This window comes from Mustela erminea, chromosome 12, assembly GCF_009829155.1.
Source record: "Mustela erminea isolate mMusErm1 chromosome 12, mMusErm1.Pri, whole genome shotgun sequence".
Classification (NCBI taxonomy): Eukaryota; Metazoa; Chordata; class Mammalia; order Carnivora; family Mustelidae; genus Mustela; species Mustela erminea.
This window is the reverse complement of record NC_045625.1, coordinates 36,757,367-36,890,260: the sequence shown is the minus strand read 5'-3', so window position 1 is coordinate 36,890,260 and position 132,894 is coordinate 36,757,367. Positions and strand designations below refer to the sequence as shown.

The following is a 132,894-nucleotide window of genomic DNA, read 5'->3' as shown; positions in this document are numbered from 1 at the left end:
AATGCACACGTGCTATCTCAGACTGACCCAGAAGAGTTCCTCCTTTTGGGGATCCTCCCTGAACACCCAGACCAGTCCCAGGCCGTGTCTTCTCCCGCACTCCAGATGCTCCCCTACTCTCCCAGGCTCTGAGTGTTTTGGGTTGTCACCTGGCAACCAGTACTCCGCCTCCGGGGCGGGGGTGGGGGGATGGGGGGTGGTGGTGGGGGGGAATGGAAGATGGGAAGGGAAGGAAATGGAGCTATAGATGGATGGGGTTTGAACCCTAGGCCTTTGGCACGCTTGCCTCAGCGTTTGCCTTTGATTTTACCTCTCTTTGTCTACCTGACTCCGTAGTTATGTCTTGGGAGTGTCCCTAACTGGGGAGAGGTAGTGTCAATATTATAATATTGCCTGCCCATCAGAATCACCAGCAGACTTGTGAAAAATCCTGATTCTCGAGGAAGTTCTGATTCAAAAGGGTTCGGTCAAGGGGATCAGCCATCAGCTACAGTTAAGAACCTCTGCTCTGTCCTTCGGTCATCTCAAATTTCCTCTTCCCTCTCTGGCCTGGGCCTGTAGCTGGGCTCCTTCCTATCTCCTCGGAAGACTCTCCTGTATCTCCTGCACTGCCACTGGGTGGCCTTGTTCTCCCTTCTCTTGTCCTTTGTGATCTTAGATCACAAAGGAGGGAGACTCAACCTCTCATTAATCAGACCATGTTGGGAGGGGCCCCGTGGCAAGCTTCAGGAAGGCAGCAAGTCAGGGATGCACACTCGTCGTGTCCCCACAGAGCCCAGCCACAGGTTGGGATCCAGGGGACCCAGGAGCTGTTCATACAGCTCCACTCCTGGGCTCCCCTGTCTCTTAGAAAATACAAACCCTAGTTTCACACTTGAGAAAGAGCCCTGGAGTGTTGTTGGTGGGAAAGGGATGAAGAACCAATGGTGAGAGATCAGTCACTGTGATTTGGAAGTGGAGGGAAATGTATGTTCCAGACCCCAGGCATCTGTGCTGGTCACAGTAGATACCTTTTTTTTTTTTTTTTTAAGATTGTATTTTATTTATTTGACAGACAGAGATCACAAATAGGCAGAAAGGCAGGCAGAGAGAGAGAGAGAGAGAATGGAGGAAGCAGGCTCCCCACCAAGCAGAAAGCCCGACGCGGGGCTCGATCCCAGGACCCTGGGATCATGACCCAAGTTGAAGGCAGAGGCCTTAACCCACTGAGCCACCCAGGCGCCCCTGGTCACAGTAGATACCTTAGGTAGCCGGGGAAGGCATGTGGTATATTTGTTCCAGCCGGTGCAGTTGTAAGGTCCCATCCTCCATGTGTTATACCGGTCACCACATAGGTAGTATGGGGTCCATTTGTCTATTCGATCATGGGGATGGAAGCACAAGATATTGTTATTCCTCATTCTACCCCAGGATCTGTGTCTCCATAGATGTTTCTCCTCTGATCCCCAGCATAAAACTAGACTCTTACTAATATCCCTCAGGCCAGTCAAGCCCAGCCTTGGCCCAGATTTACACACTGAGATGCAGCCCATTTCTCACCTAGGGCAAGTTTCTGAGTGGGGTCTGAATCCTTTGAGATGATCACTTTGCATCCTGGCATCAACCTCTCTGAATTAGCCAACCCTAAAATGGATTCTCTTCCTATTTCCTCCCTCTTATTTTCCACATCCAGGTTCCAAAGTTTGCTTATTCTGCCTCCTTAAAACCACTTGAATCTATCCTCTCTTCTAGTCACCCCTGTATCTCTGCGGTGCCATAACAAGAAGACAATAACATATGTCGTGGTTAATAAAATGGGCTTCACAGACATTTGGTATTCAAATCTCAGCTCTGCCAAATAGCTCTGTATGACCTTGACTGAATGAATTAATTTCACTGTGTCTCTGCCTCCTCAGTTTTAAAATGGGAGTAATAGTATTATTTACCTCATAGGACTGTTGTGAGATTTAAATGAGTTCATACATGTAAAACACTTAGAACAATGCCTGGCACGTAGAAAACCGTTATTACTATGGGTCTACTAACTTCCCTGCCTCCTTTTGAAATTCTACAATTCAATCTCTACACAGATTTTCACAAATGAAAATCTGATCAAGACACCTCCTTACTTAAAATCCTCCAAAGCCCTACCCATCCAGTCGTCTAAGTCTTTCCTGAAGACCCTCCATGATCTACCACCCTAACGGTCTGAAAGAACACACATGCAAGACACTAGGAAAGGAGGTCTAGGAGCCCTAGAGGAAGAGCAGGTGTGTGTATGTGTGGGGCAGGGTGTTGAGATTTGGAGTTCTGTATTGGTGAGTTGGACATATTAAGTATTAGGTGTTTGAGGACATTCAGGTAAAGTTGACTATAACTCAGATGGAGAGTGGAATTCTAGGAAGAGGTCAAGGGTAGAAATAAAGACTTAGAGTTGTCAGTTAAGACACTGGTTAGATAAAATGGTCTCAGAAGAGGAATAAGGAGAGAAGAGAGCTCAGATTAGCACCCTGAGGAACCCTGCATTTCCAGAATTGGGGGAGAAGAAACCCAGGGAATGGAGGTATCAGAGAAGCTGAAGAAGGAAGGAGTATCAAGAAGTAGAGGGCACTTGAGTGGATCAGATAGTTAAGTGTCTGCCTTTAGCTCAGGTCATGATCCTGGAATCCCAGAATCGAGTCCCACATTGGGTTCCCTGCTCAGTGGGGAGTCTGCTTCTCCGTCTGCCCTTCACCCCTCTGTTGCTCTTTCTGTCTTCCAAACAAACAAACAAATAAAATCTTTAAAAAAAGAAGTAGAGTGGTCAGAGAGTGAAATTCATAATGTAAGGCTCATAAGGCTCATAAGTCTCATGGATATGGTAATTAGAACTACACAAGAGCAGTTTTAATGTTTGAATGTAGGAGATGAAGACTCCCAATTTCAATTGGATAAGTATTTATCATCATTTGATTCAATAAACACTTATGAGGCCTGGTTATACTAGATGGAGGGGCACAGCTATAAATAAGAAACAACTCTGCTCTTTCGGAATGTACAGTGAGACATCACAAACACCTAACCAAATGGGAAAGATAATTTCTCATAAGGTGTAACAAGGAGTGAGGATGTAGAGACAGTGATATAGACGATGTTTCTAAGAATCTTGGCTGTGAAGGGGAGGAACAAGAGAGAATTTTTAGGCAGGAAGGGGTTAGAAAAGGCTTCCAGGACAAGGGGAAGGAGGTGAGGTGGGCAGAGAGATGTAGGAGAGATGGAGAAACTGGTGAAACAGGGTCACTAAGAAGATGGGAAAAGATGGCCCTGGAATATACCTGGAGGAATTTGTTTGGAAGAGGTTAATACTCCCTCCATCTCTCTAGGGACAGGACCCAAGCCTCTTCCAGTTCTTTGGCACAAATAGGGAATTCCCAAAAGGGAGGGCCTAGATCTCCTCCTCCAGGGTCAGGGTTAGGGTCAGATCAGATGGTTGGGAGTCAAGCTGGAGTGGAGGTGACTGGAGAAGCCCAAATTATGGATGGGGATAAAGTTGATATGGGATCAGGGTGGAGGTCCGGATTCAAGTTGGGAATCAAGTTAAGGGTCATTGTTGAAGTCCCTGAGCAAGGTCATTATTACGTAGGTAAGGAGAGAGGTCTTACCTTCCTCTTGACAGAGCCAGTATTTTTCAGGAAAGTAGGGGTGGCCTGATATAGAACCCTTATAGCTGTAGTCCTGCACGGCACATTTGACCATCTTCTGCAGGGCTTCAGGATCCACGTGGCGCTGCATGGTCTGAGTCAGGCCCTGGGCAAGGGGAGAGGAGAGGAAATGACTAGGTGCCTAAAGACCCCATGTCCCGCTGGACCCAGATCCAGCGCCTATTGAGAAAGCCCAGTTGGGTGTCTTCCCTATGCCAGAGGTATCCCCATGCCAGTCTTGGCCCCCTCTGCATAGTTCTTTGTTTGAATCACACTTTCTTCCTTTCTTTCTATCTAAGGCTAGGGCTTGGAGACAGGAATTTGTCCTGAGTGCTTTTCTGATGTCCTCACTTCTGTCCTTTCCTTGACTGGGACCTCTTTAAGGACAGAGCTGGATGTTCCTGTTTTCTTGCAGACTGTGCTATCTGGGAGCAGGGCCTGGGTCTCCCCAAACAGACCAACAAGCCCCTGGTATAACCTGGAGCCTCAGGAAAGGCTGGCTGACTGGGAGCCAGCTACCTGATGCAGGTGTTTTGGGAGGGAGTGCTTTCTGGGAATTTGGCATTGAAGGAGATGAACAATGTGGCCAGAGGGAAACCTAATTTTAAATCTGACTCCAACCTCACCCTGACTCTACTGTGGCTCTGATCTTGACACCAATATCACCTTTGACCCTGACACTCACTTTGCCCTGGTGCTTATCCTACCCTGACCTTTTTTCTAATCTTGGTTCAGGCCCTGGTTTCCTCTGCTTCTTGGAGTTTACCTTGTCTTATTTCCTTCAATCTCTTTTTGAGCTAGATCTGCGGAATTCCTGATTAAGATCTACCTCTGGAGCTCCCTTGTCCCTCAGCTGAGGGAAGAATGTCTCGTTGTAAACCAATAGATCTCTGCACACAGCTGATTTGAATATATAATGCTGCCATATAACGTACCAATATATAATGCTACCCCAATTCTGGGTCACAGGAGTGGGACACCCAGCAAAGTCAGAGACTAGAAAGGACTTCCTCATAGTGGGCAGCAAGGAGCTGGGATCATGACACTGCTGCCCACATTTCCCCCTTATGAGCTGAAGAGCAAAGGCTTCTCCTGGCCAAGATGAGACCTGGTACCCCTACTGCCCTCAAAGCCCCCCCCACCAAAGGGTTTCTTGGATCTCTGTGCCCAGCTGAGGTTTTGTTTTGTGGGCAGATCCTGCACAGTTATATTCCATATGGGGGAAAGAGCCACATGACTTGGCATTCCCTTGACCTTTACACACAGACACAGACATCTCCAGTCATTTAGGAGAACTCATAGATGTCATCAATTTTCCCCTTAGAAGCTTTCCTCACATGTCTCTATCTTTGATTGTCTGCTCATGGTTTATGAGTCAGAAACTAAAAAAGCTTATTGGAGGGTGCCTGGGTGGCTCAGTGGGTTAAAACCTCTGCCTTCGGCTTGGGTCATGATCCCAGGGTTCTGGGATCGAGCTCTGCATTGGGCTCTCTGTTCAGCAGGGAGCCTGATTCCTCCTCTCTCTCTGCCTGCCTCTCTGCCTACTTGTGATTTCTGTCTGTCAAATAAATAAATAAAATCTTAAAAAAAAAAAAAAAAAGCTTATTGGAGGCTTTGAGGTGTGGGTGGGTTTTGTCAACCAGGAGCATCATTGTAGGGTGGTCTGGCAAATTATTTTTGTTAAATTCTGTCAGTATCTCTAGGTCTTCCCTCTTGAGCTGATCAGATCCTTCAGAAGAGACTTTCAGTCTTTGGCCTACAGGTAGTGGCCTGGTTGCCAGTGTTCTGAGAATCTAGTGGAGAAGAGGGGAGCTGGGTGGGGGTTGGCATTCAGTATGTGGAGGTTCACTTGTTTTCACTATGGTACCCTGCCCTCAGATGGGCCTGATAGCCCCAGTCCTGAGATCCTCACCAAAAAATTAGCCTTCTGATTTTTGCAGAGATGGGGCAAGCAGTCACTCCACAGCATGGAATAGAAGAGGGGATTAGTGGGTTTAACTGCTTTTAAAAAATATATATTATTTATTTGAGAGAGAGACAGAGAGAGAAAGCCTGCCCATGAGCAGGAGGGTGGGGATGGAAATGGGAGGGGGAAGCAGGGAGCAGAGGGAGAGCCAGACTCCTCTCTGAGCAGGGAGTTGGATGGGGGGCTTGATGCAATGTGCGGCTCAGTTGAGGGGCTGGATCCCAGGACCCCAAGATCATGATGTGACCTGAAGGCAGTTGCTTACCAACTGAGCCACGCAGGCATCCCGGTTTAATTGGTTCTTAAACAGCTTTCAAATCATCCTTATTTTAGCTGTGGTCCTCTCCTATCTTCAGTTCCAGAGAAGTCCAGTATTACCAATTCCTGAGCCTTTTTGAAAATTCTGCAATTTTAAGTTGAATCATGTCCTGTGTTTCCCACTGCTGGCTTTGGATTCAGCTTTCTGAAGTCTGCTGTCAGGTACTACTTAATTGATTGTACTTACTAGCTTCTGAAATTTTGTGGCCATTGTCCTTTCTTTCCGACTAGTCTTGTGAGTTTGTGTCAAATATCCATTTACAGGAGTTTTAGAGGGTTTCAGGAGAGAGTCCAAATACATATGTTCAATTTCAACCCAGAAAATTATAGTTATATTCTTTATACTAATCCTTTGTCAATTACATGTTGCAAATACCTTCTCTCAGTTTGTGGCTTGTATCTTCATTTCCTTTATAGTGTCTTTTGATGAAAAGTTCTTAATTTTAACATATGTGAATTTATTAATCTTTTCTTTTATGTAATACTTTTGTGACTTGTTTAATAAATACAACCATAGTCTCAGATAATAATGTCCTAGATTTTCTTCTAAAAGGAAATAGTTTTATTTTCCATAGTTAAATCTTTAATCTATCAGGAGTTGCCATTGGTGTGAGTTAGGGATCAGTTTTCTTTTTATCCATCTGGATAACCAACTGTCCCATTGAATAGTCTATCACCCCCTGCACCCTTCCCCTGCCCCCCCGCACCAATATATAATGCTACCCCAATTCTGATGTATCTTTTCCCATAGCTTTACTTTCAATCATCTTTGTTGTATATTGCTCCATGTATATATGGCCCCATATCTGGTCTGTTTCATTCTCTATCAATCAGTTTGGCTATTCCTATAGTGATACTATATCTTATAAATGTTAGTCACCCTTCCTACATGCATGTTATACATGTTTATTTTATTTTTTAAAAATTTTATTTATTTATTTGACAGAGAGAGAGATCACAAGTAGGCAGAGAGGCAGGCAGAGAGAGGTGGGGGAAGCAGGTTCCCTGCTGAGCAGAGAGCCTGTTGTGGGCTTGATCCCAGGACCCTGGGATCATGACCTGGGCCGAAGGCAGAGGCTTAACCCACTGAGCCACCCAGGTGCCCCTATATCTGTTTATTTTTTAAGCAAAGTTTTATATTATCCATATACTTTTATACACATTATTATATTCCTACTGATCTTTTTGTTGACAGAATCATATAGAGGTTTGTGTGTGTGTGTATATGCATTTGTTTTTTTAAATTATGCTTCCCGGGGTACCTGGCCACCTCATTTGGAAGAGCATGTGACTCTTGATCTTGGGGTCATGAGTTTGAGCCCCATATTGGGTGTAGAGAGTACTTAAAATGAATAAATAAATTAAAACTTAAAAATAATGTTTCCTAAATATTTACTGTTGAGGTAAAGAAACGTGATTGACTTTTATCTTATATTCACCCAACTTTCTAAATTCTTATTCTAATACTTTGTAGATGCTATGTACACAACTGTATTATCTGTGAATAGTAAGTTCTTTGTATTCCTTTCTTACCCTTTTATCTTACATAATATTGTTTTCCAAAATACAACTTACCTGATATTTTTTTCTAAATTTTGGCACTTTTCTTAATTTAACAAATGAAAAATCATAAGTATTTTCCATTGACATTGGTTGTTTAAATTTACCAATTTCTCACATTTACCAATTTCTTAGCTCACCATTCCTTCTTGCATCTCAGATTTTCCTTTTGTGATCACTTTCCTTCTCCCCAAAGTAGATCCTTTAGAAGTTCCTTTATTATAGGTCTGATGGTAGTGAACATTTCTATTTTGTTTCCCTGTAAAGACTTTATCTTTCTTTTGTTCTTGAAAGAAAGACACTTTGGGTGCCTGGGTGGCTCAGTCAGTGGAGTGCCTTCAGCTCAGGTTGTGATTTGGAAGTCCTGGGATCCAGCTCTGCTTCAGGCTCCCTGCTCAGTGGGGAGTCTGCTTCTCTCTCTCCCTCTGCCCCTTCTCCCTGCTCTTGCTCTCTCTCAAGTAAATAAGATCTTTAAAAAATAAAGGAAGGAAGACCCTTTGAAAATGATTCTTCTCTGCCTGTTTTTAAGGTTATCTCTTAAGCTGGTGTTGGGCAGTTCCACTGTGAGTTACTTACATGTGAAATTCCTATTTATTCTTATCTGTGGATTCATTTCTTTTATTAGTTCTGGAAAATTTGGCTCCTTTTTATCTTCAGATATTGCCTGTTCTTTCTGCTTTTTCCTTCTGGGACCCTGAATAGATGTGTAGGAGATCGTCTCCTTCTGTCTTTCATATTGCTTAATGTTTCTTTCATATTTTTTAACCACTTGGTCTCTGTGCTGCATTCTGGGAAATGTCTTTTGCTCTTTCATTTCACTAATGCTCTTTTTTTTAGTTTTTATTTTAATTCCAGTTAGTTAACATAGAGTGTTATTAGTTTCAGGTGTACAATATAGTGATTCAACACTTCCATACATCACCCAATGCTCGTCACTAGTGCCCTCCTAATCCCCATCACCTATTTCACCCATCCCTCCTACCCACCTCCCTTCCAGTAACCATCGGTTTATTCTCTACATTTAAGAATCTGTTTCTTGATTTGTTTCTCTCTTTCTCCCTTTTTGTTTTAAGATTTATTTATTTATTTGAGGGAGAGAGAGAACATGAGCAGGAGGGAAGGGCAGAGAGAGAAGGAGAAACAGATTTCACTGCTGAGCAGGGAGCCTGACATGGGGCTCAATCCTAGGACTCTGGGATCATGACCTTAGTCAAAGGCAGACACTTAACCAGTTGAGCCACCCAGGTGCTTCTTGTGTCTCTTTTTCCCTTTGCTTTTTTGTTTCTTATATTTCATATGTGTGAAATCATATGGCGTTTGTCTTTCTCTGGCTTGTTTCATTTAGCATTATACTCTCTTGCTCCGTCCTTGTTGTTGCAAATAGCAAGATTTCATTCTTTTATGGCTGAATAATATTCCATTGTATACATACACACCTCACCTTCTTTATCCTTTCATCTGTCAATGGACACTTGGGCTGCTTCCATATCTTGGCTACTGTAAATAATGCTGCTATGAACATAGGGGTTCATGTATCCCTTTGAATTAGGGTTTTTGTGTTCTTTGGGTAAGTACCTAGTAGTGTGATTGCTGGATTGTGGGGTAGTTCTATATTTAACTTTTTGAGGAAACTCCATACTGTTTTCCAGAGTGGCTGTACCAGTTTGCATTCCCACCAACGGTGTAAGATTTTACGGTTGCTGTAACGGTTGCTGATTTTAGCCATTCTGACAGGTGTGAGGTGATAGCTCTTTGTAGTTTTATTTGCATTTCCCTAATGGTAAGTGATGATGAACACCTTTTCATGTGTCTGTTGACCATCTTTATATCTTCTTTGGAGAAATATCTGTTTATATCTTCTGCCCATTTTATTTATTTGAGAAAGAGAGAGAAAGAGCATGGGGGAGGCAGAGGGAGAGAGAATCTTAAGCAGACTCCCCCTGCCCCCCCAGCACACAGCCTGATGCAGAGCTTGGCCTCACGACCCTGATATCGTGATCTGAGCCAAAATCAAGAGTCAGACACTTAAGTAATTGAGCAACCCAGTTGTCCCTCTTCTATCCATTTTTAAAGTTGGATTATTTGTTTTTTTGGTGTGGTTGTTCTTTATATATTTTGAATACTAAACCTTTATTGAATATATCATTTGCAAATATCTTCTATCATTCCCTATGTTGCCTTTTAGCTTTGTTAGTTGTTCCCTTTGCTGTGCAGAAACTTTTTACTTTGTTATAGACTAATAGTTTACTTTTGATTTTGTTTCCCTTGCCTCAGGAAACATATCTAGAAAAAAGCAGCTTCCGCCAATGCCGAAGAGGTTAACAATATTTGTTCTTCTAATCCATGAGCAAGGAATGTCATTCCATTTCTTTATGTCATCTCACTGACACTCTTAAACTGTGTCTAATCTGCCCTTTGACCCATCTACTGAGATATTGGTTTTAACACATATATTTTTTATTCCTAAAATTTCTATTCTCTCTCTCTCTTTTTTTTTTTTTTTTTTTACATTTGTCTGGTCTTTAAATAGAATCACTAGTTGTTTGCTCATTTTGATAATTTCATTTTATTTTTAAAAATCATAGTAATTATTTTGTATTCTTTAACTGTTAACTCTAATATCTGAAGTCCTTAGAGATTTTAGTCTGCTATTCCTGCTGACTGTCATATGGTGGTTTGTTTCCCTGTATCTCTTATTGCGAACTCAGATTTGATTGGCCTTACTCTGAAGCATACTTGGAAACCTACATTAAGGGTATTTTCTACTACAGAGGATACACATTCATCGTGTGTGTGTGTGTGTGTGTGTGTGTGTGTGTGTGTGTGTTTGTGTGTGTGGTGGGGGCAGGGAGCCAGAGCACTAAACTTTCTGGGTTATTTTGAAGTGTAAGAATTAGTTTCTTCACCTCATTTAAGGCTTAAACTCCTGCTTGTAGTGCTGATATTGGCATTCATTCTCAGGGCATCCTAAGTATACTTACCATGCACCTCCATGAGAGTCCAGAAAAAAAATTTAATTTTTATGCAAGACCTAGTTGTTTTCAAGCAGGAGGGCACTTGAGAATTTCTAGATCAGCATACTGTCAGAAGCAGAAGCCTTTCCTTCATTCTTAATCCCACTGCTGTCTGGCTTTCACTCCTTTCGACTCACCGAACCTGTCTGGCCAGATTGCTAAGGGTTACTACATCCAAGAGATCAAGGTCTGTGTTGACATTTGACACTGACCTTTGTCTAAAATGCGGTCTTTGTTGGTTTCTCTTTGATTTTTCTCCTATCACCCTGTCTCCTCTTGTGGCTCTTCCTTTACTTACCTCTTAAATAATCTGTATTCTCCAAAGTCCATCCTTGACCTCTTTCTTGTTTTTTCTTGGCAATTTCATACATTCCTACGACTTTAGTTACCGCCTATATGTTGATGATTTCAAAATCTGTATCCGTAGCCCAGCCCTTTTCCCTTTGCTTCAGATAAGTATATTCAACCACCTACCAGATATCTCCTGTTCATCCTTGAATATTTTTGTCCTAAAAGGAACTCCAAATATTTTTCTAATCTGCAATTCCAAATCTCAGAACTACTGTTCCTCTAGTTGCCAGAGCCCTAAACCCAGGAGTCATCCTAATCTGTCCTCTCTTCTTTATACCTAGATGGTGACCGAGATCTATCTCTTCGAGATCTATCTACTTCTTAAAATTCCCTCCTATTGAATGTCAAAAAACATCCAGGCACTCTCATATTTTTCTGGTGGGCATGTAAATTATTATAACTCTTTTTATAGCAGTTTGAAGTATGTGTCAAAAGTCTTCAAAGTGTGCATATCCTTTCTCCCAATACTTTCATGTCTAATAGTTTGTCCTAAGGAGATAGTTGATGTCTACGGATATACACAAATGATTACACTAGCAATATTTTGTAAAGAATCTAAATTTCCAATAAGATTCCTTAAACATATTTTGGTACATTCATAAAATAAGATACCGTAGTCATTAAAAGGACAGTATAGAGTATTTTTCCACAAAAAATGTACCCGATATGTGGTTATATGCAAAGAGTAAGATTCAAAGTGTTAGTAGACAATGTGATGCCATTTTCATAAAAAATGTTTGCTTCCTAAAAAGGCATATACTAATAAATTAACAATGGATAATTTGGGTAGTGAGATCATAGGACTTTTTCCTTTGTGCTTCTCTGGATTATCTGAGCTATTATCTCAGATATCAGTTATCTGAAATTATTCTGCATTGAGCATCTATTTATTTTATAATTATAACCATTATTTAAAAGATTCTCTCCTAGTCAAAAGATTCCCTTTTCACTGCCACAGTCTCTCCTTATCTATCACCTACACCCTTCTCCTTTATCCTTCACCACCTCACAGGCTTCCTGCCCTGAGCCCCAGCCCCTCCAGTCTCCTGCCAACTGTGGCTCCTCTCACCATTGGGCCAGTCTCTCCCTCTGCTCCAGTTCTTAATTCCTGGAGGATCTCTGTCCCTAGGCTGCCCTTTCCCCTGACTCTTCTCTGTTGGAAGCCTCCTCCCTCAGGATCTCTTAGTAGACCTGCCCTTCGAGAACCAGGAACGCTCTCTCTTTTCCAGCTCTTGTACCGGTACATCCACTGGGCGACCCTATTTTGTTCACTTGTCTGAGAGCTCTTCACAGGCATGGCCTGGCCTTTCTTTTTGTATCTGCATTGTGCCTGGCACGTGTAGATACTCACCATTTGCTGGACGGTACACACAGATAAATTCCGTTAGGCAGAGTCACAAGTAGACTCACAGATCTTGTCTCCATTTTGTGAAAGCTGCACAGACCCCTTGGTCACTCACCTTTAAGTACAGACATATAGACACAAGGAGACTGTGATATATATGCATGAAAACATCCCTATAGCACCTTCTCTGGCATATCCCACAGGCAGCCTCAGGGCCTTTGCATTTTCTGGTCACTCTGCCTGGAACCCTATTTTGTCAGCTCTTCACAGGGCTAGTTCTCTCATATCTTTCTGATCTCTGCTTGATGTCACTGTAAGAGAGAGGTCTTCCGTGGCCTTCCTATTTAAGTAGCTCTGCCTGGTTACTTTCCATTTCTATTACTCTGTTTATTTCCTATACAGCATTTTGGATAATTTATAAAACTTGTTTATTTCTTGGTAATTATCTGTCTCTTTCCACCACCTGCCCTGGTGGAGTAGGAGGGCACCATGAGGACAGAATATTGTACTATTTTATATATTATAAATTCCATGCCTAGGCAAATGAATAAATACATGCATTGTGTGCACATGTGCACACACACACACACACACACACATACAGATACAAATAATTACAAACACATAACAACAACCACACACTACCATCATTCAGACACACATGACCGACCATACCCTGGCCTGCCCACCCTCCCAGTCTCTACTTACCGGTGTCACAAACTTGTTGGCTTCCCAGGCCCACAGAGGTGGGTCTTTATAGACCTCCTTGATAGAGGTAGGAGCCCTGTAGGAGTCACTGTAGGTGCTGATGGGGGTCTTGGTCTTGCGGGAGAAGAGGAACATAGTGAGGTCTAGGAGATGCTGTGGAGGTCTTTACCTACCAAGGGCTCTGTGAGACATCAGTGACAACCCTCACTGCCAGAAAGCCTACACCTCCAGCCTGGCAGGTGTCCCTTAGCTGCTGTGACCCCCTCCTATAGAGGATCTCTCAGTTGCCCTCCCTCACAAACTTCCAGCTCCTACCCCACCCTGTTTCCCCCTCTAGGATGGGCACCACCCATTATGATATCACCTGGCTCAGCCCCATCCCTGGGGAGGTGAGAAGATCCAATTCCCTCCCTACCCCCAGCCTCTTCCTGCCTCAAGCCTCTCAAAAGATTCCAATTTCCAAGAGTGCAGAGGGTCCCTGGAGATCACCTAGGCCAAACTCCTTGCTTTGATGAAGAGAAATGGAGGTTCTGAGGCATCAAGTGACTTGTCCAGGGTTGTGGCAGGCCTGGCCTGGGAACCCATGAGTGGAAGCAGAGTGAAATATGTATCCAGAGAATCAGTTCTCTCCCCTTCCCAGCCCACCTGCCCCTTGCCCACGACCCAGGTAGGGAGTTGAGGCTGGCTTGTTTGATGCTTTTAATATCATTATTTGTGTTACACGATACACAACCAAGGATGATGGTCAATACTGCGATGGAAATGTTAAAAAAAATATTATACACGGCTCATGTCTTCCACACACCTTCCTGGAAATAAATTAGTGAGCACGGAGAAACCTGGCTGGTTGGCAGCCAGAGCTGAGGGTAGAGGGAGTGTTAAGGCAGTATCTACAAGGGGGAAGGATGACGGGGTTGGGGGGGGGCAAGCTAAGGCCTCAATTCCACCCCTCCAACATCCCAGACAGGAAAGGAGGGACCCACACACTCTCCTAGACCCAGAAGATGCTGGCTACCAGCTTCCTACTTCTCTCCACTTGTACACTGCCTCAGTTGGAAGCCCTTGCCTGCCAGGGAACTAGTGTGTCCTGTGGGTAGGGTGCCTCAGGGCCAGAGAGGTTGAGCAGTGGGCCAGTCATAGAGCAAGTCAGCAGCAAAGGCAGTAATCTAAATGAGCCCTCGTGGGGGCCCTGCCCGGAAGAGAGGAGGTACCCATGTTCTAGAAGGGTAAGTCAGGGAGCCCAGGGTAATGATAGTAGTGGTAGGAAGCTTGACTATGGGGCCCAGGTGATGGGATGGGGATGCTGACCAGGGTGGCAGAGAGAGATTCAGATGGGAGCCAGTATGGATCTTGTAGGCCCTGCAGGTGCCTTCTTTGTCCCTGCCTTCCTTTGGCATTTTCTACTCACCTAACCAGGGTCCCTGCACTCAAGGAAGTAGGAGAAGGTGGAGGAACTGAGGGTAGAAAGCTGCACCTCAAAACTTTGGAGCTGGCAGCCTGGGGGTGTGGTGCGTGGAGAGGGGTTACCCTTCTCAAGCTAGCAGCCTTATTCTCTCTTCTCACTACCCTCCCCTCCTTTCAGCTCCCCTCTCCCAGGAATGGCAGCCAGGGAGTGGGCTGTGCGGGTGTCCTCTGCACACTTGCAACACATAAGTGGTATATATGAGAGTGGATACACCAGCGTGTGTGGGCTTTCAGCATGGAGGAATGGGGAGTGTACACCCTGGTCCTGGGATATGGGGTTTGTGAGGCGTAAGACCTGAGCAGTCTTAGGCTCTCTGTGCTTTCGTGTTTCTTCACATGGGGCAGGTCTCTATTGCCTAGTTCAGGGGCAGGGGGCTTGGTCACCTCCTCCCTCTGATTTTCATCCTCAGCTTTTCTGTTCTCCCCCCTCCCCGCCCCAGCAGCAGCAGCAGCAGCAGCAGCATACGCACTCTGACTCCCAGATGCCACACAGAGCTACACACACAACATATACTCCCCTCCCCACATACATGTTCATGGAATACACATGTATTCCCATATAGATCCCAAACACACACAGGTCCCTTAGGAACTTCCCCTCTCCTTTCCACAGAGAAACAGAACTCAGGAAGCCCCACAGGTGTATTCAGACACACAAAGACCTGCCTACACACCTCCACAGAAATTCCTATGAAGAAATTCCTTCGTTTGAAAAGACCTTAAGAGTAATTTCAGACCCTGCTCATTTTATAGTTGAGGAAACTGAAGCCCAGAGAACACAAGTGCTTGTTGAGATCATGGAGAGAGTGCTAGCATGAGGGCCACAACTCAAGCTTCTGACTCCTAGGCCAGGGCTCGCAGCCCACTGCTGAGCAGCCTCATGTCACTAAGAGACCACACAGTCACTTTCCCGCTATGCACACGCACGTCCATGAAGAAATAGACACCTGGAGAGACAGGCCCAACACACAGACATAGACACATACCCTGAAAGCCTCACACACACATACACATACATTCCGCCAAGTTCTCCCTACCATACACATGCTACCACTGTTTTTTCCTAAGCTTGCCTCCTTGAAGATTCTTGTGGAGAAGTGGTATCTGGGATCTAGGGCTAGAGAGTGATGGGAATGTGGCTTTCAAGGCCAGCCCTACCTCCTGCTTCCATCCGAGGATGGAAACCAATGAACAGAAATGTGGGGGGTGGGAGGAGCTGGCAGAGAAATAGATGCATTGGTTGGGGGTGGGTGAGGACAGATCATATCACCCCAAACTGGTCTGTCTCCAAGGCCCACCTTACCCTTCTCCACAACCCAGAGAGCAAGGAAGGGGGTGAATGGGGCAAAGAAGAGGAAGAAGGCAGTGATTCTATGGGGGTGGGGGCAGTATCCCACTGGGCAGCTTTGCCAGGCTTCCCATCTGGAGAGGAGGGGTAAACAAATAGTTATATGGGCCGGCAGGGGGCGTGTGGAGGGGGCTCTGAGGTGCTGGGCCCTGCTCCCACTGCCCTGGGTCTTTCTCCCTCCCAGCCCCCTTTCCTTTTCAGGCTGGGGCTGGGGGGCTCATGGCTTTGCTGGGGTGAGGCTAAGCCCCTGGCTTTGTGATCCCTACCCCATCATTAGTGTTAGCCTCCCTGCTGTCTAGTCCTTCCTCTCCCCTCTGGACAGCAGCTTTGGGGAGAGGGGCAGGGTACTGGGCATGGTCCCCCAAGTAACTGAACAAACAGCCCCCGCCGCTCCTCAGCCCCCGGGGTGGAGAAAGACCCGGTTTTGGTTTCTCCGGCTCCATGAACACACAGAGGTACACGTCCTACCATAGGAGGAAGCAATGACTGTTACGAGGTTGGCGGCTGTAGGGGGCACAGGGGCCGGGGGCAGGCGGACGAGCTGGGGAGGGGTTGGCCCCTGCCCTGTCCGACCTGGCCCACGGGGGCCCTGCCCCAGGCGGCCGCAATGGCCCCACCCGCTACTGAATGTGGCAGGCAGTGGAGGACGTGGCCTGGCAGCACATGCAGGTGGGGTTCACAGACTTGGGGGGGATGAGGTCCAGGTCCTCGTCGTCAGGGATCTCGTCTAACCGGTAGCCGTCCTTCAGCAGCTGGATGTTCAAATCTTGGTTGATCTGCTGTAGACAAAGCGGAGGGAGGTCAGGCTCGGGGCAATCCGGAGGTACCACCCACAGCCAGGTGGCACCCCCACTCAGTCCGATCACGGGTTACTGAAAGGCCAATCTCTGCCTCTTCTTAGGCCCCAGCCTCAGTTCTGGCCTCACTTCCTTACAGGTGCATCCCTGAGGCCTCACCTCTCTACAAAGAGCATCCCATTCTAAGGGCAACTTCTGCCTCTGTTAGGCTGGTCCCTATTTCAGGCCTCGCCCCATAGAGTGTCGCCTGGATTTCACACTCCATTCTCTTTAGGAGCCTTGTTTTAACCATGGGCTCAAGCCTCACCCCTAAAACTGGGCTCCCTACACTTTAGGCCAGTGTCTGACAGCCTCTGGGTTCTCTCTGACACTGTTCCATCCCAGGCCCTACCCCATTATGTCCAGTCCCTACAGGGCTCCACCTAGCTTTGCCCATTGCTCCTCTCAGGGTGTGATGTGGTGCCCCACCCCTTTTCCTGGACGGATGTGGTCCTGCTCAGGTACATCTAGGGTCCTAAAGAGTGGGGCCTCACCTCCGCCGAGGAGTAGCCAGAGGAGGAATATCTGGACATATCAAAGTCGTCATCGCTGATGGTGGAAGAAAAGACAGAGAAGTGATTCCCTGATATTAAATGGAAAACTCCCTGTACCCCATCCCATCAGTCCATACCTCCCCTCCCCCACACTTCCAAGTAAACAGCAGATCTAAATAAAAGATTGTGCCTGCTGTACAAATGCCCAGCTCCCCTAGCCCTGCCCTTCTAAATGAAACTGCCCCCTGTAACCTTCTAAACGCCTGTTACATGCCTCACCCCGATTCCGCTCACCTCTTTTCTAGGCTCAAATCCCCCTGACTTGTTGGGTTTCCCCAAAGTTCAAGTGTAGCCAGGTGCATTGCCAGCAGCAGGGCTCCTCCCTTAGAAGGAGCAGGATGTTGGACATTAAATCAGGGCCCAGTCAAGGGGCAGCAATTGCATCAGTCGTCTCAGGACAGCATCAGACTGTGCCAGTCCCCTTTTCCTCTCTCTGCTCCTTTCCTACTGCCAGATAAAAAAAATTCCATTCCCGGGGGATTCATCCTTGGAGAGCTCCTGGCTGTCTGAGGAACACCCATATCCCAGTTCTGACAATATAGCAAGTGTGGCTCATATAGCCCACTTATACGTTCATAAAGGTTCCTGTGGCTTGCCCGGCTGCCCCAGCATCCCTGTACACACCTGTCCGTGTCAAGGGCTACCAGTGGCTTCTCATCTGGGCTCTGGTCAAGCGAGGAGTAGCCTTTATTGGGGACGACAAGCCTGGGTAGAAAATTTAGGGGATTGGATTGGCAACTGGAGCACATAGCCTGGTGAGGACCTGGATCGGGCCTGACCCACCACTTCCCCCTGCCCCTTGGATCCTGTTGAGACTCTCCTCTCACAAAGGAGCTGGGCCTGAGGAGGGAGGGAAGAAGGAGAGGCATAGGACCAGTGGAAATAGATGTTGACTGACAGGGTCTGGGTGGGGTAGGGGAACCTCTACCTTGTCCGGGCCATGACATTGTTCTTCTTGGGTTGCTGGTTGACGGGGCTACCCATGCTGCCATTCTTCAGGGAGCCCTTCCGGGCCAGCTCCCGCTGCTTCTCTGCAGGAGAACATGGGAAGGAAGCTGTGTCCTGCTTCCAGGGCCACCCTACCTTACTGCTCAGGACTGACTGGGCTGGGCCTCCGCTGTGAAACCCCTTGCTTCTCTAGGAACCGAGGCAGGGATTCCAGGATAACCCTGGTTCTTGGTGGAGACAGTACTTGGTCCTGTACAACCTGAGGCAGATAGTAAGAGGCAATAGGAAGAGGATGACCCCTGTCTTCCAGAAGCTGTACTCCTATGGGGGGCAGTTAGTGTATACTCGATTCCAGAGAAAGGCTGGGGAAGGAGTGAGGAAGCAGAAGGATGGAGAAGTCAGGGTTCCTTGGATGTGATACTGTGAGCCAGAGAGAGGAGGGGATTCTAGGAAGGAGGGACAGCATATACAAAAACACATATATAAGTAAGCAAAATAAGTATGGATCCAGATGGGATGGAGGGGTGAAGCTGGAGGGAGGTCAAATATTAGACAAATAGGATATGTTTATTCAGTCATTCATTTATTTACCATTCACCATTATGTCTTAGGTCCTGTGTTAAGGGTTTGGGGGCTCCCTCTGGTTATAGACTCAGAGCTTGAAGGCCTTGAATGCCAGACAAAGGAACTTGGGATTAAGCAGAAGCCATAGGAGTTACTGAAGTTGTGGTGTGGGAGGAGAAGAATGGGGCTGGCAGGGTAAAGAGCAAGAGGCTGGGGAGCTGCTACTCTTGTGCTAGCCTTTGAGTTCTCCAAGGCTTTAGAGTCTACCAGATCTGTGGGGCTGGCTACCAGGTGACCCACTGTCTGGTAGTAGCTGTCAAGTAGCTGCCTGGGCTCTAGAGGGGGCCTGCCTCCCCTTTCCTACTCATCTTAAGCCCAGGTGTGGGAAAAGGGACTGCTGGGTAGAGATGGATGCTAGGGGAAAGCTTTCATAAAATAACCACTAGCTCCAGAAAGGCATGATGGAATGGGACTTTCCAGCTACTGTGACTCTGAAATTTCCCCTGACCTCCATGTCTCTTAGTTTCTCATCTCTCAGTCTCTGACCCTCGGTCTTTGCCACTGCTCCTCCTCTGACTCCAGTATTTTCCAGCTTCTTTCCAGGGGGCAGCAGCTGCCATTACCATTCTAAGACTCTAGGGGGTGCAATTTGCCTGAAAGTTCCCAGTGGTGATTTTCCTTGGTGCAACTGGGACAAGGTTCTGAGATTTCATGAGGAGCTTTGGTGGTAATGTAACGAGGAGGAAAGAAAGTGTTATTTCAAAAGCATGTTGGAATTGTTTGAAATAGTGAAAAAATTGCAAACAATAAACTGGCAAAACCAAACTATGGACTACTATGCAACCATTTAAAAGTGTGAAGTCATTCTTTATAAATTGACATTGCCAGGGGCTCCAAGGCATTAAATGGAAAACAAAAACAAAAACAAAGTTTCAGAAAATGTGTACAGTATGATACTCCTGATGTTAAAATATAAAATAAAACAAGAAAAACTAAGAAAAGCTTAAAATGGTTATCCCTGGGGAGGAGAATATGTAGAGGGAGGAATAGAAAGTTACACTTGCTAAAATACTTGTATTGTTAAACAATAACAAATAAAACTGGCTGTGGTTTGAGTCTGGTGTCTTGGGAAGATGAACAAATCCACTGAGAGAACTGCTCTCTTGTTTAGAAAAACAGCCTGAGGAGATCCCTGGATGTGGTCTGGAATGAGAGAAGCAAGATAAACACAAAACAAAACAAAACAAAACAAAACAAAAACACCCCCCCTCCACATACACCACAAGAAAAGAAAAAAAACAAAACAGAAAAACTGAATAAAAGAATAGGATTCTGTGAAGAGGAGCTCCAGCAGCTACAGAAGGAAAAGGTTTTACAACAGATGGAAAAAGGATCCAAAGAGGAGGGGTCTAGTATTTAGTGGGCAGTCAGAGTCTGAGAAGAAAATGGCCAAGAGAGTCACAGGGATGGCAGAGGAGTTTTGAAGGACAGTCATGAGTTATATTTAATTGTAACTGTTTCCTGGATGCACTGTGCTGTAATTCTTCATGAAACCAAAATTTAGTAAGTCTGGTATATGCGGCGGCCTTTGGTGAGTGAAATCTTGACCCTGAAGGGAGAAGGGCAATGTCTGGCAGAGGGTGAAGTGAGAAAAGCAGCTGTGGGAGCTATGGGCAGCGGCTGGGAGCCAAGTGGCTTTAAAGAAGCACGCAGCTTCCGACTGACTTTGGAATGGGCGTGAAAAAACCCCCCAAAGTAAAGGTGTCCCTGGAAAGGGGGTGGGGAGATATTTGGGCTTACTAAAAAACCAAGGGAAAGCTCCTCAAAACAAAAGCCAACCGGGCCCTGATATCTCTAGATGGGTGAGGAAGGAATAGGGAGAGGATCTCAGCTTCTAGGTTTGGGGATCCTTTCTGCCCCTCAAACAGAATGACTGACACCTACCTCTAAGGCAGTTTCCTTCAAGCCTGGCCCAGTGTTTGATGGGACTTCCAACCCTCTCTCTGGGGTTCCATGGTTTTATCCCTGAAGATATCCCCTGGAACACCTGGACTCTTCTTGGCCTCAGAAAGGCTTCCTAGAGCTTTGGGTCCTGCAGAGAACTATAACTTCCCTCTTTGCCTTGCAGGAGATAGGGTGTCTGGCAGTGCCAATGACTTGGTGGCTTGCATCTTGCAATCATCTACTCTGGGTTGGTTTATTTGTGCCACCTCACTGCAGACCCAGCCCAGAGCACCTTGTCCACTCCCCACATCTCCCTCACCCCCCAGACACACTCACCCAGCTTCACTTGGAGCGGGGATGGTTTGTAATTCATGGCTACTGACTCACCCTCCCGGGCGTCACAGTCCCCGTCTGAGATGGAGGCGGCGGCTGGGTCCTGTGAGGAGAAAGCAGAGACAGAAGGTTATTAGGTAGTGAATATATGGGGTGCTCTCAGTCCTGAAGCTGATCTTCCCACCAGTCATCTGGGGACACTCCCCCCACAGCAGTATACAGGCCACTCAAAGACAGAAGGGCAGACCCATACATGCTGGAAGAAGACCCTGAACTGGGTAAAAGAGCTGCGGATCTCAGCCCCACTTGCACCCACCTGGGTGTCTGTCTTCAAAGACCTGTGTGAGCCAGTCTCCCCCCAGAAAGCCTACTGTGTGATTCCTTAAATACATAGGATCTCCTTGTCCAACCTCCCAAGTTGCCCTGTTCCTCAGGGGCCTTCCTATATATACTTGTTTGGAAAGGCCATTCTAGTTTCCTGTGAGTTTAAGTCTGGATTAAGGTCAGAGTAGATGCTCCCTAAGACAGGGTTCTCCTTCTGCTTCCCCTAGCACTGGACGGGCCCTTTCACTGGATCCAGAGAACTAACTGGCCAAGCCAGACCAGACTTCAAGACTATAGCCAATGGACAAAAGAGTTCTCATGAGAATTTCTTCATTTCACAGATGAATCCTAAAGAGTGTCACCTGAAAGGTTGGCTGGGTATGGTAAGTGAGAACATGAATAATGGCAAATCACCTGGGGAACAGTTAGTCCTGTGCTACTCAGTAATCAGGCACCACTGTTTCCTCCAAAATACTCCAAGCCTCTGCTACAAGGCCCAGGGCACTGGTCCACCTTACTGTAGTCAGTTGGAAGGGGCTGCAGTCATGCACATTGTCCCTGAGAAACTGATGACCAAGCACTGACACAGGCATGGCCACTCTAGGCATCTGCCTAGGATTAAAGAATGGTAAATCCAAGCTCTGAGAACTGCAGAGTAGACTCAAGGCTGTGTCTGTTCTGCCTCTGGAGGTGCATACAGCAGACAGACTCATAGAATGCTTCAGAATTGGCCCCACAGTGTCAGGTCAGGGATCTGAGTGACCCAGCAAGGGAAGGGGATAAAACCATTATGGTGGCTTCTGTTCCCTTTAGAATGAGGCTGTGGGGATGAAAACATGCTTGCCATTAAGGGGAAAGGAAAAAGTCTAGAATATTTGGAGGGAAATCCTGGCCTTGCCTGTGTTCCTTCAGGCCATCCAGAGTACAAGACCCTGGGTGGGCTCTGTTGCCACAGTGGTTTGTGGGTTTCTGAGGGTAAAACCTGGGCCCTTGTCCTCTGCTCTGAACCACACCCCTTGGCTGGGACTGTAGGGGGCATGTCTCAGAACAAGTGGGGTGCTGCAGTGCCCCAGTGCATCTTGGGCAGCTTCCCATGCTGCAATCCTCTCCAATCCTTTATTCTCTGCCTCCTTGTCTCAGTTCCTCCCGAGAGACTCCTAACGGATAGCATTTGTCCCATGCAGACCTGGGCCCTTACATGACTCTCTGTGGCCAAAACAGCCTTGAGGTGCTACCTGTGGGGCACATTAAGACCTGACAGCTGGGGTCTGGCTTTCCCCTTCCGCCACAGGTAGGACTCACTCCCAAAGCAGCTTGAGGGATGACTTCTCGGAGGGTAAAGCCCATAAACATGCCTGTGGGATCCTACCAGGGAAGCACTGGCACCTTTCCAATTTCCTTAGTCACATTACTTTTTCTGTAGCATTTCTCAGATGTCACACATACCATATCCATTTGGATATGGTTTCCTCTTCTGGCTTTGAGGACGCGGTGATCCTTGGCTCATGTTACCTCTTTAACCATCATTTTTTACTCCTCCCACGGCCCTTTGTGTCTTCAGCAGGTTCTGGCCCTCAGCCCATCTCTCCCCTTGGGGAGCCCTGATGTCTCCTACAGTTTAGAGTAACATTTTTACCGTGGTGACGTCTAAATCTATGGCCTTCCCAATCATGCATCTTCTCTAGAACCCTCCACCCCATCCATCCATGTAAGCCTCACTGTCCTTTCCCTGGGGGCGATTGTAAACACACAAGCTCCTCAGGCATTTGGGGCTAACCCTTCCCTCCTCGGCACAGATGAGTTCATCAGAGTTGCTTCTCAGTCTGGAGGTACTGGGTGGAAATGGTAACATGAGCCAGAAACTATGCAGGAAGAATACGGTCTGAGTGGGGGCTGGGAAGCTGTTGAGCAATTCTGGTCACAAGGACCCACATTTGGTCCTCAATGCCACTGGGCAGGTCTTGGTGGCTTTTGGTCCCTGAGAGAAACTGCCAGTTCCTCTGGGTCATAAGCCAGTGTGCAGAGCCCCAGGTTTGAGAAGTCCCATGCAAAGCCCACAATTTAGCATCTCCCCTGTCACTGTCCATGATAGAAGACCATCTTAATGGCAACAACAAAGATCTCTGGCACTGTGCCTAAAAATTCAAGTCTTTACTGTGGGCTTCCTGTATGTCTTCCCTGAGAGACACAGCCAATGCACCATGACCATCGCATGGAAATGTAATCAGGTTAAATGTGAAATATTCATGAATGTTAAGTATCAGAGAGAATCCAAGCACAGGGAAACGTCTGGCTCCAAGAAATCAGGGAGAATTTAAAATGTCCCCCAAGGACATCTGACAGGAGTTAGCTAGATCCGGGAACTAGAGTGGGGATTAGCAAGATTAAACACTCAGTAGAGACAGACATTGAAATGCATCTCTAACAGCAACCCATGTTTCTGCAACCCTTCAAACAAATTCTCCACAGACTGCAGAAATGATTAATAACCCAGTTGCAGTGTTTCTGGGACAGGATATATAGGCTAATGGCCAGTCAAAGCCAATATAATTAGACGAAGGCAAAAGTGCCAGAAGAATCCTTGGAGTTGGTCTGGTCCAGTGATTTTCATTAAACTGTGTTCCCTGAACCCTGTGCCTTGGAAGGGGCTGAGTGCAAGAGGGAAGCAATAGTAGTGAGACTGGAGATCCTCTTTTTTTTTTTTTTTTAAGATTTTATTTATTTATTTGACACAGAGAGAGAGATCACAAGTAGGCAGAGAGTCAGACAGAGAGAGAGAGAGAGAGAGAAGCAGGCTCCCTGCTGAGCAAAGAGCCCGATGCAGGGCTCGATCCCAGGACACTGAGATCATGACCTGAGCCGAAGGCAGCGGCTTAATCCACTGAGCCACCCAGGCGCCCCTGGAGATCCTCTTTTATTTCACTTATACACCAACCTTTCTACAAAATTTTGGTTGGAGAAAGGATTTTGTTGCAACTACGACAATAACAACAAAACAAAAATCCATTGATTTGAGGTGCCTGGCTGGGTTAGTCAGTAGAGTGAGTGATTCTTGGTCTTGGGGTTATGAGTTTGAGCCCCACGCTGGGTGTAAACATTACTTAAAAATAAAATCTTTTTTTTTTTTAAGGTTTTATTTATTTATTTGTCAGAGAGAGTGAGCACAGGCAGACAGAGAGGCAGGCAAAGGCAGAGGGAGAAGCAGGCTCCCTGCTGAGCAAACAACCCGATGTGGGACTCGATCCCAGGACGCCGGGATCATGACCTGAGCCAAAGGCAGCTGCTTAACCAACTGAGCCACCCAGATGTCCCCAAAATAAAATCTTTAAAAAAAAAATCCATTGATGGGGCGCCTGGGTGGCTCAGTGGGTTAAGCCGCTGCCTTCGGCTCAGGTCATGATCTCAGGGTCCTGGGATAGAGCCCCGCATCGGGCTCTCTGCTCAGCGGGGAGCCTGCTTCCCTCTCTCTCTGCCTGCCTCTCCGACTACTTGTGATTTCTCTCTGTCAAATAAATAAATAAAATCTTTTAAAAAAAATCCATTGATTTAATCCAATCTGATCCTTTAAAAATGTTTTATTATGAAATTATTAAAATTACACAAAAGCAAGAGAAAATAATGTAGTGAGATCCTGGGTACTTATCATCAGCTTCAACAAATTCAATTCATTAACCCATTTTTTTTAAATTTATTTTTTTAATTTTTTAAAAAGATTTTATTTATTTGATAGAGATCACAAGTAGGCAGAGAGGCAGGCAGAGAGAGAGGAGGAAGCAGGCTCCCCGCTGAGCAGAGAGCCCGATGCGGGGCTCGATCCCAGGATCCTGGGATCATGACCTGGGATCATGATCAGGACCCTGAGCTGAAGGCAGAGGCTTTAATCCACTGAGCCACCCAGGCACCCCAACCCATTTTTTAAAAAGTAAATCTTGTCCCCTCCATTTACTAGCTGTGTAATCTGAGTTTCTGTTTCCTTATCTGTAAAATGGGATGCATTTTAATACCTACGTGAAAGGTTCTTGTGAGGCTAATATAAGTCAATAGCTATGAGTACTTTATAGTACATATTAAGCAATATATCTGTGCTAGTTATAAAGGTATTAATATAGGTTCCTTAAGGCCCACACAATCATGGACATTATGTCCTGGGAGTGACTTGCCCACAGCTGCAGCCCTGGTATCACACAGGTTGGGGCCTGTATCATGTAGGGATGTATCTGTGGAAAAGGTACTCCCTCCACAGGGTGAGGAGGAGACTGACCAAGGGGCATTCTGCCTCCCTTCTCTCTTTACTCCTATACACAGTATTTCCTTCATTTATTTATCAGTGACAAGCCTGGGGGTCATAAAGATAAACAGAAAAAAAGTCCCGTCCTTAAGGAGTTCCCAGTAATTAACAATGGTGTCAAAAAACCAGATGAGTCCCAGAAGATAAATACAGTACTTAGAAATAAGGAAGTCATAAGTGGCCTCAGAAAATACAGTATTAGTTGAAGAGTAGGAACAGAATAAAGATTACAGAAGATTTAGGAGGGAAGACAAAAACAGAAAGTAGAAACAGTTAATGTAGATATTCTTTCAAGGAGCCAGACTGAGAAGAAATTCTAACTGTAAGGAACTTTGGAGTCGAAAAATTTCTTTGGTCCTACAGAACGCTTGGACAATGTCCTAGACTGAGGCAAAAGAAGCCAGGTAGAAAAAGGAGATGTTTGATAGGGCATGGTCCTGGAGGATTCAAGAGGAGATGGAAACAGAGCCTTGGGCCAGAGAAGTAAGGTTCCCTACTGAAATGGAAGGGGGGTAAAGATGAGTGGGGGATGCAGAGAACATGGAGGCAGAAAGATAGGTGGAAAGTTAAAGGAGTTTATTCCTAAATACCTTGTAAGGCAAAGGAAGAAGTTGAGTACTAAGAGTGTGGGGGGAAAAAGGGGTACTTGGTGACTGGCCAGAAGAGTAAGGAGATTAGACTGGATGGGCTTCTAAACTACAAATCCTTATCTTTTACCTAGGTGCCCTTGATGTTGTGACCAGGATGAAAAAAAAACCAAAAACAAAACCCCCCCGCTCTCCGTGGTGCTGAATAATTTTGCCTTGCCTTGTGGACTGAACATGAATGATCCAGAGACATGATTCAGTTTTAGCTTTCCCACAAGAAAGGTAACCTCTGTCCTTACCTCCAAGCACTAATTCTCAGAAAAACAGAAATTTAAATGGATTCAGAATGAAGTATGAAGAGGCAAAGTGTTTGTACCAACATTATCTAAGCTTTCTTCACCAAACACCGAATTTTCCTCTAGGTTTATGAGGGAGTTGGCAGAGGCAGTTCTGAATTGCAAAAGGCTACCTCTGGAACAGTCCTGTCTGTACCCTGTTCAGTTCCCTTGGGTGGAAGCAGGAAGCAGGGCAAACTTAGAGCAGGAACAGAGCCAGGAATAAAGATAACACTGATACAGAAACAGGAGAGCAGGGAAGACCTGGAGCTCAGGCCACTCTCTGACACGTGGGTACAGCAAGATAAGGCATCAAAGACCAACTCTTGTTTCTGTCACAATTTGTCCAGAGGTCAGCTCAGAAACTACCTCGGGTCTCCTATTTTCAAGGTTATGCCACTACCCAAAATGTCTCTTGCCAGTGGGTAGAAATAAAGAGGTTTAGATACCATATTTTAGAGAGAGATACAGAAAATACAACTCAATGTCTTTATTTCCAATGTCCATGGCTGGACAGAAACCTAATCTCCCATCTAAGAATATTCAGTAGCAACGTAGGCATTGGCTAGACCTCTCTATTTCCCTGCCGATGGCTGTTTATTCAGCCTAAAAGGCATTCCCATCTGTTTCTGACTCCATACCTCAACATGAGAATCATGTAACCAATAAAAGCTCTTGTGGTATGACCTTAAGTCCTGAGTCCTATTTCCTAAGTATGAGTTTTGGGCAGCTCCCACCTTAACTCCCCATCTCCCTTTCTCCAGGAGCTGCCTGCATTACCAGGCAATTGCCTAGGACTTCTATCTTTTGGGGACCTAATAAGACCTTTATGGGGCCCGCTTATGAAGAAGGACAAATACCTTTCACAAGTGTAAGGTCTTTGGGGGAAGATCAAGGAAACATAAGAGAGACCATCTTTCCAAATGCTGCTAGTGGCTTTTACAAAGAGGGGAAGAGGACTGAAAAAAAAATCTATGAAGCCTAAATTTTCCAAGAGGGGCAGAAGATCCTGCCTAGTTCAGAGAGGCCTCTCTTATTAGTCTAAATCTCCTTAATTTCCTAGGTTTTTCACCAAAGAAGGCTCAATTCAAATAAAGCCAATACACTGAGTGTCCACTCTCTTTCCATCTCTGGAGTAGCTACTGGTGGTTGCATGCAAAGCAAGAAAGTATTCTTTCTTTATACACACCACAATTCTGCAGAGGCATTTGGGGGCAAAGTAAATTAACCACAAAGAAGGAGAAAAGATTTTTATGCTATAGCTAGAGAGTGAGAACTCAAATTGGTCCTGTGATTAACTGAAAATTTTCTGTCTCCTTAAACAGCTTGATGGAATTCATTCCCAAAACAAGCACCACCAGGCTTTAGTATCTTTGTAGTGGCTGTTGTTGGGAGAACAAAAATGCAGAAGTGTTCTGCTGACCCCAGGCCTAAAAACAACAATAGCCATGACAAGTTTAATAGATTTTTCTTAAAAAAAAAAAAAGAATTTATTTATTTATTTGAGCAAGAAGAGAGGGAGAGCACATGCAAGAAAGCACGAGCTGGGGGAAGGGGTCAGGGAGAGGGAGAAGCAGGCTCCCTGTTGAGCAGGGAGCCCAATATAGGTCTTGACCCCAGGACCCTGAGATCATGACCTGAGCTGAAGGCAGATGCCTAACAGACTGAGCCACCCAGGTGCCCTTGGATTTTTCTATTATAAAGTAATACATGCTAAAATTTTAAAAAATTCATCTTTAGTTTCACTACCTCAGGACAAGCTCTGTTAATGTTCTAGTGTATTTAAGTCTTGTGTGTATAGCATAGTAGTAGCACTTGGATTTCCCTCTCTAGGAGCTGGTGTCTCTCTTCATGATTACAGGGTGGGCTCCATGTACCATGTTGGTTCAGTGTGGTCCCATTTTGCTTCAATCAGATGGAGCCAAACAGAGTTTCCCCCAGAATATGAAGGAGGACTAAGAGGAGATGTAAAGCTCAAGACTGTAGGTTAGGTACCAGAGAAAGCCACTGGGCAGGGAGACAAGAATAAAGCTGATGTTCAGAAAGAAGCAGACACAAGAGATAACAGAAAGTCCTTCCTAGACTCTGGTTCCAGAACTTGCTCTACCCTTCTAAGGCTTGAAGGGAACACCTGTCCTTGAATACTATGAGAAATCCTAGTGTCCTTATAGCTAGTTTCCTTTTTAACTTACAATAGCTTGAGTTGAAATTTGTTACTATAACCAGAGTGCCAACTAATACACATACCAGAACAACATTAAAAGAAAAACAAATTGGGGTACCTGGATGGCTCAGTTGGTCAGGCATCCGCCTTCAACTCGGGTCATGATCTCAGGGTCCTGAGACTGATCTCTGTGTGTGGCTCCCTGCTGAGCAGGGAGTCTGCTTCTCCCTCTCCCTCTGCTCCTCCCCCAACTCCTCCTCTCTCACTTACTCTCTCAAATAAATAAATAAAAATAAACAAAAACAAACTGTATCTTATATTATTAATTTTTATTTTTATTTTTTGAGAGAGACAGAGAGAGAATATAAGTGGAGGGGCAGAGGGAGAGGAAGAGAGAGAATCTTTTTTTTTTTTTTTAATAATTTTTTATTTTATTTTATTTATTTAACAGAGAGAAACTAGGCAGAGAGGCAGACAGAGAGAGAGGAGGAAGCAGGCTCCCTGCGGAGCAGAGAGCCAGATGCGGGGCTCGATCCCAGGACCCTGGGATCATGACCCGAGCCGAAGGCAGAGGCTTTAACCCACTGAGCCACCCAGGCGCCCCGAAGAGAGAGAATCTTAAGCAGGCTCATGACCCCAAGATCAAAACTTGATCCAAAATCAAGAGTTGGATGCTTAACTGACTGAGCCACCCAGGCACCCCTTATATTCTGGATTTTTAAAAATCAGTAATAGAATATAATCAACTCTCCATATTTTTATATGGTTTTTGAAATCATTAGTTTAATGGCTGCATAATATCCATAGAGGGGATGTACAATAACTTTTTTTTTGGTACAATAACTTTTTAACCATTCACTTATTTTGGACATTCAGGTTGCTTATCATTTTTCACTATTATAAATAGCGCTATGATGAAATCCATATGTATTTGCATTTAAAATAAAAGATTTTATCTTATCCACTTTAGAGAGAGAGAGAGAGAGAGCGAGTAGAGGGAGGGGCAAAGGGAGAGGAAGAGAGAGAATCTCAAACAGACTCTGTACTGAGTGTGGAGCCTGATGTGGGGCTCAATCCCATGACCCCAGGATCATGATCTGAGCCAAAACCAAGTCAGCCGCAAAACAGACTGAGCCACCCAGGTGCCCCTAGGATAATTTCTTTCTTTCTTTTTTTTTTTTTTTTTTAAAGATTTTATTTATTTATTTGACAGAGAGAGATTACAAGTAGGCAGAGAGGCAGGCAGAGAGAGAGAGGAGGAAGCAGGCTCCCTGCTGAGCAGAGAGCCCGATGTGGGACTCGATCCCAGGACCCCGAGATCATGACCTGAGCCGAAGGCAGCGGCTTAACCCACTGAGCCACCCAGGCGCCCCTCCCTAGGATAATTTCTTAAAGTAGAAGTATAAGGTCAAAAAGCAGGAGTGCTTTTAAGATTCTTGATACATATTCCCAAACTGCTTTCCCAAAGGATTGTTCCAATTTACAATGCCTCCAGTCATTACTGAGGGTTATAGCTGGTTTTTAATATTTTATTTCTCACTGTGTGCCAGGGGATTTCAGGTCATCACATCTATCTATCATCTTGCAAGAGAACTGTGCCTCCTTATTTATCTGATGGCCTCTGGGAAATCCTCTTTCAAAGAAAAGATTTCCCTCTGGGCATCACCTGCTAGACAAAATATGCCTGACTTGAGGCCACCAATTAAGAACAAAAGAAGAGAAGACTTTGTTACACTGAAGTTTGGGAAAAATTCTAAATGGGGACAGTACTGCCTGGTGTCTGGCCACCATGCTTCAGCTGGTCCTTGACCCGTGCTAACACATCAGCTGTAGGATCCGTGACTAATGCAGAGCTAGGATGCAAACTTCACAGAATGAGTATCCCTTGCTTTCAGACCTGGGATAGGAGAAGTCCAGAACCAAAATGGTTCTGGAGTTATCCCAGTGAGAGTAGAAGCTACTACTCCCTTGTCCATTACTTAGTTTTCAAAAATAGCTACTCAGGGGCGCCTGGATAGCTCAGTCCTTAAGGGTCTGCCTTAGGCTTAGGTCATGATTCCCGGGTCCTGGGATCAAGACCCGTGTCAGGCTCCTTGCTTGGTGGGAAGTCTGCTTCTCCCTCTCCACTCCCCCTGTTTGTGTTCCCTCTCTCACTGTGTCTCTCTCTGTCAAATAAATAAATAAAATCTTTTAAAATATAGCTACTCAGAAACTACTCAGGGGAAAAAAAAGAATGGTGAGAGAGATGAAGCTCATACTGGGATGGTAAAGGACTAAATTCATTTTTTTAAATGGGGAGACAAAGGGTCAGTGAGTTTTAAAAAAGATTTAGAATTAAAAATAGAACTTCCCCGGGACGCCTGGGTGGCTCAGTTGGTTAAGCAGCTGCCTTCGGCTCAGGTCATGATCCCAGCGTCCTGGGATCGAGTCCCACATCGGGCTCCTTGCTTGGCGGGAAGCCTGCTTCTCCCTCTGCCTCTGCCTGCCACTCAGTCTGCCTGTGCTTGCTCTCGCTTCTCTCTCTATGACAAATAAATAAATAAAATCTTAAAAAAAAAATAGAACTTCCCTATAACCCTGTCATCGCACTCCTGGGTATTTACCCCAAAGATACAGATGTCATGAAAAGAAGGGCCATCTGTACCCCAATGTTTATAGCAGCAATGGCCACGGTCGCCAAACTGTGGAAAGAACCAAGATGCCCTTCAACGGATGAATGGATAAGGAAAATGTGGTCCATATACAGTATGGAGTATTATGCCTCCATCAGAAAGGATGAATACCCAACTTTTGTAGCAACATGGACAGGACTCGAAGAGATTATGCTGAGTGAAATAAGTCAAGCAGAGAGAGTCAATTATCATATGGTTTCACTTATCTGTGGAGCATAACAAATATCATGGAGTACAAGGGGTGTTAGAGAGGAGAAGGGAGTTGGGGTAAATTGGAAGAAGAGGTGAATCATGAGAGACTATGGACTCTGAAAAACAATCTCAGGGGTTTGAAGTGGCAGGGGGGTGGGAGGTTGGGGTACCAGATGGTGGGTATTATAGAGGGCACGGATTGCATGGAGCACTGGGTGTGGTGAAAAAATAATGAATACTGTTTTTCTGAAAATAAATAAATTAAAAAAAAAAGATTTAGAATACTGCTCTGCTTCCTTTATGGTATGGATTGCCTGTCCCAGATTGATGTTCTGCTATTCATTCCCATTCCTACTCACCTGGAACCCTATGACTAAAAAGCCTTTCTTTGGGGGATAGGACAAATACCTCAACTCAGGGACACCCACTGTAGCAGCTTGTCTTGAGGGAAGCCTAGGGGACATAAAGGCCTAGGGGACAAGCCTCATAACCCAAGAGGCAGAAGCCAGAGCCAGGAATTAAGGAACCTTAGTTCTTCTGGGAGACCTGGCCTGGCCCAGCCCCTGTGACTTTCATCCCTATCCTTAAGTTTGTACCCTGAACCAGATGTTCAAGAGTCTTCTGCCTTATTTTGGACTAGCTAGAGACACAGGTCTTGGCCGATACAGTCTTGTGACCTAGAGGGTTTCCAAGCTCCCTATCCTGCCTACCTCCCTTGGCCCCCATTTCCACCTCTATAGAGAAGACTATCTCACTTAATGGCAAAAGGGGTGAAGGCGTAAAGTTCTTTAAAAATAGATCAACAATGGTTAAAATGGCAAATTTTACATTATGAAAAAAAGGTAAGAAAATGGACTGGTAGGGCCTGAGGCAGAAGAAGAAAATGTGTGAGGGTGGGCAGTGGATAGAAGGCAGTCCCTTCTCTCTCTTTATTTTCTTTATTCTCTCTCTTTCTTTTTTGTTTCAGTTTCAGCTAACACAGACTTTGGAGATGAAGCCTATGAGAGGAGGGAGAAATTATTCTAAGATCAAGGGAGCTGGAGGGGTCAAGGGATTCTGGGTTGAGTTTCTGGGGTCCTTCTGCTTATGTAGGGCCCAGAGGAGGGCAAGAAGGGAACCAGATATTGGGCTAACAAAGCTTTAGGAATCATGTCCGAAGGATCTTTCAGTTTCCTTCCAGGATATGAATTCTAGTATCCCAAGGTAAGGACGGAAGTACAGAACACTGAGGAAAGAGGCTGCCCAGGAATCAATAGAGGGCATTTGGTTGGAGAGTCCTTGAGATGGTCCTTCAGCCCCACATATGGTAGGAAGTTGATGCAGGAAGAATGTCAACAAACATTAACATTTGGTCTAGGCCAGACTGACTTGTGGATCTTCACCTGGATCTTGGCCCCAAATCTCACTGGAGAGTTTTTGGTAAGTTTCAATCACTCAAGGGCCTGAGCCTGTCCTGGTTCATGAATCTTTTGGACTCCTTATTTTCCAAGAAAACAAAGTAATAATCTGGCAGTCTATGGGATGTCTTCACACAATTGCCATTTCTGATTCTTCTCCTCTGGACATGGAAGAGTAAAAGCTACCTGTTTGCAATGAACAAAGGACTCAGAGGGCTGGTATCAAACAGCTTCTCCCTTCTGTGTAATTTCCTACCTCTTCCTCACCTTTCAGCCTCTTCTAACTCTTCAACCTTCATTATGCCTGGCAAGCACTTTTGCTCACAAAGACAGCTTGCATCTCTAAAGCTTAGCTCCTTGGACAGAGCTGTCTCATCTTCTTTCCTTTTTGTCATCCCAATAATTAAATATCAATGAGCTCACCACTTGTTAAAAAACCTCGATAGTCATTGAATACCAACATCTGGCAGGCAGGGAACAATGTACTTTGGGGAGGAAAAAATACCAAGACCAGATTCTTGCCAAGAAGACTTAGTCTAACTGTAAAAAGAAGACAGGAACACAGAATGGCCCATTTAAGGCAGCAAGAGGAGCATGAGAGTCAGGAATGCATGAAGGGTAGTAGAAGCACAGAGGAGAGAGTGATGGTGGTGATGGTTTGTTATCCTCTCTAACATAGAGGGTTGGGCCTGGACAGAAACCTGGTGAAACCAGAGGCTCACCTATTGGGTGGCTGGCAAAGAACAATGACAGTTGAGGCTTAGGGTTAGGACTCTATTCTAACGACTTTTAGTTATTGCTGATGCTACCAGGCATTTAGCCTACTCTGTTTCTGGGGGTGGAGGCAAGTACAATAGGTCCTTTCCTTTACTACTGAGATGCACAAACAACTCTCCCACAGAGAAAGGTCAAGAGGCTCTAGGTGGATGGCTGGGAGGTGTTTCTATTGGGAAACCAAAAAGAGATTCAGAGTCATAAGGGTGCTTAAGAGGGAGATATGGTGGCTCTGGTAAAACAAATTCTTGCTGCTTCCAGCCAAGTCTGGGGCCTGCCATCACTCTTATGGGGCATGCTTTGTGCAGCGGAGATGTTCATGTTAAAGGCTCCTGGAGGCTCAGAGCCCAGCCCAGAGAAGGAGGTCAGAGAGGAGAAAGACAGGTTTAACTCTACAAAGGCTCCTAAAGCTCTGAGTTTCTGTTAAATCAGCATTGCATGCGCGCGCGCGCGCGTGCGCGTGTGTGTGTTGGGGGGGGGAGAGAGAGAGAGAGAGAGACTTGCCAGTTAGTGAAGGAAGAGTAGGGGGAGGGAAGAATCTAGCCCAGCACAAACTCGAGGCAAGTTCTCAGCTGTGAAGCCAGCTGGTTGCTGGTTATGCATCTTTTTAGGTAAATAGTACTTATCTGCTGAACTAGATGGTCCTGGGGTCCCTGTTGGAAGGTCTCCCCAGGCTTATGGTGGAAGAGAGCCTTTCTCTACTCCTCTGTCACTCTGGCTGGTGCAGTGGCAATGCCCAGCTAACTCAAAGGTATAATCTCACCCCTGGGGCATCTACAGGAAGGGGCCCTGAAACAATACATAACCAATACTTACCCAAAGAGCCCCCTACAGTTCCATAGCCCATACCTCTGAGGAACACCTCCTTTGCTCTGACTATACTCCCTCACAGCTCCTCCCCACCTGTGTAGCCTTCATCTCGTCTACAGAGTTCTGACATAGTCTATGTACCTCCACACCTGCTGAACTTTTCTGTGTGCCTGTAGGATACTGCTTCTTAATCACCTGGGGATACTGTTTATTTATTTATTTATTTATTTATTTATTTATTTATTTATTTATTTTAAATATTTTTATTTATTTATTTGACAGAGAGAAATCACAAGTAGGCAGAGAGGCAGGCAGAGAGAGAGAGAGGAGGAAGCAGGCTCCCCGCTGAGCAGAGAGCCTGATGCGGGACTCAATCCCAGGACCCTGAGATCATGACCTGAGCCGAAGGCAGCGGCTTAACCCACTGAGCCACCCAGGCGCCCTGGGGATACTGTTTAAATGCAGATTCCAGTTTAGTAGATCTGAATGGTGCTTAAGTGGCTATATTTCATACCAGCTCCCAAGTGATACCAATGCTCTGAATAGGGTCCACACTTTGAATAGGCTCTAGGCCTCAAGGCTCTAGGCCACCCCCTCTGCACCCATACCAGCCCCAGACAACATTTCAAACAGCCCTCTGCCTCCACCTTAACCTGGTTTTATACTTTTAGTGCCAAGAGAGGACAATGATTTGGTGGGGGAGGAAAGAGGGGAGAGGACCCAAAGCTTATGTCAGGGAGGCAGGTCTGCTAAGAGCTCTGGCTAGGCCAAGGCAGGGAGTTGTTCATAACAATGCAGACCAGGTGTGGTTCTTTTGGAATTCAGCAGATCATTTAGTTAATATTGCTCCAATACCTGTTACTAACAATATGTACAGCTATGGTGCTTGGTGGTTTGTATATATTACCTCATTTAATCCTCCTCTAAAAATAAGGTAAATATCATTCCCATTTTAAAATTGAAGAACCAGTTTATCTAAAGTAATATATTCAAAATCATGCCTTGAAGGTGGTTGGCACTAAAATGTACTTGTCATTTCTTATACCCAAACCCTTCTTAGAGACATCAGATAAAGTCAAGAGATTAACAACACATCAGAACTTAGGCAGCTGTGGGACTGCTGTCTTGTAAAGCAGGTACTTGGAAGGCTGGTGCTAGTTTCATCCTGTCTCCAGGGCTCTACACACATTTGAAGCCCTTCTTCAGAAAATGGCACGGATACTTTCTGATTACCAACCTTCTGCTCAACAAGTGCTCTGCAAGAAGGAAATATTGGAGTCACCGAAGCAGTCATTGCCTCTGGATAGAGAAAGAGACACACTAGCAGGAAGCAGCAAGCAAGAAAAAGCACTGGGGACTGAGAATGCTGAGCCCAGGAAGAGAAAAGAAGATGACAGTATTTTAAAAAGGAGATGAAAGAGTCTCAGTCATGGGACATCTGGGTGGCTCAGTTAGTTAATCGTCTGTCTTCGGCTCCGGTCATTATCCCTGGGCCCAGGTTCGACTCCCACATCAGGCTCCTTGCTCAGTGGGGAGCACTCTGCCTCTACCTGCTGCTCCCTGCAGCTCTCTGCTCTCTCTCTCTTGTGCTAATAAATAAATAAATAAAATTTTAATTAAAAAAAAAAGAGTCTCAGTCACCAATTCAGTTCTGGTACTAAATTTTAGGGCCATTTATATTCTAGGTACTTGCAGATACAAAGATACTATGATCTCTACTGGTGAAGAGCCAGCATATAAGGCAAATGAATAAACAGATAATGTTTAATAATATGCCAAGTGCTACAACAGAGGTTTGTACATAGTGTTGTCTGTACACAGAACAGAAGTACCTATTCTACCCTGGGGAATCAGGGAAGAATTCTCCAAAGAAAGCTGAGGCATTAATGAGTAGGAGATAGAAATGAACCAGATGAAGAAAGGAGTAGGGAAAGAAAAGCAAAGGCAAGAAAACAGCCATCTCAGATGAAAGGAATAGCACAGTTTTGCTGGAATGTTTAGTGGTGGGGTGAAGTGCGAGTGACAAGACCAGAAGAGGAGGGAGACTTAAAATCATAAAGGGCTTTGGAAATCACAATCAGGACTTTGGACTTTAATGGAAAATAATGGGATTGGAGAAAAAATGCGTATTAAGGTCATACTGCTAGGGCTTAGTTGGCTGACTGGATCTGGGTTTGAGGAGAAGGACCTAGGCACAGATGACTCCTAGGTTTCAGGGTGTGTGTGTGTGTACCTATAAATATGAGGGATCAGAGGGAAGAACTTAGGGAACACTAATACTGAAGGGGTAGACAGAAGAGGACTGACAGCAAAGGGCCAGGGAGAACCTGGTGTCATGGATGTCTGGGAAGGATAGGGCTATGAGAATGTAAAACAGGGAGAAACAGAACCAGAGTTCTCAAGGGGCTCTTATATGACAAGAGAGACAGGAGTGGAGGATGGCTGAGGCTACGAGGTAGGAGCCAGTGGAGAAGGGCCAGATACTTGAAGATGTCAGAAAAGAGAATTTAAGACTCACTGTTTACTCTGTGGTTTGCTAACATTTTAGCAGAAACTCTATTTTTCTCTCAGTGTTATGTGTCTCATACTTGGGAAGCTTGAGACTCCCCAGAAATAAGCCCCATTAGAGAAGTCTAGCCATGGTCTAGAGAGCATGGCAAGTCTGCTTTTTTTTTTTTTTTCTTTTTTAAAAATTTTATTTATTTATTTATTTGACAGAAAGAGGGAGAGAAATCACAAGTAGGCAGAGAGGCAGGCAGAGAGGAGGAGGGGGGAAGCAGGCTCCCTGTTGAGCAGAGAACCTGATGGGGGGCTCGATCCCAGGACCCTGAGATCATGACCTGAGCCAAAGGCAGAGGCTTAACCCACTGAGCAACCCAGGCACCCCAAGTCTGCTATTTCTTAGGAAGTGTGCATAAGAGTGGTTTGAAGACAAAGGAGGCTAGCAGAAGCAAGCTGGTTGGGGTAGGGGGTTGCAGTTGCCCCAAATTCTGGCTGTACCACAGTCCCATGACTTAGCCTTGGGACATTCTCCCCAGGCCAGGGCAAAATGTATAAAAGCCCTGGGCTTCTAGTATTTTAGTCAGGAGGCCTACACAGACCAAATAGGCTTCTTGAACTTTTTCTTTCTTTTTTCTTTTCCTTTTTTCTTTTTTTAAGATTTTATTTATTTATTTATTTATTTATTTATTTGAGAGACCAAGAGAGAGAGCATGAGCAGGGCAGAGGGAGACAAACAGACTCCCTGCTAAGCAGGGAGCCCAATGCAGAGCTTGATCCCCAGGACCCCAGGACCCCAGGTCCCTGGGACCATGACTTGAACTGAAGGCAGATACTTAACTGACTGAGTCACCCAGGCACCACTGCTTTGAGTTTTTTCAAGAATCTGAAACACCTGCTCTACCAACCATGGACATCCAGGAGAGGCTCAGCATTGGAAACTATACTCCAAGTAAGTCTGGTTATGTAGTGATCATGATTTCTCACTTTTAAAGCTTTCAATAATACTTTTCTATAAAAATACACTAATAAAACTAAAGAATCATTTGACTTAGGTGTGCCTGGCTGGCTCCAATCAGTAGAGCATGTGACTCTTAATCTTGGGGTCATGAGTTAAAACCCCACATTGGGCATAGAGTTTACCTTTTTTTTTTTTTAAAGATTTATCCATTTATTTGAGGGGGGAGGCAAGAGAGCACACGCAGGGGAAGCGGCAGAGGGAGAAGGAGAAACAGGTTCCCCACTGAGCAGAGAGCCCCTCGTGGGGCCCTGACCCAGGACTCTAGGATCATGACCTGAGCTGAAGGCAGATACTGAACCAACTCAGCCACCCAGACACTCTGGGCAAAAAGTTTACCTTAAAAAAAAAAAAAGGAATTTGGGGTGCCAGGCTGGCTCAGTCAGTAGAGCATACAATTCTTTTTTTTTTTTTTTAAAGATTTTATTTATTTATTTGACAGAGATCACAAGTAGACGGAGAGGCAGGCAGAGAGAGAGGAGGAAGCAGGTTCTCTGCTGAGCAGAGAGCACGATGCAGGGCTCAATCCCAAGACCTTGAGATCATGACCTGAATAGAAAGCAGAGGCTTTAACCCTCTGAGCTACCCAGACACCCCCGAGCATACAATTCTTGATCCCAGATTGTTAAATTCAAGCCCCACACTGGGTGTACAGATTATTTAAAAATATAATCTTAAAAAAAGAATAATTTGACTTAATTATTAATTCATCCCTTAGATATAGTGAAGGAGTCAGTAAACTGCATGCCTCTACTGTAAGAGAAGATAAGATATGTGCAATTAGAGTTAAGGGTAGATACTAGGTCTGTCTCCTGCACCCAAACATTAGAACCTATAGGTGAGGGGGCAGCGGGCAGGAAAACTGGGCTTGCACTGGCCCTGGCAATCTCAATGAGGTTGGACTGACTCCTCCCAAAACCTTGACCTTGGGAGCTACTACATTTTGAAAACATCATGTTTTGGGAATGAAGAGCCTGTTTCCTTATATACAAAAATGGGTCTGTGAATGTTGCCAGAGTTGAATGAATGTTTTATGCTATTTGATGTGTTTGAAATAACCCAGTAAGTTGAAAATTTTTGCTGTGAAAGGAATGTTTGTTCCATAGAGTGAAATGGTGGTTACAACTAGAAAAGAAACCCCAAAAGTTCCTGTGTTTCCTGGCAGGGGAACAATGCTTTCTCTTCATTTGCTTCACAACCTCACGGCAATCAAAAGGTTAGTTACAAGGCCTCACATCTGGGCTTCATGGAAGCAGAGAATAACCATTTCCAGGAGTGTTTTGGATTCTACATGGACACCTAATTTAACAGGCAGTAGGGACCTGTATTGTTCCTATTATGACTTCCACTCTTCTCCCAATTCTCTTCTATCTTTCACTACTACAAGGAAAACTACAAGGAAAACCGTTGGCTCTTCAGTGATTTTATCCTATCAGTGTTGAGGAGAGTACTTCTCAATTCCTTGTGACATCTAGGTGGGACCAGGAAAAGTTCTCTCTCTACTGATAGGAGAACTAGTGGTGTACTGAAAGAACCCCAAAATCCAGTCAACCCTGGGCTGCTGTGGATTCTAAGAGAATTTTGCCACCCACCCCCTCTGCCCCAGCCCCAGCCAGTTACAAATTGTCCAGATCGAGCTGCTTTGACACGCTGATGTTATCAGCCTCATGGTGCCTGGAGCATGCAGATAGGAACAGGGAATGGCGCCGTCTCACCGGACATAGTAATGCAATTTAGTTTCTGAAATCCAAGTAGGAAATTTTGAAAGCTGACATTTTTTTATCTAACACAGGAGGGGGATGATAGTGGGAATTCCCAGCAGAACCATCAAAATGCAGAGATGGCTTCTGTCGTATATTAATAAACAGCTCAAAGCAATGGAAAAATGTAGAGAGCATTTGTAGGGGAAGTTAAGTGTCTGGTCCTTCTTGGCCCCTCCTTCTCCCTCCTCTGAGCTCTGCTGCCAGGTGACCACTCCACTAGTGTGAACCCCAAGCTGCGGCTAGAAGCTCCTCTCCTGGGCATCCCTGTGAGAGTCCCCCATGCTGGGGATATGGAGGAGGCACCAGCCTCCCCAGGGGGTGTGCCACAGCAGTTTGGGTGGGTCTCAACTGGGCTACGAATTTGTCAGACAGACAGCTGCTTGCCTTCCCTCCCAGTTCCCCAACCTCAACCCATGCCACTCTTCCCCCAGATTACCATAATTTGCATCACTGGTCTTTGTTCCCGACAGAGCACAAAGAGCCTTCCTGCCTCATGCTCCCCTTCTGGCTACATCTTATTTGTCCTTCAGGCCTCAGCAGACACATCATCTCTTATCAAAAAGTTCCCACGAATACCAGTTTGGGTTAGGTCCCCCTATAGTATACTCTCACAGCACCACCTCCTTCCATTTCTTTCATGTACTTATCAAATTTTACTTTGAATATTTGTATAATTTATTTAATAAACATTCATGCAAGCAGGGGCCATGCCTATTTCTACTGTGTCCTCCCAGTGCCTAGCACAGAGACTGAACACAATCTGATGACAGGCAAACAGATTGCTTCCATTTGTTTGAGCCACAGCAAGGTTTTTTCTGTGACAGAGGTGGCAAAAGTCTGGTGGCTGCCAGGCCGTGCCAGGGCCTTGTCTAATGGTGTCCCAGCCAGATCTTGTATTGTGTGCTCTTTGTAGGGCCACTTCTCTATGTAAGTCTCTGGCTGGGGGCTGAAAGATTGCCTTCCAGGAAGTTATTTTGGAGAACAGCCAAAGTAGAAGTCCCCAAACCCTCACTTACTCACTCACCTGAAGGGTTGTCCTAGTTAGAACTCACTTAAGGTCCAAAACAGCAGCCCAACTTCAGGTTGCCCTCTAGGGGGACTGATCATCAGCTGAGCAAACAGCTTTGTCTGAGACTCTAGGACCAGGTTCAGATATTGTTTGCAGATACACATTCCCACCACCAAAGTTTTAGGGGAGTGGGAAGCCAGCTTGGAATCAAACCATCAGAAAACCCTTTGGAGGGAGATGGGAGCAGAGCTGCTCTGATCCTGTCTGCTCAAACTGCTTTCTGGCAACCAGAGGCTTACAACCATGTTTACCAGGCAGCAAAGCATCCAAGGCATGGGAGCGCTTGGAAGGAGACAGCAAAGGAAAACACAAGAAACCTCCCTGAACTGTAAGCATACCTCTAGCTGGAGAATAGGGCCTGTGGATTCCAGTTTTGCCTGTGAACTGCACTGACTTTGGAGTCTAGACAGGTCATTTCACAGTTCCCAGGTCTGTTTTTATTCAGGCCTGAGATTCCAGAAAGAGCCTCCAGGGAAGAGAGTAAATGAGTTGTCCCAGGGCAATGCCAGATGGCAGCCCTGGGATTAGAATTCATGGGCCCTTCTTTCCAGCCAGCTGCTCCTTCCCCTGAGTCCTGAACTGTTTCTTCTGAATGCTCAGGATTATATTCAATTTAGTAAGGTTTGTGGTCACATAATCACTGCTCCTAATAAAAATAAATACAGAGCATCCGCTGTTAGGGAAGGCAAACATGGGGGAGCCTTTGCCCCTGAGAAAACAGGCCAAAAGCAAGTTCTGGCTGAGGTTAGACCTGTTCTACTTGAACATAAACCAACACAAACAACTCTCTTGGGATCTGACAGAGTCCTCATCTGTTCTTGTTTCTTGTCCAGGCTTCCTTATATGTCGATAGCCTGTGCTTAATCCCACAGTAAGGGCCTATCCTGGAAGCTAGAAAACAGTTTCAACACATGAGAGGAGCCAGCCTGAGGGATAGTCTGTATCTAGATCCTCTGAGTATCTTTTCATCCCTAAATTAGTTACTACACTGTCAATGCTCCCATCTCCAGGACTGTTATCTAGCTATACCTCTTCAGGTGGGGTGGAGGCAGCCCTACTCCTTCCAGTTCAAACTCTGTCAGGTCTACTCACGGCTCAGCAAAATCTAAAGGCTCTTTTCTTCTCCCTGCCCTAGCCTGTCCCATTATGACCAGTGGTGCTAAAAGCGGGAGCCTGCAGCTGTTCTCTGCTGGCTTCATATTGCTTTAGCACTGTTTCTTTGACCAGGAAGTTCTTTGAGGTGTAAGGCATACAGTGGCCTTTTTAGCTCAGACAGTTCTTTCATATAGGACCCAGGAGTCTATGAGAGGTGAAGAAAACAATGCAGAGCCTTACATAAGGCCCAGAGCAGGGCTCGTTGGGAGGGATGGGATCATGAGTGCTTTCACTTACCTTCAGTCCAGGTAAACTTACCTACCCTCCTCACTCACCAGCTAAGGCAATCCAAGTGAGAGCACAGTAGCCTCATCTGTTGGCTTTGATTCATTTAGCTATGGAAGAGGCTTGGAAGTAGAGAAGGAGCTTTCAACTAGAAAATCCAAACCCTAGTAGGTGACTTCGATTCCTCTGCCCTTCCAGATTCTTCACAAACCCCTCCTTTGGATGATTTGGGGAATCAGGAAGGAAACCCCTCTGCAGTGTTAACCTAACTCTCTTTTGCCAAGGGCCCAAGTGCGTGGCTAGGGTGGGGGTGGCAGGCTGTGAACCTCTGGACTCACTAGTTTCATTTCTGCTTCTACTTGCTATACTTGCCCCCAACCACCTATGTCAATACTCTTTCCCTAAAAAGAGGTATCTTTAAATCAGGTGCATAGTCAGTGGCAGACTGATTGCACGGTGATAGCTCATGAAATGTTCTAGCTTCAGGCCTTGAATTCTGCTCAGTGCTTCTTCTTAGTTTCCCCTGCCTCACACACAAGACTAAAGATCAGAATGCAGGGGTATTAGAGCCAAAGGCTCTTTTAACACTCCCTTGTTCCACTAGATTCTTACCTCCTCCCTCTGAAATCCTGCAGTCCTGCCCAGGGACAGCTCAGATGCTGTTTATTTCACCTTCAGAGCGATGGCAATCTCAAGAAAGAGCTCGAGTCAGGCTAGATGTGTGTGGAGGAAAGTGGGACAAGGGCTGGAGAGGATAAGAGGGGGGGTCCCTGGATCCATAGGACTGAACTCGGAGACAGAAGAGGTCAGAGACATGTATAAGAAAGCTATTCAAAATTAAATAAAAAGGGGCCTTAAGGACTTGGGCACTGTGGCTGAGAGACTGGGCTCCTTAAGGAGCTGTCCAAGGTTCTGAACCGCCTCCACCTGAAGATCTTGGAGCCTCTGGACAAGAGCCCCACAAGCCAGTTAATGCCGACCTTAAATGCTACTGGCTACTCTCTGTCTATCTCTGCTTGGACCCATTGCCTGAAGTAGCTCCACCATAACTCAAATCACTCTCTATGGGTGCAGGCTGGACTCCTTGCTAGCAGCCTGGTTGGCTGGCCAGACTTTCAATAAGGGATGAGGTTGAAATTGAGGATCTTGGTGTTTGTTTATCTCCCAGTCCCTCGGGGAGCTCAAGAATAAATGGGCCTGGCTCAGGGACAAGGTGGCTGGTCACAGGGAAGGGAAAGAGGTCTCCATGTGGCACATCCTCAGACAGATCAGTTACTCCTCCCCTCACCTCAGTGGCCACTGCACACATGTGCAAGTACACACACACACACACACACACACACACACACACATACACAGAGGCCAGATTTTCTGCTCTGTCACTGCAGAGCCTGTACTACTACAGAGAAGGCACAGTCTCCTTTGTCCACACCTGAGCATAATGTACTGTTTGGTTCTCACCACAGATATTACAGAAATCTCGCAAAGAATACCAAAACTTAAAACTTAATAAGATATTGCTTTTTTCTAATTTTAAGAGTAATATATTGTCACTGTAAAAAGTCAAGATAAGCACAAAAGAAGAAAAAAATCACCTTAAATCTTACCATCCAGAGCTATATCCCATGTTAACTTCTTGCCACACAGCCTGGGCCCTTGTGTGTGTGTTTGTGTGTGTTGTGCACATGTGCGTGTGTGCACGCACACACCCACACTACAAGTGTTATTAAAAGCCAGTATAGCGCAGTGGTTAAAAGTATGAGTCTTAGAGTAAGTTCCACCTCTGCCATTTACTTGTCTGTGTGATCATGATCAAATTTCTGACCTCACTGGATCTGGTTTTCATAAATTTCTTGGTGTGTATGGGGGGAGGTTTAGAGAGATACTGTGTTTAATGGTAAAGCTTAGTTCACTCTGGTATAGGCATGGCCTGGAATTGAAGCAGCAGGATGGGTAGGAGACCCTCACAGAGCCTACATGGCGAAGATGAGGAAGGTGACCATCAAACAGAAGAGCCCTATGGCCTCAGATAGGGTAAAGCCCAGAATAGCACAGGAGAAGAGCTGCTGCTTGAGAGATGGGTTTCTGGCATAGCCAAGGATAAAGCTACCAAACACTATTCCAAAGCTCCTGAACCAGTTACACCAACTGTAGTGACCCCAGTACCACTTGGTCACTGTGTCAATGTCCTGAGAGACAACAGTGATCTGGACACCCATCTGACCAGCTGGAGTACGGAGCTGCTGTAGATGGCTATTTAGACGGGATCTCTGGCCTACCCAGGAAGGAGGCAGGCACACACTCGACTGGACCCCTGGTACAACAGTGGATCAGAGCTGGAAGAATGAGTAGTGCCTCAGTGGCCTGCACTTCTTTAGTCTCCCCACTTTAGTTCTAGGTCTCAGTGCTCAGCTTTTCCACCCTGTTTTTCACCTTTAACATAAGGAAAATAATAGTATCCATCTCAAAAGATTGCTGGGAGGATAAAATAGGATACTGTATATGAAGTGCTTACTACAGCGCTTGATGCCTGGTAAGCAGTCAATAAAGGGCAGCTTTTATTACACATCACACACACACACACACACACACACACACACACACACACACACAAGAAATCACTCTAATACTGCTTGATGCCTAATTTAAAAACCAGACTATTCTCCATCTCAAAGAAAAGCTGAAGAGAGGATGAGTAAGCTCAGTTTATTTCATCTTCTATCTGGCCTAACTTTCCAGGCCACAGTGATGTTAGTTGGGACTTGGGAAATAAAATGGCCTCCTAGTTCAGAAAGGGGAAAAAAGGCAGTTCTTTATCCAGGGCTTTAGCTTTCAGCCTGAGCTCTGCAGCCAGGAAATGGCAGGGGCTTCTTTTGGTCAAGGTTCTCTCCTCTTCTTAAACTTTGGGCCCCAGCCTTTTGGCCTGCTTCCTCTAGCCAGAACTTTCTACCTCTCTGCCCGGAGTGCTCCACTCTCCTGTCCCACTCTCCTCCAGGTGTTCCTTACCTCTTGGCACCCACAAGTTCCTTTGTCTGGTTTGGGCAAGCTTACTTCCTCACTGTCTACATCCCGGGCATTTGAGTACTATGCCTACCACCCCCACCTCTCCATACCTGCTCTACTAACCCTACTCTCTTTGAGGTCAGAACGGGCTCCTAAATAAAATGCAATGGTCTTTTCTCAAGTGACCATCCATTACCTTTCAGTATCAGTAGACAGTGCTGACCAGATCTTTCTGGAGATTCTATTTTCCCTTGGCTTTTGTAAAAACATCCTATCCCTATCTGTTCCGACTACCCTCCCTACTGTTCTTTCTCTGATACTCTAGACATAGATCCTCTCCTTAGTGTGGTCACTGACTCATTTTCCACATGCTCTTTCAGCATGTGGAAATATAATATTATATTATAAACTTATTATTTCAAATATCTCTCTCTCGGTTTTGCACCCAAATCTATATCTCTAGCTCTGACCTCTTAAGCTCCAGACCCACATTTCCAACTGCCTATGACTTTCACTGATGTCATACCCTTCCCCTAGTCTATTTCTTCCTGTTGACTACCCTTATCTTGTTAATGGCACAAACCACTTTGCCAGTTAAATGAACTCAAAACATAAAAGGTTGTTAAAGAAACTTATTATTTTGAAACAGTCTTATATTTATAGAAGAATTACAAAGTGCAGAGAATCCTTGTATACTCTTCACACAGCTTACCCTAATGTTAGCAGCCATGTACGTTGATCAATTCTACGTTGAACAAATCAATACTATTCACTAAACTATAGACTTTATGCAAATTTCTCCAGTTTTTCCATTAAAGTCCCTTTTTCTGTTCCATATTGCATTTCATTGATATGTCTCCATGGTCTCCTTAGTTTCTTCCTCTTTTTTTGACTTTCACAACTTTGACTTTAGAGGAGTACTGGTCAGGTATTTTTTAAAACATTCCTGCAATTTTGGGGTGCCTGGATGACTGAGTAGGTTAAGCCTCTACTTTCGGCTCAGGTCATGATCTCAGGGTCCTGGGATCGAGCCCCGCATCACCTGCTTCCCCCACTCTCTCTGCCTGCCTCTCGCCTACTTGTGATCTCTCTGTCAAATAAATAAATAAAATCTTAAAAAAAATTCCTGCAATTTTGATTTGCTGTGTTTTCTCATGATTAGACAGAAGTTATGGATTTGGGGGGAAAAATACCACCTAGGTGAATTGTCCTTGTATCACAGCCTATCAGGGAGTATATGACTTATTGTTGGTGGTACTAATTTTAATCATTTAGGGCAGTGTTTACCAGGTTTCTCCACTTAAGTGTCTATTTTTCTTTTATTTTGACCATATTCCATTAGTCAGAAGCAAGTCACTAAGTCCAGGCCACACTCAAGGGAGGAGAATTGAGTTCCACTTTCTAGAGGAGTATGAAAGAATTTGTGGACGATGTTAAGATTACTACAGTAATTAATATATATTTTGGTAGAAGTTCTTATGGGCTGTGCAAATTCTTATTTCTCCTTGAAATTTCACCCACTAGTTTTAGCAATCAGTGGATCCTGCCAGCAGCATTATTACTATGATGTTCTCAGGATAATTTTTAAATTTCTCTCATTCTATTAAAAAACTACTTTTAAATAAATTCTAATAAACTTTTAAATTATATAAATATCATAATTCTTGAAGATTTGTTCTTTCTCCCTCATTTATTTATTTGTTGAACTATTTATATCAGTATGGATTAATATATATACATTTATTTTATTTTGGGGGGTGATAATCCAATACTACCATAATTTATTTTGTTGTTCAAACTGTTTCAGCTTTGGCTACTGGAACCTTTTTCAAGTTGGCTCCTATCTCCTTTTGATGTGCCTGGGGGGTCATTTTAATCTATCTCTTTCCTCCTTATATTTCTGACAAGCTAAGCATGAACATATAGTAACATTCTTTTTTCTCTTTTTGTTTCCTTTTTTTTTTTTTTTTGTATTCTCTCTCTCTTTTTTTTTTTTTTAAGATTTTAGACAGACAGAGATCATAAGTAGGCAGAGAGGCAGGCAGAGAGAGAGGAAGGGAAGCAGGCTCCCTTCCGAGCAGAGAGCCCAGTGAGGAGCTCAATTCCAGGATCTTGGAATCATGACCCAAGCTGAAGGCAGAGGCTTTAACCCACTGAGCCACCCAGGTGCCCCTTTTTTCTGTATTCTCTAAACCAACATCCTGCTTCAGATCCTTATCAACATACTTCAGGATCACTGCAGTGGTAACCCACTCATCTCCCCACCCCATTTCTTCTTCTTCCAACTCATCCTACACATTACTCTTAAATTACCCTTCTGAGAATTAAACACTTCTCTTGTCACATCATTCCCTTATTCAAAACCCTTCAATGGCTCCTATCACTTAAAAACTCCTTGATCTGGCATTCAGTAGTTTTAACAACATGGCCCAACTTGACAATCTGGTTGCTTCTCCAATTGTTCATCTTTCCAAATTCTTTGTTCTCTTTGCCCCAGCTGTTAGCTCTATGGGCAGACGACTTCCAATTTCTATCTCTACCTCTAACTCTATCATTTTAATCCATCAAAAAAATCTCTATTAGTTTCTTTAACTTATAAAAGCTATGTATGTTAAATGGGGATAATTAAAACAATGCCAAATGGTTAAAACAGAATGAGTCTCTGACTCTCCTCTGCCCTCTGCCTTTCCCAGATTGTTTTTTTTTTAAGATTTATTTATTTATTTACTTGAGAGAATAAAGAGAAAGAAAGAGAAAGAGACAGAGAGAGCATGAACAGGGGGAGGGGCAGAGGGAGAGGAAGAGGAACAAGCAGACTCCCCACTTCGCAGGGAGCCTGACTTGGGGCTTAATCCCAGGACCTCAAGATCATGACCCCAGCGGAAGAAGTCAGATGCTCAACTGACTGAGCCATCCAGGTGCCCCCCTCAGGTTGATTCAAAAAATGGGCAGAAGATATGAACAGACATTTCTCCAGTCAAGACATACAAATGGCTATCAGACACATGAAAAAATGTTCATCATCACTAGCCCTCGGGGAGATTCAAATTAAAACCACATTGAGATATCACCTTACACCAGTTAGAATGGCCAAAATTAACAAGACAGGAAACAACATGTGTCGGAGGGGATGTGGAGAAAGAGGAACCCTATTACACTGTTGGTGGGAATGCAAGTTGGTGCAGCCTCTTTGGAGAACAGTGTGGAGATTCCTCAAGAAATTAAAAATAGAACTTCCCTATGACCCTGCAATTGCACTCCTGGGTATTTACCCCAAAGATACAGATGTCATGAAAAGAAGGGCCATCTGTACCCCAATGTTTATAGCAGCGTTATAGGACCGTTTATAGCCACGGTCGCCAAACTATGTAAAGAACCAAGATACCCTTCAATGGATGAATGGATAAGGAAAATGTGGTCTATATACACTATGGAGTATTGTGCCTCCATCAGAAAGGATGAATACCCAACTTTTGTAGCAACATGGATAGGACTTGAAGAGATTATGCTGAGTGAAATAAGTCAAGCAGAGAGAGTCAATTATCATATGGTTTCACTTATCTGTGGAGCATAACAAATATCATGGAGTATAAGGGGTGTTAGAGAGGAGAAGGGAGTTGGGGTAAATTGGAAGAAGAGGTGAATCATGAGAGACTATGGACTCTGAAAAACAATCTCAGGGGTTTGAAGTGGCGGGGGGGTGGGAGGTTGGGGTATCAGGTGGTGGGTATTATAGAGGGCACGGATTGCATGGAGCACTGGGTGTGGTGAAAAAATAATGAATACCGTTATGCTGAAAATAAATAAATTAATTTAAAAAAAAAGAATGAAGTGGATTTCCAGATTGTTCAGTATCTTTTATATCTCTCTATTAAGTTGCTACATCACAGCAAACAGATTTAAAGACATGCTTCTTGAATTAAGAGTTTATAATGCAAGTCAGAAAAGATTAAGTCCAGAAGAATATAGATCTTTATGTTTGCATTGCAACATATGCTTTCAAAGCTTTTTTCTTATTATCTCATTAAATCTCTGACAATCCTAAGAGATAGAAATAGCATCTCTTTTAAAAATAAAGGCTTTTTGGTGCACCTGGGAGGCTCAGTGGGTTAAAGCCTCTGCCTTCGGTTCAGGTCACGATCCCAGGATCCTGGGATCGAGCCCCACATCAGGCTCTCTGCTCAGCAGGGAGTCTGCTTTTCCCTCTCTCTCTGCCTGCCTCTCTGCCTACTTGTGATCAATCTCTATCAAATAAATAAATAAAATATTTTAAAAAATAAAAAATAAAAATAAAGGCTTTCTTTCTTTCTTTCTTTTTTTTTTTTTTTTTTTGAAAAGCAGTTTTAGGTTTAGAGCAAAATTGAGGGGGAAGGTACAGAGAGTTCCCATGCACCCCTGTTCCCACATATGCATAGCCTCCCCTATTACCAACAACCTCCACCATGTAGTATATCTGTCATGACTGATGAACCTACAGTAATACATCAAAATCACCCAAAGACCATCGTTTCCATTATGATTTAGTCTTGGTTTTGTACATTCTATGGGCCTGGACAAAGGTAAAATGACATGTATCCATCATTATGGTATCATACAGAATATTTTCACTGCCCTAAAAATCCAGCACCTTTTCGTTAGCCCAATCTTAGAGAGGAAAAAACCTAAAACTCTGTAGGCTAATCAGCTTCCCTAACGTCTCCTAGCCAGCGCTAGGTCCCAAGTTTCCTGACCTCTTTCCTACTTTACTCATTAAAACACCATACTGAAAACCACAATGAGCAGCAACACTTATGGAAGGAAGGCCAGAAGCCAAAGAGAACCACTCAGAATGTTGACACATCAGTGTCATGGTTTTACCTTGGGGAATATGAGAATCATTTTGTTCCCTTGCTTCTCTTCTATGGTGAAAGTGAGACTTTGGGAGAGCTCTAAAAAGGAAATAAGAAACAGAAATGTATCTGATCGGCGATATAGCATTCTCTTTTCAAAGAAACATTCTGCCTCCCCAAAGCTACAGGGCTCTGCAGAACCTGAGAAGGAAGTGAGAAGAACTGAGTCAAGTGTGGCTGCCAGTCCACTTTAGAGCATGGGGTGTCCAGCAGAAATAAGACTGTACAGATAGGTGGCATCCAGGGATCTGGCAGCATTTCCTTAGACAATTCATCTCAATAACTTGTTGATGTGCATACTTGATTGAAAAATATGGGAATTATGAGGTAAAGGCTCTATCTCCTGGGTAGGCAAAGATGAATCATATCATCCATATTCCAAATGATATATGAAAATAGTAACTCTTATGTTAAATGCATTTTACCACAATAAAAAAAGATATATATCTTGAACATCTTTCCATGCTAGATCTTATATTAGATTTTATCTCCTCCTTTTAAAAGGCTGCCGAGGAGCACCTGAGTGGCTCAGTCAGCTAAGCCTCTGACTCTTGGTTTCTGCTCAGGTCTTGATCTCAGGGTCTTGAGATTGAGCCCTGCAGGGTCTATCTTCTTTCCCTCTCCCTCTATTCCTCCCCCTGATTATGTACATGTGCTCTCTCTCTCTCTCAAATAGATAAATCAAACTTTAAAAAATATAAAAATAAAAGGCTGCCTATAGGTCTGTTGTGGGATGGATGTATCATGATTTATTTACTTAATCCCCACTGATGGAGATTCATGTTGTTTCTTTTTTTTTCTCCTCTCCCATCATCATAATGTTGCATCTACTATAACTATTATAATGTTATAATATTGTTACTATTTATTTATTTATAGCTACTATAATATCTTATTTAAAAAGTCTTTATACACTTGTCTGTTTCTTTAATTTAATAAATTCCTGGAAGTAGAACTGCTGAGGGGGGTCAATGGGTATGCACACATTGTACTGCAGTTGTTTTTCCAGAGAGGCTACAGCAGCATATACTCTCAGCAACAGGGTGCGCAAAGTACTCAGGTTCTGAAGTCAGAAACACCTAGAGTAGTTCTATGACAGTCAGTTGTATGACCTTTGGTGAATTACATTTCTTTAAAACCTTTTTTTTTTTTTTTAAGATTTTATTTATTCACTTGAGAAAGAAACAGAGAGATCATAAGCAGAGGGAGAGCAGAAGCAGACTCCCCGATGAGCTGGGAGTCTAATGTGGGGCTCAATCCCAGGACCTGGAGATCATGACCTGAACTAAAGGCAGATGCTCAACCATCTGAGCGACCCAGGCGCCCCGCAAATTACCTTTCTTAACATCCCTTTCCCTTCAAGGCATGTAATATCACCCACTTCACAGGGCCAGTGTTAAAATAACATGAAACTCTGTATGTAAAATGGTTCACAGCATGCTTGACACATATAACAAATGGTAGCTGAGTTTTGTTCTGTTTTGTTTCATGCTGCTCTCTCCTCGCTTACTTTGTTTCCATCTAGTCTACAGTATTCATCAGTCCCAAATTCCCTAGCCACTAAAAAGGAGCTGGGGATACTGACTAACTGAAGTTTTTCTAATCAACAGCAAGAGATATTGCCCTCTTCCTGAGTCTCAGTTTCCTAGGAAAGCCGTGAAGCCAATTTCCAGAACTCTATCTTTAGTGACTAAATCACAAAGAGACAAACTCTCCCCTTCTCAATGATCTTTCCTAGAGTCTTAATCAGGCCATGTTTATTCCCAGAACACTGTAGATCAGGCCATTTTAACAGCTGGCCTTTCTGTTCTTTAAAATAGGACACTGCATTAAGCCCTCCAGGCTAGAAAGGGCCTAAGGAAAACAGATGGGAGACAGACCCAAAGACACAGGCATCCTGGGACACTGGGGAGTCCAGGTTGAATTCTCTTCCCTGTATACTTCCACAGTCTGGCCTAAAAGCAGAAACCTGGAACTTAATCATGGCTTTTAAGGGCTTTAAGTTCCAAAAATTATTGATTTAGTGTTGAAATTAACCAGGACCCTGTGACAGAAAAAGCCCTGCGACAGAAAAAACCTGTGACAACTCTCCAAACTGCCAAAAGGGGGCAGTGTAGTGTTATGCTTAAGAGCATAGGCTTTGCCTTCACAAGTGGGTTTAAATAAGGGTTTTGCTATTAGCTGTGTGACCTTGGGGTCTCACTTGTCTTCTTTGTAGATTAAGAGTATAGCTTCTTCATATTGTTGAAAGGATTAAGTGAAACGTGTGTCTGGTGGAAAACACCTAGTAAGTGCCCATAAGCAGCTGGGGACACATCACAGGGTGTAGGGTTGACTATGACAGTCGGATATGACATGGAGTAACTAAGCAAAGGAGATAAGACTGAATTCACTCATTCATTCATTCATTCATTCATTCATTCATTCATTCATTCAAGAGATATCTAGTGAATGTTTACTGTGTGCAGGGCACCTTACAAGGCACAGGAGACATAATGGGAAGTAAAAATAGATATAATCTCTGCCTTCATGAAATGTGGCCTTCAGAAGGACCCATATGAGTAGAGTAATCATACAAACATATGTTTAAGTATAAACGAAAAACCGCAATAAGAAGAGGGCCACTGACAATATCTAGAGTTTGAAGGAAGCCCTCTGTGATGAAATTATAGCTGAACTGAGATCTGAAGGATGAGTAAGAGTGAACCCCAAATGGTAGAAGGTAGAGGGAAAGCATTCCAGGCAGAAGGAACATGTGCAAAGGCACTAAAACAGAATGGGCCCTGGGACATCAGAGAAATAGAGGAAAAGCCAATAAGGTTGGGTGCAGTGATGGGGGTAAACGTAGTACAAGGTGAGCTGGAGGAGGCAGGAGCCAGATCACATAAGGCTTTGCAGGCCATATTAAGGATTTGAGGCTTTATAATAAGAACAAGAGGGAAGCTGTTGAAATGTCAGGGGCTGCACAGGGTACCCCTACTACTTGGCAACATCTTCCTCTGCTATCTCCTTTCATAGGGGATATACGGAACAGGTCTTCACACAATTCCTGCTGTGGTCACCTGGGAGAAAGGAGCAAAAAAGTAATCTGTGACAGGTCTCTTCTCAAGACAGAATGAGGCCCTGTGAATCCTCATTGCCCAGGGAAGAACTAGGCATGAAGAGGAATGTGAGTGGGGCATTCAGGGCTATGAGACTCTCATCAGAAATCCTCTACAGGTGATAGGGTGTCACTACAGAACTCCTAATGTTTTCTGACTGTTGCATGGCCAAATCCCTAGCCAGCCTGCACATCTTCTGCCGCAACAGATTCTCTACTGCACTGGACCTGTGACAAAGGATTAATAGCTAGTAAGATGGCGTGGTAGAGGTACAGTACTCTTGTGGGCAGCAGTGGGTTCAGCCTTGCAAGAAGCAGCTCTCAACTTCTGTCTGCCTTTCTGGTTAGCTAGCTCACAGCACCCATGGTACCTGCATTGTGTTTGTTGGGGGCACATGCACCCAGAAGACAGTCTCCACAATCTTTTCTTTTTAAGGAGAGAAACTAAGTGTGGAGATCTTAAACAGAACAGGAATGCTAAAGTACCACAAGGTGATGGCTCTGTTCTGGCTCTCGTAGGTTTTTAAACTTGGCTGGAAAGAGAAAAGGGCCTAAGAGTGCTAGAGCTGACTGCCCTTCCCCTCCTCCAACTCTCCCAACCCACAGCCCAGCTAAACAGGAAATCGGGCCTGGGTCCCTGCCAGGGCCCAGGCTGGGGCAGGAAGCTGAGGAAACAAGTGAGAAAGACTGTCTTCAGCAGAGAAGAAGGCTGCTTAGAAATCCCTGGGAAGGTAAAATAAACTCAGCCCCTGCTGAATTCCCTCCCAGGGGAGGAGAACACTGGACCTGCCTTCACTCTCCCCATGCTCAAGCATGGGCTTAGCAAGATTCAGAGAGAACAGACCCAGAAACTTCATGGGAGAGAGAGTATTGTCTCAGTGAGAACAGACTCCAAGTAAGGACCCTCCCTCAGAGAAATAAAGGTCTTCAGTGAAGCTGAGTGAGTACCTGGTCTGCAGATATCCTAAGGCCATCTTGGGCTGATAAGGAAGGAAATGAAGGTACAGAATAAGGGCAAAGGCCTAGGGATATCTGTAATACCTGTTTGTGTGGGGCTGGGGGGCAGCGCGGAAAGAGTGTAGGCTACAAGTAACAGGAATTCTTTGCTATGTAAATGTACAGGAAAGTCCTGGGGCGCCTGGGTGGCTCAGTGGGTTAAGCCTCTGCCTTCGGCTCAGGTCATGATCTCAGGGTCCTTGAATCGAGCCCCTCATAGGGCTCTCTGCTCAGTGGGGAGCCTGCTTCCCCCCTCTCTCTGTGCCTGCCTCTCTGCCTACCTTGTGATCTCTCTCTCTCTGTCAAATAAATCTTAAAAAAAAAAAAAAATGCACAGGAAAGTCCTGATTAAATAATGCACTGAGGCAGACCAGCAATGGCTGCTCAAAACATTAGATGAAAGGCTGAAGAGAATGTGTATGATGGAGCTACAACTCTAACTACACCATTAATTAATCTGACTTTCACAGAAGGTAGGACAACCATGGGTCCTCTGCCTCCTTCCTGATATGATGCAACAGGAAGTACTCAGTACACCTCAGAAGTATTCTTCACAAAAAAGTTGTATCCGAATCTAATCAGACCTTGAGATATAATTACCAGTTTGCAGAATGGGTTTGCAGAAATACGAGACAGAGAAGATTATAAATGAAACAAGTTATTCAAAATAATCCAGTGGGGTATAGGTGAAAGAAGAGCAACCCAGGGTTGATCACTGTTGTAGCTCGGTAAGTACCAGGGAATTCTTTTTACTTTTTCCTCTATTTTGCACAGGATTAAAAATTTCTATCACAAAACATTTTAAAAATTTGAAGAAGTTCTGCAGACTAGATAACACCTTCCCTAGCCCCCGCTGGGAGAGGAGCAGCAACGTGGACCTTTCCAAATGTTTCTGGAGCCCTGAGCATTGGCCCTGTGGGAACTGAAACAGCAGCAGGACACCCTCCACCAGCATCAGTACTGGGGCTCTTCAGGAAGGCCCCACTTGGCCAAAAGAATGCTATAGCAGTCATGACAGGGAGGGGCAGTTCCATTCCTCCAGTCAATGGAACCCCTTTGGGAATCAGTGAGAGCACACAGCACTTCCATCTCTAGCCTGGTCTCATCATGGCCCAGTAAAGGAGGCCAGGGACTCTTCTCGTTTGATGATGAGAAGAATAAGCCATCTCTCCACCCTCTCCTATAAAAGCTCCCTTGGGAACCATCAACAGAAAATGGAAAACACCAAACCCTTAATCACCATCAACCCTTAGATCAGAAATGATACAGTAATTCGCAGTTCATTCATCATGTACGTGATCTTATTTATTTTATAAATAGCCTTAAAGAGTTTAGGAGCTTGGCTAAAAGTAGTAAAGCTAGACAACAAAAGTGGTAGAGCTAGAATGTGCCCAGCCAACTTCCTACCACTGTTGTGCACGACTCCTGCCCTGAGGCCAGTGCCCCTCACTAGCTCACTCTGATCTCCACAGCCCCTCAAGGATACTCAAGCCAATTCCTTTCATGGAAGTTCCCTGAGACGGTCTCCCTGCTGTAGTTCAGTCCCTTAGCAAATAAAGAATCTGAAACATGAGGTTCCACCAGGAAATTTATAGGGAGGCTGATAGATGGTTCCTGACTCGTTCCCTTTGGTGCCACTGTTCACTACCTTGACTATCACCTCCCCACTTAGTCTCCTTTCCTGACTCCACATAATTCTCCCTCCTCTTCCCCAAACCACTAACTACCACCACTACCTCCCCACATCATTGTCCCCACTTGGCCTTTCTCTGAGTTTATGGTATCCTCTGACCCAGGGCTGGAAGCAGCAGGACAGCTGAGGGCAGAAAGGACTTTGTGGAAGCTGAAATCCTTAGGAAACACCTTTGGGATTTGCAAGAGGTCCAATAGAGGCTCTTCTCACTAGCTGTTGCAATCTACGTGCCAATGTGGTTACTGACCTTCTCACTAGAGGCACGCCTGCCCCTGGACAGAATAGGTTATAGCGTTTGGCTTTTCTGGTAAGGAGAATGTGAATCCCATGCCTGCTACACAAAGAACAAGCCGTCCAGACTGGCACTCTCCTCCTTCCAAGAGCTCCAGGTATTTTTTTCCATCTCCAGGAGATGTGTGCAAGCCATACAATGTTGGAAGACTCAGGTAGGAGCTATTCATCAGGAGAGTCAAATTGCTCACTAAATAGTACACGTCACAACTCTATTAATAGCTTTTGCAGCCTCACAACAAAGCTGATAGCACAGTCATCAGTTATGCTACCTACAGGAGAGAAGCTAGACGAGCCCTCCTATGTTCTCCTACGTCCTTCACTCCTGAAAACTTACCTAATGCTGCAAAGGGAGGGGAGGCAGAAAGGTCAATTTGTAAGGGATTCAGACTACCAAATCTGGGAGCCCCTTCCCTCCAAGGGGGAACATGTAGCAATTCACTCTGTGTCAGGACATTCAAGGTCCTTCTCATTCTGTGATCTGAGCTCAAACATTTTTTTTTAAGATTTTTTTTTTAAAGATTTAAAAAATTTTAATTTATTTAACAGAGAGATGGAGCCAGAGAGCACAAGTGGGAGTTGGTGAGCGAATGGCAGAGGGAGAAGCAGGCTCCCCACTGAGCAGGGAGCCCAATGCAGGACTCAATCCCAGGACCCCGGGATCATGACCTGAGCCAAAGGTCAGGTCAGCCAAATAAGCCACCCAGGTGCCCCTAAAGATTTTCTTTTTAAGTAATCTTAACATCCAATATGGGGCTCGAACTCACAACCTGAGACCAAGAGTTACACGCTCTGATCTACTGCCTTAAACGTTACTTTGTCATTGCCACCGTACCTGACCTCCCCAATCTAATGTGTAAGGAGTTATTATCCTCTCCCATGCTACCTTGTTCTTGTCTTCTCCATCACTTGTCATAGATTGTAATTGTGATTTTGTATATACACTTCATTTGTTTCGTATCTGTCTCTCCCACTGGACTGCCAGTCATAAAGGCAGGGATCATGTTTGCTTTATTTGTCATAGTATTCCCTGGTCTGGTACAGTGTCTTGGATATAGCAGATGCCCAATGGTGTACTTTTTAAAGATTTTATTTTTAAATAATCTCTATACCCAGTGTGGCGCTTGAACTTGCAAGCCTGAGATCAAGAATCACGTGCTTTACTGACTGAGCCAGCCAGGCGCCCCACAATGGTATTTTTTGAAAAATGAATGAGTGCCTCCATCCATGTATTCCCTTGGATCTCCCACAATTCCCCACATGTACCTTCTATTCCACTCACCAACTCCCACCTACTCATTCTCCTCTGGGTCTCTACTGGTGCCATCCATAGAATCACCTCCCAACATCCTCTCCTTTTTTATTCATCTTTAAAGAAACCAGCTGCACTCTTCTGTAGTTCTGTTTCATGACAGCAAGTCTCTTCTTTGCCAGACTCTAACTTTTGGTGGCAGAACGATCTGCCAAGGAGTTAAAATGGGTGTTGGGGTGATGAGATGCACAACATAGCACATCAAAGTGGATCCCTCAAATTAGGATATCATGTCTATAAAATTACATGCTAGAGGTTATAGAGGCTTTGGGGATGGTTGAGAGCTTTCCTAGAATAGTCGGGGAAGGCTTCTTGGAGAAAGGGAGTTTATATAGTCTTCTGAAAGACAGATAGGAGTGGGATAGGCAGAAGAGGAGGGCAGAGAGAATTCTTAAGGGGAGAGGAGGTCTTGGGGTGCCTGGTTGGCTCAGTGAAAAGAACATGTGATCCTTGATCTCAGGATCATGAGTTTGAGCCCCATATTGGGTACAGAGATTACTTGAATAAATAAACTTTAAAAAAAAAACAAAAGGAGGAGAGAAGGCCTCAAGATACCAACAGACAAGTGGAGGTGAGAGGCCTGGCTTGACCTACTAGAAAGAAAGACCTACCAGAAAGTTGGCATGAATGGTAAAAAATATGGCTACTTGGGAGGGGCAAAGCCCAGTGTAGATGCTTCAAAAGCCAGTGGAGAAGTTTAAGTTGATGCAAAAGAACTTAATTAGGTCCCAAATTGTAAGGAAATATCGTGGGCCTGGGAGTCAGGATACCTGGGTTCTAGTCTAGGCCACATCAACCTCCAGCCAGGTTATGGCCAATCCTATTTATCTTTCTGGGATTCTGCTTGCATATCTGTAAAATGGGCAAATATGACTCTCCCAATCTATTTCAGCGCAGATTATTGTGGGGCAGCCACTATCCATAATATTGGTACAGTTGGTACATCATTTCATCTACCTTATAAAGGAATTTACAATAAGGATAATTGCACCCATAAACTTCACAATCTAAAGAGAATGTATTCGGACCACAAGACAGGTAGAATGGGGAGTTCATACCTAACTGAAGGAAAGAAAAGGACGCATGAAGAAGGTGGTGTTTTTGTGATGGGCTTGAAAGATAGGAAACATTAGCAAACACATATTAATGGAAAAGTAGGAGAGTTGCTGCTCATTCTATAGTGGATTTTTGGGGCATGTTTATATTACACACACATGATAGAGCCATGCTTGTTGCTAAAGTGTTGTTCTTATCTCCCACTTTACTGTGGCATTTTGCAGAGAGGAACATGTCTTCCAGTGCCCTGGCCTCTGGCCCAGTTTAAGAACTGCTACCACAGGGAACGAAGGCAATGAAGCCCAGAGATAGAAGCATGTTCACACTCCCAACCCAAAGGCCCGGGTTCCTCCCTGTGAATCCACAGGTAATATTAAGTCTAACTATTTTTCCTTTCTTAACTCCAGTCCTTTAGACTTTGAAAACCTGAAAGTGCTTTCCCTGCAACTATGTTTGGCCCCAGGCTGAACAGCCTCAGTTCTACCAACTGTGCTCACATGGTGAGGTTTTGAGTCCTTTCTTCATTTCAGTCACTTCCCTCTTGAATAACAGCATCAGCATAAGAACTTCAGATAGCACTGACCTGTCACCTCCAATGACCTGAAGTCCTAGAGCCTGAATGCAGCTCAACAGCACATTAGCTCTGTTCATGGCTATGTCACATAGTAGACTGACATGAAGTTTTCTGTCCACGTAAGTACTAGCTCTCTGAAGGTCTACCCTAGCCTACCCAATCACTGAGATTCAAATCCCATATTGCTGAATTCAGCCAGCTACCTCTCTGAGAGTAAGAATCAATTACATACATGTGGAATAGTTTCTAATGAATATGAAACTATGATGTCACTAGCACCAGTGGACCCTCACCTGTATTAGGAACCAGCCTAGCCCAAGATGTGATTCCAGGTTCTTGCCTTGATTCTACACTGCTAAGGCAAAGGTATGCCCTATTTCAGATGTATCTTGAGTTCAATATAACAATAGGCACACCTATTAAATATGATTATGAAAACTCAACTGATGATAATAGAAGAACTGTACCAATATTATGGATAGTGGCTGCCCCACAATAATCTGCGCTGGTCAGATTGCATGGAGGGTCTGGTTCCAGGGATGAAAAACTAAAAAAATCCACTACAGCAGCCAGGATAACTGGAGATTTGAAAACCAGTTTCTGGGAAAATGGCAGAAGGAAAATGCAGGGCTTGCTTAGCCTGAAAGAAAAAGAATGGTAAGGCTATATAGTCCATAGCAGGGCCCTTCTTCTCCAGTAACTGCTGGCTTAAGGGTCTCCTCTTGTAGCCTATTCCTTATCCTTGATCCTTTAGTTAAGGGCTTATAGTTTCATCTGAAGTGTGGCCAGCCACTTATATGGTACTTATGAGGGCTCTTCCTAAATCCGCCTCTTTTCCCCTCTTACTTGCTCAGCAGAGTCAAGGTTACTTCCTCTTGCCTGGCCTATTTCCAAAGGATTATTAAATTTATATGAAGTCAATACTTCAAAAATCCATGCTGAATACGAGGGTAGGAGATATCAATTTTCTCTATTCATTTTTTAAAGAGCCATATCATAAGACTCCAGCCCCACCATGAGATAGTTGCTGAGCTGCTTAATATCTCCAAGATTCCTCCTTTCCTGAGTTCTTTGCTTAGGATAACTATGATGACTCAGGGCTGCCAGGATGGCAAGCAGGAATGATGTTTCCCCTGCTGAAGACCATAGCAGATGTGGAAAATCAACCATGTCACTCTTTCTTACTGAACCAGGACTCTGCCTCAGAATCCACCTTAACACAAGCTCCAGGCAGCCACTACTGATCAATGGACATTGGCATAAAGAATGAAACCTGCCTATCATTCATGCTTTATATAGCCCATGGAGTAGGGAGTGTAAAATGATGATGTGGGAACACCTCCTGAACTGCTGCAACCAGGGGGCACATTTAATGGTACTACAGAGAAGTGCTGAGGTAGGTACTACTGTACCTACCCAATCAGGGAATCATTTTTTTCAGCTTGAATCCCAGTTGAGACGGGATTCCTTCTGATGGGAGATTTCTTTCTGATGACTATAATCTTTATATTCTCCCCTGCATAGCAGAACACAAAAGAGCAGAGGACAGCCCACAACTACAAAGGAGAAACAGAACTGAGGCAAGCAGCAGCCACACAAAGATTCAAAACATAAAGTACTAAATGGGTAAAGTGTACAGTATATGAATTATATCTCAATATCTCAATGAAGCTCCCAAAAGAGGTTAATGGTAAAAATACTGGTTTCACCAGACCAACATTTAGTACACGGACATGAAAGGAAGTAAAACCCCTTTAACATTATCATGAGAAAAACTAGGCACTAGGTATTTGCTTTTGCTTTGACCAAAGTTCACTAAGAACTTCCTATTGATGGCAATACTGGACCCTGACACAAAGCAACAGCATTCCATGACAGACTAGCATAGGCAAAGTGGTGTGGATTACAAAAGAGGCTCAAAAGAACTGGAAAGACTATAAATCTAGACTGAATCAGAAGAAAGACTAATTTATTTTATTTTATTTTTAAAGATTTTATTTATTTGACAGACAGAGATCACAAGTAGGCAGAGAGACAGACAGAGAGAGAGATAGGAGGAAACAGGCTCCCTGCTGAGCAGAGAGACTGATGTGGGGCTCTATCCCAGGACCCTGGGATCACAACCTGAGCCGAAGGCAGACCCACTGAGCCACCCAGGTGCCCCATTAATAAAGATTTTATTTATTTATTTGAGAGAGAAAGAGACAGCAGGGGGGAGCAGCAGAGGGGAAGGGAGAGCCTGGGTGGCTCAGTGGGTTAAGCCTCTGCCTTTGGCTCAGGTCATGATCCCAGGGTGCTGGGATTGAGCCCTGCATCGGGCTCTCTGCTCAGCGGGGAGCCTGCTTCCTCCTCTCTCTCTGCCTTCCTCTCTGTCTACTTGTGATCTCTATTAAATAAATAAATAAATAAAAATCTACTTGTGATCTCTCTGTCCAATAAATAAATAAAAATTAAAAAAAAAAAAAAAAGAATCTCAAGCACGCTGGGCACTGAGCATGGAGTCCCACGTGGGGCTTGATCTCATAGACACTGACATCATGACCTAAGCTGAAACCAAGAGTTAGATACTTAACTGATTGAGCCACCTGGATGCCCTGAGAGGCTTATTTCTAAGACAGCGTTTCCCAAAGAATATTCCATAAGCCACATTCGTTCTGTAAGATGTTAATGGATGTAACATGAAAAAGGGTCCCATAGTTACACAAGCTTGTGAAACACTGGGTTAAACAAAGCTAGAGAAGTTTCTTAATGCAGGACTTCTCAGTGCCTTTAAAACACCAGTTAACATTGTGATGAAATAGAGTGTGTAGTGTTTCCCCAAAGGAATTTGTCTATAGTGCTCGCTTCGGCAGCACATATACTAAAATGGAATTTGTCTATAGATATTTTTATTCCTCCATAAACTATCTCAAAGGATCAATGTTTCTAAGAATTATACCAAAGAGCTAGTGCTAAGTCCTTTGGTATAATCAGCTAAGGCTAAGGCTAATTATACCAAAGAAATGCTGGCCTAAGCCATGACTGGCTGATGGCTTCACCAATTCCTTTATAAGGATAAAACTGGAAATTAATATGGGGAACTATAAATCATTTATAACTTGCACATAATTATGTTTAAGTTAACTACATATTTAAATGCATATGGTTCTCACTCCAAGATTTAGATGCAGTTAATTCAATAAATCTTAGTTAAAGTACCCCTTCAGGCACTGTTTTAAATAGATAGACGGGGTAGACTCTGGTTATGACAGTCAAGAGTCTGGTGATGAAAACTGGGAAAACCAGGCCAGGTACCACAGTAGCTGGGCTCATTTCTGCCTGGGTGTGGCCTTTTGTCATAGTTCCACTCCTCTGAGCTAGAATGGTCAAACACCCTTTGTGGCCATTAGTTCCATCTTATGCACACACATACATCATCATCATCATCACAGAAACTTAAAATTGACCCTCAAAAACCACAACCAACTAATCCTCAATTTGACATTGCTGAATAACAACAACAAATGCAAGTACAGATCTGCTTGAACTGGCTCCTAAGAAGGTAAGACCCAGAGTGAACTCCTACTGGCTCCTGTCTCCAAGTCCCCCAGGCCAGACCTTCTGGGTCTCCTTTCTAGTGGACTTTCCCACTCCACAGTCCCTTTCTAGAGCCCAGGAGTTCACTTGGCTTCCCCACGGTGAAGACTTTGGGTCATGTGCCAATTTCTGAACTCCAGAGCAGAGCTAGATCCAAAGCTGGTCTCAGCTCTGCCTCCTTCCTTCCTTCCTTTCTCTGGCCCAGATGGCCATATTCCCATTGGAGTCTCCTTAGGAAACAATGACTTGAGAGCCTGTTTAGCCACGCCTCTTGCTTTCTTCAGCCAGCATCTCTGGGTATCTGCTGTTAGCCTGATTCTCCTCTTCCTGTCCCCTTTAAGTCTCCGTGTACCAGTTCTCCCAGGGTCTACTAGAAGGCATGAAGCAGCTAAGCCTAAGAAGCTGAGTCTCCTATATCCTTCCTAGACACAAGGCTCTATCTGCCCCTTTAAGGAGGGGAGAGAGTCCCTGGGGTGAATCAGATTTAAGTGAAGAAGGCTCTGATTGCCATTTCTTTTTCTTTCTTCCTTACATATTTACTTATTTATTTGAGAGAGAGAGAGTGTATGCGTGCATGTGGGGGCAAAGGGAGAGGGATTGAGAATCTCAAGCAGATTCTACACTGAACATAGAGCCCAACACAGGGCTCAATCTCCCGACCCTGAGATCATGACCTGAGCTGAAATCAAGAGTTGGACACTTAACTGATTGAGCCACCCAGGCACCCCTCTGTTTTCCATTTCTTTTCACTCTGAGCAATAGTCAGTCAAAAGCAGCAGGCAGCTGGGGGCTGAAAATGATTCAGCCTGACACCCAGCTACCCATCAAAGCACCTGCCTACAGAGACTACACTTGGAGCCTTGAAGATGACAAATAACCTCTGAGCGATCTCACTCCAGAAGCATGCCCCCTTGGCATACCTTGCCTGGAAGACAGCAGCCTGGAAACTGCTTTTACCCCAAGTGCAGAGAAGGCAAGAATGTATCCTTTTCCATTCTGACTCTTGGAGGTGAGGCACTAACTCACACATCTATTCTAAAAGAAATCAGTGAGGGGCGCCTGGGTGACTCAGTCGGTTAAATATCTGGCTCTTGCTTTCGGCTCTGGTTGTGATCTCAAGGTCCTGGAACTGAGCCTTGTGTTGGGCTCCGCACGGAGTCTGTTTCTTCTGCTCTTCCCTCCATGCCCTTTCTCTCTCAAATAAATAAATGAATCAAATCTTTAAAGAAAAGAAAAAGAAAGAAAAGAAAAAGAAAGAAAGAAAGAAAGAAAGAAAGAAAGAAAGAAAGAAAGAAAGAAAGAAAGAAAGAAAGAAAGAAAGAAAGAAAGAAAGAAGTCAGTACAGGAGCCCAGCTCAACCAATTAGAGAAAAAACCATTATAAGCTTAACCAAGATGATGGTAAAAGGCCAGGCTAGAAACTGCAACATAAAACACTCTCTAACCCAACAAAGAATTTTATTTTTCCTTCATCAGACTGCTGCTGGGAAACAACAACAACAACAATACACCATGGCTCCCTGCTGCCACCAATTCGCTTACATTCATCAGAACAGGTTTCAGGGGAAAAGTAGTCCCTGACAGGTGAGCACATTTCTCAGTATCCTTTTTGAGGCTGTTGGGGCCAGCATCACTCTGGTCTTTGGCTTTCCAGGACTCCAGGGTCCCTCATAACCCCAAGAATGCAGTTTCAAAAGCAGAGCAAGGAAAAACAGCAGCTTTCTCCCATATAAGCAGTCCCTGAAGCCCGAGACGTACACAGACACCCCTCAATTTCCTGGGGGTGGTGATAGTGTATCTTTCCTCCTAGATATCCATGCTAAAAACCTGGGACTCATCCTTGACACATCCATGACCTCCAAACAGGTACCATATCCTCTTATTCCACTTTATCCGTAACTGTATATGGGTCCCTCCTCTCTTGCTGCCTTAGAGTAGGCTTTCATCAACTCCTGCCTGGATTTGTACTGCACCACCTCCATTGTAGTTTCCCAGCCTCCAATCTCACCTTTCCCGTCTCTCATCTACTCCTGGAGTGATAGTCCTAAACTCAAAGCTGATCATGTTATTCCTCTAATTAAATGCTTCATTCATTCAAATGCACCCTTTTGTTTCTTCCTCCATGCTTCTGGCAGGAATGCTTGCCTTCACCTTACCTTGTTGGTCTGCCAAGCAGCTAGTCTTCTTCTAAGCACCCATTCAGCAGTGACTCCTCTATGAAGCCTTCCCTGATCACTTGATGAGAGTGCTTCCTGTTTTCCTTTGGCCCTGCCTGACCTGGTTCTTACTTAGTGCAGTGCTCACTGCCTGCAGCATCTCAATCCATCTTGACTGTGTATCCCTGAAGCGAGCATGATTCTGTGTTATTAAGCCTGGTACCACATCGGCAGAAAGTAGGTTCTTCAGGTTTGTTGATTAAAGAGAGGAGGAGTAAAGGAAAAGTGGAAGATCTGAGCCAACCTCACTTTGCAATACAGGAAAAGAGGGAAGGATGTGCCTCTTCCCAGAACCTGGGAAATACTACTGGGTCATAAGCCACATGGACCCACTAGGAGAATCTACCCTTAAACTGAAAAATCATCAGCCTACAAGAAGGCAACATATGGCTCCCAGGCCACAAAATATACATGGGTCAATTTTTTACAGTGGCTTCCTGCTCTCTTTACAATGTTCTCTCTACCACTTTCAGGAGCTGCTATGGCCTACTCACTGAATTACTGTCTTGACCATCCCCATCTTTGAGTGTCAAGAGGCAGTAGGAGTCTGAGACATCTTTCCAAATTCATGTGGTCAAAGGGTCAAAACTTCAGCATTCCTCATCTTTTCCCAAGGGAGGTGTCACTATTTCCCTGGAGCACCCTCCATGGATTTCCACTATTTCCTGACATATATCTAGAAGCTTCCCATAGCTGTTTGAGCCCATCCTTCTCCTGGTCACCTACTAGAGAAACCTCACTTGTCTCTATCCTTAAAGTACCCGGAAATGAGCATATGCTCATGAACTAAACAAATGAGTTATCAGATAATATGGGTTTCAGGGAGAACAGTCTAGTAATTCTTTCAGGCGCACAGAGACCCCATCTGGTGCCATACACTTTTTTTTTTTTTTCCTTTACTGATCTCTTAGGTCTCTGAGAACGCAGGAGGTAAGATTTTTGCCTGACATAATTAATTTCTTAAAAGTACTATTTGGTTTTTGTTTGTTTGTTTGTTTGTTTTCTTTTCTTTTCTTTTTCTTTCTTTCTTTTTTTTTTTTTTTGCAACAAATCTCTTCCTCTCTAATTGCAGCCAAAGAGAAGACATAGACTATGAGGCTGCACCAATCAGCCCAACAGACAAATAGGGCCAGAGAGCCTATCCCTGCTGCTCACACAAACAACAGCCCAAATGCAATCCAACTGCTCAACAGAGAGACTTGGACAACTGGGAGCTTCCCTAGATCAGTGAGGTGCATGTGAGGCTTGAACACAGAACTGAGTACAGGGTATGCCTATCCCTGGCAGTATCTTTGGGAAAATCTGAGTGCTCAGAAACACTCAGAATTGTCTAGGAAATGAACACAGCAGGATTGGAGCACGGGGACTAGGTCTACAAAAGGAGTTCTCATACCTTTCATGAGGAGACAGAAAGAGACCCTGGGGAGCTCTCAGTGATAGGCCCAGGCCTGGTTCAGAGGCTGACAGGCAGCCAGACCAATTAAATAATTGTGATGCGAAAAGAAGGGAAGCCACTCCTTTCAGGCAAACTCCCATCTCAGACAGGAGGCTCCATGCAGCTGTGGCAACAGCAGCAGCAACAACAGGGCAGGATCTCTTCCTCTTCCTCCCACTAGCTGAGAACTAATGCTTAAATTAGCACCTTGGAAACACCCAGATCTGCAGGCTGTGCCTTCTCTCCCAGCTCCTGCCACTCCCTCAGGCCTCCTTTTCAAGCTTGAGGTTCTCTTTCAAGTAAATAAGAAAAAATAAATAAATAAATAAAAATCTTCTTCCCTAGAAGAGCTTTTCAAGTAAAGAATGCCTCCTGGATTCTTTCCACCACTACCGGCTAGGGAAGGTTATTTAATGATGGCGTCCCAGTAACAGGCCTGCCTCAGGATGGCTCAGTCCTTGTTTCCATTAGGGCTAAAGCAGATAGCCCCCTCTGCCTTCAGAGGGGCTTACATTGAAGGAGTAAGTGTGAACAATAAACTTCTGCCAAGCTCTATCTGTGTTGCTAACTACTGTGTCCCCAATACCTCATGTAATATCTGGAACAGAGCAGATACTACATAAATATTTGGTGAATGAATTAGCTAAAATAGTGCTACCAGCTCCCTGTGATGTTTCTTGCAAGACAGAGTGAGGAGCTATTGTTTAAATTTTAAAGAGACAGTTTGTCTTCATTTCCTAAATGAGAAAACTGAATCCAGAGAAGAGGAGAGACTTCCTAGAGGTCTCAATAAATAACGGCAAAAAATGAAATAGGTCACAGTTGAGTTCAAGACCATAAAAACTTGGGACCCTAATTTTTATGGTCTACCCAAATACCTCTAAAGAGTCACTTTGCCCTTCCCTTCTGTGGTATACCATTTTGATTCTTTATGCCCTGAAACAAAGGCTCTTTCAGAAACTCCACCCAAGAGTCTGCTGGTCTCAATAATACATGGAGCATTTAAGGGGGTCTGGGGATCCAACCTGAGAACAGATTTTAAGAGGCAGAAGTCTACAGGGCGATGTCTATGCCCCCAAATGTAGGGATGACTATATTGCCACTGCCAAAAGGCTTTCATTAACCTCAACAAAGTATCCTCTTGCAGAGAAATGCTCCTTTAGCCCTCAAGAAAAGTGTCTGAAGGCAGTCTTTTCTGATAATTGCCTTCTTGCATAAGCGTTTCTACTCCAGAGTCACACAGACCAGAAGCACCTCAGGAGTCTTCTGGGGTCACTATTCACTCAAACTATCATTGAGAACTTCAGGCAATAACAAAGGCACCAAGGAAAACTAAGAAGGCCTTGTGACCCCATCCCCTTCCCCCTTTCCTTGGACAACTATTGCCTACCTTCTTAGGAACCCCAGATGGGAGGCAAGAACCAACTCACTGCTTTCTTCTCCTGACTCACTTGGACCTCCTCCTCCTCCTTCATCCACCCTCCTTTTGATTCTTGATTAGATGCTTAGAACTGGAAGGGCAATCTAGTTTGACAAGCCAGGCTGGAAATGTACTCCAGAAAGCAATGTTCTCTTAAGCCAGTCTAAAAGTTCTTCAAGTTCATGGGACAGATTTCTTATCAGGATTTTCTGGCCCCCAAATATTCCAGTGATGGCATCAGGCTAGGGAAAAAGTCCATCAGCATCTCTCTCCCCACTTTAATATTGTACACTTCTGTAAAGCTTCTCTGTTTGGGCTTCTAGAACTAAGTAGTCATAAAAAGGGGGAAAGGCCACTTACCTCCTAATAATTCTCTCTACCACCCCCCAAAGGTGTGGTTTACAGTGGGTCATAGGTCCCTGCCAATGTCTGTCTGGTGTGCTGTAAGGGGTAGGTTACTTGCTCAGGAAGCTACAAAGCACATCTTCAGCCAAGGGCCCAAGAGTGGAACCTATTCCTCACCTCTCTGCCTAACGTAGAAGGAGGAGCCTTAGGGAGCCCCAGATCTCCAAGCTTTGGAAAGCTCTGCTCCGCTCCAGCAAAGCTCAGAGAATAGGGCATCCACACCTTCAGGTTCCTGGCCTGCCCTGTCTCCTTCTAGCTCCTCCAAGGAGGAAGGGAGAAAAGTGAACAGAGCAGGACACTCCCTCCCTTCCCCCTCTCCCTGTATCTGCTGGCTCGGTCTCCGCGGCGCCTCTAGCCCCGCTGCCCACCGCCGGGTGTACGAGCCAGTCAGGTAACCCTCTTGAGCGGCGGCCATCGGGCATGGTCTCCCCTAGGGCTGGCCTCGGTCTCCCGCCTCGCCCTCCCCCTTCCATCCCCTCCTTGCCGGCAACGATGACATCATTCCTCCCAGACTCCGGGACCGCGGACAGGCGGCAGGATGGGCGCCCAGCAAAGGCTCAATGCACGTAGGCCGAGGATGCTGGGGGCTCTTCCGAAAGGGTGGCCACAGGCTGCTCCACCGCGACCGCGACCCCGCCCCCTCTCCCGTCGGCTCCCGAGCTCTCTCATCCGCGCCCCTGTTTCTCCACCTCCCCGCTGCTCTCTCTCCTCCGTGATTCCGGCTCTAGCACCCCCTGCCTAAGACTACCTGCGCTCTCCTCAGGAGAGAAACGGAATTCAGGGGTGCTGCACCGACCCCCTGCCTCCACCGGTCCTTGGCCCCGGCCCCGCGTTCCCATCCGTAACCAGCGAAATGGAGGGCCAGGCCCCCTCCTCTTCTGCCGGCCTATTCCCAGTCCCTTTTACCCTAATTGATTCTGGCCCACAGGAGGCATCACGGGCCTCCAGGGCCAAGCGGCTCCTCACCTCTCATTCCAGGCCCCTGGGGCTGCCGGAGGCGGTGCCCCACCACAGTTCCCTTTCTTTCCCAGCTAAGGGCCTCCCCTGGCAGTGTGCACCATTGTGCCCCACACGTTCCATCCGACGGCCCTCCCAGTAGCTTCCTTGGCCTGTCTCTGCTGACGGTGCCCTAGAGCCTTTATAGGCCTCTTTGCTGTCACCCGCGTATTCTCCCACGGTTTTCTTGTCCAGCAACTCCCCCCTCCCGCTAAGATACGATTTCAAGGCTCCCTTAGCCCCATCCCAAGGCGCCCCCTCCGCAGTCACCAAGGCCTGATTTCCTCCCTCCCCCTCGGGCAGCGCCCCCTCCCGGTCCTGGCCTGCCCGCCGCCCGCCCCCTCACCAGCGGCTGCATCTCCGAATGCGCGGTGGGCACCTGGAACCGGTCGATCTCTTCCATCATGGTGCCGGCGGGCGAGCGGGCCGGGGGCCGGGCGCGGCCAGGGACGCCGACGGGACCGCGCGGGGCGGCGGCCCCAGGAATCTGGTGTGTGGTGCAGACTAGGCCGCCCGGGAAGAGTCGGGCGGGCAAGCGTCCGGGCAGATGGAGGGGTGGGCGCGGGGAGCGAGGTTCGCTGGCTGGCTGAGGCCGGCGTGGCCCCGTGGGCTTGCCTTAGTGCTACCGCGGCTGTGGCCGGGCAGAGCCGCAGGTCCTGCCTCGCCTCCTCCTCCGCCGCCGCCTCCTGTCAGCAGCTCAGCCACTGCGGTGACTCGGCAACTCCACTTCCGGGTCCGGGACACCGCCTGAACCTGCATTATTCATGAGGAGGCAGTGCCTGGGTGCTCCAGCCCCTCCCACATGCGGGAGCGTGCCGCCGGTCGTATTATTCCTGAGGGGGCGGGACTTAGTGGAGCCGGAGGTTCCCTGTGCGCCCAGCCCCGCCTCTCCCTCGAGCCGGGAGGGGGCGTCAGAGGCGCCTGCGCCTTGGCTAACGGTTGGTTGCTAGGCAACCGCGTCAGGGAGGAGTCCAGTCTATACTGCAAGGGCGCGGGGACCCACAACGACGGCTGTCCCCAAAGAACCCCTGCGACTGGGAATTGAATTGAAAAAGAATCCAGATTTTCTGTGCGTGATCGAGGGGACAAATTCCTTGTCCTCAGGCAAGAGAGCATTTTGTAGGTGTTCCAAGTGTTGAGGTGTTTCCTGCTTCTTCCGAGATGCCCCAGAGACAGCCGCCTCGTAGGCAGGTAACACAAACCCCGACTGCTCTCTCCCAATGACCTCTGACCTTCGCCACCAGTGATCACTGATCATACTTATACTGATCCTTCATCTTCTTTTCCCTGTTGACCTTTAACCATCTCTCTCTGTGACTCCTGGCCTGTGCTCCCACTGACCTCTAACCCTGTTCTTTCTCACTCTAATCCTAGCTTCCACTCCCACACTGCCCCTGACCCACTGTTTCCTACTCCCTTTCCACTTGTCCTCACCTCACCTTCCTATTCCCCCACTCCACTCATACCACAGACCCTCCTGACCAATCTATCCTCCTTACCCCTAGCCCACCCTCCCACTAATGCAGCCCTCATTCCCCTCACATTCTTGTCCCAAAGAAATTCTTTTTCCTGCCATTTGCTGTATGCCTGGTGCTGGGCTAGGTGGGGGGGACCCAGGCCTTTGAAAGCCCACAGAAGGAGTGCAAGGGAATTGTACAGCAGACACAGAGCAGATTATAAACAGGAGTTTGGCTTAGATTTTCTGTGCTAGGCCACTTGTCAAGAGAAAGAGGTCAAGTAAAGAAGAAGAGGAGAGAGATGTTCTTCCCATTTTTGCCAGTCCCCCTACCTCACACACTTGAACACACCAAACATTGGCCTCTGTTTCTGGAGCTTCATATATCCCTCTCCTGTGAGCCCCTAGGCCACTCCTGTGACTCAATCAGCCACGAGAACTTTGGGTCCTTGTTGCCACCTGGCTAGATATCATTCCTTCTCACAGGAAACCCAAGAGTTAGCCCCTTCACCCACCAAGTACGGAGTTCTACTTTCCTCCCCAGCATCACTCTGGAAGGTGAAGTAAGGCCCGGCTTCTCAAGGATCCCTCTGTGGTTGCCACTCAGTCCTTTAAGAATTCATTTTTTCTAAACTCTTTATGAGTTACCACCTTGGGACTAATAATGCAGTTTCTGGCTCTGCAAAGCAGGACTTCTATTTATTTATTCATTCTAAATTTCCCTCACTCAGATCTAGGTATTTTGAGGTTTGGAGAGAAAACCTGTGTCCGTAGTGTTTGTGACTGTCCATATTTTGGTCTGCCCTTCTCCATATTAGCCTTTGCTACTTTGCTTCTTTCACCTGGCCTTCCATAGCAGGTAGACTCATCTTTCTCAGATGTCTGCAACCATGAGGAGGCTGCTATTCCTGTATGGCCATGCCCTATTTTTATGTTGGGGTTGAGCTGTGTTTTGAAGCTCTATTGTGCTTGGGCCTACTGACTTCAATTTATATGAAGTTGGTTTTAAATTCAGCATTACTGATATCTGGTTCATATTCAATAAAATGAATATTTTAATTGTACATGTTGACAAGTTTTGAAAAACTGATACAGTTGTGAACCACCACCACAACTGAGATATAGGACACTTCCTTTACCCCCAAAGTTTCCTTGTGCCTCATCCCAGTTGGTTCTCCACACCCCCACACCCAGGTAACCACTGCTTTCGGTCACTGCAGATTATACCTGTCTTTTCTAGCACTTATAGTCTGAACAAGCTTGGGGTCAATTTCTCCTGCCCATTAGGGGAGACATTAGAAGCTAGTTTCACTGAAAGCAGAGAGAGGTGACAACAGACAGGAAGCAGAAAAATCTGGATCAATTGACACTATATAGATCAGCACTGCCCCCTGGAGGGAAGGGTTGTTTTAATACTGTGTCAGTATTGTTATGTGGGGTGTGAGAAAAGGATGGGTTGTGCCAGATTGTATTCTTCAGTCTCTTGTCTCAGTGAACAGCAATCTGGGTCAGTGGTGATCTGGGTGTGGAACAGTCTAGAGAGGTTTGAGAAGTTGGGCCTTTCCTCTGGGAACTCAGTCCAGTGGGGGAGACGGAACACAAGCATAAAAAGGTAAAAGAGGATAGGATCCTTGGGATTGGCAGGAAAAGAGATATGTAGGTTGGAGCAGCAGAAGAGCTACAGGGAGGAGGTATCAATGGCTTGGATGCCTGCAGTGGAGAGGGAAGGTCAGGATTGAGCTTGTTAGGGGACAGAGAAGAGTTTAACTCTATTCTTCCTGTCACTCCACTGAACAGAATTTTCAATGGCTCCCTCTTGCTCTCAGGATAAAGTCCCAAAGTCAGACCTGTTTTGTATGGCCTGCAAGGCCTAGCACGGTCTAGCCTTGCTATCAACCCTACTTCAAATGCCACCATTGTTCTGTGAAAACTCCACAGACCTAGCACAATGAACTGCCCTCACTTCCTGGAAAGTGACATCCACATACTCCTCTCTCCTAGGCCTTTGAAACTACCATTTTCTCTACCTGCTTGGTATAATCATTTCTGTCTGCTGCCACCTGTTCTATGCCACTCTGCCTCAAATCTCTTCATTTCCTGGCCATACATCAGGTCTCAACTTGGCTGTCATCTTCTATAAGGGATTAAATCCCCTTTCTGGAGGCAGGATAGACTATAAACTCAATGATAGCAAGGATGTCTATCTCATTCATTGTTGAGTCCCTGAACCTAGCATAATGTCTGGAATATATTAAATTTTGAAAATGAATTGAATATGAGTTCTGAATGCCTGGTGCTGTTCTTTAGAAGTTTTGATCTGAATGTATTTGAAAGATAGGAAGGGGTAAGCTTGGGATGAAGAGACTAGTGGGGAGTCATAACAAGAAAATGTCACTGTAGAAGCATGTTTTCCTGGGTTCATGTTTATATCTGCTTTGGCAGTAGGGCTATGAATGATCCAGATTTGGATCACATGTACCCATGGTTTAAGAGCTGGGCATTAGAGATTTAAGAGGTCAACAATTCTGATGATACCATCGTTCTCATTCCACAATTATTCGCTGGTTACATATTATATGCCAGAGACTGTTCTAGGTATTGGTGATATAGCAACAACCAAAACAACCCAAAATCCCTGTTCTCATGGAGCCTATCTTTTAATGGGAGGTAAATTATCAATAAGTAAGTAAAATATATGGCTAATCAGATAGTGATTGATGTCAAGGATTAAAATAGAGCAGGAAAGTAGAATAGGAAGTTCAGGGAACCAGAAGATTGTGATTTAAATATAGTCATCAGAGAAGGCCTAACAAAGGTGGCATTTGAGAAAGACCTGAAGGGAATGAAAGAGTTAGCCTCCAGACAGAAGGCATAGCAAGTGTAAAGTTCCTAAGACGGAAGTTTACTATACATGTTCTGGATCAGCAAGGAAGGGAAGGTGAGAAGTGACAGGTCAGAGAGGTGAAACCCTTTACTCCATAGGGTTAATCAAACAACCCATGGCATATTAAATCAGTTGTGATAGAGTTCCATGAATCATAATTTGTAATTAAAATGCATGAATGTCAGGCACCATAAACCATGACCAGCTCAAAACATCACCGGCCCCAATAACGAAGTGTCCTTCCTGAAAATGTTGAGAATTCCAACGGGCTGCATGTGTATATGTGCAGGAGGAGTTTTGCAACGTTGCCAAACATTGCCTGGCAGCCAGACTTCTTAGTAGAGAACTGAATTAGAGTCTTCTGTGAACTCCAGTTAAAAGCTAATTTTAGTTTATGACTAACAAATTTTAGTACTTCTTTATAACTCAGTTAGTTACCATAAAAAAAAAATCAGTCTGGAGTTTTGCATCATTTGCCTGTGGGAGCCAAAGACAAGACTTGCATTTCTGGATCATTTTTTGGTCTCTGCATAGGCTCCTCATGGAACAGTACTTTTCAAACTAATGATCTTGATGAGGGGTGACTTGGGTAGGGGAGAATTGGCAAGAATGTATACAAGACCAAAAAAAGTCTTAGGTGATTCAGAGATTTTTGGTCTGGTGACAGCCTAGCATCCATAGCTGGAAGGACAAGAGGAGGTGAGCAGAATCTAAGGGCAACTGAAGTGTTTCTATATGTTCAAAATAAGGTATCCATGCTCTTATGACCCTTCTCCTCAGTGTCACCCTTACACCTTTTATTTTCTTCAAGCCCTAGATATGATCCTTTGCCCCTTTATCTCCTGAATATCTCCCAAATCAAACCCCTTTTTTCATATTCCCCGCCATCTCCTTAGCCCAGCCTACATCATCTCTCACCCAGAGTGCTGCAAATCCTTGTAACTGGGATTTCCTCATCCACTCCTGTTCCTTCTAATCCATTCTCTACAACTGCATCAAGGGAATTTTTTCAGCTGTCAATTTGATTATGTCATTCCCACCCAGGACCTTTCAGTGACTTCTCACTGCTCTTAGTTAGGATAGGGACAAATTTTTTAGATAACCCTTCAGGGGTGTATGTGGGCTAAGTCCCATTTGGAGCTCTAAGCCTTAACTTTTATTACTTTCCCCCATTAGTGCTATACTTTACTTCTGTGTACTTCTTTCTGGAACACTCTTTAAACCCTCCCTCACACATGTACTCCTAAGATTTCAGCCCAATCATCAGTCTCCACAACCTGCCCCAGTGTTGCTGCCCAGCTAATGAAGATAAGGTTGTTTCCCCTACTATGTAGTAATATACCTTTTTTTAAAAGATTTTCTTTATTTATCTGACACAGAGAGAGAGAGATCACAAGTAGGCAGAAAGGCAGGCAGAGAGAGAGGGGGAAGCAGGCTCTGGGCTGAGCAGAGAGCCCCTTGTGGGGCTCGATCTCAGGACCCTGAGATCATGACCTGAGCCGAAGACAGAGGCTTAACCTACTGAGTCACCGAGGCACCCCTGTAGTAATATATCTTGATCCTTTCTTGATCCTTCCTTCCTTAGCCTGCATCCTAGTATGTACTTACTCACTTGTTTGTGTTAAGTATTTGATTATTCTGTGTCTCTTCTATTAGACTGTGAGCTCCTTGAGAGTAGAACCTTTGGATGTTTTTGCTCACATTTGTTCTCAAGTTCCTAACACAGTGGCCATCACATCAGAAGCTCTCAATAAATGATAATTTAGTGAATGATAGAGTGTGATTGAGAAGTAGCATAGGGTGTTATGAAAGCATGTAGTAGGATATCCTAACACTGCTTCTGGGGGAATGAGGGACAACTTCTAGGTGGAGCACTGTGATTTAAGGTTTGGACAAAGGAAGGAGTTCAAAATACAGGATGAGGAGAAATGACCAGAGAAGTTAGAAGACAACACAGAACAGAAGACATACAAGAACATACATAGAAGATAACAAAGAATAATGTCCTAAAGAAGAGTGTGTTTAGAGTGAATTTACAGTGTTTACAGTGAGTTTACAGTGTTTATAGAGTATGTGGTCAACTGTGTCGCATGCTGCTAAGGGGTCAAAGAAGACGAGAACTAGACATAGCCATTAGGTTTAATAATTAGGAAGTCAATGGGGACCTTGGAAAGAATAACTTTCAAGGTAAAAGCGAGACTGAACTGAGCTAAGAAGACAATAAAGACTATGTAGACAAGGATTTTTTTTTTCTTTGTAAGGATGGAAGTAAGATTTGAATATGTTAAATGCTGAGGGGAAGGACCCTGGCATAGAGAAAAAGAAGGTGGAGATCAGGAGACATAAAATATTGACTGGAACCAAGTGAGAGTGGATTAGTTGTAGGACAGGAGACAGAACACTGTGACAGGAGAAAAGAAAGGAGGAAGGATGGATGCAGATGATGATAGTTTAGAAGCTTAGGGGCACCAAGTTGAGAGAATTTTCTCTTCTCTTCCCCTAGTAGTGTTATGGAATTCCTTCTGGAAGTGATAACTAGAAAACAAATTTTGCCAATGGCAGTTCCATTCTGTTATGATTATACTCATGCTATTTTCAGAGTTACGGTCTGAGGTTTGTCATGCACAATTATCAGATTACAAAACAGCTGTGAGCATTTGCAGCCAGAACTTGGTCTCCTCCCCTGTTTACTGTAGAGCCTAGCACATTGTTAGTACTCAGAACATGCCAGGTACTCAAATAACAATGGCAGAGGGTTCTCCTGCTTATCCCTGGGCTTTGCAGCCTGCAAACTGATGCTGAAGAGTAATTTTGATTCTCGTCTCCAGCTGTGAGCAAGTGACATGAAATTGTTTTCTGCCAGTTAGGGATTTGTATGGAGCATTCAGTCTTCCTGTTGCTGAGGCAGAGTTGTATGGAAGAAGGAGGCAAAGGACACAGCTGTTGATGAAACTTTTTCAATGTTTTGTGTCTCAAAACACTTTGTCCTACTTATGGAGTCACTGGATTCTGGTTTGTATGGTGGGTTTATGTCCTCTATTTTTCTCACCTCCTAGATTTGAAAACTCTTGGAAGTGGGACCAACTCAGCCTTGGTTCTTCTTTAGCTGTCATCCTAGGGTCTGGTACATAGTAAAGCTTAATAAATACTGGATGAATGAATAATGACTGATTGAATCAGTTGATGAGTAAATAAATGCATGATGGAAAGGTATGTACTACAATACTCTGAACACTAACTTTTCTTTCTTTCTGGGTCTGTAGCAGGAGCTGTTTGTGCCTTTGTCTTCATCAAAGCAGCTTTATTCTCTTAATTACATAGGGATCCTACTCCTGATATTAAGCTTTTTTCCCTACTTTAATTTTTACCTCACATCCATTTTCTTATTTATTTATTTTTCTCGTGTGTCATATATTTAGCCTCAAATCTTGCTTTGGGACAAACTGGAATATATATTGATTTAAAAAAAAAAATGCTGATCCCAGGGTGCCTGGGTGGCTAAGTCTGTTAAGCTTCTGAATCTTGATTTTGGCTCAGGTCAGGATCTCAGGGTTGTGAGATCCAGCCCCTCCGTCGTAGGCCTGGTGCTGGGTATGGAGCCTGTTTAAGATTCTCTTTCTCCCCTTCCCTCTGCCCTCCCTCCCTCCCTCTCCAAGCACTGACGTGTGCCTGCACGCATACTCTCTCTCTCTCAAAACAAAAAGAAAAATCTGCTGATTTCTAGACAGACACATGGTTCCAAGTCTCTGTATCTTTGAAAATGATTTTGCTCTTCTGCCTGGAATGCCCAAGGCTTTCCTACTTCTAGTCTTTATGGGCCTGGCAAACTATAAGGCACACAGATTTTAGTCAAGCTCTAAATTGCAAAGAACAGAGACACACTCAAGTTACCTTAAAGTAAAGGGAAATTGGGTGTTGGGGGAAAGGTGTATGTGGGGGTTTGTGGATGGATATTATAAATACATAAGTAGCCTAGAATCAGAACTGGAAAACTATTGGTTCTGAAACAAATAGAAGTACTCATTATTTTCTCTGTATCTTTCATGGCCTCTCTTCTTCTCTTAGCAACTATGTTCCATTTCTTAGTTTCATTTCCCAATCAGCCACCTTTTCCATGTTTCTGCTCCCTCCTAACTTTAGTGTGTTTCCCACTCATCACGCCACCTTGGCCTCTCTCTAACTCACAAACATTTCCATACTATCTGCACCCATCACCAGTTCGCTCAGGAGTCCCAGTTCAAACTCTTGGAGAAGAGAAAAAAAAAAAAAAAAAAAAACTCTTGGAGAAAGAATCTGATTGACCCTAGCTTATCTGTTCATGCTAGACTGTATCAGGGAAAGACAAGATCGCCTGGCTTTCTAAGCAGTCAGAACTGTGAGCCAGGCAGTTTCTCTTACAAGGATTGTAAGGTATAGCCTGCTTTACTCCAATGTAACTAGTACATTGTTTCCGAAAAACCTCTTTCCCATACATTGTGCAGGGGCTCAAATTTCTTCCAGCTCAGTGCTTCCAGTCAGGGCTGATATTTACATTACAAAAGGTTCTGTCCTTTACAAAAGCCTTTCCTTCAGGGTTGTTGTTCCTGGGTGTGTGTGTGTGAGTGTGAGTGAGTGCTTTAAACACCCTGTTTCTGCAATGAATTTTGTTTTACTTTTAAGATTTTATGTATTTATTTGACAGAGAGTAAGAGAGAGAGCAAGCAGGGGGAGGAGCAGGCAGAGAGAGAGGGAGAAACAGGCTCCCCACTGAGCAAGGAGCCCAATGTGGGGCTTGAAACCAGCACCCCTGGATCATGACCTGAGCAGAAGGCAGGCAGATGCTTAACTGACTGAGCTATCCAGACACCCCTCTGCAATGAATTTTAAAGATTTTATTTATTTATTTGACAGACAGAAATCACAAGCAGGCAGAGGCAGGCAGAGAGAGGAGGAAGCAGGCTCCCCGCCGAGTCCCAGGACCCTGGGATCATGACCCGAGCTGAAGGCAGAGGCTTTAACCCACTGAGCCACCCAGGTGCCCCCTCTGCAATGAATTTTAAAATGCAGCACATTATATATAACTTTTAAAGACCTTAGTGTAGGGGACTTATATTCTGGCCATGATGGAACAATCCATACTGGACTTGCCCTCCCACTGTAAACAGATAAAATTCTGGACACATCATATGCCACATTCCCTCAGGACAGTGATTCCAGAGGGAAGGAATGTACACAACAAGAGTCACGTGTTTAGTCTTGCTCTCTGACTGGGGACAGTTTCTTGACCATGGCTTAGGGAGGTAGATCCCAAAGGAGAGTGTGTTGATAGCAGTGGGATAACCCAGATATTAGAAGTAGCAGACAATGACTTTAAAGCAGCTTTTATAAATATATTTATGGACTTACAGAAAATATTGACTTAATGGGTGGGTAATCTAAGCAGAAAATGAAAACAATAGAAAAATAAATATCAGAACGGAAAAATAATTGGATGGGCCTAATAGATGAATGTGAAATGTGTCCACTGAAATGATCTAAGGTCAGAGAGAAACAAGATTTAAAAACATGAGCCTTAATGACCTCTGGGACCATGTCATATATGTATGTCATGTATGTTATTGGAATCCCAGAAGGAAATAGAGGAAGGGGAAATATTTGAAGAAATAGTGACCAAAATGTTCTGAATCTGATGGAAGTTCAGTGAGTTCCAAGCAAGATAAATACAAAGAAAAGCACCCTTAGGTCTCTCATAGTCAACATACTGAAAGCCAAAGATAAAAATAAAATCTGGAAAGTAGTCAGAACAAAATGACATATTGCATAGAGGGTAATAATATGATTATGGCTGACTTCTCATTGTACAATAACAATGGAGGTCAGAAGACAATGTAATGACATATTTAAAGCTCTGAAAGAAAACTATTGTCAACACAGAATTCTACATCTAACAAAAATATCCCTCAAATAACAAAGGTGAAATAAATACATCTTCAGATAAACTAAAGCTGAGAGAATTTGTCATTGGCAGACCTTCACTACAAGAGGTACTCAATGAAGTTCTGTAAGCTAAAGGAAAAACGACACCTGATAGAAGCTCTATCTATGGGAAGGACCAAAAAGTACTAGAAATGATAAATATGTGGCTAAAGATAAAGGACTATCTTTTTTTCCTTCTATTCATTTTCTTAAAAGATATATGACTGTTTAAAGCAAAAATAAGACCATTATAAGGTGAGACTTATAATGTATATAGAAATAAAATGCATGACAACAATAGGGCAAAAGGTGAGATGGTGGTGGTAAATGGAATTAAGATGTTATAAGGTTATTACATTGTGAAATATGAAGTGGTATGGTATTTATTCTTAGTGGACTATGGTAAGTTTAGAATGAATATTGTAAACCTTAGAATAACCACTAAAAAAGTAATACCAAAAGGCACAGCTAAAAAGCCAATAGAGGCAATAAAATGAAATAATAAAAAAACTCAGTTAACAAAAGAAGGAAGAAGGTGAACAGAGGAACAAAATGCACAGATGGAGGGAGGCAAATCATAAGAGACTCTTTAAACTATAGTAAACAAACTGAGGACTGCTGGAGGGGAGGGGATTGGGGAGAAGGGGTAGTTGGGTGATGGGCATTAAGTTTGACACCTGATATAATGAGCACTGAGTATTATATGCAACTGATGAATCACTAAATTCTACCCCTGAAATTAATAAAACACTATATGTTAACTAAATTGAATTTAAGTAAAAAAAAAAAAAAATGTTTTTAAAGCAGATGAAAAAAACCAAAACACAAAAGCGAAGAGCAGAGTAATGAAGACAACTATACCATTGCTTTCAATTAAAAGGTAGAGTTTCTCAAGCTATGGGGGAAAACAGCAAGACCCACCTAAATGGTACCTATAAGAGATAGAGTTTAAATGTAAGGACATAGAAAGGTTGAAAATAAAAGAACAGAAAAAATATACCCTGAGAATGGCAAGCCCAAGAATATTGTGTGGCTATAGTATTTTCAGAACCAAGTAGGCTTAAAGACAAGGAGTATTCTAAAAGAAAAGTAGGGACATTTCATAATGATACAGAATCTGTTCAAGAGAAGACATAAAATCACAAACATGTATGTACCTATTAATAGAAGTTCAAGATATATGAATCAAAAACTGACAGAGCTAAAGAGAGAAATAGAAAAATACACAAAGATAGTTGATCTTAATACTTGTCTCCCAGTAACTGAAAGATATAGAAGATTTGTTAAATAATTTAACCTAATTAACATTTATAGAACACTGTACCCAAGAACTGCAGAATGCTCACAAAATAGACCATATGCTGGGACATAAAGTAAGTCCCAAGACATATTGAAAGATTAAAATCTTACAGATTTTAATTCAATTCAAAATCAACATCCATCGATGAGAGAAAGAACCTCAGCGTATTAGGAATAGTTTGAACAAAATGGAATTAAAAATAAATAGCAATATCTTTAAAATCCTCAAATATTTAGAAATTAAGGAACACACTTCTAAACAAAGGTAGTCAAAAGGTGCAAGGACAGATGGTAGCTACACTTGTAGTGAACGTAGCATAATGTTTAAATTTGCCAAATCACTATGTTAAACACCTGAAACTAACGTAATACTGTATGCCACCATATTTCAATAAAAAAGAAATAGCACAAGGGATATTAGTAAACACTTTTAACTGAGTGGTAATGAAAATATAACATCACAAATTTTCAGGTGCTGCTAAAGTTGTTCATAATGGAAATGCATAGCTTTAAATGCCTGACTTAGGGGGGAAAAAATGAAAGATTTAAAATCAATGTTTCATAGAAACAATGAGAAAAACAATAGAGAAAATTAACAATGCCAGAAATTCAGTCTTTGAAAAGAGTAATCAAATTGACAAAACCTAGGGGCGCCTGGGTGGCTCAGTGCGTTAAAGCCTCTGCCTTCAGCTCAGGTCATGATCCCAGGGTCCTGGGATCGAGTCCCGCATTGGGCTCTCTGCTGAGCAGGGAGCCTGCTTCCCCTTCTCTTTCTCTCTGCCTGCCTCTCTGCCTACTTGTGATCTCTGTCTGTCAAATAAATAAATAAAATCTTAAAAAAAAAATTGACAAAACCTAGCAGGACTCATCAAAATAAAAATAAATCAAAACAGCAGAATCAGGAATGGAACATGAGAAATCACTACTGATCCTACAGACATTAAAAAGGATAAAAAGGAAATATTGCCACAACTTTATGGCAATAAATTCAATAATTTAGATAGAATGGACAAATTTTTAAAAGGTTTTATTTATTTATTTTAGAGAGAGCAAGCAGGAGGAGGGGCAGAGGGAAAGAGAGAGAATCTCAAGCAGACTCTCGCTGAGCTGGGAACTGAATGTAGGCTTGATCTCATGACTCTGAGATCATGACCTGATCTGAAATCAAGAGTCTGAGGTTTAACTGACTGAGCTATCTAGGTGCCCCAGAATAGACAAATTTCTTGAAAAATGCAGTTTACCTTAAATGACACAAGAAAAAATGGAAAATATGAAAACTCCAAACCTACTTTTTAAAAACTGAGCTCATATCTTAAAACCTTCCCACAAAGAAAATCCAGGCCCAACTAGTTCCACTGATGAATTGTATCAAATACATAAGGAATAAATAACACCAGGGGTGCCTGGATGGCTCAGTTGGGTAAGTGCCCAACTCTTGATTTTGGCTCAGGTCATGATCTCAGGGTCATGAGATCAAGCCCCATGTCCGGTTCTGCACTCAGTGGAAAGTCTACTTGAGATTCTCTCTTTCTCCTTCTGCCTCTCCTTTTGCTCTCTCTCTCTCTCAAATAAATAAATAAATCTTTTTAAAAAGGGAATAAATAACACCAGACTTACACAAAGTATTATAGAAAATACAGAAAGGAATAAATACCAACTCATTTGATGATACCAGTGTAACTCTGATATAAAAATCAAAGTTATTACAAGAAAAGAAAATGACAGGCCAATGTCCCTTATGAATGTAAGTGCAAAAAAATCCAACAAAATATTACCAAATCTATTTTTTGGCAATACATAAAAAGAATAATAGATCAAGTGGGGTTTATCCCAATAATGCAAATTTAGCTCAACATTAAAAAAATAAAAGTCTTTCTTCACATTAACACAACAAAGGAGAAATATCATATAATGACATCTCAATAGATTCAGGGGACAAAAAGGACAAAATTCAACATCCAACCACAAGATATTAGTATAAGGGTCAAATAATGTACTTGAAGGTGTTTAGTAAACTGAAAGATGTTATAGAAACAGAAGGTGTTTTTATTGTCATCCCTCTATGACACTCTTAGGTTTATAGGCTCCTTTCTAGTAAGGACTTCTTGAGGCCTGGACAACACACTTTTCAATTGTACAATAAATGCCCTCAGAATGGAACTCAGTTGTCATGCTGGCAGACCACAGTAGAGTAATGAAAAATGACAACTACAAACTCTACACTGCTGCCATTAACTTGGCTTGCTGAGTGCTGGGCTCTGAATTAGGTGCTCTTCAGGCATTGTTTTATTTTATCCTTTGAGCAACTCTAAGGAGGGCACTAATATTTTTCTCTACCTTATAGATGAGAAAATGAGGATTAGAGACTAAATACTTTCTTCAAGATCTCACATATAGTTCATGGCCCTGTTGGGAACCCAGCCAAGGCTTACCCTAAAGTTTCCACTTTTATTTTTTATTTTATTTTATTTTTTTTAAGATTTTATTTATTTATCAGAGAGAGAGGGAGAGAGAGGGAGCACAGGCAGACAGAATGGCAGGCAGAGGCAGAGGGAGAAGCAGGCTCCCCGCCGAGCAAGGAGCCCGATGCAGGACTCCATCCCATGACTCTGGGATCATGACCTGAGCTGAAGGCAGCTGCTTAATCAACTAAGCCACCCAGGCGTCCCAAGTTTCCACTTTTAAATTCTACTCTCCTTGCCTGCTATAGCCTTATCTGGCAAGGGTACCCTAGAGTTGGCTTCTGCCCTCCTGGGCTTCCAGGTAGGCACAAGCCTGGCCTCATATCCCCCTTTTCTTTCTTTCTTTCTTTTTTTTTTTTAAGATTTTATTTATTTATTTGACAGACAGAGATCACAAGTAGGCAGAGAGGCAGGCAGAGAAGGAGGGGGAAGCAGGCTTCCAACTGAGCAGAGAGCCCAATGTGGGGCTCGATCCCAACAACCTGAGATCACGACCCAAGCTGAAGGCAGAGGCTCTAACCCACTGAGCCACCCAGGCGCCCCTCATATCCCTTTTTTCTGCATTCAGAACACTGTGCTAACTGACACTGGATTAGTAGGAAAGAAAAACCTCTTTAGTTGTACTTTTTTAATTTTAAAAATTCTTTTTTTTTTTTTTTTGAATTTTATTTATTTATTTGACATAGAGAGATCACAAGTAGGCAGAGAGGCAGGCAGAGAGAGAGGAAGGGAAGCAGGCCCCTGCTGAGCAGAGAGCCCGATGTGGGACTCAATCCCAGGACCCTGAGATCATGGCCTGAGCCAAAGGCAGTGGCTTAACCCACTGAGCCACCCAGGCGCCCTTGATTTTAAAAATTCTTAGTTAGCATGTTAAATTATAAAAGTAACGCACGCACATTCACATTAAAAATATTAAAAGCATTTTAGGGGTGCCTGGATGGCTCAGTGGGTTGAAGCCTTTGCCTTCAGCTCGGGTCCTGGATCCCAGAGTCATGGGACACACACCCCCAAAATCAGGTACTCTGCTCAGCAGGGAGCCTGCTTCCCTTCCTCTCTCTGCCTGCCTCTCTGCCTACTTATGATCTCTGTCTGTCAAATAAATAAATAAAATATTTTTTAAAAGTATTAAAACTCCTCTCATGGTTTTAATATACAATGAATAGTATTGGTCCCTTCCCCCAAATTTCCCAGTCACATTCCCTAAACCAAACTGCTCTTAACAGATTCTATATATTCTTCTAGAAATTTGGATGTATATGCAAATACACACACATATATAGTCTTAAAGTAAGCAGATGGGTCATCTATTCCTGTAGCTTGGTTTTTTATTTAACAACATACCTTGGAGAGCTTTCCATAACAGTACATAAATGTTTATCTCATTCTTTTAAAAATAGGCATAGTATCTTATTGAATGGCTATGCAATAATTTATTTAACTAGGCCCCTACCAATGAATATCTAGGCGTTTTCCATTTTTAAAAACATTACAAATAATGCTGCAGTGAGCAATTTTGTACATCTTATGCATGTGTATGAATACTGCTATAGGAAAAATTCAAGAAAGTAGAGTTGAAGGCTATCTGCATTTTAAATTTTGTGAGGTATTGCCAAATAACCCTATAAAAAGTTTGCATCAGTTGGCACTCCCACAATAGCATATGATAATGTCTACTACCCTTCATCTCTAGTGTTTCAAAATTTTGAAATTTCCTTTCAACTACACTTATTTAGTGCCTTCTGTGTGCTTTAGACACTGCACTAGGCTCAGAGATTTGGAATGCAGTCAGTGTAGCCCAAGAAAGATTTGTTGGTGAATTACTATTCCCTTGGGACTAAGAGCTCTTACCCTTTTAAAAATGGAAACTGCAAGCTGGTGAGGTATTTAGTTTCAATTTAGCTTAATGGAAACCTGTTAGTGAGTTTTAAAATAAGGACCAAGACAACTGAAATGGTAAAGGAAGTCTCCTGGGCTGCAGCAAGGAGGATGCTACATCTGTGGGTTTGCGGGCTTCGAAGAGCCCCTCTTTCCAGGAACAAACATGTTTTATCATTGAACTCTTTGGAGGAGACGTGAGCCGCTCTAGTCCCTAAGGTGGGGGCCTCCTAGTAAGCAAGGGCCACACAGATTCTGTGTGGCTGAGGGCAGAGCAGCGTCTATAACTGGGAATAAAGGCTGCCAGCTATCATTAATTGAGCATAAACTCTGACTAAGCACTGCATTATGTACTTTATGTGCATTGACTTAATCCTCATAACAACACCACAATTGAGAGGGTGTCATTATGTCCAGTTTAAAGATAAGGATACTGAGGTTCAGAGAAGACAAGTAACTTGCCTAGAGTCATAGAACTAGCAGGTAGTGTTGTGGGAACCCAAACCAAGCTATGATTGACTTCAGAGCCCACATTTGGGCTCTCTGAGTATATCTGATCATGTACTTGTTTAATAAATATTATATCTTCATAATAGGGAACAGTTTAAGAACGTTTTTATCTCCTTACCCCTAAAATATGCTCAGAGACAAAGGGGTTGCTTATACTTTTCAGTGGGCCATGTACCAAAACTGATCTAAGTTCAGGTAAATGCCCAGTAGGTGGCAATAATAATCATCTGTTACCTTGACCAGAATTTTCATTTTCAAAGCACAGTCCCACAGCTGTGGGAAGAATAGGGTAGGGGATGATATGGATGCTGTGTCAGAGAGCTGAGATTTATCTCTGGGCAGATGAAGAACCCTTGGAGGCTTTAAATTAGGAGAATGATATGATAAGATTTATGTTTCAGGGAGATCACTGATAGTGATTAGTTTGGGTTCAAACCCTGGTCACCTTTGGGTCAGTTGCTTGCTCACTCTAAGCCTCAATATCCTCTTCTGTAAAATAGAATAATGATAGCTATTACCTGATAAGGTAGTTCTGAAGGTTAAATGAGATAATGCATGTATATTGCTTAGTAAATGACTAGCTCAGAGTAAATGCTCAGTAGATAAGAATGATGATAATAATATAATTATTAGAGTGGAGAGAAACTGGAGTCAGGGAAATCAAATGTAGCTAGGCAAGAGAGAGTAAGGGCCCGAATTAAGAGAGGTGTAAATGGAGGGGATAGTTATGAAAGATATTAAGGAGATAGAATTGTTAGACTTTGAAACATGATGCTAATGGAAGGGAGGGAAAAGCAGGCATATTTGATGGTTTCCACTTTCCAACTTGGGTGACTGAGTGGATGGGGATGCTTGAGTGAAATAGGAAATACTGGAAGAAATAGAAGTTTGGTGTAGAAAAAGAATATAATGGTTAGGGTAGAAAAAGAATATATTGAGGTTGGTTTTTAATATATTGAATTTAAGTACTCTGTTACCAATTTGAACATGGTTCCAGGAAGTTTAAGCTACAGAAATAGATTTGAACTTTGGGGCACAAGGCTGGCTCAGTGAGTAGAGCATGCAACTCTTGATCTGGGGGTTGGGAGTTCAAGCCCCACATTGGGCATAGAGATTACTAAAATTAAAAAATAACCTTGAACTCCATCATAAGGTGCAAGATGAAGCTATGGGTGGGGTAAGAACAACCAAAGGGAGTGTATAGAATAATAAGACTGGATTGGGCCATGCCTGGGTGGCTCAGTAGATTGAGTGGAAGGTCTGACTTTTGCTTTCAGTTCAGGTTATGATCTCAAGGTCATGTGATGGAACCCCATGGGGCTCTGTACTCAGCAGGGAATCTGCTTGAAATGCTCTCCCTCCCTCTCCCTCTCCCTTCCCCTTCCATTCATGCATTCTCTCTCTCTCTCTCTCTCTCTCAAAATAAATAAATAAATAATTTTAAAAAAAGAAGAAGGCAACTAAGGGGTTCAAGCATATATTCCTGGTCAAGGATATTGAGAAGCAACTGCTGGAGAGGTGACATGGAAATGAAAGTGGAGAACTTTGAAGAGAGAGCAAGGGAACCCAGCCCTCTCCTGAAAGAGAAATGAGAAGTAAGCATTAGGGAGCTGAGTTTTTACCAGTTCCCTCCCCCAGGATGCTCACACTAAAATCTATATTAATGAGAATAGAAAATGCTCTACTATGGGATAGTTCAGACTGGGACATCTGTTATCCCATTGATCATCAGGATTAAGTTGACTCTATGGTGTTCTTGGGGGCAGGATTCCTCTTCCTGTATCACTCCTCTAATAGACATCCTCCCTTGGCCAAATAAAATGACCTATCCAAAAGTAGAGGATCTTCTTTTGTCAAGTATAAGTTTAAGAATATATAAGTACAAGAATAGTGTAAGAATGGTGGACTTCCTTTGCTGGAATCTCCAAATTGTCTCCAGTGTGTACTGTAGTATTATATTTCTTTTCATAATACTATTCGCTTTTACAGACCAAAATCCAGAAATAACAGAGTGTCTATCTGAAGTTCCATTTCATTTTTCATCTCATAACAGCCCATACTTGTGGTGATGATGGAAGATGGGGCAGAGCCTTGCTCAAAGTGAGGAATGAAAGAGTAGAGGGAGGTAGGAGAAAAGTGATAATATGGCAGGGTTAGATAAAGGACTATCAGAGGTTAATTGAGTAATGTTTTGTTAGGCAGAGATAGTGGGAGCAGCAAGGGGGAAAGGGGAAATGGTGTTTCTGGCTGGAGGAACTATAAAAAGCAAAGGTATAGGGACACCTGGGTGGCTCAGTGGGAAGAGCATACAATTCTTGATCTCAGGCTAATCAATTTGAGCTGCATGTTGGGTGTAGAGATTACCTTAAAGTAAATAATTAATTTTTTTTTAAAAAAACAAAGGTGCAGAGGTGAGAAAGCGTAGGCCATGCTCAGGAAATGTGAGTAGACTTGGTGGGCTGCATCTCAAAGTGTTAGCACATGAAGGGTTGGAGAACAGGCTGGAATGGAGATGCAGGGCCAGATGATAGGGTTCTGAGGGCCAGGGGAGGGAATGTGCGCTTTGTTCTTCCGTGGTTTGATGACTTCTGGGAGGAACCATCAAAAGCTTTCCAAGAATTCAGCCTTGTCTGTCTCAGGCTTCTCCTTTTGGAAGACCAAGGGCCCAAAGTGGCAGTCTGACATTCAATCTCCTTTGCCATGGTTGGGAAGTCAGGGCTGCAGCTGATTTCATTGGCCTGTTTTGCATTTATTATAGTGTGGCTTTTATAGTGTGTTAATTGAAATATTTCCAACTGCCAAAAACAATTACAGTCAAATTGCCTTGTCAGTTCTTTTATTGCCAGATAAATGTTTTACAGACATATTTACGGGGGGCAGTGGTAACTGGATCTCGTTTTCTATTTAAGGCTGGCAGTTGGGTCTGGGATTGGTCCTCCAGGGCTCTGTTGTGGGCCAGAAAGCTGTTGGATGTGGCGCTTCCATCTTTTTCCCTTAGGGATCAGAGGTGCTTCAAAAAAAAAAAAAAAAAAAAAAAAAGCAGCTTTCTGGCTCGTGTACTTTAGCCTCTGAGAAGGGTTCCATCGCTGGAAACCCTGGCAACCTGGCAGAAATCTGAATCCTGCTGCCTGCCCTACCAGCAACAATCCCAGCCCAAGCTGAAACATGCTTTTCCCTCTCCCTGGCATCCCTTTCCTCTCCTCCACCATCACAGCCCTCCCATAGACTGTCATGCACGAGCCGTAAGAGGCCATCTAGTCTAACTCTTTCACTTTGTATTTGGGAAACTTGGGCCCCAGAGACTTCCCCTAAGACCACACAGGTGGATTGTGAGCACTGGGAGCAGAGGTCTCTGTCCCATGGGCTGTGCTGCCGGCAGGCTGTTCTGGCCCCTTTTCAGTACTTGAGACCTGTTTCTTATAAGAACCCTTCCTTCACGTTTCCAGCCTCCACTGATCTCCCTTTGGCTTGATCATCTGAAACCTCTATCGTTCTATATATATACTGCATGGCTTTTGCTTGCTTGGGGAACATTTTACTGGCTCTGTCACTGTTCTTCTCTTGCCTTTGTGTGTGCTGTTTTCTTCTTCGGAAAAATATTTTCTCTACTTGGACAACCCATACTTGTTCTTTGTTACCTGACTAGGAAATAGCCACCTCTGGGAGCCTTTCTTGGGCTGGGTAGGTGTCTCTGTGCACCCCTCCAGCGCCCTGGGCACACGTGTCTCTGCTGATGATGAGGAGCAGGCTTTCAAAGGAACATATACTGAGGGAGGGAGGGAGGGAGCAATGATGAGCACTGCCTACACTACTCCGTCCTCCATGGACCCTGAGCAAACTGGAGCGGAGACCTCATCTCTCTTCGGTTTTGTCCTACTGCTGACGTGTGTCCCTGACAGATAAACAGACGTTCAGCAAGTGTTTATCAAGCTGAACAGACCATGCTGCTCTCAGGAACAGAAGATTTTAACATATTATGACTAGAAGGTCATCACATCCAATCCTATGCATTTTACTGACAAGGAAACCGAGGCCCAAAGAGGAAAAACATTTTTCCCAGCCTCATGATCACTAATGGCATTCCTTCATTTATTCAATAAGGATTTTGAACACTTAATATATTCTCAGACCGCAGTGTATAAAACAAAGTACCTGCTCAGAAAGAGTTCACATTCATCCCAAACAAGTGTTTTTGAGTATAATCTGACCTCAAATTCCCCTTAATGCATAGTACAAAGCTGAGCTCCTAGAATACGCTTTTTTTTTTTTTTTTTAAAGAGTGGGAGAGATGGGTGAGGAGGGGCAGAGACAGCAAGAATCTTAGGCAGGCTCAATGCCCAGTGTGGAGCCCAATGTGGGGCTTGATTTCACAACTCTGAGATCATAACCTTAGCCAAAACCAAAAGTCAGATGCTTAACTGAATGAGCCACCCAGGCACCCCTAGAAAATGCTTTTTTAAAATGTTTGTTGCGGGGTACCTGCGTGGCTCAGTCAGTTAAGTGTCCATCTTCTGCTCAGTTCATGATCCCATGGTCCTAGGATCAAGCCCCACATTGGGCTCCCTGCTCCGTGGTGAGCCTACTTCTCTCTCTCCTTCTGCCTACTACTCCCCCTGCTTGGGTTCTCTTTCTCTCCCTCTCTTTCTCTGACAGATAAATAAATAAAATCTTTAAATTATTAAAGAAAAAAAAAGACTTAGGAAAGCTCGATGTCCACTATCTTTGAGGTCTCTGGGCAAAAGCCTCCCTGTCTATAATACTATTTGTGATGATCCCGCAGAAATTTGCCTATGAATTACCTCTTGTTTCTGTTCTTTTTTTCAGAGCATCAGTGTGGGCAGAGGAGCCAGGAAGAGAGTAAGTGCTAAGCCCACTGCAGGCTCTCAGCAAGAAGCTAATAGCATTGTTTTCCATTGAAAATATTAGCTGTATGTTTTTTAGAAAATTCAAATGAGCAAAAAGAAGGTTAAAATCACGCTTAAATCCACCATTGCAGGAAACCTCTTACTTAATACATGATGTTATATCCTCTCAGATATTTCTTTGCATATATAAAGATTATATGTATTTATTTTTAAATGGAATCAAAGTGTATGTTATTTTATAATCTGCTTTTTACATAATATATTTGAGTACTTTCCATTGCCAATAAAGATACTTTTATAGCATCGTTTAAAATTACTGTAAAACATTTCACCATATGTTTCTTAAGGCCATACCATAATTTGTTCAACCATGCCCCATTATTGGACATTTAACTGTTTCTTCTTTTTCACTATTATGATCAGTTCTCCCATAAACACACACACATTTAAATCTCTGGCATGTCTATGGTTGTGGTTATTTCTTTAATATAAAGTCCTACACATAAAAACTTTAGTCAAAGAGTATAAATATTTTTTAGGTTTTTGAGAACTATTTCCAAATTGCTCTTTAGAAAGGCTGTCCTTGATTTGAAGGGGCACATGCACCCTGATGTTTATAGCAGCAATGTCCACAACAGCCAAATTATAGAAAGAGCCCAAATGTCTATCAACTGATGAATGGATAAAGAAGATGTGGAGTGTATATATAAAATGGAATATTACTCAGCCTCTGAAAATAATGAAATCTTGCCATTTGCAACAATGTAGATAGAACTAGAGGGTATTATGCTGAGTGAAATAAGTCAGTCAGAGAAAGACAAATACCATATTATTTCACATCATATGTGGAATTTAAGAAACAAAAACAGATGAATATAGGGTAAGGGGGGAGAAGAGAGTGAGAGGAAAGCAAACCATAAAAGAATCTTAACAATAGAGAACAAACTGAGGGTTGCTGGAAGGAGGTGGGCCAGGAATGGGCTAAATGGTTGATGGGTATTAAGGAAGGCATTTGTGATGAGCATTGGGTGTTACATGTAAGTGATGAATCACTGAATTCTCCACCTGAAACCAATATTGCCATGTATGTTAACTAACTAGAATCTAAATAAGAACTTGAAATTAGAAAAATCACCAAAATTGTTAGACCGACCTTCTCATCAACAGGGCACCAAAGTCATGTTTTTGAGGAATAAATAAATATCTTCTATCTTTCACAGTAGAAAAGAGAGGTTAACTCTAAAATTCTGTTCCAAAATACAAAATACAGAAACTGTAGTCTGCCACAATAGAAAAAGCTATTAACATAAAGATAAGAAAACTGATCTAATTCTACAGAACACCAGCAGCTCGACTGTTTAGTCATGTACCTCCAGGGTGGGCACATTTTATCTGTAAAGTGCCAGACAGCAAATATCTTAGGTTGTGTAGGCCGTATGGTCTCACGTATAACTACTCAACTCTGCTTGTAGGTTAAAAGCAGCAAAAGATAATACATAGATGAATGAGAGGGGTTGGGTCCCAATAAAACTATTTATGGAAATAGGAAAAGAAAAAGAAAGAAAGAAAGAAAGAAAGAGAGAAAGAAAGGGAGGAAGGAAGGGCGAAAGAAAGAAGAAAAAAAGAAAAGCAAAGAAAAGAAAAGAAAGAGAGAGAAAGAAAAAAAGGAAAAAGGAAAAAGAAAGATTGTGCTAATTTATGGTTATCAATTTTCCCATAACCTCATCAACACAATATTAATTTCATTTGGTTGAGGGGTCTCTTTATTTTGGGTTTTTGTTGTTTAAGTTTTCAACAGGTTTTTTTTTTTTTTAAGATTTTATTTCTTTGTTTGTTTGTCAGAAAGAAAGTGAGAGAGTGAGCACAAGCGGGGGCAGAGGGAAGGGGAATCCCAAGCAGACTCCCCACTGCGCAGAGCCTGACGTGGGGCTGCATCTCACGACCCTGAGGTCATGACCTGAGCTGAAACCAAGACTCGGTTGCTCAACCAACTGAGCCACCCAGGGGCCCCATTGTTTTCAGGAGTTTTAAGTGAAAAATTGTATTCTTTGGGGTTTTTTCTGCATATTTTTGCTATTATAAGGGTGAACTTTTTTTTTAGTATGTCATAGGCCACTTTGGCAAGGTGTTTAGCTATCTATTAGGGAAAGGAGTCCTTGGTTTTTTGGCAGCAATCTGACGGTCTCTCTGAAGGCTCACCACAATGTTCCAGCTAACCCCTGACCCCAAGGGCCGAGGTGGCCAACATCCTTCAGGCAGTGAGAACTCCAGCCCGAGCAGCTCCTTCGGACTCTTTCATGAGTGGTCTATTGTGTATTCTATAGTCTCCATGTGGGGGCAGGGCTTGGCCTCTGGGAGGATTTGTGAATGAAGCCACTTCTGGCTGCTCTACTTGCTGACCCTTACATGGGGTTTTTGACCAGGATGAAGATTCAGGAACCGATGTGGGGGAAGGAACAGATGAATGGGCCCAGTCCAAAGCCACAGTCAGACCCCCTGACCAGCTGGAGCTGACCGATGCGGTGAGTCAGGCGCCTCCTGCCCTTGCCTCTTCCACCTTCTCCAGGCTCAGAGATGTGCTCTTGCACGGTAATGATTAGCCGCCTGCGCAGAGCCTGGGTGTGAGATGTCTGCTGGTACCCCAAGTACCAGAAGAGGTGGGGGGCCCTCCATGTAGGACCCTCTGGGTATTTCTTTCCCTCAGGAGCTAAAGGAAGAGTTCACCCGCATTCTGACTGCCAACAACCCACACGCCCCCCAGAACATCGTCAGGTACAGCTTCAAAGTAAGTCCCCCCACCCCAGGGTGGGGGCCTCTGGGTACCCCTTGGCTTGGCAGGGACTTGCTATTCTGCAAAAACCTCTCTGCTATTAGAGAGACCATCTTTAAACTTTGTTCTTTGGCTGGAACCTTGAAATTTTACATGAACTCTTCCAGAGATTTCAAAAATTTCTTTACTAATCTCCCTTACAGTCTTAATGAGTATTTATTACATGTCAGACACTGTGTTAATAAATTATTTTAATTATGTTCAAAACTTACAACTATCCTGAAAATTAGATAGTATTATCCTCATTTTACAGATGGAAAAAAAAAATCAAGGCTTAGAGTGGTTAAGCCCAAGGTCATGCAGAAAATAGGGGACAGAATCAGGATTTGAATCCATTCTGCCCGCAACCACAAACCCTGTTCTTAGCTGCCACACTGTTTTATCCTCCCAACCATCTGAGTTCCTGAGACAAGGGCTTTGTGGTGACTATGTAAGGCAGAGCATCCCAACCTATGTGCAGAAATAGTAATTCTTTCAGCCCTCCAGGGGTAGGTGGGTTTGGTTCAGTCAGAGCACATGGGCTGGATTCCTCTCTAGAGCTTCTCTTTAGAACTTACCCCTATATGTCATACAAATGTAAAAATTTTCTTTGTGCCTTGAAAAGGGTTGAGAAGAAATGTTTTGAAAGAAGGAAGGAGGGGTGCCTGGGTGGCTCAGTGGGTTAAGCCTCTGCCTTCTGCTCAGGTCATAATCTCAGGATCCTGGGATTGAGGCCCACCTCGGGCTCTCTGTTGGGCAGGGAGCCTGCTTTCCCCTCTCTCTCTGCCTACTTGTGATTGCTCTCTCTGTCAAACAAATAAATAAAAATCTTTTTAAAAAGAAAGAAAGAAAGATAGAAGGAAGGAAGGAAACCTGGTGTCAAAGTCAATGGTACAATTAGGATGCTTTTCAATAAGGAAGCTAGGTAGGGGACCCAGACTAATAGACCCTACGGAAACAGGGATCACATCTGCGTTTGCTAAGCTTTATATCCCTGGAACCTAGAAAATACTTGGCATGTTGTACAGTGTCTGCTTAAAAATTATTTGTTGAAGGGGCACCTGGGTGGCTCAGTGGTTTAAGCCTCTGCCTTCAGCTCTGGTCGTGGTCTCAGGGTCCTGGGATCGAGCCCCACATCGGGCTCTCTGCTCGGTGGGGAGCCTGCTTCCCCCTCTCTCTGCCTGCCTCTCTGTCTGCTTGTGACCTCTCTCTCTCTCTCTCTGTCAAATAAATAAATAATCTTAAAAAAAATTATTTGTTGAAGAAGGAATGAACAAGGTTGCCTGGATTTTAAGCTGAACCCTGCTTCTTATTTGCTGTATGAACTGGATAAGGGCCAAACTCAAAAACCTTTTCTAGATGTCTGTGGCCCCTTGTATGGAACAGAAAGATTGGGGATTGGGGGTGTCTCTGAGAATCTATCCAGTCCTCACATCCACTAATAACAGTGTGGAGAAGGTCAGGCCAGGTGTGTCTGATGACTATGTGTGACCTGTCTCAGCTCTGTGGTGAGACAGGTACACCAGGATCCCTCAGCATGGATGTGAGAGCCAGTGATAGGCAAGTCCAGAACTATTCAAAGTTGAAAAGAAAAGACAATTTAAAAATATGTCTTTGATGAGAACGTAAAAGAAAAAACTTCTTTCATTTGCCTCCTCTTCTTTTTTTTTTTAAGATTTTATTTATTCATTTGACAGACAGAGATCACAAGTAGGCAGAGAGGCAGGCAGAGAGAGAGGAAGGGAAGCAGGCTCCCTGCTGAGCAGAGAGCCCGAAGCGGGGCTCGATCTCAGGACCCTGAGATCATGACCTGAGCTGAAGGCAGAGGCTTTAACCCACTGAGCCACCCAGGTGCCCCATTGTCTTCTCTTCTTAAGCTGGAATGTAATGAAAACTTCAGGTTAACTGAACATTTGGGGATATCTATCTATATATATCTTGTTAACAGATGGACCATGTTAATCCTTATAGAATGAAGGCAGACAGCATTCTCACTCCAGCGCTTTTGGGACCCCTGGTCTGACTCAGCCCCCTCTCCTCTTAGGAAGGCACATATAAGCTTATTGGCGTGGTGAACCAACTGGCAGTTCACTTCAGCCAGGTTGGGAACCTGATCCCCAAAGACTCGGATGAAGGACGGCGGCAGCACTACCGCGATGAGTTAGCAGCAGGTAGGCCTCGGGGCTGGCAGGAAGTGGAGGCCCAGAGCCCAGGTTCCTTTCTGTGGTCATCCTAGGGAGCAGATACTAAGCCATAACTTCGCAGAGCTTCTGCTTTCATGAAGCCCCACAGCTGGCGGCCCTGCTGCGGTCTGTGAGTTAAGCTGTGAGGACCCTGGGGTAGCTGAGGCCTCAAAGGCAGAAACCAAGAGAGCCTTGCCCTGCCAGGGGACGAGGGAGCAGGCTTGGCCTTTGGATTCATCTGCAGTATCTTATCCAGGTTCTCAGGAGTCTGCCAAGGTGGTGATTTCAGAAACCGAAATCCTTGAAGAAGAAGAAGAGCCTAAGGAAACAGAAGCCGAAACTGAACTTGGGAGTCAAACAGATGTGCCTGCCGCTGAGGTACAGTATGGAACCTCTCCCATCCCTCCCCTTCCAGCTCCAGCTGCGGATGGAAGCTTTGGGGCTAACCGGTTGGAGGGTGGGGCTGTAGGTGAGAAGTTAAGAGGCTGTAGGTAGCAAGCCTCTGGCATCATCACCCTCTCCTACTCCAGCCTCTCCTAGGGCATGACTTCTCCCCATCCCCGATTCCCCCACCACCTTCTTCTCACAGCTGAGCCCTGGTCCTGTGGGTCTTTTTTTTCTAGGCAGCTGCAAAAGCAACTGAAGAAGAATTGATGACTCCTAAGCAGCCCAAGGAGCGAAAGCTCACCAACCAGTTCAACTTCAGTGAGAGGGCCTCGCAGACCTTAAACAATCCTCTCCGGGTAGAGCAACCCCCACCACAGCCCCTTGACCTCCTGGTTCTGCACTATTGCATGGCAGGGAAGGAACAGGCTTGACTCCTGCCCCAGCAGCCCTTAGCCTGGAAGGATGACAGACACAGCACAGTTCATCTCTCCAAGGAGAGCTGGGAACATGTGTTGGGGGTCTTGTATGCTGTTCAGAGTTCAGAACTCCTTGTAAGGAGTTCAGAGTGGGTAACAAGGAGTCTGGAGCCCTTCACTGAGACTGAAACTTGTATGGGCCTTGGAGAAGAGGTCAAGATCTGGGGGAGAGAGGGGAGGCCAGAATGTGCCAGGGAGGCAGGACTAAGCCAGTTTGACTGCAGTTGATGCTCTCTGTGATAGACTAGCTGGAAAAGGCTAGAAAACTTTCCTGGCTCACTAGTATGAAGGACCCTGAATACCAGGTTGAAGGAACCTCTCAGGGTTTCAGGGGAGAAACTCATGTATGTAGACAGTGTTTTACAGAAATCAACCTATGAATGGAGGACAGAGGTCTACAGGATGGGTTTCTGGAAGCTCCTACTAATCATGCTGTGTGCTCCCTATTCAGTAATCTGGGTGGTACATAATGAGGAGGGAATGCATTCCTCTGTTGGAGCAGAGATTCCAGTATTAGGGAGAAGCCTTCTCAGGATGAGGGATGTTAGCCCAGTAGCTTACCAGGGGCTGATCTCTGTGTCTTGCATCAGGAGGCTGGCCAGAGACCTGTCCATCCCCCACTTGGAGTTTTTCTCCATTGCCGCTGATTTCTATCTTAGGCTTTTTCTCAAGAAGCTTAGAAGGAAAATGGAGGCTCTCACTCCATCATTTGGTCCTTTGTTCAGGCCCTCTTTACTTCCCCAGTTCTGTGTACCATCCCTCCCTCTGCTCCAACTGAAATGTTTCACCCAAGGATATACTGCCGGGTTAAGTGAGAAGGATTTGAAGGCTTTCTGTGGGTTTCCTGTTGTCATTGTTCTCTAGGACCGAGAATGCCAGATGGAGCCTCCTCCCAGGACAAACTTTTCAGCCACAGCCAATCAGGTGAGACCCTGGATCAGTCTAAAACTCATCACCACACCCCAGCCACCCACCCCATGCATCCTTGTCAAAGAGTCTTCTGCATCCATCTATCTCCCTGCTCCTTGTCTAGGCTCTGAACACTAGGGATATGAGACAGTGGGACCACACCCTGTGAGCTCTGGATCAGCTACATGCCCCCCACCCCAGGGCAAGGCTGTCAAAGAGGGAAATAAGCGTGGTTTCTAACTCTCTGAAACCCATGGCACCCCAAAGCTGACTCTGAAGTGTTAGCATTTTAACCTGCTCTTCCAGAAGCCTTCATTCTTCCTGCAGACCCTCTTTCCCCCTCAAATCCTACTGGTAGCCATGCTGATTTGGGCAGGATTTGGTGCCAGGAGACCTGAGCTCAGGCGCCAACTTTGCTGCTCATACTATAAGATCCTGGGCAAACCATGTCACTCTTAATTCATCAGTTACTGTTTCTCTGTCAAATGAGGACAACAAGCAGCCTCACAGAGTTGTTGGAAGGCTCTGAATGAGATAACAAACATTGAATTGTATTGTAGCATGGAATATTGGCCCATGGGTGAATCATTACTGTAAGGTGTGTCTATCTGGCCTCCAGGTGGCAGTGACTGCCCAACTCTGGAGAGCACAGAATGTGATCTGGGGTTTTTCAGTCCCAGATCCTTGCTGGTTCCTTTGTTACTATCCTTGGGCTTCTCCTGCTGTCAGATCCAGTTAGCAGGAGTTTCCTTACCCTTTTTTTTAAGATCTTATTTATTTATTTATTTATTTATTTGAGAGAGAGAGAGAGAGAGAGAGAGACAAAGGGCACGAGCAGGGGGAGGAACAGAGGGTGAGAGAGCAGGGAAAATCTCAAGCAGACTTGGCAATGAGTGTGGGGCCCAACACGGTGCTCAATCCTATGACCCTGAGATCATGACCTGAACCAAGAGTCAAACACTTAACTGACTGAGCCACTCAGGTGTCCATCCCTTATGTTTGTTTATCTTTTTATGCTCAGAAGTTGTGGTCAGTGCTCTAGATAGCCGACATGAACTAGTGAAGTTTGTCACATCTCTATATGGGGAAACATTTTTAAAATGTCCTAGTTCAGTGTCTTATAAATCACCAAGAAAAATGTGAGCTAGTCTATATTTGCCCATTTGTTTTGCCTAGCAGGGTCTGTAGGTTGGAACAATACCGATCTCTAGCTGACAATTGAGCCTCTAAGCTGCAGAGTAGAAAGTTCATCCCAGAGGTGCCCTGAGAGCTTCATTCTTGTCCTAGAGCTGACAGCAGAGAAGACAGACATCGAATACATAATTACCCTGGACCAAGTAGAGGATGCTATAGAGGCATGTGACAGGGGTTGACATAGTCTATTCCTCAAACCCTAAAAGCTGAATAGGAGCTGCCTGGATGAAGATTTTGCCCTATGATGATCCTTCTCATCTTGCCCTTGCCTAGTGGGAGATCTACGATGCCTATGTAGAGGAGCTTAAGAAACAGGAAAAGACCAAAGAAAAAGAGAAGGCAAAGACACCAGTGGCTAAAAAAATGGGGAAGATGACCATGAGGAAGATGACATCTATGGAGTCCCAGGTTTGATGGAGGTTTCATGGCTGTGTCACAGAGAATGACTGAGTGGGATCTTGGTCTCTGGGTAGTGAGGAACCTGGCCATCAGGAAGGACTTCACAGACTTTAAGGGGTGTGTGTGTACATGATAATGCTGAATAGTTCTTTTCTTTTGGGAAGATGTGAGAAGAGCTAGAGCTACCTCTGGCATTCCATACTTCTCCCCAGTCTTATAGGATTCAGGATTGTTGGGCTAGGGGGCAACAGAAGACATGAATGTTATTGAAAGCTCAATGTATACCTTGAAAGAGCTCAGGAGTCTTCTCAGGATGAGGTGGGATATGAGAATAGAGCACCATCTCCCTGAGCAAGGGCTCCTAAGGTTTGGGAGAGTGATTTGCTCTTGACCTTCAGTCTTTGGGCTTTATTTGTTCAATTTTTTAGGTGAGTCTTACGGGCCAGAAGGCAAGTCAGAGCTGATCACAGTCACCAGCACGTCCAGGCCAATGGGTGTGATCATTCTGGGCTGGATGTTTACTCTGAAGAACCATATAGGAGTCATTATAAAGGTCATGGTCGGGGGGGCTCATTGTAGGTATAGCCAGTATAGGTTGGGGATCATCATGGAAATTATGGTGATAGGTCACCACAGGGAAGATCACCACAGGGAGATGCTGAAAGGCCACTTTGTCCCTTCAACAGAGAGAAAGCTGAGTCGGGAGCCAGAGTCACAGTATGGGTATCAGGATGAGTTTGACCGGCAATGGAGTGGGAAAGTGAGGGCCGCAGGAAGCCGAAGTCTAGGTTCAGCACCGTGGAGAGCGCCCAAGCAGCTCTCTGGGAAGTGGTTCTGCTACAGAAAACAGATCAATTAAAGGAAATTTTGATTTGTCTTAGGTATGTCCACTTCCACTCAATTTTATGTCCCCAATAAAAGTTACATATTATGAGAGGTTTGAGACTTCCCTGCTTCGGCTTAATATGAACTTCTCTAATTCAGTTTCATTCAACTACAGACCAAAACTTGTGATCATGATCATGCTGGGTACTGGAACCCAGAAGTGAAAGATGAAGTCCTTGCCCCACAGCTTTCTCTGTCCAGACCTTTGATTTCCCCTGTACTGTTGCCTAGAGGTTAGTGGCTTTGTAGGAGCTGTTGGCTTGGGTCAAGTTTCACTTGAAGATCCTTCAAGGATTTAGCTGTGTGTTAGGACTATTATTATAGAAACCTTAACTGCAACTGCCAGGACCCAGAGAACAGAAGAAATGTCCCCGTGGCTGAGACTGAAAACTGTCCTTTGGTCTAAGCCCTTGGTGCCTAACATGTCTATTAGACTTGGTGTCTAATGTGCCCAGGGAAGGGGGACTATGCTGGATTCTTCCAGCTTGGTTGACATTGAAGGCTGTGATGCAGGTAGATTCCAGTCCTCTGTACCAAGAAGCTACGTGGTGGAAGGACATTGTGGGGTGTAAGATACCCCCAATACCAGTGAACACCTTAGTGTGCAACCTCTACACAAGGGAATTGAGTTTTAACTGGGAATCCCAAGTACTGGGCCTGGCTGTCTGTAGAATTGAGTGGCCTTTTGCTCAGGCCCAGCGTATGAACAGAGTGACACCTTTTTTCAGGGACCTGCATCTGATGAGGTTGATATAAAACTCAAGTGCACGGGAGGGGAGAAAGCAGAACAACTCATTGATACCCTGTAGGAAGATCTGCAATGATAGATTTCAGGTTTCTGTCTCATTAATGATTTGGATGAATGTATAGAAATGAATGTAAGCTTATCTGGTCAGAAAGATTAGGACAGGAAAGGGAGAAAGGACTCAGAAGCCACAAGTTTAGTCAGAAATAATGAAGAGCTATGTCTGCTCAAGTAACATAGTATCCAGAATGAGGGAGACATGAGTCCACCACTGTCCTCGGAGCACATCTAAAACCTTGAATCTGCTAGGACCAGGCAAAGGTGGTCAGGCTAGTGAAGGACTGGCTTTCTCCATGGGGCTGCGGGCATGAGACCTGGAGTCCACAGAGTTGCGTTTAGATCCTGTCTTTGTTACTTATTAGCTGGGTTCTTCTGACCTGTTTCCTCATTGGTAAAGACATCCTAATGATACTTACTTTGCAAGATTGTTGTGAGAACCCAAGATCATGTACTGTTGCTAGTATAGTAAAAGTTAGGTAACTTAACTGAAGTTGCCACTTGGCTCCTAATCCGCAGAATGGGAAGGGAATGCAGCTCTGTGTATCTCCAGAAGCCATCCTCTTCCTGATGCCAACACTCCTAGGAAATCTCATTTTCAAGAGCCATGGGCCTGGCCTTCTTGAGCACCTTGAGGGCTGCACCTGGACAAAGCCTTGGGTTAGGAGTTGCTTCTGCCTTGTACTCCCTATGTACAAGCATATCTCTGTCCCCTCTCTGGGTCTCTATCTCTTCCTCAACTCTTGACTAAATAAGTTGGATCAGAAGCTCTCTGAGGCCTTTAATAAGAGTCTTTTCATTGTCTGAGATGATGAAACTTTTCTGTCTCCACTAAAGAAGACTCTTACCTTCTCTTTTCTCTTCTTCCCTGCAATACCCTTCCTGGGCTCTCTCCAAAGTCCCGTGTTGTACACCAAGATATGCCTTCACCAGAACAAGTTCAGAATGAAAGATCATGAGTCAGGCTGTGCCCAGGAGCCAAGTATGGCAGTGCAGACTCCTTATGCTACATATGAGCTAGGCATTCCCAAAAGGGGGTGGTGATGTGAGCTGCTCCTTGAGGCATTAAGAGATTTTTTTACAAAGCTAGCTTGGGTAGGTGGTGTCAAAGAGACAATTGCACCTCTGGGCTGTGGCTTGAGGCATAAGCTCTGCAGGAGCTAGCTGTGAAGACCTGTGGCCTTTGTATCTCCACAGAGTGATGACATCACCAAAGTGACTCAGGCTGCTAAAATTGTGGAGCGGATGGTCAACCAGAACACATATGATGATGTTGCTCAAGGTAAGATTTAACGTGTTGGCAACTACTCTTACTGCTTGTATTTAAAAAATTCCTCAGGAGGTGCCTGGGTGCTCAGTTGGTGGAGCATCTGACTCTTGATTTTGGCTTAGGTCATGATTTCAGGGTTCTGGGATCAAGTCCTATGTGCTCTGTGCTCAGGAGGGAGTCCACTTCTCTCCTACTCCCTCTCCCTCTGCCACATACACACCCTCTTCGCTCACAAGTGCTTCCTAATTCTTGTGTCCAGCTTGGGGACAATATAAATGCTAGAATGCAGACTGAAACAGCTCTGGGGATCCTCAGGAATGGAGGAAGGGAAATGAGGAATGAGTGGCAGCAGTCAAGGAAGGCAGAAGGGAGGGCTAAGCTAGGTGCCAAGGGATAAGCAGAGTCTGAGAGGGAGATTAGCAAAAGGGCAGATGTTCTGGGCAAGGGACAGCATAAGCAGTCACTCGGTGGTAAAAACAAATTGGAATGGACTCTGAGGACAAAGGGCAGCAGACTCAGTGACTCAAGCAGGGGTTTGTTGAAAAGTAGTGAGAGTTCAGGCTACAGAGGTGGTTGGAGCCAGTTAATGAAGGGCCTGGACTATCTCAGGGAATCTGAGCTTTTCTGCAGAGAGTTCAAAGATCCTGTCCCGGCAGCAACACAATCCGGCGAGAGGTCAGCTAGAGAAGGATGTGATGGGGCACAATGCAGGGACAGAGACGAAGGTGAGGTTCAGCTGAGGGGTAGAATGGGCCTCATCCCACCTTTTCCAGGGGTAAAGAAAAGGAAGCAGTTATAATAGTGAAAAGCCAACATCAGCATTCCCTGGGAATGGCCCATGTACTGGACATTGTGCTGTGCAACTTACACATATTACTTTACATCATCCTGACCTCCACACTATTGGACAAATACCATTTTTCTTTCCATTTCATAGGTGAGAAATTCGGGCCATTGCCACTTGTTCACAACCGCAGCCAGTATGAGGAGTGAGTGGAGCCATTGGGACTTGAACACAGGCCCTTTGGATCTATAGCCTAAGTGCTCCAGTGCAAGGCTACAGAGCCACTGAGCTTGAAGAGACATTTCAAGTAAACATTCAATAAGTCTATGCTGGTGATTAATTAGTGATGAAGTGAAGAAAGAGATTGATTCAGAAATGCTTAAATCCTGGGGGCCTGGGAAATTCTGGTGTCTTTGACAGAGCCAGGGAAACAGAATCCTTCCCATGGCATGAACAGCACATTCCCAAGTGGCTTGTATTTCCCTAAGAGGTTGTGCATTTATTTGGAGCAGCTGCCTCCCCAAAGTTGGCAGCTCCTCGCTGCTGGCTGGTCTCCTTTGCTGACAGCCTAGGGCTCTTCTTGGTGACTTGATGCTCACTGCTCACCCATGGGACATAGAAACCAGGGCTGCCAAGACCAGCAGCCTAAACAAGCCCCCTTGTTATCATTCAGGCTGGAAAACGACCTTGAGTGCTTTTCAAAGCTGTCAAAGTACACAGCAGCTGTGAATGAATTTGTCACTCACACAGCTTGGCTTCCTGAAACCCAGCCTCTGCAACCAGCCCACCAAAGGGCTGCGAACACGATTAATATCCATGGAGAAACTGGCCTTGGTGAACCTTTTTCATTTATAAGAACACAATCACATAAAAATGCATTGAACTTTGATTTTTTTAATTGCACACTCTTTTCCCAAAGGAAAAGTCTAATCATGAAGAAGTGAAAACAGAAAAGTGTTACCAATTAATCTCCTCTCTGAAATGAGGTATTTTCAAAGACAGCCTAAGCTCGGGGCTCTCCTATATGATCAAGGCTCATGCCTCTGATGTCTCTGATTTTTTGTTGTTCCAAGACATTTTTGAGGTTTGAATGTAGTCCCACAACCTCAAGGCTGGGCCAGTGCCTAGGCATGTCCTTGACCGTGTCGGATGAGATGATTCATTTTCTAATGGGTCACCCCTATTTGGAAAAAAAAAACACTGAGAAATTTTTCATTTCTGTTGATTTATTTTGTTGTGTTCTTTGAACAATCATTGGGTGTCTGCTCTGCGGCTGGCACTGTGCTAGGCACTGCAGGTCCAGAGATGACTAGAACATGTTGCTTGCTCCCCAGGAGCTGTCTGGTAGGGGAGACGGGCAAAAGGATCAATAGAAGCAGCACAGCATGGCAGACATTTCAGCAGAGAAGAGGCAGGGCTGGAATGAAGGAAGAGATGAATTCTGCTTAACAAGAAAATGAAGGCCTCACAGAGAAGGAGTTTAATCTGGATCTGCAGTTAGTGGGAGTTTGCCAGGAAGATGGAGCAGAACATTCTAGACACTATTTGATATAGAGGTTAGGTGAACACCTGACTGCAAATGACATGGCAGTCGTAGCCTGGACCCTTGGTTTGACCAGGGAGCCTGTGCAAGGGGAGTCATTGAGGGGTTTTCAGTGGGGGGGGAGGAGGTGGTGTGGTGAGGTGATTGATTTGTTCTCATTCTGGTAGCTCTGGGGAGTGGGCACTGGAGGAGGAGTTACTGGAGGTGGGGAGACCAATTAGGAGGAGGATGTAGTAATGCAGGTGATGGTTCTTGGGACCTGGGCAGTGGCTTTGGGTTTGGAGAGAAGTGAATGATTAAAAAAAGTCATCAGAAGGACAACATGAGATCTGATGTAAAGAGATCAGTCAAGGATTACCAGGTTTCTACTTAGCCAAACGACAAGACAGGTGGAGCTTCTACCTAAGTTAGAGGAAACTGGAGGCAGAGACAATTTAGGGCAGGAGATGAATCAGAATCCAGAGAACCCATTTCAGGGATCCAGGCAGCTTCACCACAGTGGGGCTTTGCAGCGGGTGTGAAGATGGACAAACCTGGGATTTTATCTGAGAGGACATGTCTACTTTATTGTAAATTGCCTCCAACAACAGTGATGACAGTAACAATAACATATAGAAAGCTGACTATGTGTCAGCTATTTTTCTAAGTACTACATATATGAACAATTAATCCTCACGACAGTCCTTTGAGATAGGTACTATTATTACTCTTCCCACTTTGAAACACAAGAGTCTGTTTTGGCCAAGGAGGTACAGACAGAGAGTGGCAGGCCTGGGTTTGCCGTAAAATGGCAGTCCCAGGGCTGATGCAGCCTGGGTGTGTTTAAGATTTTAAGTACTACGAGGATGCTGCTGACGAATACCGAGACCTGGAGGGTACGCTGCTGCCGCTCTGGAAGTTCCAAAACGACAAAGCAAAGCGCCTGGCCGTCACCGCCCTCTGCTGGTGAGTATGGACATTGCAGCAAACCCTGAGAGCCTGAGCTGGGGCACTTCTACTGCGCTTAACCACTCTGAAGATGACGCGTAGCATTATAGAAAAAAAGGGACTGGGATTCTTATGGGATTGTGCGATCAGCCCATGTCTCTAAAGTCAACAGTAGATGTCTTTAGTGTAGTTAGGCACCAGTGTTCGTGGGAAGGCTCATGTCTATTGGGAAAGCCACGTTCATTTCCTGGGCCAACAGATTCATATTTCTTTTGCAGGAATCCAAAGTACAATGATCTGTTTGCAGTGGGACATGGCTCCTGTAAGTAATCTGGCTATTTGTTCGTTTGCTCACTCAATCAGCAAGGACCTTAAGCACCAGTGCAGAGAGCTCTTTGAGGTGTGAAAGTTGTAAAAGGACTGAGATCTAGTCACTGCCTTCAGGGGCTCCTAGTCTGATGGGGAATGCAGACAACCATACCAGCAGTTAGCACTGAGTGAAGGACTATACCAAAGTGAGCCCTAAAGGTTTTATTGTAGTGAAGGAAGAGGGGAGAGCACTCCTGGCGGAGGAACCAGCATATGCAAAGGTCTGGAGGCACAAGAGATATGGGAGGAAATAAAGCTGCTGAGGGAGCCAGGGTTGGTCCCCGAATGGCTTGGTAAACAATTCCAAGAAGCTTGGAGATTCTCCTGAGGAGAGTTTTATGACATTCTCCTGAGGGGAAATCACGGAAGGAATTTAAGAAGGGCAGGGACAGAACCAGGGCAGGGGGAAATGGCAGGCAGGAGACTAGGGGCTGGGAAACCACCTGGGAGACTGGTGAGGATCCCCAGGAAGAGATGGTAGGACCTGGACCATGACTGTGGCATAGGAATGGAGAAATAGGTTTGGGAAGCTTGAGAAGGTGGACTGGACCAGACCTGGGGAAAGACTAGAGGTGAAGCTGAGAGAGGGAACGTTCCTGATCTGGCTCTGGAGCAGGCAGGGGTGGGGGAAGGTAGGTGCTTGATGTTCATCATTTGGCCTCTGGGCCCTGGAAGACCACTATTGTCCAGGGTGTTCCCGCCCCCGCCAGCCTGCCCTCATCCCTGAGGCAGGAGGCAGCACTGTGGTAACTGTGTGGTAGTTTTGCTTTCCCTTCATATTCTGTGTTCTCTGAAGAAGCCCCTACCTCTGTGCTGGGCTGGACATTCCCCCTTCCTAACAGGAGAGGGCCCCACACTTCATGTTAGCTGAGTCTCCCCCGGCTAACGGCCTGTTCTGTGGCTGGGAGAATCAGCATCTATGAACAGAAAAAACCCTTCCATTCTCCAAGCTTCTGCAGGCTGGCAGACGTGCAGGCTCCTGGTCTCTACCCCTCTGACCGCCTGTGCACCCGGCCCATTCTTTCCCCGGGGCTGGGGGATGGGAGGGAGGGCAAGGAGGGGTTGGTGTTTATTATTCCTCTCAGGGAGGAGACCTTGGAGCTGCTCCCAGTCTCGTGGTCTGGGCTGCCTTTGAGGATGCCCTAAATGCCCGCTTTGTGTCCCTACTCCTGAGGGTGGGCTGCTGCCAGGCTGGAAGCGCCCTCCCCTTCTGGCAGGGAGCTAGCACATTCCTCCCCCTCCACTGCAGCTACTGGGCCTGGAACAGGGCCTGGGGGCTGGGCTGGCCCTCCCAGGAGTGGGTGTGGACCCCCTATGAGGCTGCTGTTGGCTCAGGCTCTCTGCCCAGGACTGAAGCTGGGCTGAGGCAGGCTCCCTAGCAGGTGGGAGGGGACACTGGCTCAGGTCTAGCCCCATCCGCCTCCCACGCAGGGCCAGAAGCAAGGTCAGCTGGTTGGGTTCAGGCAGAGGCTGTCTCCAGCGGCCGCTTTAGTCAGGAGCGGTGGAGAAGAGTAACCCAGCCCTCAGGCATGGAGGACTCCAAGCCTGGCTGGCCCAGGAGCCTCCTTCAGGCAATCGCTCACCCAGGGAGGCTCTCTTTGTCCCTCGCTGGCCGCATCCACACACCTGGGCAGCACCAGTCCCTTGTAGAACTTCTGGCCGAAGGGGTACCGCCCAGTGGTGAGACCTGGGGCCAGAAGCTGCTCTGAGCCTTGGTTTCCTTATTGGTAGCCTGAAGAGGCTGACACCTGCTGGATCTTCACCCCAGGGCATTGCTAGACTTACCAGAAAGAAAAGCAAACGTGCCCTGTGAACTCTAGGAACCACCCACATATGAAGGACAGCCTGTCATTCTGTCCTCTAGCTTTCCTACAGGACTCTCAGGGGACCCAAGCAGAGAGAGGGGGCCGTGGGGACGGAGGAGAACTGGACAAGGCCCCTACCTCCTCTAGAGCACAGGCCCAGGAGTAGCAGGGGTGCTATGGGCTGGGGCCGCCACGGGCATGGGGTTACTGACCGGCTTGCCCATGGGTGTGACTAAGGTGGGACAATGGCAACGGTGAATACTGGGACTTCTGGGAATCTGTCAGTGAGGCTGGGCAATGGCTAGAGAAATATGACGTGGAGTAAGTTTTTTTCAGAGTTCTTTTGTTTGTAAGCTAAGAAAGTCCTGAGAATGTTTCAAAGACTGATAAGGAAAGAGCCAAAAGAAAGTGAGCTGAAAATGGCGCAGGGCCCTCCATATCTCAGTGCCACTCCACAGAGGCCTGAGCTGAGCCAGGCTGAGGTGGGACTCAGAAGGGCTCCTGCGTTCACTTCTGGGAGTCCTGTGCTCTCCAGTGCCCAGATGCCCCCTTGGAAGAAAAAGGGCAAAGCTGAGGCAGGCGAAGGGCACCCTGGTCACCGATGAGGTCACTGCGAGGAGCGGCTGGCTCACCCGCGTCCATCACACTGTCTGGGGAAACTCCCGATGCCAGCCTCCTAGCATCAGCCTTTGTCTCCAACAAACACTGGAGCGAGAATTTGGGTTGGACCCTGATGAGCTCAGCCCAGGACTCTTTTTGCCTGGCATTCCCAGACATTTATTCTATAATCCAGCTAAGAAGGACTTTGGCGGCGGTAGGCTCATATCTAAGAAGGACTGGGGCCAGTCTCCTATTTGAGCACAGAGCAGGCTTGCTGGAGCCAGGCCAGGCCAAGGGCAAGTAGGTAAGGAAAAGGGGGTCCAGGCACTTGCCTGCAATAGCAAAGAAATATTTGCACTGCCTTCCCTGCATGGGTGCCAGGGAGGATGCAGGGATGGGGGCGCCTCAAGCTGCATAGAAAGCAAAGACTGGGCTGCCCCTGGGGCCAGGCTCCGCATCTCAGCAGAGTGGAGAAAGACCGTGAGCAGGTGAAAGCAGATGGAGGAAAGCCGGAGGCCAAGGGAAAGAAGTCTAGGAAGGGGCAGCCCATGGGCCAAAGCAGGGATGCAATTATGTGGGCCTGCGGCACTGAAGGGGTCCTTTCCAGCCCATCAGCCGCTTGATAGCAGGGAAATGGGAACTCCTCAGGGTCTGTTGGTCGGGGATAGTGGAAGAGATCCTGGGCCCCCTGTGTGGTCCTGACCGGCTCACAGGGAGATGAGGGGGAAGCCGCCCAGTGGGCCACGATTAAGAAAGAAAGAGGAGTCAGCTGCCCCTCAGCCTGGCCTCCCTCTGGGGGCAGCCCTTAAGAGGAGCCAAAGTCAGGCCCTGAGTCCCCACGCGGAACCCTTTCCCCCTCTGTCCCACCACATCCTGGTCTGTGTCTGAGCTTGCCGCGGCCAGAGACACACTCGTAGGGATTTAAATCTTTCCTGATCATTTATTTGTCAGCTTCACTAATTAAGCAGTGTTAATTTCATTTACTGAAAATGGAAATTCATCCACCTCATTTCTCCCTGTTCATCCTCCACATGCAAAATCCATCACTCCTCAGCTGCAGGCTGTGTAAAATTTACAGGACTAATTATGTTGTCAGGTCTCTTTGTAAATACAGTCCATAAAGGCCACTGTGCTTGCCGGGTTGTAGTGCAAGGGCATTCGCGTTGTTAGTTTAATTACTGGTTAGTTATTTAGGTTCTCAAATGTTTGCCTCATTTTCCCTAAATCAAATTAAATGTCCCACTTGATGTATTCTGTCTCCAAGGCCTTGCTCTTATTTCCCACACTTCTTAAATATGACTTCTCATCGGAGGAAAGTGCTCAGAAAAGCCCAGTTGCCTGAGAGGCTGAACCCAGCCCGGCACCACGGCCTCTGGGCCAGGCTGGAGGTTTGGAACCCTTTAGCACTGACGCCCTTTCCTGGTGACCCCTGGGATAGTTCCCTGCCTTTGGAGACTGTGAAAATCCTAATCCACGGGGCATTTCTGTTCCTGGAGTCCAAGGTGGCAGGGTGGGTGTGGGAAGTGGAGGGAGGGTTTCATTATTGTTATTAGAAGAGCTGGGGATCATGGCACCCATCCCCCCACCCAGACTTCTAGAGACACGGTTTCCAAACCATCCCAGGAAAAACTATCATCTCTGGGTCTTCTCCCTCTGACTCCTTGAAGTAGATCTTGGGTCAAACTTCCCGGAATGCCTACTACATATTTTTCTCATTGCTACTGTAACAAATTCCTACAAACATAATGGCTTAAAACAACACCCATCTCTATTATTTCACAGTTCTGGGGTCAGAAGTCTAAAGTGGGTTTTGCTGAGCTGAAGTCAGTTGTCAGCATGGCTTCATTCCTTTTGGAGGCTCATGGGTAACATCCATGTCCTTACCTTCTCCAGCTTCTAAGAATTTTTTTTTTTTTAAAGATTTTATTTATTTATCAGAGAGAGAGAGAGAGGGGGAGAGAGCGAGCACAGGCAGACAGAATGGCAGGCAGAGGCAGAGGGAGAAGCAGGCTCCCTGCCGAGCAAGGAGCCTGATGTGGGACTCGATCCCAGGACGCTGGGATCATGACCTGAGCCGAAGGCAGCTGCTTAACCAACTGAGCCACCCAGGTGTCCCCCTTCTCCAGCTTCTAGAAGCTGCCCACATTCGATGGCTTGTGGCCCCCTTCCAGCCAGCAGTTGCATTATTCTAACATCTGCTTCTGTTCTCTACCTCCTTCTCGTTCCCTTATAAGAACCCCTGTGATTACATTAAGTCCACTCACATAATGCAAGATAATCTCAAGGTCTTTAACTTAATTAGAGCTGCGAAATCCCTTTTGCCTGCTCAGTAACATAGTTATGGGTTCGAGGGATTAGGACATGGACATCTAAGGTGCTGTTATCTGCCTACAGCTCCCTCCAAATGCCCCTTGCATGACTTAATAAGGGAATCGTTAAATGGACGCTGCCTTGGAGTCCGCCCTGGGCTGGCCTCATTTGGAAAGCCACAGTAGGAGGGGGGAGGCCTGCTGTCTGAGGCTAGCTCGGTAGCCTGTCTCTGCAGCTTGGCATCTACTTCCCTCTGACCTGGCTTTCGCCCAGTACCCCAACATGCCCTTTGTCTGCCTTTTCTTCCCTGAATCCTGAGCAAGAGCCCGGCCTTCTCCTGACAGCCAGAACTCTCCAGAGTAGCCCCCTGTGATCTAGAGGCATTACTTCAGGGCAGGGGTAGAGCTCTGGGACTGAGCAACGCCCCCCCCCCCCACAGTGGCTGCAGTTCAAGAAGACATCCATCCTTGCTCCTCATTGGGCACGACTCTGCCAGGGGCTACCGCAGAGCCGAGGGAGGGAGAGTTTGGTCGGGGTGGAATTGAGCCCCTCCACCCCTGAGAGCATGGCTTTCTGAGAACTGCCAGATCAGGCTCTATACAGAGTTTGACTCTCTTTCCCTGATTCTTGTGGATCATAGAGGGTCAGAGTCAGGGAGGTTTTAGAGATTATCCAGCAGAGCAGGGGGAGAAAGCGGGAACCCTCCCAATGGAGAGAGTAAACCTGCTGGGCTAAGTCATACTCACTCCATCCTTGTGGAGCCTTTGGGGCAGGCTGAGGAAAATGCCCGCTCATGACTACCTGTAATAATGACATACAAGTAGAGACGAGCAGAGAGGGGCCCACACGAGGAGAGGTTGAATGATCTGGAAGGCTTCCTGGAGAAGGGCAAGGGCATAAAGTGGAGCTAAGGCCAGGTATGCAGCACTCTCCCTCTGTCTCAGAGTCTCAGACCAGGTGGTTTCTCTCTCTCTCTCTTTTTCTCTTCCCCCCTTCTCCTTTTCTTCTCTCTTTCCTTCTTTCCCTTCCTCTTTCTCTTCCTCTGTTCCTCTGCTCCTTCAACCTGGCCACATTGACTTACTGAAATCCTGTAGCCTGGAGGAAACTGGAATTCCTTACTGGCCCCAGACTTCAGAGTCTCTGTCTCTTTATATAATGGAGTGTGGGTTGGGGCTCCCATCTGTGTCATCGGACCCTGCAGTCCTACTTTGAGGAACCAGGGAGTTTGTGGTATTCAGGACAAAGTACCCCAGGGCTCAGAGCCCCGGGCTGTGTAAGCCTTGAGCCTGATGGGATTCTAGTCTCCACTGGGAACTGAAACACTCTAGATGACCCCTTGATGCCAACGTTGTGTTGGGACTCCCGGTGGGTGGCATCGTACTGGGAATGCTGGAGAGCTGAGCAATGATGTACTATGCTGCTGGTGACCTTGTTGGTGATATCATACTGGATATGTTGGATCGCGGGGCAATGATGACTAGATCAGTGACTAGGACTGTGGTTTACCTGAGTGATGATATCATGTGGGGGGGTCCCCGGTGACTTGAATAGTGATGTCATTTTAGGACTTCTGGAAGACAAGATGATGATCTCATGCTGGTACTCTTGGAGGTTTGGGCTGTGATGTCACACTGGGTGTACTCAGAGAATGAAGTAGGTCTCACAGGTGCCACTGGAGTCAGCCCCGTGATGAGAACATCATAGAATAAGGTGGAGTGGAGAGGAAGCCCCAGTTAAATGAGAGTTTTCTGTGTTTTTCTGCCATGGTTTGGCAGATAGAACCTTGAATTGGAATTCAGGAAACACATAGTCTAGCCATGATTAGAAACTGTGATCTTGGGGCGCCTGACTGGCTCAGTTGGTGGAACACGATACAAGACTCCTCATCTCAGGGTTGTGAGTTCAAGCCCCATGTTGGGCATAGAGCTTACTGAAAGAGAGAGAGAGAGAAAAAGGAAGAGGGGAAAAGGAAGGAAGAAAGAGAGAAAGGAAGGGAGAAGAGGAAGGAAGGGAGGAAGGGAGAGAGAAAGGAAAGGAAAAGAAAGGAATGGAATGGAATCATGATCTTTATGTTAGGAGGGCTCGTTTGGTTGCAAGTAAAAGAGGCCACCAGGAGTGGACTAAGAAGCAGAGGCTCATTGTCGGGTTGCATGTGGCCTGGGAATTCAGGCAGGACCTAAGGACTTAGTGTGACTGATTGCTCTCTGTGTCCCTGTCTCTTGAAGTCCATGCTTCTCTCAACCAGAAGTCTCCCCGTATAGTTTGTGACTGCCTTGTCCCTTACGCATTCTCTAGTCCAGATTCTGGAGAGACTGGACCGGCTTTGCCAGTCGCCACCACCCCGTTAGGTCTGCTTTCCCCTTCCTTTCTCCACCTCCACATAAACACCAGATCAGTGAGGTATAACTTCAGCTATAAACGAAATACTGCACGAGGCAAACACCATGTGATGGGTCTGAAGGAGCCGGGCACATGATTTCCTCTCTTCTGGTCCCAGTTTACCCATCTATAAAAACGGGGAGCTAAAGCCCAGCCTCCAGTCTCAGTGGTCCTGTAAGCAGGTCAGAAATGTCCTTACTACTGAGTTATTAATTTGGCCTAGGGTTTCTTACCCCTCTTTTCTAGTTTCACTGGTCATAAAGACTGTATGTATGCAGGGTTGGGGAGGGGGGTCACTGCTATCCCTTGAGGGGCCAGGTCCTGTGCCACAGCAGGACCAAGTGTGAGGGTCATACCCGCCTTGGCCCCTTGGTGAAATAAGGGAAGCCTCTGAGTCCCCAGCCCAAGCGTCAGTCACCACCTACTCACCCTTCCATTCGCTTGTTTGCTCGCCCACTCCCCTGCCCACTCAGCCTCTGCCAGACTCGCCCAGCATGGAGGACAGACTGCACATTAAGGGCGTCGGTAGATCCCCAGTGTCCTGGCGGTTACCGCTCCCTACCCCACGAGGGTCTGTCTCTCTCTTAGCACTCGGCGCTGCTGGGGGCCAGCCCACATCTCCAGTGGAGTGTCTCTGTCCCTGCCAGGGTCCAGCCCGTTGGGAGGCCCAGTCAGGTGTTCGGAATTTGTGGGATGAACAAAAAGAGCTACAAATGACTCTCATTCTGCCCAGTTCCAAACCTGTGCGATCTGGGGGGGACAGACACCTTCCTTCAGCAGCTGCAGATTTCTCCCTTGTAGGCTCAGCCCTCGGGGCCCACCCAGGATGAGCCCTACAGGGTGAGTGATGGCCAGCTCCCCACACTATCTGAAGTGGTTTTGGTTCCCCACACTGGCTTTGAAGTGGCGTCGGACATAGGGTGACCCACCTGGCTCTGGAGACTCTGGAAGCCCCCAGCTCCTCTTCTTTGTGAGAGACTTGCTTTCTCCAGAGCAGAAACACTTTCCTTCCTCAACCACTGTGTGCCCTTCCCAGGGCTCCAGTTGGATCCTGGCACCTTCCACGTGGGAAAGCAACTCCCTCCTGACACATGAAACCTCCTTTGTGAGGTTTCCCATAGAGAACTACTCTGGTGGGCATGCCAGCTTGTCTCAGTTTCCAACTCGACCTACCGAAGGCCAGTCTAGCTCCTGGCTACATCCTGCTCTCTAGTCCTGGCTCCCAGTAAACACCGTTTGCAGAGTGCCTGAGGTAGGACTATCTGGTAACTGGGTCCAAACACATCCCCAGAGCCCAGGGAACACAGCCCAGGTACCTACTCCCTCGAGTAAGGAAGGGGCAGCATTAGAAATAAGACAGAGGGATACCGGGGGTGGGCACAGTCAGTTGCATGTGGGGCTCTTGGTCTCCACTCAGGTCATGATCTTAGGGTCATGAGATCAAGCCCCATACTGGGCTCCGTGCTGAGCACACAGTTTGCTTGGGATTCTCTCTCCTTTTCCCCCTGCCCTTCTCATTTATGCTCGCTGTCTGTCTCAAAATAAGTAAATAAATCGTAAGAGGGAGAGAAGAAAACAAAAAGGAATAAGACAGAAAGAATGACTCAGCCAAATGAGTCAGGGTGGGGTGGCCTCCCTGTTTTTCCCATTCATGGGCTCAAGACCTCAGGACAAGCCACTTTGTCTGGAGGGCCTAGGCCTGCAGTAGCCAGGGGTAAAAGAGGTCCTCTGGCGGGGGAGGAGAAGGGGAGAGTGCTATCCTCTCAGGTGGAAGTTTCCCCTTAGCAGAGGGTCCCCAAGATGGAAAGCTGCTCTAGACTTCCTCCTCTTCTGAGTGCATGAAGGGTCCTGGACTAGCGGCAGCAGGAGGGCTGGACTTGAGGGCTGGGTCAGTTTTCTGTTCAGTGACTGCCGTATCAGGACAAGGGCGGGGGGGGGGGGCACGGGAGCAGACGATGCAAGAGAGAGGGAGGCTGTCCCCTGACACGGGGTGGGCAGGGAGCAAGGCCTCTGCTAAGTGGTCCTCGCTATTGATCACCAAAAGCTGAGGCCAGAAGGGTGATACAGTGGCCTGTGGAAGCCTGGCTGGCCTGCCTGGGACTTCTCAATTCTGGGAGCAAGCTCAGGCTAGCATGCAGGCGGCAGCTGGGGACCATGGAGGCCATGGAAGGGTGTGGGAAGGTGCGCATAGCTGGCTAGTTTGACAACCCATAGGGAATTCCAAACCAAGTCCAAACCGAGCTCCTGTCCTGGGCTGGGCTGGGGAACACACGGGCATCATCCAGGCTTCGGAGGACAGCCATCTGCCCCTGGGTGGGGCTTCCGAGCCCTCTCTGAGGTCACCGCTTCTTCCCAAGCACAACTTTGAGCCTGCCTCCCTCCTTCCTGTACCCCAGGAACAATAGAGAGAATGATTGTCCATCCCTCAGATAAGCCTGGTCACCTTATCCTCTTGGGAACCCTAAGAAGGAGGCAGCCCAGTCTCCTGCTTCTATTTCTGAGACAGAGAAGCTAAAGGCCAGAGGGGAATCTGCCCTCTCTGGAGAGCCCAGCAGCAGGTCCCCTGGGTAGGTGGGGGAGGGGCGGGGGCTGCGGAATACTTCCACCACAGCCACAGCCCAGCATCTTCCCCATCTTCCCGGGACAGATGACTTCATGAAGCAGAGCCGGGGCATGCTCCTGCTGTACAGCCTGAAGAACCCCAGCTTTCCCGAGTACATCTTCAGCAGTGAGAGTGGCATCATGTGTTTAGACATGCATGTGGACCACCCTTACCTGGTGGTGGTGGGCCACTACGACGGGAACGTGGCCATTTACAACCTCAAGAAGCCCCAGTCCCAGCCGTCCTTCCGCAGCTCAGCCAAGTCTGGCAAGCACACGGACCCGGTGTGGCAGGTCAGCCCTGAAGCAGGGTGGGAGACACCGGGCGGGAACCCCTGGAGGAGGGACTTTGGGGTGGACTGGCCACAGTCAGTGGGATGGGGATGCCAGGTACCAGCTTAGAAGTCAAGGAGCCGGGTGTACGAAGGGGCAGAGAGGGGCGGGAGGGGGCAGTCGGGAGGTGAGGGGTCTGCCGCTGCGGACCTGCTATCAGGAGGGCCCCTCTCTCTGCTAAGGCTCTATTAGGTGCAGCAGGTAGGAACTCGTAGCCCATGGCTGGAAGACTCAAAGGCCTGACCCAGAAGGCCTCTGCTGAGTCTGTCAATGGTACCAGTTCCTATGTGTGGGCTTCCTCGACTCCCCACTGGGGCTCTCCTCTGCCATCTGGGCTACATTTGGGGCAACTCCCAGACAGAGGTTGGTGCTGCCAGTTTGTCTGCCCTCTGGGCAGGGCCATAAGGCCTGGTGGGTGAGGTCTGTCCTTGAGGCCTCTCTGTAGCATCCTTCTTCTCCAGACAGACATAGGATGGGACCATTAGCCTGACACTGGAGCTAGATTTCACCCTGTGTCTCCCATCTTATTGCACTGGGAGTGGATTTCATGTTTCATCTTCAGAAAGTCTCCTAGCTCTGGCCTTGCAGAACTTTCCTTACTGTATATTTCGAAACCCCTCTCCTTCTAAGGCTGCAAACCCTTACCCACTGGCAGGTCTGGGCAAATCTAAGAAGGAATTTCTGCCTTAAGTTTCTCACGGTCTCTGGGGTCATCAGATAATGCCAGGACTCTGTCTTCCCATCTTTCTTGGCCCTCTGCCCTGAGAGTCTCCAGGCGGGCTCTGCACCCCTGCCTTCCTGGCCCTGAGCTCCCTGTCATGTGGACACCTGCCGTAGGCATGGGCTCTCAGCTCTCAGGCAGTTCAGCTCCCTGAGCAGAGAGGAGACTGTCCAGGCACAAAGGACACGGTGCCCTCTCTGCTTTATCCTTTACCCAGAGCCAGGATACAGAGAGGGAGGCACTCCCTCCCATGAGACATCTCCCCCCTGCTCTCCACCAAAGCAGGGACCAAAACTCACAGTCTCAGGTGTTCTCTCCCCTGAAAAACCCCACCTTCCCATTCATCACCTCCAGACACACAAAGATCTCAAGACCTGAGGAGGCTGTCTGCAGAGACTTTAAAGAACCAAGAGAGGAGAAAAGACGTGCTTTGATAAGACTAAACCAGTAGCAGGCCTACCCCTGCTCTCCTAGCTCAGATAGCCCAGAGCCATGCAAAGAACATCTCTGATTGGCCTGACCATCCTCCTCAAGCCCAGGAGAGGGCAAGGGGCCAAGGCCAACCATCCTGCCACCACTCTCTGTGTTCTTGGAATCAAACAGCAGGTTGGGAAAGAAATGGGACATGCAGAAGTCACGCTATTGTTTTCATTGGGTGGGCGCCAGAGAGACTGGAACCCACCTGGGCAGAGATGGCCTTCTGCTGTCCCCCCAATCTTTTGAGGAAACAGGGCTAGTGCCTTTGCCTTTGGAAAAGCGAAGACTCAAGAGCTCCTGGGGGGCTTCTGGCTTGTGACATGGGAGGGGCTGCCTGGCGCTCGTTCACTCACTCACCGACTTCCTGTTCCCTTTTTGCCTCCAGTTTCTTCCCCCTTTCCTCATTCTTTTGTCCATTCAGTGACTCTTCTGTGTGCTCCTCGGGGAGCTGAGGGTGCTTAATTAAGGGCTTGGTCCCTGGGGTTCCTAGCAGGGAGATGAGCACCACCACGGCTGAGCAGGACAGGGCAATATGCTAAATGCGAAAGAGGGCTCCTGTGGGTACTGACGAGGGACAGGAGGGACATGGAGATTGTCCAAGGCAGGGAGCAGGGGAGGGGGCCCAGCTCTTCCCAGAGGAAGCAACTGAATTGTAAGGGATGAGAAAGCACTCGTTAATGACAACTAAATGTAATATGAGATCCTAAAACACAACGAAAAAGGATATTAGGAGGAAACCAAGAAAATCAAATGAAGTCTAGATTTTAGTTGAAAAGAAAAAAGACACTATGAGTTAGATAAGGAAGGGTACAAAGGGGCGTCAGGCGGGGTGGCCGTGGGGAACAGCATCTGGTGCACAGCGGGAGAGACAGGGAGGATGGCGCAGAGCCGAGGGAAGCAGCGGCACCCCGCGAGCAAGCCTCTCCAGCAAGGAGGAAGCCTGCCCTGTGTAAGTCAGGGGTTTCTAGTAAAGTGCTAGTGCAGAAACCCAATACCTCAGAGGTGGGAATGGGGCTGCTCTGGTGAATCGGGGTCCTGCTTTCTTGAGGGTTCCCTGTTGTCACTCCCTCTGTCCCCAAAGTTACTTTCATAAGCTTCCTAAGAGCTCTCTCCAGCATGGTTTGAAAATGGCTGCCAGACCATCAGAGAGTTTGGCGCAGAGAAGTAACACGGGCACATGTGTGTCTTAAGCGATGTCCTCTCAAGGCAGCAGGAGAAACTTTGAAGCCTGAGTTACAGCAGGGACAGTGGAGATAGAAATAAGAAGGTATGGTAAGCGCTCTGAGGCAGTAAAATCAATAGAAGGAAACTAGATGGATATGAGAAAGGGGAAGAATTGGTGCTGTTCCTTGGGACTCCACCCAGGAGAGGCCCCAGGGAAGTGGGAATGACAAGGAGCAGCAGGTTTGGCCAGAAATTAATACAAGAAGCCAGAGGAACACCTACAATTAAAAGAAGCCAGAGGAGGTGTCCTGCAGGCAGTGGCCTGTGTAAGCCTGGAGCTTAGAGGAAAGCTAGGCTGGTAAACCTACTCAGAGACATCAGAGTCTAGGTCCTTCTTAAAGGGACTGTGTCTTGCGGGAGACCGGAGAGGTTATGTTGGATCTTAAATGCCAGGCCAAGGCAGAAGGACTTTGTTCTGTTGGCAGCAGGGAGCCATGGAAGGTTTTGGAGCCAGTGAGAGAACTGTCTAATCAAAGGGGACTAGGTTCCTAGCCCATGGCCCAGGCTACTGCTGAGGGAGCCCATCGGGGTAGCCCAGCCCTGTTCAAGCCCCACCGTGAAGCCTCAACCAGCAACACTCTGTGGGGTGTGTGTATGTTCGGTGCTATACTGGGGAAGGGAGCAGGCAAGGACAGATGAGCAGAGACTGGGGGCAAGCAGGTCTGCCCCAATCAGATAAGGCAGAAGAGAAGGAATCAATCAAGCAGGCTCCATCTGCTCCTTACCACCTACTTCCTGGGCATTCGTTCATTCATTCTCTGAAACCCACTTACCACCTTCCCACCCCCTTTTATTCCTACCCTCCCACCTCCACCCCTGGAGCTCGTGTGTGACTTGTACACACACACACATGCCCGCTCACTTGCAAAAACACGCAGCAACCCCCATTGGGCATCAGGCAGCTAAGTGGGGTGTGAACTACAATTTCCATGCCTGCCCTCGGCTGCTCATTAAACACTTCCCTTTGTAGCTCCCTAGCGCCTCTTACAGCCTGGCCTTTGACACCCCCATCCCCTCCCCCCTTTAAAGAGACTGTCTTTACATAGAAGGAGAAGGGGTCCCAGTGTAAGAGCTGGCTCTGACTTATACCTCAGAGGCTCTGTGGTGTTCTGGGCCCCCCAGTGAAAAAAAGAGCCAGCTGCCTAGACAGGCCCAGGCAGGACTGGGCCCGCCCTTCTGTAGCTCTGATCAGCCAGGCTGGGGGGGTTGGCTGGGGACAGGCCATCTCCTCTCCCCCAGCCACACCCCTCAACAGCCATGGTGGCAGCTGTGGTCACATGCAGTGGCAGTGGGTTCTGTCCTCCCTCACCGGGCCCCTGCTTGTGACAGGGGGAAGGGACAGTGTCCCGGCATGGGAGGTCGGGAAGGAGCTGAAGAGTGGAAAGCTCTGGGCACCCAGCCCCACCCCAGCTCTCTGGGACAGGCCTTGGCCAGGCCTCCACATCTGGCAACAGAAACTTGAGCCTCAAGCGTGTCATCTTCAGAAGACAACAGCTCTGTCTCCAAAACACTTTCCCATATGTTTGCCTCCAGCCGGGAGAAGATGGGTGGGGCACGATTATTAACCCCAAGCAGCAGATGGAGAAAGGCAGCTCAAAGCTGAGATTTGGGAGCAAGCTTCTGGGAGCAGGAGCTGGTGGTGAAGTGAAGGCGGAAGCCAGAGAGAATGCCTAGGAGAAAGGCCAACCTGGAAGAAGAGGGCACCCCTGAAGCAAGCAGGGGAAAGCCCCTGCAGAACCTCCGCCCTCCCAAGTCCTGGGGTGAGGGGAATAAGGAGGATTTTCGCTGACGTTTACTGAACCTTTACCAGTTGCAGTGTTCTCACATCAGGGCCTCCTGTTCAGTGGCTCCTTTAACACTTACAATACACCTGTGCTACTACAGTTCCTGTTTTACAAGTGAGGAAACTGGTTGATGGACCCTGTTCTTTCCAGGCCTGTCCATGAGGAGGATGAGCCCAGAGACGCCACCTTCCCTCTGCAACTGGCTCCTGGAACCCAACCCAGGGAGGAATTTGGCACCTCCACTGCCAAACCCGTGGATTAGGGCGGTGCCCCGAGTTGGCACAGTTACCCCAGGATGGTCAGGGAGAGAGGGGTGAGAGAGACAGAGATGGGGGGAAGGAGATAGGGAGGGCCACCTGTGGGACTCTGGGACATGGGCTCCCAGAACCTGCTTCTGAAGCTCCCATGGATTCTCGAGGGAGACCTGCTCAGCTCCCAGCCTTAAGTCAAAGTCCTGGTAGGGTCCCGCAGCTCACAGGTTGGGACGTTTCAGGTCAAGTGGCAGAAGGATGACATGGACAACAACCTCAACTTCTTCTCTGTGTCCTCTGACGGCAGGATTGTGTCTTGGACCCTCTTGAAGGTGCCTGTTTCCCAGAAAGGGTGGAGAAGGAGAGTGGGGGGGATCACAATGGGTTGCCTTCCGCCTGGTGGCCACAGCCCCACCCACGGACCCTCCCCTATCTCTTTGGACGGCAGAGCGAGCTGGTTCACACGGATGTCATCAAGCTGAAGGTGGAGGGCAACACCACAGATGGCCTCAACGGGTTGCAGCTACACACAGTGGGTAGGAACCCCAGCCCACTCACATCCAGGCCTGACCACTCAGGCCCTATGAGGGTCAGAGATGGTGGCTCTCCCCTTAGAGCAACCACTCCCTCCCCCACTGGAGCCTGGCCCTGTCCTCCTTGTCCCAGGGCGTGGCCGTTTGCAGACCCTCCAGATTTGTGCAGATCCCATCCCTGTTTGCAGACCCTTGTTTCTGTTTATGCAGATCAGGTGCTGTGATGCAGATCCATTCCTGTTTATGCAGATCAGGCCCCTATTAACCCAGATCCTGTCCCTGTTTACTCAATTCCTACCCTGTTTATGCAGAGTATATCCCTGTTTGCACAGACCATGTCCCTGTTTGCAGACCCTATCCCTGTTTACCCTGACCCTGACCCTGTTTAAATCAATCCCTGCCTTGTTTACCCAGGCCCCATTCCTGTCTGCAGAAGCCTTGGCCGTTTGTAGAGTCCCAACTCCCTGGGACAGGCAGCAGGCCTGACGGCCTGTTTCTGTTTGGCTGCCTGGCCCCAGTCCTGCAGGAGCTGGGGCTCAGGCTGTCACTGGGAACCTCCCTCCCAGAACCCGGCTAAAGCCACTCTACCTCTTCTCCCAAGGCTGTGGCACCGCCTTTGACTTCCACAAAGAGATTGACTACATGTTCCTAGTGGGCACAGAGGAGGGAAAAATCTACAAGGTGAGGCAGTTCTACCCCGTGCAAGCTTCTTCCAGGGGGCTGCTTAGACCCAAGAACCATGGGACTCGATCATTCTCGACAGACCCTATTCTGATAGGGTTAGTCAATTCGAGAAAGCTTCTTGGGAGAAGTTAATATAGTCTTGACTTGCTCAGGTGGCAGGAAGATGGGATGACTGCAGAAAAGGGAATGAAAATCAAGAGGTTGACTTTAGCCCCCTCTAGGCCTTCCCTCTCTTCCTAGGAGTAGAAGAAGAAGACAGGGGAGTTGGGGGTGGGGGGAGAAGACTCCCTGGAGGAGATCTGAACTTGAGTGAGCTCTGAAGGCCGGGTAACAGAGAAATTTCTCTCTGAATCCTGGATGTGTTGCAGCCAGTAGGAACTTCATGGCCAGTTTCTGCAAGGTCTCAGTGTTAGTAGGTGAACGTCCTTCTGAACCTCCATCCATCCAGAAATAGCTTGCTGCAAGCTTTTCTTGTGCTCAAAGACTCAGAATGTTAATTACAGGCAGCCTCCCAGGAGCCTCTGAGGCCCAGCAGGAGCTGGTCTGAATGCAAAAGAGGTCCCCAACCCCCTTTACACCCATCCCAATAGCAGCTGTGGGAGAGGCAGGAGGGGCATGTCACTAGTCAGTCACACTGTCTCTTGGAGGGCGAGGGAGGGGCATGCTGGGCGGGCAAGAAACCCAGTGGGAAATCATGAGATTGGGACTTGCTCCTGGCTCTGTACCTACTCTAACCTGGGCAAGGTGAGATGTTTATTACTACTTCAAGGATTTGATCTGTGGGCTGTGAGTGGCCCCAGGGCTCTGGCTGTCAGCCCCTAGGCTTTGGCCTGGACACAGGCTAGGCCACACACCTCCCCTCCCCCTGCCGACCCCCAGCCCCGGCCTGGACCTGCTCTGCCTGGACTCCTGCTTGGACTGGAATCCTCTGGGGAGACTACAGCACTATCTCTCCCCTTCCAGGAAAACGCCCTAGCCCAGTAAGCCCCTCCTTTCTCTCTGGCCATCTTGAGGGCACAGAGAAGAATAGCCAGCAGCTTGGGCCCAGCTCAGCAGTGACAGTGATGTGGGGACAGGAGTCTTAGATTCTGACTCTCAGTACCCCCAGGGAAGTGGTAGCTGCTGACCTCTCTCTCATTCCTGATCCCCGATGCTCCCACCACCCTCACCATTGCCCCAGTGCTCTAAGTCCTACTCCAGCAAGTTCCTCGACACCTATGATGCCCACAACATGGCAGTGGACGCTGTGTCCTGGAACCCATACCATGCCAAGGTCTTCATGTCCTGCAGCTCCGACTGGACTGTGAAGATCTGGGACCACACCATCAAGTGAGAGAGACATGCCCTTCCTCACAGCCCAACATGGGCGGGGGCCTGTGGGGCTCTAGCACTGTGAGGCCTCTGCGTGATGCACTGCCCACCCCTCCACCCCTGCAGGACCCCGATGTTCATCTACGACCTAAATTCAGCTGTGGGCGATGTGGCCTGGGCGCCATACTCTTCTACTGTGTTTGCGGCAGTCACCACTGATGGGAAGGTGAGTGTCCCCTTCTGAGCCTCTACTAGAGAAAAGATGACTATCTCAGAGTCTCCCTCCTGGAGAGCCCATGCAGTGCCCTGATCAGGTAGGGGAAGGTGAGACATAAGGACTCTGTATTCTCAGGGAGTAGCCCAGCCAGGGCCCTGTCAAAAGAGGAATCATTCATCCCATGAGGCCTTGCAGAGAGAATGGGGCTGTTCATCCTGAAGGACAGAACCCTCTGGGGAAGAAGATGCGCCATGAGGAGCAGTTATCTTCTCTGACGGCCCTGGGGAGGGAGCTACAGGATGGCTGGGGCAAGCCTGATGTAAGGAAAAAATTCTGAACCCGAGTTTATCCGGGATTGAAATAATGTCTAAAAGGTAGCAAGTTCCCCATCCCTGGGAATATGCAAGTAGGGTCTGAGGAAGGAAGATGGGAGGGGTCTGTGCAACACGGAGAATTGGTAAAAACTCAGAAACAAATGTTTTTTAATGAAATTCTTGGATGCAAATCCATTTTTCCTTATGGCCTTTGATATAACCGAAGAGGAAGCCCGTCAGTCACCTATTTACAACCAGATGTTTACTAAGGACTGACTATGGTGCCCAGCGCCAGGGCAGGGCCTGGTGCTTCCAGTCCCTGCAGTTCTAGAGCTCACATTCTTGTGAAGGGAAAGGGACACAAAGCAACCACAAAATCAGCATTAAGTGCTAGGCAGAGACGAACAGAGGAATATGTGTGGACACAGTGTTCATAGTAGCATTATTCATAATAGCCAAGAAGCTGAACGACCCAAATGTCCATCAACTGATGAATGGATAAACAAAATATGGTATAGCTAAAACGATCACTATCAAGAATAACAGGGAATGAAGTATCAGGTACATGCTACGACATTGCTGAACTTGAAAACATGCTAGCATAAGAAGTCGGTCACAGAAGACCACACACTGTGTGATTCCATTTATATCAGTCTAGAATCAGCAAAACTACAGAGACACAGAGTAGATTTGTGGTCACTTAGAGCTGGGGGTGTGGGAGAACCCAGGAAGTGACTGTTAATTGTACGAGGGTTCTTTTGGGGTGATGAAAATGCTCTAAAACTGACTGTGGTGATGGCTGCATAACTGTGAGTATACCAAAACCGAGAATTGTATACTATAAGTGGGTAAATGTGTTTGTATGTGAATTATATCTCAATAAAGCTATTATATTTTTTAAGAGAGAAAAGGAGTGATGTAAAAAGAAAGGACAGGGCAGCTTCTTAGAGTGTTCAAGGAGAGCTTCTTCAAGAGGTGACATTCAAGCTGAGAGCTTCAAATGACAAGAGCTAGCCAGTTGAAGATAGGGAGGGGCATTCTGGACAGGGGGAAGAGCTAGTGCAAATGCCCTGAGGTGAGGATGAGCTTGAAGGGGTTTCAGGGACCCACAGGCAAGTGTGGCTGGGTCTAGGAAGCAAAGGGGAGAACGCAAGTAAGAGTAGAGAGTGGAGAAATCTGGAGTAAGGAACCTGGATTTTATATATACTGCCAAGGGAAACTATTGGAGCATTTTAGATCATTTAAAGTTAAGTTCTTGTGGCTGCATGGAGGCTGGGTAAAGGGGCAAGAGTGAACACAGAGAAACCCATCAGGACGCTGCCACAGTTGTCCAGGCAAGAGTTACTAATGGTTTGGACTCAGGAAATGGTAAAAATAAGATGAAACATTTGTCGGAGGGCCTTGCATATATTTATAACTGGTATAAAGCCTGGCTCTACCACTCACTGGCAAGTTACCTTTAAGAGCCTCTATCTCCTCATTTATAACTAGGGATGGTAATAGAACCTTCCTTACAGAATGTCTGTGATGATTACTGGGTGGTACAACTGCATAACATGCTTGCCCAGAGTCTAGTACATAGTAAGTGTTGAGTAAATGGCAGCTGCTATTATTGTTAATTCTGCATAGACTTAAATTTTCTCCCATTCTTCACTCATTCCCTCAACCACAGGAAAGACATAATCAGAGACACAAATCCCCTCTCCCACTGCCTCCAGCTCCAGCATGCTATGCTTCTGTTGTGTTTCCCCAGAAAGCCCAAGTGCTGGTTCTTCTGAAGTGTAGGACAGGGGCCCTGTTATCCTTGAGTGTGCTGACACCAATCTCTCCACAGACCCATGTGTTTGACTTGTCTATCAACAAGTATGAGGCCATCTGCAGCCAGCCCGTGGTGGCCAAAAAGAAGAACAAGATCACCCATGTGCAGTTCAATCCTATCCATCCCATCATCATTGTGGGTGATGACCGTGGGCATGTCATTTGCCTCAAGCTCTCACCCAACTTGCGCAAGATGCCGAAGGTACAGGCTGGGGTAGTTTGGGCTGCTGTGAGAAGTCAAGTCTCCAAGATGGTGGGGGTTGAGAGAAAGGGGAGGAGCCAGGGGGTGGCCCCCAGCTTTCTGCCTTGGAAAACCGAGGGTCAGGGTGGTGTCATTGCCCAAATATGGAGCACGGAAGATGCAGGTTTGTAGAGAGACAAAGAGATCAGTTACCTGTGGAGCTTCCGGGTGGAGGCATCCTGATAAGGAGGTGTCTACATGGGTCCAAAGCCTAGAGAAGCACATAGACATCACTGGCTTATTTGGTGTAAACCAGGTTAGCCAAGAAGGGGACTGGGGGCTTAGTCACTGCTCCATTGGCTGGGCTTACACAGGGCCTTAGCTCCAGTGGCCCCTGGGCTGGGAGCTGTGGGTCCACACAGGGAAGAATGTGAAAAGGAAAAGGGGTAACTAGGTCAGCATCTAGGCAGCCTTGTCAGCTCTGGTTCCTTTCTGGGATTTGTACTGATCTGGAGACCCTGCCCAGAGCCCAAGGCCCTGAAAACAGGTTATGGAGCCCAGAGCCAGCGCCTCAAAGTCTAGATCTCAGAGTCTGGATTCAGACCTAAGCATCTAAGCCTTCAAATCCAGAGCCCAGTCTTACCCATTTGAGTGCTAAGAGAAAATATGGAATTTGCTTTCTGCCACGTTCTGGGCCAGGATCAGAGCTGGGCCAGGGCTGGGCCAAGTTGCCTTGATGACTATACCTCTTGGTTGCAGTATGAGGCACTTATTTGCCGTTTGAGGGAAGGGCAGGGCCCTGTCTCTTTCAACCACTGCTACCTGTTCCCCTGAATCCTTACCAAAGCAGGGGTCACTGCTGCAGCCCTCTGGTACCTGCCTGGTCTCTTCCGTACAGTGACCAGGAGAGGAGGTCTGGGAGTTTGGCTGGGCCTGTAATTGTAGCCAGCTGGGGGAGGGGGTGGACTTGGCTATAAATAGTTGGAAGGCTGCTAAGCGCCTGCAGCTGTGGCCTAGAGGCTGTGGTGGGCTGGGGTGGGGTTGCGGGGGGAGGAATGGGGGGAGTCGGGCATGGTCTGAAGCTCTTTGATAAGCCCAGCTAGTTGGTTTCAAGGTGGGGGAAGGAGACAGCACAATTTGTGGAACAGATAAAATCTGCTCTTAATTTAGTGAGAGAGACCCAAGTTTGAGCTGGCAGAGCCCGACAGCCCAGTGGGAGGGGCAAGGGTACACCCATCACACCTGGAGTGTGGCAGATCTGGGTGGGGCCTGCCCTGCCCACTCTGCCGCAGGGAGGCAAGGATGTCCCACAGTGCCAACTCCTCTCAGAGAAAAGGTCAGCCATAGCTAAGAGAGCTGGGCTCTGTGTATCGGGGACCTCTATCTCTGAAGACCTAAGGCTATGGGTACCTGGGGAGCAGAGGACCTGAGTGGGCAACAGTTGGGGGCCAGTGCTTTGGTGGATTGGAGGTTTCCAGGCAATTGTCATCTGATCTTATCCGTAGCCAAGTGATTTGTGCCAAAGGAAGTCCTCAGGCATCCCTACTACCCCTCCTCTTTGGGCTGCCATCTCCCTGCCCTTTCCAGTAGGGTCTAGTCACAGAAACCCAACTTCCTGACCCAGGAAGCTTCCTCTAATTGGTGTCAGAGCACAGCTTGTCAAAGGTCAAAGACTATCTTTCCCTCACTACAGTGTAGATGGGAAACTGAGCCTACAAAGGCAAGGGCCTTGCCCAAAGTCATAGAGGGAGTTAACGACAAAGCTGGGACTGTAAGCCAGGTCCCACTAACTCCCGGGGGTGGGGTGAGGCCAAGAAGAGAACAGTGACTTGATTTGGAAGGGAGAATAGTTAAAGGAAAAGGCATCTTTGTCCTCTGCCTAGAGAGTGTAGAGGTGATTTGGGTAGTGGCAAAGGCACTGGGCCACGAGGGGAGAGGGAGACAGATTTTGGAGCAGGTGCAGTGGTAACACCGGGAGGAAATCTGAGCTCTGCATGGTGTCAGCAGTGGGATGGGGCCAGGAAGGGGCCTGCTGGCCATGCACTCTCCTCTCCTCAGAGCCCAGGCCAGACCCAGGCTGGGCCCTCAGCAGGCAAGGCTGGAGCAGGTGCCAGTGAGCAGTGGGCACAGGTGGCTGAGAGGGCGGGAGAGGGGGGCGGATCTGGAGCAGAGGGAAGGCAGGAAATGGTAGCTGCTGCAGCCTAGCCCATACCCCGCTGCCTGGACAGAAGGGAGAATGGGCCTGGTGCTGGTCTGCCGTGGAGCTCTCGGGACCTGTGAATGACACATACCCCGTGTCCCAATACTCTTTTTCTCAGGGCATTAGAGTGCCCTGTAGGCTGGGATGAGGGCTCATAAATTTAGGATCTTCTCTTTTGAGGGACAGTCCTAGCTTGAGACAACTGGAAACACATGGGATATTTTATCTGCCCTCCTGGGTCTCTTGACACCCTCCTCCACCCTGGGTATGTCTGACACAGCAGGCCTGGCCCCAAATGTCACCCACTCCCAACTGACCTTAAAGTTTTGGTACAAGGTGAGGGTACCTGTGGCTTGGTCCACACCTGTCTCCCTCTGCAAACACATACCTCTTAGCTCCTTGTTAGGACTCAGCCAGGACCCCTCCTGTGGGACAGGTGGTCCCAACCTCAAAAGGTCTTACCTCTCCCCAGAGCTACAGCTCTCCTAGCCTGAAAGGCTACTTCCTCTGAGGTTAGTGGGTAGACACCTTCTGCCACTCCTCCCAGCATCAAGACTGTTGATCTGAGATTCAGAGCTAGACTGGATGCTTCTCGGAGGCCCCAGCTGGGCCCAGGTCTCCTAACCTCAGTTGGGAGAGGCAGGGATCCAGAATCTAACTGGCCAAGAGAGGGGCGGTACAAAGCTGGGGCAGGCTGGGCAGAGGAGGCAGAGCTGGGACCCAGAGAAAGGTGGCCCATCCCTCACCATTCCTCCCACCCACCATGTACTTCCACCCTCCACAGGAAAAGAAGGGACAGGAGGTACAGAAGGGTCCAGCTGTGGAGATCGCAAAATTGGATAAACTGCTGAACCTGGTGAGGGAAGTGAAAACCAAGACCTGAGGGCCTGGCCTCAGTCCCTGTCCCATTTTTCTGAACCTGTTACTTGTAACCCCTGACCCTGCACCCAAGCCCAGCCTTAGTACTCGGTAAGTGACCCCACCCCTAACCAGGTCCCAGCATCTACCATCAGCACTCTACATTGGCCCTGATCCCAGCACCTCACCCCAGGACTTGGCCCTCAACCATTATCCTGTCCCACTTTGCACAAATAAACCTGTGTCTGGAAGCTCACCCTACACCTTTAATGTTGCTACCGCAGGGCCCTCAGGAAGAGGAGGAAATCTCAGGGTAGAGCCATAGTTCCATTTATTATCCAGCAAACAGTGGGAGGACCTGAGGAGGGGCCCAGCCTGGACGCCCTCCCGTTATTGCCATGGATTCCAGTTTGCTTCCCCAACCTCAAGGGCCTGGAGGCAATTGGCCTAGGGAGAGGTGGTCCCAGTCCCTGGCCCTCAGAATGGAGCACAGTCGAGATGGCCCTGGCCCTAGCACCAACTCAGGAATCCCCACCCCAGGCCTGTCTACCAAGGGCCACCAGAGCTCCTCGTGGAGCCAGACCGGCTCGACTCTGGGCTGCTAGGTCCAGCTCCAGACAGGCTGGACTCTGGGTTCTGGACCCCAGGCTGGCTAGACCCTGGGATTCCGATTCCAGGCTCTGGGTGGGGCAGACTTAGGCCCCAGACTCCAGGTGAGGTGAGGGGCCTTCAGGGCTGCAGCAGGTAGCTGCCTTCATGGCTGGGCTTCTGGGGCGGGGGTGCCTTCTCAGGACAGGGGCCGGGGCTGGAGTTGGGACTGGATTCGGAGAGAGAGTCGATGTCCGCAGAGCGGGAATGGCAGGCCCAGCAGAGAATGACCCAGAGCAGCAGCAGCAAGAAGCCTACGAGGCCGTTGCAGACGATGGCAATGAGGGCCCCCTGGGAGATGGCTGCCCCCATGACAGGCAGCACCCTCAGACCAGCACAGACCACGGGGCTGGCTTGATGGCAAGGCCCATGCCGAGGCAGAACTCCAGTACAGCTGGCCTTCCAAAGAGGCTGTCCTGTCCACACTCAGTGAATCCTGGGCAGTGGGTATCCACCTGCAGTCCTGAGCCTGTGGCAGGTAGAGAGCAGAGGAAAGGGTGGTGAGGAGGAAGGGGTAGGGTGAGGCCTAGGAAGAGAGGGGTCTAGAAGAGAGTCCTTTCCCACATCTCTGGCTTGCCCAGCAGAGGAATCTGGGTCCCAACAGGTCTAAGTACCCCACAGAGCCAACACCCCCATCCTCAGGCCTGGTTCTGGGCACCTTGACAGGGGTGCAGCCACAGTGGGGAAGCTGGAGTGGACATCCTGTATCTCATTCTCCTGAGAACCGGTGGGCATGGCCTGGCCCTGCCCACCAAGCTTCCAGCTCTCAAAAGCACTGGATGAGTGGATGAGACCCAGGAAGCCCGAGGCCTTAGAGGATGGGGACTGTGACCAGCGCTGGTGTGGCCTGGGCACCTCCCCCTTCTCAGCACTCCAGCCAGCCAGCCCAGGAGACCTCCAGAGGTGCCAGCTCAGACAGAGGGAACTTTGTGGAGGCCCTGGCACGCATGTGTGGGTCTCTGTATCCAAGGCTGTGTACCTAGGTGTGCCTCTCTGTGAGACTGTCTCTCTAGGTCAGTTGTGTGTGTCTCTGTGTTTGGCTCTTCATCTTTCGGTTCCCTTGCCTAGATGTGTGCCTATGCCTGGCATACCCACCTCTATGTTTGGGCAGCTGGCTTCTAAGTGCCTTTCTTTCTGTCTGTCTCTACGCGTCCCCATCTCTGAGTGTCTGAGTGTCTCTTCTCTCCCCGTTTATCTCTGTGTATCTCTGTATCGGTCTCTATGTGTATGGGTCTCTTGTGTCTCTCGGTCTCTCTTTTCTGCCCTGCTGTATGTCACTCTGTCCCCGTGGACGTGTGTGTCTCCCCTTCTCCATGGGGTCTGTCTCTGTAGTTCTGGGAGTCTCGTGTGTCTCTTTGTGTCTCTTTCTCCCCAGCTATGCCTCTATGTCCCCAGGTGGGTCTGGGTCTCTTTACCTCTGTCTCTGGTTCTCGGCCCCCGTGCCCATGGGGGGAGGGCCCCCTTACCTGAGTTGAGCCCGGTGCGCGCCCGCAGGGAGGGTCCGGGGCAGCGGGATGCTGGGCGCCGACTGAGACTCGGGAGCCTGCGGGCGCGGGGCGGGGGAGGGGGGGGCGGGAGGAGGCGGGCAGGGGCGATGTCCCCTCCCCCGGCCCTCCCCCTCGGCCGCGCAGCCTCCGCCGGCCGCTCCCGCCGCCGCGCGACCGGGGCGGCCTCTGCCGCGGGCGGTCTGCGGCGAGCCGGCACCTCCTCCCCCTGGGGCGGTGCCTCCTCCGCGGCCGCGGCTGCTCGCTAGCTCGTTCGGCGGCGTTCGGGCGGCGGCTGCGGCCGGGGCGCGGTGTTCGGCTAGGCTCGGCTGCGCTCGGCTGCGCTCGGCTACGTTCGGCTGGGCTCGGCTGGGCTCGGCAGGCAGCAAAAACAGCGGAGAACCTCGCTTCCCGGGAGGCCGGCGGCGGCCCGCGGCCAGTGGGCGGGTGGAGCCATCTCCGCGCCGCTGCCGTCATTCAATTGGCTAGCTGCGCCAGCCTCTCGGGCGATTGGTCGCGCGCTGGGGTGGGACTGGATCGCCCCTGGTGCAGGCGTGGGGCGGGGGCGAGAAGAAGAGTCGAGGGGCTACGAGGTTTTGATCCCTCTGGGGGAAAGGGGTGGGAACGAGGCCCACCTACTCGCAGGGATTTCTTGCACCTTCAACACCTGGGAGAGCTGCACTTCCAACATTTGAGAAAGGCCTCTGGACCCTCATGCGTGAGGAGACTGCCCGTCCATATCTGCCTTTGCCCGCCTCATCCAAGGGGAAAGGCCTTGGGTCCCCACATCTAGGAGGAGACTGAACTTCCTCATCTTGGAAGCCACCCTAGAATTCTGCACAGCTACTGCCGGTGTCCCCATTTTAGAGGGTCTATGGGTGGCTCTACATTCCCTGGCCCCAGGAAGTGTGAGCAGCTCTGCCAACACAAGTACTTCGGGCATATTTATTGAGTTCCTACTTGGTATTGGTCACGGGTTCGTGCTTTGCTGCGCTGTGGGGGAGCCTAGGATAGAGAGTACCGGGGTATTCGAGAGATTGGTCCGCCATGGCTAGGACAGGACCAGGCACGACTCCTAGAAGCTCCTGACTCTCTCCAACCTAGAATCTCTCCTAAGAAGATGATCAGTTTGGGCAGAAGCTGTCAGGTAGGCCTTCCTACCCTATTTCATAGGTCAGTGACTCCTAAGTGTTCTAAACGGGATCCCTACTCTACATAGTCTCCATGGATGCGCACATCTCTGAAGCTATGTCATGAAGACCCTCTGTGCTTCCCAAATCCAGCCTTACTTTATCACTGGAATTCTAGCCATAGATCCAAATGTCTTCCAGAATCAGGGCGTGTGTTGATTCCTGGTTCTGCCATTTAACTAACTTTATGGCCTTGGGCAAGTTACTCACCCTCTTTTAGCCTCAGCTTCTTCATCTGTAAAGTTGTTTAAGTAATAGCTACTGAAGGTAGCTATTATTAGTAATAGTAATTAGTAATAGCTATTCAAGGTAGCTACAACCTCTCAAGGTTGTAATTCACCAATTCATTTATACCTAACCCATTGTGTCTCAGCAAATGCCAACAGACACAACCCCAAGGACCATATGGCTAAGGGGTCCCTTCCCTCAGTGCCATGAAATTCACATGAAAGCCCGATAAATCCAAATGCTATCTTGAAAACAAGAAAGGGAAGGGTAAGATAATCTGAAAGACTGAGTCATACTTACAGGCTGTCTAAAATAAAATTTTGGACCCTACTGAGTTTACCAGATGGATTAATTTTAGTTCCCCTGCCCCTGTTACCCAGCAGGGGGGGGGGGGCATTGTGAGCAAGATCAAACCAGTTCTAGGAAAGAGAAGAGACTTACATTGTTGCACATCTGAGTGTAATATGAGTGAATTTGTGACCCAGCTGCAGGAGTTCAGATTTTATCCTGGAAACAGTGGGGAGCCACTGAAGAATTTTGAGCATAAGAGTAAATAGGATCATATCCAGAAATTAGAGGGATGATTTGGGCTGCTGGGTGGAAGGGGAAGGAGATTGAAGGCATGTGAGTAATGACAAAGGACTGAAATGGTGTACGGGAAGAGGACTGGAGAGAACAAGAGAACACTGAGGATATTTGGGAATTACAATTGGCAGAACTTAGACACTTAGACCTACAGGATATGGGGAATAAGAGGGAGGGAAAAGTCTGGGATAACTTCCAGGTTGGTGACTAGGGATACTGTGATTCCCTTTACTGAGATAGAAAACAGGAGAGAAGGGGTGTTTCAGCAGGGGTCTGGGGTGGTGTGTGGGGGAGGTGGAGGATGATAAAATCCATTTTAGATATGCTAGATTTGACAACTCAAGTTGAGATGTCCCATAGACAGTTGGATAAGTATGTCTGAGATTCAGGCTGAAGACAACATTTCGTGAGTTATCGATAAATGAGTAATAGTCAAATCAGGAAAGTGGGTGAGCAGGTTGCCGTATGGCTCAGTCAGTTGAGCTTCCAACTCTTGATTTTGTCTCAGGTCATGATCTAGGGTCATGAGATCGAGCCCCACATCAAGCCCCACATAGGGCTCTACGCTGGGTATGGAGCCTGCTTAAGATTCTCTCTCTCCCTCTCACACTGCCCCATCCCACCACCCCTCTCCCTCTCTTAAAAAACAAAAACAACACATAATCAGATATTGAAACCCAAAGACAGGGACACTTCAAGAATAACAGGAACTAATAGACACAAAAGCTATTAGGACTCTATCTCTCATCTCTGTTACTTCCTACCAGACT

General features: G+C 46.4%; 3 protein-coding genes, 1 long non-coding RNA gene and 1 pseudogene across 12 annotated transcripts; 2 read left to right on the top strand and 3 right to left on the bottom strand.

The window, feature by feature from the left end:
* Positions 1-13,607: 13,607 nt before the first annotated feature.
* Positions 13,608-70,040, bottom strand: FAM219A (family with sequence similarity 219 member A). Of its 6 annotated transcripts, none has more exons than XM_032308383.1 (6): positions 69,492-70,040; positions 20,967-21,015; positions 18,052-18,154; positions 17,748-17,828; positions 17,064-17,118; positions 13,608-16,509 (listed from the first exon to the last, which is right to left on the bottom strand). In XM_032308383.1, the coding sequence occupies exons 1-6, from the start codon at positions 69,549-69,551 to the stop codon at positions 16,354-16,356; spliced, it is 504 nt and encodes a 167-aa protein (XP_032164274.1). In that variant the 5' UTR covers positions 69,552-70,040; the 3' UTR covers positions 13,608-16,353. The 6 variants fall into 6 exon arrangements, with proteins under 6 accessions (XP_032164274.1, XP_032164270.1, XP_032164271.1 ...); XM_032308379.1 differs by having other exon boundaries at positions 20,916-21,015; positions 69,492-70,039; XM_032308380.1 differs by having other exon boundaries at positions 13,608-16,512; positions 20,916-21,015; positions 69,525-70,038.
* LOC116570839 lies at positions 38,514-54,150 on the bottom strand (annotated as a pseudogene).
* LOC116570815 lies at positions 58,630-61,038 on the top strand. 2 transcript variants are annotated; one of them, XR_004277574.1, is made up of 3 exons: positions 58,630-58,891; positions 60,292-60,494; positions 60,626-61,038. It is a non-coding gene; the product is annotated as an uncharacterized LOC116570815 (long non-coding RNA). The 2 variants fall into 2 exon arrangements; XR_004277575.1 differs by having other exon boundaries at positions 60,623-61,038.
* Positions 70,041-70,083: 43 nt separating the features above from the next.
* On the top strand, positions 70,084-128,245 carry DNAI1 (dynein axonemal intermediate chain 1). 3 transcript variants are annotated; one of them, XM_032308373.1, is made up of 21 exons: positions 70,085-70,336; positions 90,411-90,443; positions 92,875-92,973; positions 93,156-93,236; positions 95,305-95,431; positions 95,700-95,821; positions 96,067-96,186; positions 97,171-97,230; positions 98,683-98,817; positions 101,015-101,131; positions 101,693-101,777; positions 104,920-105,037; positions 105,298-105,341; positions 115,130-115,377; positions 120,116-120,205; positions 120,322-120,409; positions 121,008-121,087; positions 122,271-122,419; positions 122,528-122,627; positions 124,767-124,952; positions 127,916-128,245. In XM_032308373.1, exons 1-21 carry the CDS (start codon positions 70,307-70,309, stop codon positions 128,012-128,014), a joined length of 2,211 nt encoding a protein of 736 aa, XP_032164264.1. In that variant the 5' UTR covers positions 70,085-70,306; the 3' UTR covers positions 128,015-128,245. The 3 variants fall into 3 exon arrangements, with proteins under 3 accessions (XP_032164266.1, XP_032164264.1, XP_032164265.1); XM_032308374.1 differs by lacking the exon at positions 101,015-101,131; XM_032308375.1 differs by lacking the exons at positions 122,271-122,419; positions 127,916-128,245 and having other exon boundaries at positions 70,084-70,336; positions 124,767-124,870.
* A 58-nt stretch (positions 128,246-128,303) lies between these two features.
* ENHO (energy homeostasis associated) lies at positions 128,304-128,972 on the bottom strand. The gene has a single exon (XM_032308386.1). It carries the CDS (start codon positions 128,947-128,949, stop codon positions 128,719-128,721), a length of 231 nt encoding a protein of 76 aa, XP_032164277.1. The 5' UTR covers positions 128,950-128,972; the 3' UTR covers positions 128,304-128,718.
* Positions 128,973-132,894: the final 3,922 nt, after the last annotated feature.

What these genes read in the sequence shown, in the direction of transcription:
- DNAI1 (XM_032308373.1), top strand. Translation starts at nt 70,307, where the DNA reads ATGCCCCAGAGACAGCCGCCTCGTAGGCAG. An exon ending in ATATGATGATGTTGCTCAAG is followed by an intron (nt 101,778 to 104,919) that starts GTAAGATTTAAC and finishes GGTGTGTTTAAG; the next exon opens with ATTTTAAGTACTACGAGGAT. An exon ending in GTTGCAGCTACACACAGTGG is followed by an intron (nt 120,410 to 121,007) that starts GTAGGAACCCCA and finishes TCTTCTCCCAAG; the next exon opens with GCTGTGGCACCGCCTTTGAC.
- ENHO (XM_032308386.1), bottom strand. Translation starts at nt 128,949, where the DNA reads ATGGGGGCAGCCATCTCCCAGGGGGCCCTCATTGCCATCGTCTGCAAC.
- FAM219A (XM_032308378.1), bottom strand. Translation starts at nt 69,551, where the DNA reads ATGATGGAAGAGATCGACCGGTTCCAGGTGCCCACCGCGCATTCGGAG. An exon ending in CCCGCTCCAAGTGAAGCTGG is followed by an intron (nt 18,155 to 20,915) that starts GTGAGTGTGTCT and finishes GTTCTCCTGCAG; the next exon opens with AGAAGCAGCGGGAGCTGGCC. An exon ending in CTGGCTACTCCTCGGCGGAG is followed by an intron (nt 16,513 to 17,063) that starts GTGAGGCCCCAC and finishes CTTTGTCTACAG; the next exon opens with CAGATCAACCAAGATTTGAA.